Raw genomic sequence first — 108,141 nt, forward strand, 5'->3', positions numbered from 1 at the left:
CCTAAGAAAAACTTCTTCACAGAAGTAGTTTCATCGGCTGCTCATGAAATTCTCTCCTCTTTGGAAACGTGGGTAGCTTGGCAGCAGGACATGCTCATTGAGTCTCGAGCTTTCTTCTTCAAGAAATATTTTCAATATTCTGGTCCTAAAGGCTTTGTGCATGAAAGAATTTGAGGTTTAATCCTGGCCAAATAGCCTAAATTTCTGATGCAAAAATGTCAGTCACAAGCTCTGTGATGAATAATGGAGTAAAATCAATTCGAAGCCAAAAATCCCTTCCTTCTTTAAAAAGGAACAAATACTTCTGCTTGCTCATATGCTTTGTATAATGTTCATCTATGTTCAGTTTATATTATAGGAAACTACTGTCACTACATTTTTCTGATGCATATTTTTCCATCAGTAATTTTTAAGTGCATATGCTTGTTGTATTGGCAATAGGAAAGTAGATTGTGTGGAAAGAAGCCTGCAAATTGCTGATTTCAAGGTGTGGGTCCTCTTAGCACACCTAATCTGCAAGCAGGTGTTTTGAGGACACTTGCTGACAGCCTTCCACTTGTTTTGTACTTTCTTAAAAAGGTTGTGTTTTACCTGGGACTTGTGAATGCCTTTGTTTTGTTGCTACCAAAAGCAGTTTTGGCACTCAAGAGTAAGGTTTTCTCTGCATTTAAACAAGCTTGTAGGGTATTTCATACTACAGCTTTGATGCCTATTTTTGTGACAGTATATTGACTGTAGATAATGTTCTAAAGCTCATGCATAATCCTCTCAAATGCTGGGGAAAAAAACCTAAACAAACAAATGACGTTTCAACTTAGTAGAACCAAAGTATTGCTAAAGTATTACTTTTAGTGTCATTGAAATGTATGTTGGCAAAAGTTTAAAAACAATATTTGTAAAAAAATGAAGTTTTAAAGGAAAACTGTTTTGGACATCTCAAATCTCTTGTTCAAAATATAAAGCACATTTTTAATTGCTCTGAGTTATTGGAAGAAAAGCAACATGTGTGTATATGTGTATATAACATATGTATACATACATGTACATAACATATGTGTGTATATGTATATATAGCATAAGAGACTAAACACAACTGTCCTCTGGGAATGGGCTGAATGAAACCAAACTTTGTGATAGATAAAAGTGATGACCTGAAAATGCAAGCAAAATATTTCTTTTCACAGATAACTCAAGGATCACATCAAAGGTTGCCTGGAACCTCCTTAAACTGGGTTTTGATGCCTCAACACCCCCCCCCCCCCCCCCCCCCCCCCGAACTCAGCAGTGATCAATCTTCCATGATCCTAAAATCAATAGTACTTCCTACGAATAGCATGCAAGGTCCCACAACAGCTGGAGTTCAGCTGCAGGCATGCTATTGCTCTTGAAAAACAGCAGAAAGAAGAAAGGGAAAGGAGGTCAGGAGTGGTTTGTGCAGTCTGCATCTTGTTCTAGTAATTAATTCCGTATGGTCAAATAGATTGTACTGTTACTTCTATTTTCCTACATGTCATATTAATGTCAGGGTAATGTTGATCTCTCTGTATTGTAATATATGGTTATAAGTTGAAAACACAATACTGGTCCATGACAGCCCCAAGAAGTGGGGTTCTTGAATCCAGCTGAGCAGCTGAAAAGATTACTGCCATATTGACGGCAGAACCAATTTAGAATTGAACACAGAAACAAACACAGAGCTGCAAATAGAAAATGTAATTAGAACACACCCTAAGATGGGAATCAAAGATCCACAGTGTCATAAACAGAGTTTGCTTTCATCACACAGTCATGAACTACAACCATCCATTCCTTGATGGGGATGGGAATGCTCTGCCATTAACAAGAGAGTTATTCATGGGAGCAAATGGGCTGAAACAGGGTCTGAAGAGAGAAGGAGGGTTTCGGCTTGGGTTATGGATTACTAAAAAGAGCATGCAGAGGACATGTGCATGTAGTATAAAGAGAAGGGATGAGCTCACTTAGGAGAGCACAAACTGAACATATATCGGTTTTCATCTTTAGGGCAAAGATGTGCAAACCAGAAAATTCCCTCTGCAAGAGACCAAGATGACATTTTCCCAATTTGAAAAAGAACAAGGAGGAGGAGGAGAGAAGTGTCTCACATTTCGGGGAATAACTGCAAAATTCAATGCAGAAATAATTTTTTTCTGAGCTCTTTCTGAGTCAGACAGCCATCAGACTGGATCTGAGCGTAAATAACATGATGCAGATGTGCAGGGGGTTATTTCTGCTTCAAGACATCCTACAGACTGGGCTAAGCATCTGGCAGGAAAATCTTCCTACAATCAGTTGCGCACTGGCATGAAGAGCTTGCAGACTGCACCATGATAAGCTTCGACTGCTCAGGAAATATCTGATGTACCTCAGTGAGTGCACTATACAATTAAATTGATATTTGATGTTTTTGCAATAGAATTGTAAAAGCTTTTAGAATCTAACGTTATTAACAGCATAAAAGGCATTTGTTGGTGTGTTCTTCTGTGCTGAACCTAGTGAGCAGATTCAGCAGCTGTCCTCATTTCCTCCACATTGCTTTTTCCTCCAGTGACAAATTCAGTCCATGCTGTGGCACCACAGTTGCTGTATGCTCCATGGCCTATCATTTCATGCCATTGAAACCTTTCAGACAATGGCAGGACTCCCATAGGGTGACCATGCACCCAGGATTCCCAGAGCCCCAGGGCATCCTTTTGCTGAGCCTGTGCAAGAGCAGGGCCATGTGTGACAGGCATTCTGGCTTGCCTTCAGCGCAGCTGAGCAATACAAGTTGGCACTCTGCTAATAAATAGTGTCTGCAGCTGTTTACAAACTAACATGAATATTAAGCTGCAATTCCAATTGCTGGCTCACTTTCTCAATCACCAAACCCAGCTCAGGGGATTTATTTGCTATCAGACCTACTGTTTCTGAAGCCAGTTCATTACACAAGGTGGAATTATGCCCCTCCTTATCAAGCTGAATTTTATTCCTTCCTCAGATTTCTCTTTCCATAGCTTGCTTCTGACCATCCACCCTGCCTTTGCCATAGTACTCCAAAACTGTCCCACTAAAATCTAAGTAATGTTAAACATTTGGATAGGGACCATGACTAGAATGTTTTCAAACTGCCCTAGTCTGCCCTTACTAGCAGCCTTGTACCTTTTATTTTTCTCTTTCAGTTCGTAAGACTTAAAAAGTACTTTCTATTCAGTGTAACTTTAACAAATGGTAAATGTCAGGTAATTGCAGGGTATGATTTAGCTTGCCTTTTGGCAGTTTTCCCCTTATCCCAATGCTTCCTGACCTCTGAGGCCAAAGACAATTCGAGTTAATTTATGGTTACTTTGCTGTGAAGCAGCCTGGAGTGCTCACACAACCCATTTTGATGTTTTCAGTGCTGGAGGAAATAGCCTCCAGGTGACAATAACCATTTGAACCACTTTTGGTAGAGTGATGTGAGCATGATTGTTAACACCAGCCAGCATCTGCAGTGTTTAATGACTTGGTAGATCAGAGGAGTAGCATTAGACTGGCACCCTGCAAAAATAGATGGGAAGCAGTACTTTGTCTGAATAAAGTGCCCACTATTTAAGGGTCTATAATTCTATGCAAGAAAATTAGAACTTAAAACTACCTTGTGACACTGGTAAATATGTATCTGCATTTCTGAAGTGTAGAAAGCTGTAGAAAGCACAAAGAGAACTGCTATCTTCTGATAAATAATCCTGTATTTCTACCACAGAATTCTTTTTCTTCCTTTAATACCATACAGTGAATGCTGGAGGAAGTTGCAGCAATAAAGAAGGCAGAAGGACATATTCTGCTGATTTAATTAAAAATCATCAAAGAAAACGGTTTAGACAATGTCAATACAAACACAGTATCTCTTGGAGGAAAAATTCTGCATTTGTCAGTTATGAAGACAGACTCGGGAAAAATACATATTAAATTAGAGCCAAGAATTTTGAAAGTGGGTCACTGGTGTTACTTCAAATTAAAAAGTGATGTTAGCTGATTTCTACTTTTATTTATAAAGCTCTGTGAGCAGCTGAATTATTTCTATGCTGTACTACTGCAGAACGTTACCCAGCCATTTCACACAGATGAAAACCAAAGTCATGCTAAACTATCAGATCCAAAATCTGACCACTATGACAGCTGTCTAACAGTGATGGCAATTTTTTTGGTATATTCATGTAATAAAGAACATCCCTGGCAACTACAGCTGGAAAGATATCTGCTCCATAACAAAATATTCTGCCAGCCAAAAGTCCTCTCATCTGTGTTTCTTTTCAGTGCTTCTTCAGTCAGGTCTTATGTTCATGATGTTTCAGCTGCATTATTATTCCCCGGGTTGTGAATCACCATTAAACCGCATTACCTAGAGGACATGCTGAAGGAGCAGAGTGTGCCTGCCACTGCCTTTTGCCATGGGAAAAAAATCCATACTTGGAAAAACATCTGTACATTTACAGCTACGAGCTTTCTTTCAGTACATCATGTGGTATCAAGATGGGATACAATTCTCTGTTGAGGTATAGATGGCATGACAGCTTCTGCTCCAGAGAATAACCCAAAAGCTGTAAAAAAGCCTCCATTCTTGGTACCCGTGGAAGGAATAAAGCAGACATGAATGGAACTGGCTGCTGTCTCTTGGCCTCTCAGTGGTACATTCAAACCTGGGGCTAGCTCCTGGTCTTCCCTCTCCCCTCTCCAAGGGTATCATAATATCATGATAGAAACAGAAGCCACTCATCTGTAACTGTAGCTCTGCAGGGAATCTGTAGATGCATACCCTGAGTGAGATGGATATATTCCCCATGAATTTTTATAGGGGCATGGACAGAGAGCACATCTGTGACAGAATGTCTGTGAGTATGTCCCGAGGAAACAACCTAGTCAGGAGCTCCTGGGCAATGGCTGTGGCTGCCCCTGGGGCTGGTCCTGGTGCTGTTGCAGGACTTGTGTCACATCATTTCTGATGGAAACATCAGGAACAGAAATAGACATAACTGAATCATGTGGGAACGTGCTTATATAGTCAAATGGATATTACCAATCTCCAGAATGATAATATGGAATCATAGAATGATTAGGGTTGGAATGGATCTTAACATCATCTAGTTCCAACCCTAATCATAGAATGATTAGGGTTGGAATGGATCTTAACATTATCTAGTTCCAACCCTCCTGCCATGGACAGAGACACCTCCTACTAGATCAGATTGCCGAAGGCTCTGTCCAACCTGGCCTTGAACACCACCAGGGATGGGGAAGCCACCACTTCCTTGGGCAACCCATTCCAGTGCCTCACCACCCTAACAGTAAAGAATTTCCTCCTTATATCCAATTTAAACTTCCCCTGTTTAAGTTTTAACCCGTTACCCCTTGTCCTATCACTACAGTCCCTGATGAAGAGTCCCTCTCCAGCATCCCTATAGGCCCCCTTCAGATACTGGAAGGCTGCTATGAGGTCTCCACGCAGCCTTCTCTTCTCCAGGATGAACAGCCCCAACTTTCTCAGCCTGTCTTCATATGGGAGGTGCTCCAGTCCCCTGATCATCCTCATGGCCCTCCTCTGGACTTGTTCCAACAGTTCCATGTCCTCCTTATGCTGAAGACACCAGAACTGCACACAGTCCATGGAAATCAAGCAGCAAAAAGACAAAGAACAACTACTGTGCCTCAGCTCTTCCCTACCCTCCTCCTTTGCTACTCGCTCATTCAGACGCAGACTGAATGCAGAGGTCTTTTGTATCTGTTATTTAGCTACTGGACATGTTGTAAATGCTTCTTGTTCTTCAAGACCAGACAAAAAGACAATGAAAAATGAAAGGACCTCTTTAGTTCAGCCAAATGAGCAGATGGGCTGAAGGTCTTGAACAAGGAAAGAACCTGGCATTTGTTCAGGTCAAAAATCCAAGTAACATTTGGAACATGCATCTGAAAGAAGGGCTAAAAGCTTCTAAGAACAGAGCTGCAGTTGTTGACTTAAGGTGAATATTACAGAATCAGATGAATATTCATCTCAAGAAGAATAGAATATGAAGGCACCCTGTGAAGAATATGAAGTGCAGCTTGGAATTCAGAAATTGTGAGCATAAAGTCAAAAAAACCCAACCAACCAACCAAAAAACCCCAAACCCAAACAACAACAAAAAACCCATGAAAATACCCCCCCCCCCAAAAAAAAAAAACAAACAAACAAAAAAAACCCCACAAAGTCCCAAAACATTAAAAATGAAGTTAAATCATGCCTTGCAGTGGGGGTTGAAATAAAGTGGGAGGGTTTTGTCACGTATGTGAAAGAAGAAATTTGTGGGCTGCTCTCTAGTGAGGTATGGTTTATGGGAAGTCCTGGATTGTCTCAAGCAAAAGGGGTGCCCTGCCCCACCTGGACTCTCAGGAAGCCAAAGCAGCCACTTGGTGGAACAGACTCTTCCAGCTTCACAACAGTTACAGATGTCTGGTGCACAACTGTAGTTCTAGGTGCATTTAATTTCAGAAGCCATGTTTGTATTCCAGGGAAAAATGAAATGTCAGTGTTTCTTACTTCAGCCTTATTTGGATCCATAGCCTTTCTAAGCTGCCATGAAGCAGGTTTGAGGGACAACACACTGACCCACATTCCTGAGGGACAGCTGGTAGCATTGCAAGTGTAAGAAGATTTTGAGCAGAGAAACGCTGGTTTAGGCTCTGAAGTGGCTCTTCTTCCTGTGCCTTCACAGTTTCAGGAATTGGTGCACCTGAAAACTCATTGGATTTTTGCAGTTTTACCTTCTGGGCTAATGCAGATGTAGTATTAGCTTTAAGTCACACAAAAGAGGAGGACTTTGCTCCTTGTCTCAGAATTCCATCTTATACAAGATACAAACTTGAACTTGCACTTGAATGAAGTCATGTGGCTTTTTATGCAATAGCCACACTTGTACAAATGGGATGCTGCCATTCCAGGTAATCCTGCCTAACAAACACAACGATGAGGCACGTGTCCTGGGGGAGAGCTGTCCTGGCCAGCATCCGTGCTAAGCTCTTTTTCTAGCTGAAATTTTCATCAGCTCACCAAGCCCACAAAGCTGTTGAAAGACCCTGCTGAAATGACAGGGATTCAATTAAAGGTGTGACATACACCTACTGAAAGGGTTTTTTCCTGAGTGCCTGGCTGCCCTGCTTTGAGATAAAAGGTTTGTGCTTCCTGGGTAGGGAGGGAAGAAAGAAGAGAGATGTGCTGAGCCTGTTTGTGTCTGACAAACCCAGCCGGGATCAGTAAAGCAGGAAAGGCAATGGTTTGGCTGGAAGTACAGACACTGAGAGTCAAAGGGAGGAGCATGGTGACTGTGTGTACCACTACCAAAGTCTTCCACAGCTCCCCTGGGGTGTGTTGCAATGGCAGCACCAAAGCAGACAAGAGTGTGGAGAGAGAGGCATCCTGAAGCCAATGATGACAAAGGTGCTTCCTAGTGAATAAAAAAAGCTAATGGGAAAAAGCACTGACATCATTCCTTGGAAGTATATTTATTACATTGTTTAACAAACACAGTCCCATTAATAGAATTAATTTAGTTGACTTTTTTTACTTAAAAGGAGTAATGGACATAAATTGTGAACGTTAAATGGCAGGGAGGTTATTTGAGGGCCTAAAGTAATTTCTAAGAGCCAGGTGCAGGTTTATGTCTGGTTTGATTTATGAGTAGAAATGGGGGGTCAGTTTCAACACTGATATATGTCACTGTGTGGCTGAAATGGCATTATTGTACTCAAGGATTGCACAGGTCACAAAAGAGAGAGCAATCCAGACTCAGGTTAAGGGTAACCTAAACAAAGGGCTTACCGCACTTGGACAGGATCAGAAAATTTAATTGGATAAAGCAAAAAATTAAGCTAACAGAATATAAACAACCCCTTAGCAATGACGTATTTCGACTTTCCCAACTGTTTACATAATGAAGGAGATGCATCAGTTAACAGAGTGTGAGTCAGCTTCTCCTCTCACCTAATGGACTATTCTGGGGGGTAGAAGGTTTGAGGGATAATTCATTTTGTTTGTGTGATGCCCTTTAAGATCTGTATCAGAAAGCATTACTAAGTACAACTAGTGATTTTAAAAGAAAAGGGAGGCGTGAAAACGGGGAGAAGGAAAGATCCCAAATTAATTGCAGTGTGAAACATTTAAGAAAACAAGTTAAGAGATCGCTTTCCTTGCAGTAGTTGGGACTGTGCCGATAGAAGGCTTGTGCTGGGGGGCTTCCCCAGGCTTTGGGGAATGATGTTCACAGCTTTGTGGGACACTTGTGAACAAGCCAGCACAAGACTGATTAATGAGATGGTTTGCAGACATTGCTCTATGTTAAACTTGTTTTCATAGACTTTCCCTTATTATTAGCTTTACATGAAATTGGGCAACTGAGGTACCAGGAAACAATCTGAAAGCATCTTATACTTCAGCTGAGCTTTCCCTCAGCCAAGAGTCAAAAGAAATGGAAGGGATGATCATGCCTTGCCTGTTTTTACACTCAGTAATGAAGCCAGGGGTACACGACAGAAAACCCCCAAATAGACCACTGACAGTTTACCTGCAAGAATTTTGTGTAGCCTTTCCTCAGATTATGAGAGGGTTTTATGGTGGCCTATGATTGTGTTGAATTCAGCTGGTTTCAACTGTCAGACTAATTTTCACTCAGCTTCACCAGACATTTTGAAAGGTTTGATGTAATTGCTTATTCATGCAAAGTCAGAAATAGCTGGTGAACGTATCCAAATTATTTTGGCAGATTGCCCTTATATTCTTTTTCTGAAATAAAACAATTCTTTGGAACAATTTTAGCAAAACAGAGTTGTTTTATTTGTTTACAGATGGAAAGTTGTCCAGAAGATGATATAACTAATGATTTCTAAGATTTGGATCTGAGGGATACCTTGTATAGCTCTTTGATGTTTTTTACCTAACACAGTACCTTTACAGCATAGCTGCTGAAAGTGTTTTAACTAAGACTGCTTAATAAGGAGATGCTCTTCATGCCAGGTTCAGTGACATTTCCCCTTTGCCTAAAATTAGCACTGAGTGCTAATTGATAGTCCATAGCCAAGTTACTCTGTGAAAGAGAGCTGGTTTTAGTCCTACTTCATGTCAAACATTATTCTTTATTTGAACTCTAGTTGAATAGACCCAGGACAAGTTCTCATTTATGGCAGCTTAAATAAGAAAAACTAAAGAAAACCCAGTGAAGAACCAGTTCTACAGACTTGTAGGAACATTTGTCATCTGATATTGTTAAAGATGTGATCTTCAAAGATGCTAAGCATGTGCATCTCCCACTGACATCCTGAAAGCTGCAAGTGATCACTTTGCCATGGGGCCATTTGAGTTGGCAAGACATAACATGGTCATGAGGCTGCTCTTTCCTGCAGGAAATAGGAGGCCTTCTGCCTTCCTTAAGTTTAAATTTTTGCTTTCAAGTGTTGACTCATGATTTCATCTGTGGATAAATTTCTTGTGAGACTGTGTTCCTATGGTCTCACACCTGTTAAAAGAGCTCTGCAGTAAGTGATCTCCATACATTCAGGGATAGGGAAAAGAAAGTAAAAATCACAAATGGTCTCCCACAGCTAGGTAATACCACTAAGTAAATTGGGCACATTGGAGACAGAGCTGCTGGGTTGTATGTGAGGCTCCAGCATCCCACAGGACACCAAAATTACAGCATCTTCACTCCTGGCTTCCTGCCTCTGCCTCTTCGTCTCATTGGTCAGTCCTTCTTTCTCTCTGGTCACCCCACAACAAGCAAGTTTCCCTCCATTACCACACCAACTGCATCTGTGTCTTCATCTCTTATATAAACCTAGCCCCAGTGTAACTTTTCCAGTCATTATTTCACTCTTTTTTCCCTCTCTTATCTTGTTTCAGCACATCTCTGTATTTCCTGTTGCTGAGGAAACACTGCTCTTTTCCTCAGGGAAAGAGAGACACCTCCAGGGCTCCTCGTGATTTCTCCCTGTTTTCCCTTTCTATGTGATGCTGTTTCAGGACTAGGGGGGTAAGGTGGTAGATGAGGTTAAGACATGAGACTGTAAAGTGAAGAAGAAGACAAGTAGAAGTTCTTTGAGCAGCTGAATGCATCCATTCTCTTTTCCCAATCAGGTTCTATGAATATGGCACCATCAGCCCTTTTGCCATCTGCTGAGAGGGGCGAGCAGCCAACTGCACTCCCTTCATCACAAGGCAGGACCAGCGGCACAGTCAAAACCACCCTGTCAAAGGTCAAACCACTGCTGTACACTGTTGTCTGTATGTGAACAAGACCACAGGTTTAGGCAAATGTTTTTTCCCTGATATAGCTATCTCCTTTGATCAAGTCATAGAATCCTAATTTGAGTAACTGAGTACAGGGATAATAACCAATCATACCAGTGACAGCACATTTCAAATTAAGTCAAATGTGAGTAATCTGCAGAATTTCTTTTTTCCCAGAACAGATGAGAATCCATTATCAGGCAATTTCAGACTTCTCTAAAAAAGAAAAACAAATTCTAGCGGCCATTCCTGCTTTACACATTAAAAAGGCCCTGGGCTTCCATGAATAATGTTTTAATGTGATTCAAAAAACTAATTTCCTCCTTCTGCTGCTCACTTATGGAAGTAAAGATTCTGATCGAATTGCTCTCCCACCTTCTTTTTCTCTCCACCCACCCTGTGCCTTTTGGGTGGGCTGTCTGCCGTGCACACCAAGGCTGAAGAGCTGTAGCACAGCTTGTTGCAGGCAACAGACATTGTTAAGTTTACAGCCATTTGGTTCCCTGGATGTGCAAGTTTCTTGGGTTGACTTAGTGAGAATTTTTGGGGTAATGCTAAGGCCACTCAGTAGTGAAATCCCTGCACATGAGCTCCTGTGAGACTCTTCCAAGTAATTTTACTCCACTTATTTTACAGCTCCTATGGCAAAGGGGTGCAGGCAATGTGGGCAGAGAGGAACCGCAGCTGGATGCTGAAGCTGGTTTATGTATGAACTCTGGGTAGGGTCCTTTCCAAATCAGAATTCAGTTTGCAACAGGACCCTGCGATGGTGATCTCCGTGTCTCAAATGAGACCTTGCTACCTGGCTTTTGTACTGACCACCTCCATTACATCCAGGTGTATAGGCTGCTTGCCCTGGGTTTGATGTTCTGTGCTGGCCCATGGTGTCTGCGTGGACCAGCAGGCTTGTAGTGATGGATGCATAGCACAGTTTGGAGGGATCTGTGAGAGCAGTACCTGACACTTCCCAGGCCTCACATGTGAGAAGAAACCCTGGTCCCTGGGTACACTTCCCAAGGGAGGGTGCATGCAGTAATCGGTGCCAACCTCACACACGAGCCTGCTCTCTCCAGAAGAGCTTTCTCCCTTCTGCTTTCTTGATACTCTGACCTGTCAGATACATCTGTTTTGCTGAGGACTTGGGAGAGACAGGGCTTCCTAGGGCTCTGGGCAGGTTGTGTCTGCTGCCTGAATGCCCAGGGTGGCCAAGGTGCAAACCTAATTTGTGCCACTCAAGGGCAAGAGAAACCCATAAACCATACAAACAAATATGCACCATTTAAAGCTGTTGTTGCCGTAATGGCTATGTGCAAAGAATAACAGAGCCATAAATCCTAGGCAGCACATCCTGCAAAGAAGTCCCTGTAACCCTGAGACCTCGTTAGCCTCCTGGGTACTGCCAAGCATCATGCTGACATGGGCCAATGGCTGTAACATTTTGAAGTCCAAAACTCAGTCTTTCCCCTTACTTCCATCAGTTTGGTCCAGTGCTGGGAATTTTGCCAGTTTCTCAGTGAGAAACAGACTGGTTCTTAGCAGTTGGATCAGCTCAGTTTCCTGGGTGCTTGAGAAAAGCGTTAACACATGTGCTGAGTCCCAGCCAGTAGACAATGACAATTTTAGATGCATTTGGCCTAACAATGGAAAAACACAGTATCACTGATGGTTTGTGCTAATGAAATCTACTTCCCTAGAATTAGGTCATAAGTGACATTGATTCATTCAGTCACGGCCTTTCCCACTGCAGATGTAATGATAATGCAGAAACAGCAAGCTGAGCAGCTCTCAGTGGCGGATCAGAGTAAAAGACACAGTGACGCACACCACCAAGAGACAGAAAATAGAGAAGAAGCACTAGGTAAACCTCTAGAAGTACCTCTGACATGATCCTGATGAAAGCTCCAGAAGGGAGCTTTTTGGGTGCTGTTTTAAAAAAGCAAAGGCTTAAATCTGTTCAGTTTCCAAGGCACCACAATTTGGGTAACTGCTTGCTGAAAACCATCAAGTATTTCTGTTGCATTTTCAGGGTGAACACTGAGGCCAAATAGTTGCTCAAGTGAGCAGGAGACGGGCTGCTCCCTGTAAGGGTCTTGAGAAAGACCATTTCTGCATAACCATTGTACAAGCTGAAGTACACTGCCATCTTCCCCAGGCACAGACATTTATCACCCTGCCAGGTACAGGGTGTCATTAGCTCACTTCTCACTATGAAACCACAGAAGTTACAAGTTCTTTGATAACTGAGCACTGGAAAGAGCCTTATGACCTTCAGAAGTTTCAATTCCCTCTGTTCTGCACTGCAAAGGTGAGGGAAGATGGTGCAGTGACAGTCCTCCATGTACAGCTCCACAGAGCTGAGCCCAGAAGATCCAGATTGCAGCAAATGGCCTTAAACCTGTGCTTTTCACTCTATGTCAGGGCAAAAGTAGAGACACATCATTTTGAGGGATGTCAGAATAAATCGCTTCAGTGTCTGCAGAATCGGGGTACTTTGTTCTGACACACTGAATTGATCATCACTAAACACATTTGATACTTTCCACTGCTTCATCGGAAGTTCAGCTCAGGGCTCACAGTTACCTGACTGAGCTCTGTGAGCAAGACTTCGGAACAAATCCAGGGTGGTGTGACCTTCACAGCACACTGTGTAACATGTCCACAGGAAGCACGTGCTGTCTGATGGGACATGCTGTTTTCTACAAACCCTGTCCCATGAGAGCAAAGGAAGGGAAAAAGAAGCCAAGCCTCCTCGAACCCTGCAGCCTCAAGACAGTTCGTGACAGTTCGCAGAATACTGTGAATCACTTCAAACCTATGCAAAACATAATTTTTTAAACAGATTTTTTTAAAAACACTGGATTTTTTGGATTTCTTTTTTTTTGGTGGTGTTTTTTTTTTTTTAAATCCCTTAAAATGTCTTCCTAATCAACATTTTCTGACCAACTCTAATTGTGAATAAAAAAAATATAATCAGAAATCAAATTTGTTTTTAAAGAGAGATTCATGCACACAGCTTGAACTTTTAAATGAGGTAGGAAGGTTTTGCTGACAACAGGATATCAGTAGAATTGTTTTCCTATTGTTCAGGTTAATTGAAATGAGCAGAAAACCAAAGCAATGAAGAACCATTTCATTCCCGTGAAAGATTATACCAGGCTGCCATAGTGTTAGAGGGACTGTGTGATGAACTCCAGAGCTTGAACAGCATTCAGAGAGGAAAATCACCAGGTCACTAAACCCACCAGGTCACAGTATCACAGTATCACAGTATGCTAGAGATTGGAAGGGACCTCAAAAGATCATCTAGTCCAATCCCCCTGCCAGAGCAGGAACACCTAGATAATGTTACACAGGAATGTGTCCAGGCGGGTTTTGAATGTCTCCAGGGAAGGAGACTCCACAACCTCCCTGGGCAGCCTGTTCCAGTGTTCCATCACCCTCACTGAGAAGAAGTTTCTTCTCAAGTTTAAGTGGAACCTCTTGTGTTCCAGTTTGTACCCATTACCCCTTGTCCTATCATTGTTTGCCACTGAGTAGAGCCTGGCTCCATCCTCGTGACACTCCCCCTTTATATATTTATAGACACTTATAAGATCACCCCTCAGTCTCCTCTTCTCCAAACTATAGAGACCCAGCTCCCTCAGTCTTTCCTCATAAGGGAGATGCTCCACTCCCTTAACCATCTTAGTTGCCCTGCGCTGGACTCTCTCCAGCAGCTCCCTGTCCTTCTTGAACTGAGGGGCCCAGAACTGGACACAATATTCCAGATGCGGTCTCACCAGGGCAGAGTAGAGGGGAAGGAGGACCTCTCTCGACCTACTAACCACCGCCCTTCTAATACACCCCAGGATGCCATTGGCCTTCTTGGCCACAAGGGCACAGTGTTGGCTCATGGTCATCCTGTCGTCCACTAGGACCCCCAGGTCCCTCTCCCCTACACTGCTCTCTAACAGGTCGTTCCCCAACCTATACTGGAACCTGGGGTTGTTCCTGCCCAGGTGCAGGACTCTACACTTTCCCTTGTTATATTTCATCAAGTTATTCCCTGCCCAACTCTCCAGCCTGTCCAGGTCTCGCTGGATGGCAGCACAGCCTTCTGGCGTGTCAGCCACTCCTCCCAGCCTAGTGTCATCAGCAAACTTGCTGATAGTACACTCAATTCCCTCATCTAAATCATTGATGAATATATTAAATAATACCGGTCCCAGTACTGACCCTTGAGGCACTCCACTAGTCACAGGCCTCCAACTAGACTCAGCCCCATAGACTACAACTCTCTGGCTTCTCTCCTTCAGCCAGTTCGCAGTCCACCTCACTACCTGATCATCCAGACCACACTTCCTCAATTTAGCTGTGAGGATGCTGTGGGAGACTGTGTCAAATGCTTTGCTGAGGTCAAGGTAGACCACATCCACCGCTCTGCCATCATCCATCCACCGTGTTATTTCCTCATAAAAGGCTAAGAGATTGGTCAAACATGATTTCCCCTTGGTGAAGCCATGTTGACTGCCCCTCGTAACCCTCTTATCCTTGATATGCCTTAAGATGGCACCAAGGATAAGGTGTTCCATCACTTTCCCAGGGATGGAGGTGAGGCTGACCAGTCTATAGTTACCCGGGTCCTCCTTCTTGCCCTTTTGAAGACTGGAGTGACATTTGCTTTCCTCCAGTCCTCAGGCACCTCTCCCGTTTCCCAAGACTTGGTAAAGATGATGGAGAGTGGTCTAGCAATGACTTCCGCCAGTTCCCTCAGCACCCGCGGGTGCATCCCATCTGGACCCATGGATTTATGGATGTCCAGATTGCTCAACTGGTCTCTAACCCATTCCTCATCGACTAAGGCAAACCGCTCCGTTGACCTGACTCCATCTAAGGTCTCAGGGGTACAGGGCTCTTTAGGACTGCCGGCAGCAGAGTAGACAGAGACAAAGAAGGCATTCAGTAACTCTGCCATCTCTGTATCTTCTGTCACCAGGGCACCCATACCGTTCATCAGTGGGCCTACATTGCCTCTGGTGTTAGTTTTGTCTGCCATGTATTTGAAAAAGCTCTTTCTGCTGTCCTTGACCCTTCTCGCCAGGTTTAATTCTAAGGATGCCTTAGTCCTCCTAGCTGCCTTCCTACATCCTCTAGCAGCAGCCTTATATTCCTCCCAAGTGGCCAGCCCCACCTTCCATGACCTGTAAACTCTCCTCTTCCACTTGAGCACACCCAGCAATTCCCTATTTAGCCACGCAGGTCTCTTGGCCCTCTTCCTTGACTTCCTACGTGTCGGGATGCTCCGATCTTGAGCACGGAAAAAGCAATCCTTGAATGCCAACCAACTATCTTGGGCCCCTTTACCTTCAAGCAGCCTTGCCCGTGGGATTTCCCCTAGCAATTGCTTGAAAAGGCCAAAGTTTGCCCTGCTAAAGTCCAGGGTTGCAATTCTACTTGCTATTCTACTAGTCCTACCACACAAGATCCTGAACTCCACCATCTCGTGGTCGCTGCAACCAAGGCAGCCCTCAACCCTTACTGCTTCGACCAGACCCTCCTTGTTAGTGAGGATGAGATCCAGCAGCGCTCCTCTCCTGGTTGGCTCATCCACCATTTGCAGGAGGAAGTTATCCTCCATACACTGGAGGAACCTCCTGGACTGCGGCTGGGTTGCCGAGTGGTCCTTCCAGCAAACATCAGGGAAGTTAAAATCCCCCACGACCACCACAGCCTGTGACTGTGAGGCCGCTCTCAGCTGCCTGTAGAAGGTCTCGTCAACTTCCTCACCCTGATCCGGTGGTCTGTAACAGACACCCACAACAGTATCCCCCCTGCCAGCCTGCCCCTTAATTCTCACCCACAGACTCTCAACTCGCTCATCATCTGTCCTTAGACAGAACTCGGTGCATTGTTGTTGCTCCCATACATAAAGAGCAACCCCACCACCCTTCCTGGCTGGCCTGTCTTTCCTGAAAAGGACATAGCCCTCCATGACTATATTCCAGACATGTGAGCTGTCCCAGCACGTCTCTGTAATTGCCACCAGATCATAGTCTCCTGACTTAACACAGGTTTCCAACTCCTCCTGCTTATTTCCCATGCTGCGCGCATTGGTGTACAGACATTCCAGGGAGCGAGCTGAGCACACCGATTTCACCCTAGGATTATGGGAGGCCCCCCAGTCTTCATCAGTTCTGGAGTGCTGCCCCACTGGGGCAAGCCCAGCTACAAGCCCATCCCCCTTCGAATCTAGTTTAAAGCTCTCCAAATGAGCCCTGCTAATTCGTGCCCCAGCATCCTTTTGCCTCTGTGAGACAAACCTTTCTCACTTGTCATTGCCCAGACTGGTGCCCTATAAAACCAGCTGTTATCAAAGAATCCAAATCCCTGCCTGTAGCACCAGTCTCGAAGCCAATTGTTTATGAACTGAATCTTCCCATTCCTTCCCACATCATCAGGGTCACAGGTATTCTGCTCTCTGTTACTTGATAAAAGGGTAATTTCAGACTAACTTCCAAGGAGTTGAGTGAAGCCAGCTTGCAGAGGTACCCAGAGGCATGGAAGAGGTTTTGAGAGGGCTTCCTCAGGGGGTTCTGATCCTCTGCTTGTTCCTGGTAACTCAGGCTGGAAGCTGGTTATTCAAATAAAACACAGATTTCCATCTGGGCAAAAGGCTGGCTGGCACAGCCTTAGGGAGGTGAACTGAACAGACAGGACCTCTCTTTCTGCCCCCAAATGCGAGCCCTGGGGATGGGTTTGAGCTTGTTACATTTGTGGTGGGGTTCAACCTATCTCCTCTAAGCAAAGCCAGCCTCTGAGCCTGCTTTTAGCTTGCCATCAGCCACGAGGCATTTACAGTGCTCACATGGCACAGCCTTACATTAGTCAAGTGAGACAAGACCACAGGGCAGCCCTGTCTTCCACCCAGCTGTTGTTGCAACTTCCATCCATCTTCCTTTTTTCTTTAGGCAAACCATTCTCCTTGACTTTGAATTTGAGCTTAAATCAAGAGAAATACCTATCTTTTCTTAGCCTTTTAAAATGTTTTAATCTATTCCTTTCCAACAGCCTGATATAGTTAGATTTATCACTAATGGGTTTCAATACGTTAAGTTTTATGACTTGGTGGCTGACACTGTTTATATCACAGAGGTATTCATTTATGTACATTCTGCTTGTCTCAATTCCCAAACCTCAAATTTATTAGCAAAGAAGAGCTGGGAGAGCTGATGTAAGAAGCAGTATTTGAAATACAGTAGTCAGCCAAAGTGAATCTGTGCTATAAAGTGCCCCTATGTGGGCTTCATAAAAGTCTTACTGAAAAGCTTTTTTTTGCAAGAGTTGTTAAATTACCCTGCTCATATATACGGACACAAACATGTACTTGTACCAAATAAGTACTGAGGACGCATCTATATATAATACATGAGAGGAAATGGAATTTACTTTAACCAAATGCATAGTGTTTTGAAGCTACAGATTAGTCCAGTGGCCAGAAAACTAAGGTAAAACAAAGACCTATATTTCACTAAGCCTTTTTTGGCTTCAGGCGTGCAGCTTTAGGTACCCATGGCTTTACTTGCAAATGTGCTGCAATCCACAAATTTACGTGGACTTACCTATACTTTGCCAGCCATGAACGTGTGCTACCAGTTGACACCTGAAGCTCTCACATCTCACCAGGCACAAAGTAATTTGCCCAAGGTCATGCAGGGCTTTGCAAAATACCCCAAAACTTGTATTTCCTGTCCCGTCCTTCCCACTTCAACCAGTGCGTGCCCTGCACCCATTGGCTGGTAGACTGCTCCAGCTTCTTCTTCACGTACACCACTGATGCTGCTCTCCACAGATGAATGTCCCATGAGCTGGCAGAGGGAGGCAACTTTTCTAGTAGTCCCAGAGAGGCTCCACACAGAAACATAGGGACCATACACACATACTCCCATAGAAGGGGAGGGGTGATTCACGTTCTCCCAGTCTCTGGAGTTTTATCACCTTTGTCCAGAACAGTGCTCTAGGAGAAGATGAAGCACCTCTGAGCAATAGGTACCTGCAGGAAAAAATGCCACAGGCCTTGAAAATAGCTGGGAATTGTGCGATGATTATAAGGAGATAGAGACTGTCTGTAAATCTGCAGGTGGGAAGGAGAAGGATCTTGTATGGCTGAGCACCATTTAAAGCCCTTGACTAGAGACAAACCATTACTGGGCTTGGTTTTGAATTAAATTTTGCTTACAGTCATAACTAAATCATCACAAAAAGAGGATTTCAGTGGAAACTGACATGATAAAATGTAACTGAGATGTCATCAGCCTTTGGATACTTGCTTTTATGTAAATTTTTTCTAATATTCAAGGATGATTCAGAGTAAAGTTCCGTATTTATCTCTACAGTCATATTTTGGCTTATAAATGTTAATGAAAGCCAGGCACACCGAGATATGCAGAGAATTGTTTTACTTCCTATAAAACAAAATAAATTGGTCTCTTCAGTGCTGGGTTGTTGTTGTTTTTTTTCTAGTTAGCTCTTAAAGAGGTCTTATAACAACAGAGCCTCCGATCTCACAGTGATTGCCTGGCTCTCCTTTCCTTTCCACTGCAAGTCCTAGATCTCCTCCTGCCCCAACCACACATATCCTCTCTGCTCCCTGCTTTCCACTCAGCCCCCCCAAGTCCCTGCGTGCTGTTCACCCCTTCCCAAGGACACTGCTGTGCCTCCCTCCAGCAAGGTCCCAGCTTTCCCACCTTACTCTTCCCCCAGATAGTGCACCCAGCCTTCCAGTACAGCATACAGCTTTCTCTGCTGCACATTGGACTAGACAGTAACTAAAGCCTTCCAGCCTTAAAGCCTGTGGCTGAATACAGTGGTATCCATAGAGAGAAGAAAATGAACCCTGGAATTTCAGGTACCTTTGAGCACCTGTTGCTTCTCAGGAGACCTGCTCTAGTAGTGGTGAGAAAGTCCCAAAAGCACCCATTTACAATGGATACATGTCCCAAGGAAATCTGCAGCATTACTTTTATACCTTTATTGTTTAAGTAGAGAGAAGCAACTAGAGTGGTGGAAATGAAATTCTTCCCATGTCCAAAATGTGAACCTCCTAGTACGGGAACTGTAAGTTCCAGTTAAATTTAGAAGTACAAAGACACAGAACCTGAAAAGCAAATCTGATTCAGTGAAGAGAATGTTTCTGGCAAGAGGCTATAGAAATTTTATGTTCAAGAACAAAGATGAAACATCCTTTTTTCCTCTCAGTGTGGACAGAGAGGCTTTCCATGTCTGTGGGAATGGGTCCTCTCTCTGCTGGAAGCCCACGGCTGCTCTGGCATCACGTGTTGAACTGAAGCTGTGCAGTCCCAACAGGGTGCCCTTTGCATCAGTTAATCAGGACTGCCCTGACAAGTGGGTTATGAGGCTCATTAAGTTTTTATGAGTAATGAATCATTTAATTTCACCTTTAGGAAGCACAACAAGTGAGTGCAGGACTGGTTCCTGGCTGTTGTTCCTCTCAGCACTAGCATGAGCTGCTGGGGTGTTGTTTTGATGCAGCTCTTGAGGATGGAAAGTACCTACAATCAGAAAGCTTTTCCTTGCTGTGAACATAGTTAGGAAGAACTTCGGGGTTGTTTGATGACTGCCTTAATATAGCACTGCCTCTTATTAAACACAGCTTGAAATTCCATTGTCAAGTCCTCTAAGAGCTCACTGACATGTTAAGGGCCACCTCCAACTCTTTGCTAACCTGTGCGATACCTACTTGGAGGCCGTGGGGGGTTAACAAATGCAGCAGAGAGCAGCACGTCAAGCATAATGCTGGATGGTACTTCTGGAAATTAGAGGATTAAGTAAAAAAGTCAGTCAGTAAAGGCTGTGTGGAATCCCCCTGATGCTGCTTGAGGTGTGCAGCAAAAGTAGAGGTGTGAAATATCCAGCAACAAGGAGGCAATACCTCATATACTGAAGACATCATGGACAGTGCTGTCACTGTGAGCACAGGAGAGGAAATGGGTGAAAGCTGAATATTCACCCACACCCAGCTCTGAGGGGTAATAGGTGATATAGGGAACTTGCAGCTGAACACTCTATGGGCATACAGAGCCCTGGCTGCACACGGTACTCTGGAGACACACAGGGCTCCTCTCTCCAGGCTGTGCTGTTGCAATCTCAGGTGACGGAGGACACAGTCAGTGGCTGGTCTGCCCATGCTGGGCAGGTTGGGGGATAAAGGACAGTGTGGAATGAGCCCCAGCATTGTTGCTGCTCTGAGCACCAGGTAAAGCCAGGCTGATGCAAGCTTGAACCTGAGCAGGATGACCATGGGGCTGTCCAGTCCTTTCAGCACTCCTGTATTTAGACAGTCGGTGCACTCCAGTCGGAGCTGGAGACTCATAGTCATAGCAGAGAGCAAAACAGCCTGATTCCTGGGAAAGGTATGTTAAAAGGAATCCCACTGGCGACAGAGAGTTTTTCTCCCAGTTTTTTAGAGAAATGATATCACTGCAGTATTCACAGGTAGTGGGTGCAGAGGAATTCGTTAAAGATAAAATAGTAATTGTGCATTGCTCTACAACAGGCTTCAAAACTCCCCCCTTTCCAACTGTCTCCTCCGTGGGAGCAAAATACAGTAAATTATGCTGGTATGTAAATGCATATAAAACAGTGACAAAAAATGCAAATAGAGTAGGAGAATAGCTCTGGGGTGCTCTGGGCATTTTCTGCTTCACAGGTACCCTTGGTTTAAACAAGAGCACACCCACCTACTTGAGATGGGAGAATGACTAAGGTCCCCTCAGTCTCTCTGCTGATCTCTGTTTGGATGGTAGGTTCATTAGGCAAAGAAACAAGCTGTGGAGGGGAGAAAAGCGCTTTGCAGAAGAAGAGATGAGTGGGAAGTCAAATTTAAGACTGCCTGAAAAAGAGTTTCCAAGAATCTTACATGCCCTGGGGTTTAAGCAACACCGGTTCTGAGAGCCAAGGAGTGTGAGAGTTTAAAGTGTTTCAGGAGGAATCAACACACTTGCAATTATCCCTGCAGAAGTGATGACATGTCTACAGCTTTGCAGCACGCCTCTGAAGGACCCCCACTGGGTTGACCCACCTCTGTTGTTTTTACAGAGAATTTCCCTGCGCTGGTCTTATAGGGCTGATCTACTACCCTTAACAAATAACTAGAGAAGTAAAAGAATGTTATGTTCTTCAGCCTGTGAGTAAATCTCTTTTCTCATACCCCTTATTCATAAAGAAAATGACTTGAGACACTTGCTCAACAAAGGCGACGGTGTTTGTTATTCATTAGCTTGTTATTGAAAATTCCTGCTTCCTGCTGCAAGGAAAAGCAAACTCGTAATTTTCTATTCATTAACCTTCCCATGTAAAGCGATTTAAATTTAGGCTTTACCCTGGTTTTGTTTATAATCAGACCACAGTTTCAGATCAGCTGCAGACTGGTGCTGCCTGGGAAGCACGCTGCTGCTTAGAAATGGAGCTGTGCAGACAGCCCTGAGGCACAAGGTCTGCTCCAGAAAGGGGTGCTGCAGGCAGGGTGTACCAGGGAGCTGAGATGTCTTGCTGTGACTGTTGGTGATCTCAGGGCAGTTCTGCTCTGTCGCGGTTTAAACCCAGCTGACAATTACATGTAACACAGACACTTGCTCACTCCTCCCTGAGCAGGATGGGGAGGAGAATAGGAAGCGGGTAAAACCCACAGGTTGAGATAAGAACAGTTTAGTAACTGAAATAATGTAAAATATAGTAAGAATAACAGAAATAATAAAATCAATAATAATATTACATAAATAATGATTTTTATTATTATTAACAAAAGGAAAAATGAAAACAAAAGAAACCCCACAAGTGATGTACAACACAATTGCTCACCACCCACCGACCGAAGCCCAGCTCATCCCAAGCAGCAAAACACCCCCTTCCACCCAGTTCTCCCCAATTTATATACTGGGCATGACGTGCTGTGGTATGGAATACCCCTTTGATTAGTTCAGGTCAGGTGTCCTGTCTCTGCTTCCTCCCAGCTTCTCATGCCCCTCCTCACTGGCAGAGCATAAGACTGAAAAGTCCTTGATCAGGATAAGTGCTACTGAGCAACAACTAAAACATTGATGTGTTATCAGCATTGTTCTCAGACTAAAGCCCAAACACAGCACTGCACCAGATACTAGGGAGATAATTAACTCTATCCCAGCTGAAACCAGGACATGCTCCCACAGAAGCCAATAACATGAGCTCACTGATTGCTGTGAGGGCAGCAATACAGTGTTGAATAATGAAGGATTCAGGGATTATGGCATGATTTTGCCCAGGGAGCTTTACATGCCTTGTGAGCGCATAGCTTGTAGCAGTATTTGCTGAGTTACTCATGGATGTTGTACACTGGCTTTGAAACTTTCTACAAAATAATTAGAAATTCACAGAGATATTTGAATACCTTCATAAATTTTTAAACGGATTTGATAATTTTAGTAGGGAGAGAGCTGTTATGTAACATTTGAATAATTAATTGTACCCTGAGGGGGATGACTCAGTCAACTCAAGTGTAATTTGTATTTGTCTAATGCAGGCTATTTCTGTTTGAGCAATAGCTATTCCATGAGACATGTTACAAAGGGTGCATGTAAAAATAAATAAAAGACAGAATTAAGATAGCCTTGCAACGTTACTCACAGTGCCCGAGATGTATAAGCCCAATATCCACTAATGAACACTCCATTGGTATCTGTATCAGGTCTTCCACCTACTGAGAAAGGGGATGTAAACTACCATCTGCTGCAGAGAGATGCTCTTCATCCACAGCAATATGGTCAGAACATTGCAAACATTTTTAGTAGGAAAGATGAGCAACTGCAGCCTATCACAATTTCTTTATCTCAACAGATCCAGCAGCTACTCAGCTAGTGGAGAAGGAGCCCTGGGATCTATATGCTGCTCCTTCAGGTGTATAAGTACTGTATGCAAAATGGAGCATCTTTGACAGCCATGACTGCTCCATGTAGTCCAGTGGCTCCAGGTAGCACAGAGGGTTTCTGCTTAGAGCTTAGAGATGAGCATTCAGGCTCCCCCTCAAATGACTTCTCATCTTGTAAGTAATGCTGTCACCACCATGTACCTAAGTAATGCAAAGCTTTGTGTTCTGGATGGGTTGAACATACACTATCACCACCAGCAGGTGCAGAAACATCTTTTCTGTAAAACCCAGGGGAGGGCTAGGTTGGGAAGTCTTAACTTGTAAAGTCTTAACATTGCCTGTAAGAAGTCTTAACATTGTCTGTAAACCCCAGGGGAGGGCTAAGTTGTAAAGTCTAAATTATAATGTCTTAACACTGCCAAGCCATCTTGAACGAGAATGTTCTGGTGGTTCTTACTAGCAAGTACTTGAGTATACAGCTATCTCCTACAAGCCATGACCCACAGATCATATCCATGAGTTATACTGCTTCTAAATAATCCCAGTGAGAAACTTTGCTCTGCTCAGCCCAGCCCTTGTACCCAACAATCATTAATTCCTCTGAAGGCTGACACAGAGCCATGGGAAGCCAACACTGGTTAGCAGCTCCTTGCAAGAGGGCAGTTATTCAGAGCCTGCTTGATGGTCCTGATATGATTTGCACTTAGTGGGGCTGATGTGGAGCTGCTCCTGAAATGTTTTGCAGATATAAGCAGGACTTCAGTCCTACTGGGGTATTGCCAAAGAAATATATGAAGTTTTTTCTTACCATGGAAGCAATTTCTGTGACTATTAAGGGAGGTATCTGCCTGCACCAATCCCTTAGAAGCTTTGAACCCTCAGCCTCAGCAGCAAACACTTTTCTTCCATTCTTTTCACAAGTAGAGAGGCTCTAGCATGGAGAAGCCTCAATCTGACCCACAAATAATTGACACAATGAAGTGTGCACTTTTACAAGCAGATTGCCTTTGTGCTGGCGGGAGAAGTGCACTTCACACTGGAATGTCAGGGAAGCCACAGAGCGAGTGCGCAGCTGGAGGAAATCCCTTCCTTAGTGTCTTCAGTGTGACGCCTTCACTGTCCAAGCAATGCAACCTTTGGAAGGCTGCAATAAACCCTTGATGCTTGATACTGGCAATAAGCCCTGCAAAGGGACAAAGTGTTAATTGAAAACAGATTCTCCTTCACAAGCAAAAGGTCACAGTGGTAACTGCCCATTAATTTCCAGCAGGATGAGGGCAGCAAGGGGAGCACCTCTTATACAGCAAGGATGAGCAAACACTGGCACAAGCTGCCTAGAGAGGTGGTGGTATCTCCATCATTGGAGATACAAGCTGCCTGGACCTGCTCCTGGGCAGCCAGCTGTAGGTGGCCCTGCTTGAGCAGGGGGGTGGACCAGGCGGCCCCCAGAGGTACCAGGGCTATTCTGTGATTCTGAGCTGTGCAGATGTGCTGTTCTCTTGAGAAACAGCTCTGACTGGCACTCCCTGTGGGGAGCGAGGTACAAGGGATCTGCTTACCCAGAAACAGCAAGTGCAGCCTTGGCTCAAATCCTCTCAGAGACTGAGTGTGATTAATACTGGTGGGAGCCAATGAACTACTCACCTGGAGCAGATATTCAGCCCAGCTAGAGCTGCGCTCCATCTTCTTCCTCTTCGCAAGTCAGGAGAATTGGCCTGGCTCTGTTCACAGATCCAGTGTTAAAGGTACTTTGCAGGATGTACAAAGCTGGAGCTTTTGCCATGCACAAGTGAGAATCATAATGACCAAGAAACTTCCCTGCTAGGAACTTCAGCTCTCAGCTCTTGAGAGCAAGATCTGGATGGAAACTGGCTCAAGGCTGTGTTCCCATACAGCTACTTCCCTCATCTCTCTGCTGTTTGCTGCATTTTTAGTAATAAATTGCTAACTTTAGAGCCAAGTGGCAGCAGGAATTGCAGTGTATCAGAGAACACTGATACACTGCAAACGCTATAACCCTGAAGGGAAGATACCGCTTCTGAATTACCAGAGTTGTATGAATGATAACTGTCCTGGGTTCAGCTTAAACCATGACAATAACTTACATGCAAATTCAAGTCTTAGGGGCCCCTGTGCTTTCCAGACCAGGAGCTGGTGGAGGTGTTGCTCCATGGTTATCTGTAGTAAGTGCACAGGTCCACTGATGACAAATTTTAGAGAGCTGAATCGAGGTGGCTCTTTGCATGAAGGTGTTCAAGAACATTTGGTCTCAATCAAACATGTAGCCTAAAATGTCCATTCCTTTCAACCTGCAAAGCCAGAAAACTATGGTGTAGCAAAGCACAGGGAAGAAAAAGGGTTTGGGGAAGGTGGGACATGGATTTCTAAGTCTTAGAGAACTTTCAAAGAACTGGTAAATTACTGCTTCTTTGGCCCTCAGATGGCCATACAAACAATCTGAATGATGCCAGGCAGTGCTTACCAGAGTATCAGAGACCTTAGAGGAAACTATACCATCCTGTAGGGAAGCTCAGCACAACTCTGCCAAGCCCAACCTGATTATTCAGTACCTCTGGCATGGCAAAGTGTCTGATGTCTGGAATGAAGACATGGCCTAGCAGGGTTATCAAAGTGACTGCTGGAGCACGTCCAGGATGAGGTTTGCCTCTTTCAAAATGTGGATCAAAATGAACTAAGCTTTCTTAGGATACAGTGCACCCAGGATCTCAGTCTTGATGGTCTGATATCAAGGGGAACAAAATAGGTAATCTGAACACCTAGTTTGAAGGAACTGTCATAAGCACAGGAAAAGCTTCAGATACCTGAAGGGGCATCCTACTGATGATGATGTTTGCTAAGGAACATCTGCCACCATTTTTAATATGTGCCCAGCAGAAGCAGTGACTGTCAGGAGGTCACCTTCATCAGTAACTGTGGCAGTAAGTCATCCAGAAATCCAAAGGAGGCTGCTGTGACATTCATCAGTCTTTCCGAGATCAATCCCTAACTTCTGTTCATAATGCAGGGCTTAAAACTTTTTGAGACCATCTCCCAGTGTGATCACCCCTCCTGGTAAGGGGACTACTGACAGATAGGTCTGATGAGATACCATGCTATTGACATACCAGCTACAGAGGTTATTCACTTCTCCATATGAAAAGTTGCTCAGTTCTCTGAGATCCTAACACCGTATTCAGCGAGGAAAGCTTGGCTGGGTGCCCTGCAGAGCTTTGGATCTTTGTCATTGGCATGTTTCTTGCCCTGTATGTTGTGGTGGACCAGCACTTCAGTTTGCATGTATGCATGGCCCAGGGTCCACAATCATCTTCTTGTCTGGGGTCCTCAGACATTGTCATGGCAGCAGAGATTGTCTTTGAGGTGGCTCTGGACTCGTACAACCACAGGATACTCTGAGAGCACAGGAACTGAAGCACTACCCATAACCACCATTGGTGGAAACCAAAAACCCCAAGCTCACCCTTTGAACTGAACTTTGTGCATACCAATATTACACAGGAAGAGTCATACTGAGTCTGGGCAAAGGTCTGTTTAGGAATTTATGGAACTTTCTGCTGTGATTTTGTACAAACCATTTTAAGCCCTTTTGCGCTTTCCAGCCTCTGTCCATCCTGTGCCAACAGGTTCTGCAGTTCAGTTTTGTGCTACAGAAACACGTGTGCCTGTACTGAAACTACCCTGACAAGTTTGTAGTGTACCTCAGTATCTGGCTTATGAGATAGTGAAAAATCACTCCCTGTTCACCTTTCCTGTATCATTCGTTAGATGGAGTTCTGCCCCTCTCATGCCTTTTCAAATGAATACTTCTAGCCTGTTTATAGTCTTTCACTGAACAGATCTGCTCCATATTTCTAGAGATCCTTATCACACCACGCATTTTTTCTCACTATCTTTAGAGTTAAACCAAGCAAGTTCTGCAATATGTTACCTTTTGATCTCAAAGGAAGATATTTCCTGCTTAAATGATTGCTGACAAGCAAACAGCTCCCAGGTCCATAAGAATCTGACTCATCTCACTGCATTTGATGTTTCTGTTCAATATCTCTTTACATGCGATACACGCAACGACAATGCAATGAGCCAGGCCATGTTATTGCTTCTTGGGGTCTATTCAGTCCCACAGCTGGACTCCTATGCAGTACTGTCTTGCCTTTTTCAGCACATGAAGAGTTGTGGTGCTTGAATAGAGCTTTCCATGAAGAGCAGCACTTTTATTATGTTTGCCCATGGAGCCATAAGCTACATCAGCTATGTCGGTTAAAACTGGCTGTTATTTCAGCTATGTGGGGATCTTGCCTGTGGGTGGGTGGATGCAAAGGTTGGAGTTAACCAGCCCACTCAGGGTTCCGGTTCTGCAGAGGCTGGAGAAAAATCACATTTATACACACGGAAAAAAAGCAGTAAATTGTAGCATGGGCTTGTCCATTATTAACGTAAATCCATAATCCTTTTGTCCTTGCAGTGAAGATATGATAGAAACCTCTCAGCAAGTTGCAAAGGCTGATTCCAACATGGAGATCAGCATCTATATCTATGAGCATATGGCTGCATATATGGACATAAAAGCTGCACAGACCTCAGTTTTACAGCTTAACTTCAGTATCTCTTTCCTTTCTGCTTTTCTGCATTCTCTGTCCTCTTCACTGTAACCCATCAACCTTCGAGGGTATTCATTTGAGAAACCAGAAAGATTTTAAGAATGAAGTGGGTTAATTGGTAACCAAGGTCATGAAAACACTCACTATAATCACCTACGATGATGCTGGAAGGGCAATAAATACTTCATCAGCTTTTGAAAGACTGGCAGGATGATTACAGGCTTCAAAAGCAAACGTTTGTTGAAGTTTTAATTACAGCACTTAGGTGAACAAGTGGCAAGGCATGACAGAGGTAAGTCAGCTCTTGTAAAACAAAATTATGTCTTACTCTGCTAGGACTTTAAATCTTTTTCAAGCATTCTGTACTTGACACTGTTCCTCACAAGAAGATAATAACCTGGTAATTATGGGATTATTATCCACATTTTATTTGGTTTAAAAATGTATTTCACTGTTTATTAAGTGTAAAATCATTCCAGAACTAGCATTTGTAAGATCAGAAGCATTTTGGTGAACATCAACAGAAAAATTCTAGCCTGTACAAACTGTACAAACTAGCCTGAATGCAAAAACCAAATTCTTAACTTTGTCGGGACAAGAGACAGGCTGCGAACTTCTCAGCAGAGATACATGAATGGGCAGAATGAGGCCATAGGAGAAGAGAGTAGGCTAAATCCAAGCACTGTGCCTGGAGCAGAGCTCCTGTGAAGGACTACCTCAAGGAAGTATACCTGATGAACAGAGCCATACTTGTTTCCAACTGCAAGTGAAAGGAGCTTGCAAACAGAGCATTAGTGAGATGCATAGTCTCCAGAAGTCTTTGGAAGAAAAGGCTGGTGGATTGGCCAACATCACCCATCAGCACTTACGACCAACTGTCCTTAATAAGCACAGAGCTACAAATGCCTCCTGAGCTCTCAGATTGTCCTGACACTGGCTGTTATTTCTCACGTTTACCTAGTGTTACATTCTGTATCACATCTGTTACCTCGCTAGCTAGGGAATGGTCAATGTACTTGAAGCAGGATCAGCAAGAGCTCTCCTTAAGACAATCAGGGAACTCACTACGTATTCAGTCATACAGTGTTTCCCTCCTTCTGGGGGGATACATGCTGTGTTTCCTGCCATTCTCCCAGGCTTTCAGGGAGCAGGTAATAGACACTACCATGCAGCATCTATCCTGTTTTCAGTTTAAAACTGTTACCCCTCCTCCTATCCCTACGTGCCCTTGTAAAATGTCCCTCTCCATCTTTCTTGCAGACCCTCTTTATGTACTGGAAGGCTGCTCTAAGGTCTCCCTGGAGACTTCTCCTCTCCAGGCTGAACAGGCCCAGATCTCTCAGCCTGTCTTCATAGGAGAGGTGCTTCAGCCCTTTGAGCATCTTCATGGCCCTTCTCTGGACTCTCTCCAATAGGTCCATGTCCTTCTATGCTGGGGGCCACAGACCTGGATGCAGGTGGGGTCTCGCAAGAGATCCCTTCCCTCCAGCCTGTTGACCACACCACACAGCTTGGTGTCATCAGCAGACTTGCTAAGGGTGCATCAATCTCACTGTTCATGTCACCAACAAAGATGTTTAACAGCACTGGTCCCAGAACCAACCCCTCAGGAACACCACTCGTCACCAGTCTCTACTCAGACATGGAGCCATTACCACAACTCTTTGACTGAAACCATCCAGCCAATTCCTTATCCACATCAAATCCATGCTTCTCCAGTTTAGAGACAAGGATGTCACGTGGGACAGTGTCAAAATGCTTTGTACCATCTAATGGGATAGCATCCTGGGTCTCTTCCTGAGACATATTTTAGTTCCAGACATGATAATAAAAAGTCCTAAACCATGTCAAATTAAGGAACTGAAAATAAAGTAATTCAGACACTTTCCTCTAGTCAGCAGTCACTAGGGCTGCTGTTAGGGTAGTTTTCTTGCACAAAAAGAAAGTTACCCAGATAGCAAGCTGCCTCTGCCTCCTGCCCAGTTTTTCTGCTCACTGAGGAAGAGACAATGTCAGATGTGGGGAAATAAGAATAGATTCACAGTTCTCATTTTCTCATGTGATCAAATGTGGGACCCAAATACGTTATCACTGATCACTCCTGCTACACTGAAATATTTCAGGATTTGATTTTTTGCTCCCGAAAGCAGATTAATCAACCAATCAAATTATCAAGAGAATTCTATGAAAGAAGTATCTTAATACATGGCAATTTTCTATATTATGAACATTAAAATCAGTCAACAATGATCCACAGCTTTTCTTTTTCACACCAAAATTCTGTAATGTCCCAGAAAAGGGAACTTGAAGAACTTCAAGCTGTCAAACAACTTTGCAGTCCTATTTCAATCTGCCTGTTACAAAAGTGTTGTGAATTCAACTCCTCTTGCTTTGCTTTAACATTACACGACTTATAATCCCCTTCATTTTCCTTAGAAACCTGAGTACTGTTGAGGCTCATTAATGTGCAATTTTGTCTTTAGATTTCAGACAATAACAGCCTTCCTAAGTCTTTTAAAACTAACTTTAATATAGAAGGTTTCACATCTTGTTCGCAAAACCTGTCCACAATCCTCTGCTTTAAAAAAAAAAAGAAAAAAAAGCCCCAATCTCATTTTTTTTAGTTCATACTTTTATCATTCTTCTGCTAGGGTTGCATAGCATTAGTTATGTCGCAAAAGTCAGAGTTTTGGGGGCAGAATGTTTGAGTAAATTATTGCTTCATTGCTTTCAAAACAATAAAGATGAGAATCAGAAGTCTGATGCTTACTAATACCTCCACAATTGTGTAGTAAAATCCAGAGCTAACAGCAAAAGAAAAGATGGAGCTTCAGACAGCTACTAGTACATGTGTCAGACCAGAAGCTGAAGTCCAAGTAAGCAATCAATGAACGAGTCAATGGCGCCCAATCTCTAAATAAGACAGATGTCTACAAGTATAACACAGCATGACCAAAATCTGATTGATTTTGACTGACCTATTCTGCCCCCACAGGGCCCAAGCACATGTGGAATGTCACCAGTCTGAAGTTGGAAGTGACTGGACTACATTGCAAGACCTTTGGAGAATTTGATATTGACATATATTTTATGATAGCATCAAGATTCCCAATCACATGTGCTCACTGCAAAAGCCTTTTTCGTTCACATAAAAACAGAGACTTGAAAATTAACAATCCACTGATGTGGTTTAGTGGTGGACTTGGCAGTCCTAGGGTAAAGGCTTATGATCTCAAATGTCTTTTTCAACCTAGCTGATTCTATGATCCTATAAGCATGTCAGGAAGGAATATGAAAACCTGAAAAGTTTAAGCTGTCTCTTAGTACAACTGAGCATAGAATACTATCCAGGTGATGAAATTATGATGTGTGCTTAAGTAATCCTGTACTTGGTTTGCAAAGAGGAAGGTGGCACAAAAGGTTAAAGAAGAATGCTTTTATTCAGCTTTCAGCTCTCACAGTTCTAAACAGTAAACAGAATTAACAATTCACCCACAGTACTGGAGAACACAGTCCTGGGGTCAGTAAAATGTCTACTGTTAAGGCACTGGTAGTGGGAAGAAAAAAGACATAACATGGATTGCTCCTATTTAATCAGAATCTGAATCTGTTACGAACATGTGCTCGCTATTCAAATGCTTAAAATTCCACAAGCTACATTCACAAACAAATGTTTATACAACTTCAGTAATTACTGAAACACAGGAATCCGTGGCTCCCCTACTTCAACTTAAGAGCAAGTATTGCATTTGGAGTGGAATCAGGTTGTAACTTACTAAAAGAAAACAAACCACAAATTACTTCAGCAGTATGGCTTTAAGACCCTGTATTTTGGTTACAATATAGCAAGCAAAGTTAAATAACAGCATATAAGTGCCATATACTGTAATCTCAAAAGAAACAGTTCTACAATATAAAAATTAGTTTAGAACATACTAAAGCCAGTTTTTGTACAAACATTTTTACAAAACTGAAGTACTCAAAGAAATGAAAAATCAAAAATATTTTAAATATGAATAGAATCACTCTTTACATGTATGTATGAAATTACTTACCTTGATGATATAAATTAGAAATACTACAAACTTCTTAAAGCTGGCATCCATATACTATTGAAATACACACATCAGAAATACTGAAGTGTTAGTTCTGCAATAATCCTTTAGAGTCACATTTGTACTTCCCAAACAGATAGAGTAACTTAGGTACCTAAAGGAGCCACAGTGACCTCCCGTGGCCACTTAAGAAATCCCGTTTCTCCATTTTGAACATGAAATTCCTCACAAACGCTAATAAACTTAAAAACAGTGGTTCACGCTTGGTCCACCAATCCCAGGAGACGTCAGTACTTACATTTGAAATGAGTATAAAGGAACATAGCCTTCACACAATCATAATCTAGCTCCTGGTCACTGAAACAAAGTCATGTCTCCCCTCTGATTTATCACCAAAGAACCTGTTCCAGAACAGCTTTTCTGAGCACTGTTTTCTGTAGGTCAATGTAGGTGATGTTCAATAGATACTCCACATTTAGTATTAGGCTCCCAAATATATAACTTCAGCTTTTGAGAGAACAAAGGAAGGAGATGTAAATTGAAGCTGCCTGACTCCAAGCCCAAACCAAAACACAAAGTTGCATGAGACATTTTAAACGTTTCAAGCTCATTGGTATACAAAACCCTAAAACATTTTATAAAGGAAACCAAGTGTGACAAAAGAGTCAATTAGGTGCCTTCTCCCATTGCTCTAAGGAATATAACAAACGGGAACAAACCTTGTCTTCTGTATCATGAACAGATGAACAACATGAGACCACCACAAAAATCACAGCAGTGACTGTCTCTTCTCTGCAGTACATCCATCGACATTTACATTCTACTGCTTATAAATCCTCTCTGTTATATCCAACTTTCTTCCCATTAAGTGACTCTTCTGTGTTTGGTGCCAGCCATGTGAAATATACCTTCACTGGATCAATATTCCAATGCTTGTGAAATGATACTGGAATTTGGTGAGAAAGGTAGCCTTTTGGGTAGTCCATTGGCCTCGCCTAGGGTGGAAGAATAAACCAAAACCACTAGTACTCTGTGATGAAGAACAAGTTTAGAACAAGAAAGTACTGTTGTCCAAAGGCCTGTGTACCACAACAAAGCAATGTGGAATTGACAAAACATACACAAAGGGGTTTTCACATCATTATATTAAATCAATTGACAGGCATTAGTTTTGATATCCAACTCGCACTGTGGTCATCATGCTATGAAGTACACTGACATTAAACATGCCCTATTTCTCAGGATGAAACCATCACCATCTACGAAAGTGAATGATGCAATATAGTTTGTATTGCATCTTTTTAAACATACACTTTTGCTTCAATAACAACAGATTTTAAGTAATACTCTCCTGCTCCTCCTATTAATAAGAGTTGCCAGCACATCCAGTGCAACTGTAGGATCCTAAGAGGGCTGTAAGCAGCTAAAATATATGAAGTTTTATGATGGGGAAAGGTTACCAAACACACAAATACTGTGGTGCCGGAAAACTGCATTGTCATTCTTCATCAAGTTATATCAAAAGAGACAGGATTACAACACAGCTACTTGATGCAGCTGACTTCTCCATGCACCAAGCATGTTTCATTTCCTCTGACAGCATGTAAGTGTATCAATATATAAAAAAGCTCCTTGGTAAAACAGAATCATAGTATAGTTAAGGGTCATCTAATCCAACCCCCCTGCAGTGAGTAGGGGCATCTTCAACTAGACCAGGTTGCTTAAAAACAAATATCCAACTTGGCCTTGAATGTCTCCAGTATGAAGATAACTTTGCTTCTGTTTCATAACATACACACAGTACAATTTTGGATTCATGTACTTCAAGGAACATTGTACATCACAGTATTTCAGTCAAGCCTTTAAAAAATAATTTTCCGGTTGACAGAAAATCCAATTTTGTTTTTCTCATTTTTAAAATACTTATTGCCTAATAGTGGAATTCGTAGAATAAGCCCACTTAGTTCTTATTCAGTAGTTCCGCCCCCCCCCCCCCGTTAATTTTTGTTCAAGGTATGTTAAATTAGAATTTGTTGTAAACAGCAGTAAAGATGATTTACAATTTCAAGTGCAGTGGAAAATCAAACTTCTAGGATTTCACTTTCAAAGTGATTCATTAGCAGATGTACACCATTAAAGATGGCAGGGAAGTGCCCTGTTTCATTGTATAAGGGCCGTTCCTACATATCTGTAAAACCAGTTCTGTTCTTTCTGACTCTCCTTTAGTTAGGTGTTGGGGTTTTTTAAACAAACACCTGTGCCAGCACAAATTATTCAATAACTCTGTTGACTTTATAAGATGCATTACTTGCTTTCTACACTGAAAGGAGTAAGCAATGATGAAGAAAATGGGAAAGTAAACAGCTATGATTTTTTTATACGGACAACAAATTAAAATATTGAATAGTGCTTTCTCAGGCTTCCCATTCCTCTAAATAGTAAATGTAATCAGAAAGAGAATCTTAATACAGGAAAACCTTATAATTTAAATAGCAAACCTTTTCCCCCCACTGACAGCTGCTTTGAATTACATGGCAATTTACAAATTTTCAAGTAGCATTTTATCTTAATCTCGGTTCATGTTGAGATGCACAGGTCTTTCCAGTTCTCAAACTAGGTTAACACCTGAATATCCTCAACACCACACTGATTAAAATGCTGATTTTTAAAAATGCTGTGTAATGACAGGAAAAAATGGTAAGTGCTGCTTCTCTTTCATGCCATGGGAGGAAGGTAAAGTAGTTTATGAGGCAGCAAACCTCTGGCATTGTGTTTTCAACTGTAATGCTGCAGTTAGATTGTTAAATATTCTGGAAGACAGAAACAAGGTTCTAATCTATTCCAACCCATTTCTCCCAAACTGGAGAATACAGTCATAAGAAAATTATGGTTTGTGACCTCTTTTTCCCCTGTGTTAGCATAGGGCAATTTATAATATCTATACTATTCTGCAGAATTCACCACAAAAGCAACAGTTCTGAGAGTAATTTTACATTTTATATTTTCACTAATGAGGTATTTCAGAATATTAAACACTGCATCAATAGAAAAACTGGGTAAGTAGAAAAGAAAAATTTACTGAAATATTTCAGAGTCGGTTCTCCATTACCTGAAGAAAAGAGGATTATGATGCAGGGTTTTTTCTTTTTGTAGAGAACATATCACAAGAATTCAAAGCATGTGGCTCCTAATTTAATTTCTTTTTCAAAATTCCCACTTCTGACAGCATTTTTTATAAAATGTAGTCTTAGGGTAACTGAAATATCTTTTAAACTATTACAGCATTGTGATAATCCCTGCTTTGAGAATATTATTTGCTTGCTCTGTAGAGAAATAAGGTATAGGAGCAGCATCTTGGTTATTGTTATTACACATTGATTGAGTCTGCATTATTTATGAGTTTGAAATATTTATGAATTCTGTTCTATGTGCATACCTGAAATAATGAAACATACATTAAATACTAGTAAAAATAACTCTCTGACCTGATGGAAAAGTGGACTATGTGTTATAGGGATTCCTAAGCCACTGAAACACATCCCAAGGACCATATCATCAGGCGCATCCATGCTGTAACACCGGCATTTACTAGCAAGTAGTTTCTGAACAGCTATTCTGCTGAAAACCATCCTGGATTTAAAAAAAAAGGCAAATGAAACATATAAGACAATAAGTACCAGAGAAGCCAAATGACTCTAATTACTAAATATTGATAAATGATATAACTGCACAACAAAATGTGGCCCTCTGGTACAACAGATTTGAAATTTCAGAATTTGAGAAATCAGTGTTGACAATTAGTGCAAGAGGCATTTTCTGAAAAAGAATTAATTTATTTTAGTTAGCTTTAATTACTTTAAGGACCAGCCAAGCTAAAATTATCCCTTCTGAAACCAACTGTTTTCCTCTATAAATCTGTTCCCAGCAGCACAACTTCTTACTAGTTAGGACATTTGGGTCTTGGAGCATCATTACATTTTAACTGTTTCTGCTGTAACTGAATTGTGTTGTAATTCAAGGTATTTGCACTCAAAGCAGGGACTGATGTAGATCTCAGCAGGAGTTTAAATAAATTACCCTCCTCCGCCAGTGATGTAACTATATCCTCCTGTTCCCAAGCCGTAACCATACCGCTCTCCAAGAAATACTGGTTCATTTGGGTCATAGCAGCTGAGCAATTTTCGGAGCCTGAAGATACTATAATATGAAAAAACAAATTAAATGCCACCATTTAGACATTCAATTTGCAACAAACACTGCTAACATAAATGAATTCCAGTAAATAGCACAAAAATGATAGGAGAAATACAGAAATTATACAAAAAAAACAGAGATGAAACTTATGTTGCTGAATTTGGTCAAATGATGACTCAATTAGCTTAAAATACGTTTCTGAAGCAAGCAAAGTTTATCAGCAAAAGTGAGCCTCATCTGAGAGAAAACATGGAATCACAGAATAGTTGGAAAGGACCTGAAGATCATCTAGTTCCAACCCCCCTGCCATGGGCAGGGACACCTCACACTAAACCATCTCACCCAAGGCTTCGTCCAACCTGGTCTTGAACACTGCCAGGGATGGAGCATTCACAACCTCCCTGGGCAACCCATTCCAGTGCCTCACCACCCTAACAGGAAAGAACTTCCTCCTTACATCCAGTCTAAACTTCCCCTGTTTAAGTTTTAACCCGTTACCCCTTGTCCTGTCACTACAGTCCCTAATGAAGAGTCCCTCTCCAGCATCCCTATAGGCCCATGAAATTATAACATCTTTGCAAATCATCTTTTCTCCCCAGGAACTGAAAAGCAAAGAGGTAGATTTAGTTATATGACTATCAATTTATCTAGAGTTACAGCCTCTTCCAAATTCTTCTTCTTTCACAAGCTTTAATGCGAAGTGCTATCTTGAAGCACTTATTCTCATGGTCACGACTCTGTGATCCTGCTGGTTGACTGCTGTGCCTTATTTCACTTACACTGCAGTGCCAGTTTTCATGTGAACAAGGTCTAAATTTCTAACAAGGGCAAGTCCATGGATATGGGTCTGTGTGCCTGACACAGGCCCTCCCTTATGGAACCTTTCTTGTGGCACATTACATAAGGAATACATCTGAGAAAGTGTACTAGCAAATGACTAAAACCAATCAGCTCAGACATGCCTATACTGAAGAATTACAGAATATACAGTTGCGTAATAGCACTAAGCATAGTTTTTATCAAGTTACAAGATTATATTGGCTTTAATATCAATCAAAGAATGCTGAATGAAAGTGACAATTTGTTTTCTTTAAAGGAATATGAAGCTATGTAATTAATAAAACATAAATACATAAGAGATGAAGATTGCCAAAACTCCTACTGACATGAACAGTGGTAATTCCTGAAGTATTGCAATATATACCTTATCAGTGTGTCATCATCCACTATGACTAACCAAGGAGTTCTGGAAGAGCTATGATTCAAAAACCTTTCCAAAATCGCAAAAGTTTTCCCACAGTGACCTAAAGGAAGAGGAATAAACAGAATACACATTTAAATAAAGTGAGATTTTATAATAAACCACTTTTCATGCATTAAATCAGTATTCTACTGCACTGTAAAAAACATTTTGGTAATGACTGGTAAAATATTTGAGATGAAAGTTTAAATTACATCCTTTGCTGTGCTGAATGGTATTTGTACAAATTGTTCCAATGCAACCATTGCTTTATATGCAGGAATATATTTTTGAAGGATGCTGAAGCATGAAAACCTGAAAAATAAGCTTTATTCCAGCTACCCTGTTAAGATGGTGAACAATACTGGGCAAACTGCTACTCTTAATCTCTAAAACAGTAAAATGAGGAGACTGATAAAAACATGTTCCGCAAAATACTCAAAGATATTTTCATAGCATTTCATGATGCATCATTCAGGTCCATTGCTTTTATATAAATATTAAATATTATTAAATATAAATAATCTACCATACTCATCATCAGCAATTCAGATCCTGATAACTTCCTCCAAGGAAAGGCCTTAACATTTATCACAAGACTATAATGAAGTTGAGAGGTAAACCACCCTTTACTGGGAATTTAGGAGTAAAACACCCTTGTTCAGAATGAGCAGGACAAAAGAAACAAGAAATATCAGACTTCTACTGAATCTCCTTTAGATTCCAGAAATATCTAATTGCAAACAGTCTGTATTCACCTAGATTTCAGCTGATTATCTAAAGCAATTATTGCTAGCAATATTACAATTACTACATAATCATTAAAAATAAGGACAGGATATTATATTTGAAGCTACTTCCAGCTAAAGCATTTTTTGAGAAAATGAAGTAACTCGATGCTGAAGAAATGGAGAAAGTCCTGGATTTACTGATTTTTGTGAAAGCGTAACAAGGCAGATGATATATGAATATTTACAAAATTGAAACCAAGACTTCAGTATTATATTCCATCAAGAAAGATGGACAAAAATAGTATTAGAGCAAACTCAGCATGATTTGTTTGATTTAGAATGCCAGTTGCCCATTGCCCCCCACAGCAACGCTCAAAGGCCAAACGTGGAAGGTTCCTTGCCCCTGGTGTGACTAGAACTACTGGGCACAGCTTCTACAGGGGATCCACACATGCACAGAAGGTCTGCTACCTCCTGAAAGCACCCACTGGTTGCACAAGTCACACTGCAGACATGAAAATGAAAATCCCAGCCTGTTCTCTCTCTGCCTGTAACAGACCTTGTGGTGGACAAAAAACAAGGGCAGCTGGAAAGCTGCAAATAATCCAGAGATCAGAACAACTGACCTAGTGCGCCAGGTAAAGCTAATAGGCCACAGCTTGGACACTTCTAATTCAGAAGGTAATAGCCTGTAGCAGAGACTATAAACCTAAGAACACGTAATCATATGAAAGGAAAAACCCTTAAAATTAATAAACTCATGGAAGCCATCACACCCATAGCCTTTTTTATATTCAAATACAAAGTAAATTAAAACCACATTATTTTTTCATAAAAAGATATTCCAATCTTAACATTTCATTTTTGTGCTTAAATCAAGACATTCTAGGCACAAGCATATAATATTTATATATCAAATGTCGCTGTAGTTTATGCCCAGTAACCAGATGGCACTGTCTGAGGTATTTTGAAATAAACCTATGACTTATGCTACTATTGATAATGTTACTCAAGACTGTCAATAACTCAAGAGATATTATTCTTATCCTGAGTAATAACAGTAATTTTTGTTTCTTGGCATATATCAGCATATTTAGGTTTCCACTAAGAAGAACATTCTTATTACACAGGTGAACTGCACTCTCCATCCATCTCGTGTGTGGTAAAAAGCATTCTTTCGGTTTAGGCTGCTCAAATGTGCTGCAGAAATACAGAATCTCTAAATTTTATACTATACATGAAATACAGGTATCAGCCATAAGACTTACAGACAGTTGTTTGTGAAAAACTGACAACAACAGTCAATAGCTCACCTCTGTCAGTATTAGGTACGCCTAAATCTATAGTAGGAATGGAGATGTCAGCAAAATCACTGTAGTATTCAATAAGGGCAGCTTCTCTTTCCCAAGTCTGCTTTACGACTGGTACTGCAAAACAATTGTTGACATTTAAACACATGTAACTTGATTAAAATAAGTACTTGATCAAAACATTTATGCACCTTGTTAACTGACATATTCCTTTGCACAGAATATGCTGTTTAAACGTTTCAAATTCAGCATCATGGTTTAAACGTTCATTCTTCTTCCTTGTCTACAATATTTAGAGAGAAACATTTTTTATGAAAGCTAGTCAGGGCTGTTTTATTTATATAGCAATAAATTTTCTTTTAAAATATGATTACAGTTCTATTCATATTACATTGAAACAATGATGTTTACATTTATGCTAACTAAAGGAAGGAATTCATTACTTTTACACTTGCTATGGTAGACTTTATAGCACACATCAGCATGAACACTATCAGAGATCAATCATTCTTCTGGTATTGAAACTTCCAGTATTGAAGTATGCATTTTTAAAAGAGCACATCCACTGTACAGTGTATAAAGTATTCTGAATCAGAAACAGACCAAATGCACCTTTTGAAATACTACACTTGTGTTATATACATCATATCTGGCAACACCATCATATTAATGCTCAAAAGCACCTGTCTCTGGAGACATTCACAGGACATTTATCATACAATCAGTTTTGATCCCATGGAGAATCTACTCAAAGGAAGAATGCTTAACGTTTCTCTACAAAAGCAATCGTCTTCTTATTAGATTGCCATTTTACATGAACATTTAAAATTGATCATAAGAAATCCTAATAATGATTCTATGAATGTTTAAACTATAGCCAGAAGTGAATAAATCATGGGTAATATAAAAAAGGCCAAAAGCTTCTGCAGGGTGTTTGGAAGAGAACTATCAGATTAAAAATAATGATCTTTTGTTCATTTTAAAAATGAACAAAAGGACTTAAATGACCAAATACTCTGAAACAGTCATTAACTGCTGTCATTAACAGTCTGCTTTATGTTCTCTGAAACCATCCAGTAGGTCTCACTGGTAGCAGCTGGTTCTTGAAATGGAGGAAATATTTATGTAACTTCCCTTTGCTGCTCTGTAACTCTGATGCTTGTGAACAACTCATTTTACTACCTCCTTGCTGGAATCATCCATCACCTAACTTGATGTTTGCTGCTGTACTGGGTTTGCATTGCAAGGTTTTGCTAGCAGGGGGACTACAGGGGTGGCTTCTATGAGATGCTGCTGGGAGCTTCCCCTACGTCTGACAGAGCCAGTGCCAGCCAGCTCCAAAGATAGACCTGCTGCTGGCCAAGGCTGAGTCCATCAGTGATTGTAGCAGTATTGAGATAGCGTATTTCAGAAGGGGGGAAAAAAAGCCCTGCACAATTGCAGCTGGAGAGAAGAGTGAGAATATGTGAGAGCAGCAGCTCTGCAGACACCAAGGTCAGTGCAGAAGGAGAGGAGGAGGTGCTCCAGGCACCAGGGCTGAGATTCATTCCCCTGTAGCCCATGGCGCAGCCCATGGTGAGGCAGCTGTGCCCCTGCAGCACATGGAGGTCCAGACTGGAGCAGATTCCCACCCCTGGAGGACCCCACGGTGGAGCTGGAGGATGCCCAAAGGAGGCTGTGACCCCATGTGAAGCCCATGCTGGAGCAGGCTCCTGGCAGGACCTGTGGCCTCATGGAGAGAGGAGCCCTCACTGGAGCAGGTTTGCAGCAGGATGATTTGCAGCAGGACTTCTGATCTCACTGGGGACCCATGCTGGAACTGTTAATGAAGAACTGCAGCCCATGCGAAGGACACACATTGGAGAAGTTCACTGCAGGACTTCTCCATGGGAGGGACCCCACTCTGGAGCAGGTAAAGAGTGTGAGGAGTCTTCCCCCTGAGAAGGAATGAGTGGCAGAGACGACGTGTGATGAACTGTCCACAACCACCATTCCCTGTCCACTGCACCACTGGGGCTGAGGCAGTATAGAAATTGGGAATAAAGTTAAGTCTGGGAATAAGGGAAGGCTGGGAGGGAAAGTGTTTTTAAGATTCATTTTCTCATTTTCCTACTCTGATTTGATTTGCAATAATTTCCCCAAGTCAAGTCTGTTTTGCCCATGACAGTTATTGGTGAGTGATCTCTCCCCGTCCTTACCTTGACCCATAAGCCTTTTCTCATATTTCCTCACCTCTGCCCAACTGAGGTGAGCACCTGGGGTCCAAGTCAAGGGCAACCCACTAGTTCTTGAAATGGTGGAAATAGTTGTATAACTCCTCTTTGCTGCTATATAACTTTGATGCTTGTGCACAACTCATTTTACCCCCTTGCTGGAATCATCCATCACCTAACTTGGTATTTGCTGCCTACCTACTTGCTCTCACAGAGACTCAAAGGATTTATAATCCTTGATTGATCAACAGTAACTTTGGTAACACCACAGTGAATTGAATGATAACTGTTAAGACAAGAGTCACCAAAACTCAATGCACTAACGGAAAAGCTTTAATATTTGGAAAAATAGAATTTCACTTCTGTAGCATTGTGCAATGGCCAATATTGCTCTTAAATATTTTAAAGAAATGCAAAACTGCTCTCAATTTTTGCATTAAAAAAAATCAAAGGTAATTATGTACAAAACATGTTCATACAACGTTATGGTGGAGTTCTGAAATGCAAACCCAGGAATTTTACAATGCTTTACCTCCTATGCAATAAAAAGTCACATGCCATCATATAAGATTGCATAATCAGGCATTAGTTGACAGAAAATGCCATGTAAACTTCCCTCCTCTCTCTTCCCCCAGCTAGAATAAGAGGACAGGTAGGCAGGAAATTATTTTCTTATTTTGTGTAAATGTTCTAGTTAAAAAGTTTCCCCGAAGAACAAAACCAGAAAGCTTTCAGAAAACAAGGCCCCAACACAGAACTTCCAACCTTCACCTGGCAGAAGAGACACGCCTGTAAAGGTTGTTTTACCCTTCTGCAACCAAAGACTTCAACCTCAGTAGCATGGTTTAACATACAGAACTACTTGCTATTATGGGCTGAGCTATCATATTTCTCCACTGAAAGATTAATTCACTGAAGATTGTATTTCTTCAGTGGAGCTTCCCTTCTTTGTATAAATGAAAAAGTTCACTGAAGCAAGGACCCGAGACCTTGTTAAATGGTCTAACAAGGGGACACCAGCTAAAGTGTCTTTCTCTTTTCTTTGCTTGTTTTGACCAAAGTGTCACCATCCAGAGTAGTATCTATTGCCAACTGAATCCCACAATAATTTATAATTTCTAACTCATATGTTTCAAAGAAACAACAACTATATGAAATTTCAGACTAGCTGTTGATGCAAATACTTATGAATATGTATTAATACCTGTGATCACATGGAAGCTTTAAAACCACACTGCAGAGATGTTTATAGAAGGTCAGCTCTAAGCTCTTAATAATATTTTATTTGTGCTACTTCTAGAACCTTGACCCATGTCTGCAGTCTTGAAATTTTCTTATACGACCATATACCACATCTGTAAGGAGAGCTGTATGTGAAGTAAATTCTGAAGTAAAATTTAGCTGCTTTTGCACATGGAATTCCAAGCCTTAATGTTGCACTAATGTAGGTTTTGGCATACAATAGGAAATGACTTACCAGGTAAAAAGAGCTCTCTGAAGCTGGCATCCATTAATCTGTCAAAATCTTGAGTAAGATTATCCTCTATTTCATAACACTGGAAGCTGTGAGGAAAGTTCAAGAATTTTCCTCAGTCTTCAACAGGTGTTTCTCGAGAGGTATTTATGCCATCTTTTTGAAGTTCTTTTCTGACTTTCTAGGTTTGGTGGGGCTTGGTTTTAATTTTGATGTAAGAAATAAACATGGATCCAGAAAGGAGAACTCTTCAGTGAACTCCAATTACAGGACAGTCAATTTTGTTTTGTCAAAAGCTACTTTAAAGATAGCCCTATGATCAGGTGATTTAAATATCAGAAATGTGCCTTCATCAAGTGCAGAAACATTAAGAAAAAAAATTCTATAAATCTTACTTTGAAGAAAAACCCCAGCAAAAATACAACCCCTAAGACTAATGGTGACAGTGTTACGTATCTGGAGTATTCAAGGACACATGAAACTCACGTAAATTCCTGGAAATAAACCCATTCCTGAATTTCCTTATTATCAAAACGTGTAGAAGTAAACTGGAATGGACTGGTAGGTGGCATCAAATAGGTAGAGTGTCTTCTGTTAAATCAGTGGATTTGGAATTTTTCCTTCCAAGTTTTGTTGACACTAAATCTACCTCAATTTAGCTGAGCCTTACCGTGTATTACCTGAAGGTAAGTATCAATCTGTTTATTTTCTGTGCCTCTGAGAAGGAAGTTAATACTTACTGGATGTATCTTGTTGGGCTGTGCTAGGGGTTTTTGGTTTGTTGTTTTTACCATGGATACCACAGTCATATTTTCATGGTGACTATCATTACTTGAACAACACTACAATTTTCATGTGAAACATGCCAGTGTGGCACACTTGAGAGACTCTTGATCCAGGCCATGGCTTGGACAAAGTACTACAGATGACCAGATTTCTACATGAGACAAAATTTCCCATTCCAAGCACTATAAAACACATGCGTACGTCCAATTGCATAGGCTGTCAACAGACAGAAGTAATAAGACAGTGTAAGCTGCTCCATCTTCTGCTGGAGAGGAGAGCTAGAGAAATGGAAGGGAGAATGGGAGAGACCTTTCAGCTTGTTCAAATTTCTAAATCACCCACCACAGAACTGCACAATTGTCACTGCTAGTACAAGGAACAGAAGTGAATCAATTAGCTGGGGGAAACGCACTGAAGGATATTAATAGTTGCTGTATTACTCACTATTGCAACAGCTCCAATTTACAACAATATAAGCTAACTTTAGGCATATTTTTAATTCAGATATTCAAGGATTTTGCCACTATAACACATCACTAACGATGAACCATCAAATGACCACGACTTTTCATTTTAAATGTTTCACAGCAATCTTGAAGAGCTCCGAATAGCAGAGAAAACAAAAAAAAATCTACCTAAAGAATAAACTGGTTACAATTCTGAAACTTTCATGTTTCGCAGGGGATTCTGCAAACATTTAGTCCCAAGAGCTACAAAGACGGCATGTATCAGCTTGGTTTTTAAGTATTAATTTCAGAAATTATGTTGCATGGAACCACTACCTTGACCAATCAACAACTTACTTCGGTCACCATGAAATTTCTGGCATGTTTTGACAGCAACAAAAACATCTTCTTTTTTCACTGGTTCTCCCTATATGAACAGAACAAAAATTCATGTTTTAACTGCAGGCTCTGCCTTTAACATTTTATAGGGGATGTTTGTCCATATATATAATAATATGCTATTATAATATATGTAATAAAACAAATACCTTTTAATTGTAAAGCATGACAGTAAAATCGTGTATTAGTAATACACTAGAAAGTACATTTTTGTTTCTTAAATAAAGGCCACTAGTTGTTTAAAATACCTGAAATATCATTACTAAAATACTTTTTCCATTGATGTAGTATTCTAATATGAACTCACTGGGGAAAGAGAATGAGTAGTAGAACCTGTTGAACTAAGAAATATTCGTCTCGAAAAAGAATGCTTTCTTAATTTCTTTGAAATTAATCAATACGAGAATATGCTGAACTGTATCATACTTGGAAAAAGAAGCTTAAATGCTACACACTAGAAATCTCTGAATTTCTTTAAGTGTAATAAAACTGCCACTTTTGTTTGTTTTCCTTTTGGCACCTATAATTTTCCTCTCCTGGAAGCATGGAGCACTTTTTGGCCCCTAACAACACTCTACCCATAATATCAGAAATGTATTCTCCTTGAGTGGAAGAGATGGGTTGTACTTTGAGGCACTGAATACTACATTACATTTTATCTTTAGCCTCAAGAAGTTTTAGACTCCCATCTGTGAAAAAAAGATTATCTATACTTCAGTATCTCACAGAAATGTAAGAAGAAATATTCTATAAATCATGCACAGATCAAATGTTGTGGTAAAAAGACCCATTAAGGCATATGCAGTATTTGTTTGCCATGAAATATCTTGTGCCACAGAAGGCTGAAATCACATCCAGAAATAGATAAATGCTAGAACAAACTTTTTTTTTTTAACTTATTGAAAAACATTTTCTTAAGGTTTGAGATTATTAAAGTCAAGTTTTATGCATTTTAGTAGCAGTTTTACTTTTACTAAGCAATTTGAATTTAAAATATGGTACTTACACAAAGTGGCAGAAAATTACTGAATGTTGTTGCACAATTATCGACTTTATACGAGTTTACATCATCTGTGCAGAACTCAGGCACTGGAGTAAGATGTGGTCCTTCCCCTTTCTGCCAAATATACAGGGCAATCTATCAAAACAGAAAAGAGTTATGTTAGCAATGAAACTGGATAAAAATTCTCAGGGTATACAAAGAAACCATATTACAGGGTAAACTTAACAGGAAAACTGAAAAATACAGGATGCTGTAAAAGATTTGCCCCTTAGTTGATTATCTAGCTGCATACCTTATATCTTGCTCACATTTCTAGAGCAAGATATAAGGGGTTCTTTGCTATAAAAGAAATTCTTTAGCCAGTCAAGTTTTAAAATTTATTTCACACCTCATGAAACTGAGTTACTGCACAAAAAGTAAGAAGATTCATAGTGTGGTGAAGGAGAGCCTGACTCTACTGCACAGGGAGAATGGGGCTCCTCCAAGGGAGGAAAATCAGTTTTTAATTCTAATTCCTGTTTCCCATGTTATTTACTCATATTTCCAGTGACTCTTGCACACACACAAAAAAAAAAAGTTCAGTGATTCATTGGAATATGGGACCAGACTCAGCACACACTAAAGGAAATGAAAAATCAGTGTCCTTTTCATTGTTTTATACCTACTTAGGAACAGTTAGTTTTACACCACCTCCATCCACTGAGGGCCAGAATTCAGCTCCTTTTCTAGTAAATAATGTGATCATTAAGCTAGTATTAAGAGGGCATAATATTTCCTTCTCCCCAGTGTTCAGAACAATGCAGTGCAAACCAAGAGCTTTAATATGGTTTGAACAAGCCCAACTCACCAAACCAGTTACAGACTTCTTACAGATGATTATTTTCCTGCCCATCTCATTTAGGTCTCTACATCCTCAGAAAACCTCAACTGTGCAAAAATCCTTTACCCCTTTGAGACAAGGTGTACCCCACCTGCCACCAGCAGGTCTGGTGTCATGTAAACTGACCCACAATCAAAACCAGTTACTGATCTGCTGGCTTTTCTTCCCCCATCATCCCCTGCAACTGGAAGAATAGACGGGAACACTACTTGTGCTCCTGATCGCTTACTCAGTTGTCTCTGTACCACTTCAGATTTCAGCTATTCAGAATTAATGTCTGTCACATGAACCAACAAAGCAGCAATGCTCCTTCAGCACAAAGTGTATTTAACAACTGTAACAACATAAATTATTTATGAAAGTCCGTAATGTGCTATGATTTCCCACTGAATAATGAAATCTTCAATAGAAAGCCTTAGAACGGTGTAATGCTATCATATTTCAGAAGAGAGGTGAAAGGAGAATGCCATTTTGGGTTATAGGACAGGATGACAGACTATTCCTAAAACAATGGAAATGTATTTACAATTAAAACAAAACAAATAGTCTTAGTCCTAGTTCAAATCTAATGTTAGATCCACAAAAAAATCCCATATTCACTTCGAGTTTTGCATAAGCCTCAGTGAATTTCCTATATATTGTACAATTACAAAAAGTCTAAAAAACAATCTACAAATGAGCAGAAGCATGACTAAAACCTTCACCGTATTTGCAAGCTTCCAGCTCTACAGTGAGATAAATGTTATGGATATAAGAAACAGGGATTGAGAAAGTGAAAAATCCCTGATACAGAGCAAAATAAAATACCAAGGACTAAAAGCACATGTCATTAGGACTCCGTCAAGCAAAAACATTTCCTGAAGCATTTATCATCCTTCATAAATTTAAAAGTTATACACAATCATTAAAGATCACAGATTATATAATTTGATTTGTTGTCAATCTTGACTCACACAAGAAGGACATAGAATAAAGATGATTTAAGAAGGAGAAGATGGTGATTTATAAAATAAATGAGGGGGAAATGGAACTGCCTCTAGGGACACACAAGACTGCACAGAAAGAATAACTACAGGGCTGAATTAGGTCATCAATAGCAATAAATTTGAAATGAAACATATGCAAAGAACTTCCAGCAGAATAAGAAGTGGATGGAAGTAATTTTGCTAGTCAAATGATCAATTGTTCTTCACTAAGCAATCTGTGGCACATAAAAGGAATGTCTGCCAGTGATTTTTCTTTTTTTTACACGACACTATGTTTAGAGGCTTGGTAAGTGCTGAGGTAGACTGGAATATTGGGAATACACAAATGACACTGAGGTAACTTACAATAAGAAGATTAGCAGTGTGAAGCCCAAGGCTTTGCATTTATACAAAACCTTAACAAGAGGAAAGAAACAGCTTGTTGGCTTGTTTCATGTAGCAAAATGAAAGCTGAGAGGTGTCCAACTGCTTTTGAGAAATACATCAGTCGAGGGGAAACTGTGTGAAAGAATAGTGTTGGCACCAACCCAAATTCATTTAAATGCCCTACCAATTAGGAGGGTTATAACCATTCTAGAATAAAGACCTGAAACAGAAGCAGTAGTTTTAAGTAAGGTGTGATTTTTATTTTTTTTTCCCCAGGCTGGAACCACGATTTATAGCTGATTTTCAGGAGCTTTAAAAGATTAATAGAAATGTAATATCACTCATATTTTCAGGCCAAAAATCACCAAGCTTATTGCAATCGTTCTCCCCTTCCACCCTTGCTCAGGAGTTCACTTTGGTGACAGCACAAATCCTTGCATTGCAGAGACATTTTGAAGGCAGAAAATAATAAAAAAAAACCTTCAGAAAATGTGGCACTGATATTCTTGCCAAGAATTCTTCCCCCCACCCTTTCTTCTCATGTTCCTTTCAGTAGACTTGTCCTCTGAAAGACCTAGTAGCTACCGTTTAAGGCTGCTGCAAACCAGAGGCAAAAAAAAAGCGCATCTATACTAGACTTCTGTCAGTTGCAGATTTCATTGCTTACACAGCAGTTAGTTCCTCAGATTAGTGAATCCAAACTCCACCATATTTAGCTCTTACAGTCTGACTTAGAAAATAAGTGAGGCTGTCTAATACCTGAGGAATTCATGTCAGCTTACACTTGATGCATTGGAAGTCTCTCTCCTTCACAGAGCAAGCCTTAGAAGATACAGTAATGTATCAACCATGTATGTATTCCACCTATAAATGCATTTTTATTACTGAATTCTTATACGCTTGAAACATAATTTTAAAATGTTATAATATTCTAAAGGAAAAGAAAGAAATTAAACATGCCATCACAAGCATTTTAACAATGTCTAAGAAAAACTGTTATTCCCATTATCATTTATGACCATTCAAATATACAGACTTGAGACATTTTTAATTTCATCACACCACTACTTACCTCATGCTTTAAATCTATTGTAAAGTCTGATTTGAGTGGTTCACTTTTCAACTTCTTTGCAAGCCTATACAATTAAAGATAAGGAAATTTATTAAAAATCCCCACAGTTAAAAAAAAAAAATCAGTCGCTAGTGTATGCAGCAAAGTGTGGCTGGTATTAGTGACCATCTTAGAAGGGGAAAAAATAAATCCTACTTTTGTATTTATGGCCCAAGAAGCAACTTATATTTTTCTTTTTTTTTTTTCTCTCATCTCATCACAGTGTGATGATGTTAATAGTAGTTTTCAGCACACACATTTTGATATATTCTTCCTGCCTAAGAAGAAAATTCTCATCTGGAGTAGATAGAGAGTCTGACATAATATTTTCAACAGATTAAAGGCAGCAGAGCGTTTGAAGCTCAATATTGATCAGCATCTCACACTTCAGACAATATTCTCTTGTGTATTCCGAAGAAGAGTATTTAGGCACCTTCAATTTGTGAAAATACCTTTCCTCACTACAGCAAGATGCATTCTACTTCTGAAATCTCTGAACTTTTCGAATTTCAATTAAAAACTAAGCATCTAATCTGAAATAAATATCAAGGTTGCCTCTATAGCATGAGAAACACTTCTAGAGGGCAATGTAGTCACTCTAAGACCCAGGAATAAAACTGCTGTGGGTGGGAGAATTTTAAAATGATGAGATGGTACTGAACTAGCTGAATGACCAGTAGTACTAGACAACTACTAACTAGCTGACATGACATTAACTTCTAGATAGGCAGACTGAAGTGAAATAAATCACATGGACAGCAATAATACAAAAATCTATTTCTGTAGCCTTGTCTACTAATGAATTCTTAAGTGTTTATTTATAATAATTATGCTTGGAATGTGTACAATAAGGAAGAAATGGAATTTTATCAAAGGAGTATTTTCTGGGTAAGTTTATAGTGAAAGCTTATGTAGGTATACCCAGAGCTCGCTGTATATTACTGTGCCTGGTTGAATGTTTTGCTATGCACCTTTGTTCCTCAAGCCAAACTAGAATTACACGTATCAGAATGGATGCTCATAATAAGGGTGGCAGCAGCAGAAGCTCAGTGTAGGCTCTGAACTGCAAACAGCAACTTCAATTGAAAGACAGCTCAAATTAAAATTTGACTTTGCATATCTACATGATCAGCAATTAGACCTTCAACTGTTCTGCAGAAACACCTTCATCTTTTACGGAAAATATTAATCCATATGAAATCATAACTCATTAAAATAATATTGATTAGTGTCTAGAAAAGATGTGTAAATTGAACATTCTTAATTACTATCAGTAAACAAGAAGTTACTAACAATTCAATTCTTACTTGTTAACAAGTGGAATGCTAAGTGCCCAACCAGCAGCAAAATCTGGAAATTTAAAGACTGTAGGATTTTCAGCAAAGGCATAATGGTGAATTATTGTAGATTCTTCATCATATAGTGCTTTACCTAAAAACCACTCCTGTAAAGGAATATAGGAAACAATTTTGTTCATCTACAGCATCCTTTTAGTGAAGATGATGACTGCATTCATGCTGAATAAAGCAAACCTGAAAACAAAATCAAGGGAAGCATATTTTTCACAATAATCCAGACAAAAATTGTACTTGGTAAGAAATGAAACTAAAAGCATTCTCTGAATTCAAATACACACTGTATTTTCAAATTCCAGCATATGCCCTGGATTCCACCTGTTCAAAGAACACTGAACCCCAGAATCACAGAAGGGCTGAGGTTGGCAGAGACCTCTTGAGATCATCTGGTCCAATCTCCATGCTGAAGCAGGGTCGGCCAGAGCAGGTCGCCCAGGACTGTCCAGCCATGCTTTGAACACACTCCACAACCTCTCTAGGCAACTCGTTCCAGTGTTTGACTGCCCAAACTGACTACTGACTAGATGAGACACTCAAAAGCATTGCATTCAGGAACTTTATCCATTTTGAATTTCCATCTGTCTCGCCTCTTTTACACTCAGGAACCTAAAAGGCAAATGCAATTTAAATATCTTGATCTTCAAAACAGTTAGGTCCCAAGTATACATTTGTAAATTAAAAAATAAAGCAATATTATTATTATTAGTGTTTTAAATAACAGTAAGAATTTACTACTGTCTCTACGATATCTGAAATTATTAACAGACTTAAATACTACTTCTTTAACAATACTGCCATTTAGTTGTCTTAATCTTTCTGTTTAGAATGGATATAAAACAAGTATACCCCCATTATTTTTGCAGAACAGGGACTGCAATGAAGGGAAAAAAGAATATATATCTATATTTATATAATTTTAAATACATAAATATATATAAACTGCTTTTCAGGCCAGAAGTATAAACCACAAATCAGAATTCTAAATCACCTAATGATTACATTAAATCTTTAAAGTGTGAAGTTCTTTGCGTTAAGAGAGTAATTTAAGCTTTTTTCCTGACAATTTATCAGTTCCCATTAATTCAACACTAAAGAGATTCAAAGGCAGGGCAACTGTTATTTCACAAAAGACTCTCTTTCTCCATACTCCCTTGCCATATTTGACTTTCCCCCTCCTTTAAAGGGGCAGCTATTAACAACAATGAAAAATTCTTTCAAGGCACTAGCACAGTTCATACACTGTATACACCACTCTATACACTTCACATGAGAGAAATAAATAATTTGCACAAAATTCAAGGCAAAAGAGAAAATATTCAAGCAGAAGTACCTCAGAAATATCCAGCCCCCCCAAAAAACAGTCTAAGCCCAAGAGGATCATGTATCTCAGTACTCATCTTTCTAACTCCAAGCAGATACTGCTATATAGACTGTGCTAAATTTTACAGCTAAGGAGCAACAAGTGAGATTTGCCCAGGGTGCAGCAGTCAGCAAATAACAGAAGAGAGGTCTGCGTGCACCAGGAGACACCTAAAACCAAAACTAATGGGCTGAGCTTGGTGGGAGCATGCACACGTGGATGCCCAGAGGACATTCAGCCTGGCAAGACCATGGCTACCAGCCAGGACTCAGCCTGGCTGCCAGGTGGCACGTCTGTGGATTGAAAAAAGCCAACCTTACTTTCCTTTCTCTACATACCACAGAAAATTAAACCCATACATATACCCACCTCAGGCTTTTGTATAATATTATTTCTGGTAATACTAAGCCGCAAATCACAGTGAAGTCATTCTGGGTGACAGCAAATACTTTCCAAGCTTTTTTGGTCATAACATTGTTTATTTGCTACACTGAAATGTAGGACAAATCAATCTCTGCTTTACAAGATGGAATTGGTCAAATCTGGCTTTACAAGATTAAATTCATCATATGCAAAGGAACTTATAATTTAAGGAATAGTGCTAAGCAAATTGCATATATATAAAAATGTGTATTAAAAAATGTGATTTATTGCACTGGATCGCTGTTTCAAAAATGGAAAAGATAACCTACCTTCAATACGAACACTCCAAAGTCTTTAGAAAACTTTGAACTAATAGCTGAAGGAATGTGATGCAACAAAACTCAATACGGATCTCAGAGAGGGCAGAGGTGACTTCACCTAACTTCTCATCAAGCTGATTTTACAACTCTCTTTTGTATTTACTTACTCACACATACCAAGACAGTGCATTGAATTTATTTGTTCAAGACTTGTGTCTGATGCAGAGGGCAGGAGATATCATCTGTCAAATTCTCACTGCATCTTGCTACAACATCTCATGAATTCTTACAATTCTCAAAGTCTAACTGTTCTTTAGACAGATCTTGTATACCCATTAGGTATCAACAGCTACTAAGTCATTACTGACCATCAGCTTGGTTTACTCATTCTGGATATCTTTGTGGCTGTAGTCTATCACCCTGTTAGGGTGACAGGGAGTGGCACATACAATTTGGTTTAACCTTGCCGCTGTTCTCCATTATGAAAGCACAGGCTGAATCCATCTGCTGTTGAAACATAGAATCACAGTGGGGTTGAGGTTGGAAGGGACCTCTGGAGATCATCTGGTCTAACCTCCGCTGTTCAACCAGGGCCACCTATCCAGCAGGCTGCCCCAGACCATGTCCACAAGGCTTGTGAGTTATCTCCAAGGATAGAGACTGTAAAACCTCTTTGGGCAACCTGTGACAATGCTCGGTTGCCCCCATGGTAAAAAAAGTGTTCCCTTATGTTCAGATATAATTCACCACCTGAGTGCTTGCCTTGAGGTCTTTATGTAAATCAGGCATTCCTCACTGTTCTTCAGTTTTACTGCAGTCAATAATGTCCTTGGCTGTCAAAGCAGGTCATTCTCTAAATATTTCTCCACGGCCTCTTATCATGCTTTCACTCAAAATATTACATTCATAACGGTCTCAATAGTTCTGTTACTAATCTCTATATATCCAGATAGAAAAGCTGCAGATTCATCAACTATTCATATGCCCCACTGTAGACTTTTTATGGTGATCAATGAATACCACAATTCTACTATGCAGATTGATGACATTTTAAAATGAATAATGAATGTACCCATTCTGGTCTAACTCATCTTCACTTTTTTGACAGATGAACTACTACTTCATACAGGCTGTTATGGGAATCAGTTATGGGCTGTTACACTAAGATGACAATTAACTATGTATGCAGGTTGGAACATAATTTGTTATTGTAATAGAATTCATATGCAATGCAAAGAGAGATTACAACCTGCATAAAAGCAGCATCTAGAAAAAAAATTTCATGTTTCTATTCTGAAAACACTGAAGTAGGTGTTTCTGAAACAGAAATAGATATTTCAAAGGCCTGCATATATTCAGTCAGCCATTTTGAAGACAGTGGTAAACAATGTAGGATCTCTGAGTTATCATTACCATTTTAGAAAAGAGTTGTGAGAAAACACAAGGCCATGTGCCTGCAAAAGAAGTAAAAATGCTAAAGTGAGACCTGACATAGAGTTAAATACTCAGTCAGGGTAACAATAAAGAGGCAAGTCATATTCCACACAAGAGGTTTTAGCTGCTTTTATTCCAGGCAAAGAACTGATTTTTTTTTCTTAACACTGATAATTCTGCACATTAACACCTTTCAGTTGCATTGCCAAGTTTACTTTGTTCCTTGGTGTATTTGTCTTTTGTTCTGCGAGTCTTTAGGTGTTTTTTTTTTCCAGCAGGTAAAGACAACTGCCTTATTAACAAGACAGTTCAGAAACAGTCAGTTACTCAAATTAACATCAGTCATTCTGTCTGATAATAATGAGAACTTGATGACAGACAGGAAAACGTGGAGAGTGGACCACACAGCAGACTATATTCATCTTTTTACTGACACCATATGATTTTCAGGCTATCCACAGCAGGAATCTTTGCTCTATTTTAACAGTTCAACAGCTAGATATACTGCTCATACTGCTTTATGTTAGAATACCTTGCTCACTCTCAGACTCAGCAACAGAAATATATCCCCGTGTTGTAGGTTTTTTTTGGATATATCTTTTCCAATGTTTGGAGCTCTGAGCCATCCAGGTAGTCTTATAAAATCCTGGATCACAGAAACTGTTTAGTAACTAGAAATTCTAAAATTCTGTATTTATAATTTTCTGCTTCAAGCAATTCCACATTTCATCTAAAAATCAATTCAAACACATTCAAAAGGAAGTTAAATATCTAAATTTTTATTTCACCTTAGAGCTGTCAAATCTTCCAAGTGTTTCTAGCAGCTTTGCAACTTGTATTCTTGTATCTTCTTCACAGAAGAAAATCCATGAGGAGTTCCTACCATAGGTAACAGAGAAGCTAACAAAAGGAATTAACATTTTATTAATGTGCTAGCTTATGAAGAGGATGACAGATTCAACCCATATTCCCTAAATATAAGTACTTTGCAATCAATTATTCATTTACACAGAAACAGAAACTTTTACTACTACTTTAGAATTACTCCCCTACCTTCCTCAAAGTTAACTAATTTCAATATAGGATTCCTGAGTCCTTCAGAAAATTCTCATTTCTTGTTTCTCCACTCCTCTCAGCTTTAACCACTATTTAACAAAACAAAGCCTTATTAATTCATGATGCCCTGATGGAAAAAACAAACAAACCAATCTTCACTTGTCCAGTTTCCTTCACTTAGCTTTTACACTTATTTAATTAAACAAATCATCTGAGAAGAATAAGAAATTAGCACCTATGAACATCATAGATTTTTCCCCATCCAGCACTGTCTACTTTCATAACCGGAAAGAAAATAAACAGCAGAAATGTAAGTCAGCAAAAATAAGTAAAACAGGGTGATAGGATCCTTTATGTTTTAGGGAATGGTATATGCCTGAAAAAAAAAAAAAACAACAAAAAAACCAAACCTACTATCTGAGAAATACTTATGCTAGAACATGTGGTACCTTCCTCTGCAGGTCTCCTAATTACATACTAGAAGGACTAGGTGATTGCCAGGTGCTAAAATAGATCAGTCTTTTTTTTCATCTGGGACAAGTACTAGCAATAGTGCAGCCAGTGGGACTAGGGCAGCGATCATTCCCCTGTACTGGGCACTGGTGAGGCTGCACCTTGAATTCTGTGTTCAGTTCTGGGCCCCTCACTCACTACAAGAGAGACACTGAGGTGCTGGAGCAGGTCCAGAGAAGGGCAGTGAAGCTGCAAAAGAGTCTGGAGCACAGGTGTGATGAGGAGCAGCTGAGGGAACTGGGGGCATTTAGTCTAGAGAAGAGAAGGCTCAGGGGGAGATTTTATCACTCTCTATATCTACCTGAAAAGAGGCTGTAGTGAGGTGGGGGTCAGTCTCTTCTCGCATCTAACAAGTGAGAGGACAAGAAGAAATGGCCACAAGCTGCACCAGGGGAGGTTTATTGGATATTAGGAAAAACTGCTTCACCAAAAGAGTTATCAAGCACTGGAAAAGGCTGCCCAGGGAAGCGGTGGAACCACTGTCCCTGGATGTATTTAGAAGACATGTACATGTGGCCCTTAGTGACATGATTTAGTAGTGGACATGGCAGTGTTAGGTTAATGGTTGGACTCTATGATCTTAAAGGACTTTTCAAACCTAAACAATTCTATGATTCCAAGTCCTATTCCAGCCTGGTTTTGACTACGATAGAGTTAATTTTCTTTATAGTAGCTGATATACCATTTGAAATCATGCTCAGCAATAAGAGCTGGGGGAAGAAGGAAGGAGAGATGTTTGAAGAGATGGCATTTGTACTCAACACTGAAATCTGGGCAACTCTTTCCCATTCAGACAAGCAAACAAGCTATGATCAGCTGGGAATGAGAATTCCTAGCTGTTTGTTCTAAAACTTGCCAAACAAGTACAGAAAGAGCATCACATTTTTACATATGTACAGTATTCAGTGCCCTGTGAAGATGAAGGCTTCTCTTTCACACTTTTCTGCTCAGCTAGAGCTCAGGAGAGAAATATCTAGATTTACATAAAAGCAGGTGGGTGAAGGGCAAGGAAAAAGCACTAGAATGACCCTGACAAAAACGATTACTGCATCTTGCTAATACAGTTTACAAAAAGAATGATCTGTCCCTCTAGCTACTGTTGGACAAACAGAGCAATTTTCAAGGCTAAGTATTTAAGGCCTGCAGAGAGTCTTACATAGACCTTATATCACACAACTTTGGAGTTCAGATTGCAAGGAGTCATTGGAGGTACTCGCATAAAAAATAGTTTTAGGTTAGTAACTTTTAAAAATGGATTTCTTCTCTGCTTAATGAACATGGTTACTGAGAAGAAATGTAGTGGGCCTTCTGGAGACAGTAAGGGTACTGTATTGTAAGACATCCATCGACGTTTTATTATTACAAATTCTGAAATAGAGTGTTTCATCCAAGTTAACATGTGTCCAAGAAGTAAGACTTAAGAACTGTCTTAACTGTTCAGAGGTCTCCTTAAAAATGCTGACAACTACAGAACTGAGGAAAGCCACTCTCTGAAAGCAGTTTTCAGACAAGAATGCATCTTAATTCACAATTCTGAGCACCATCAGTTGCTGCAGAATGAGCTGATCTCCCTTCCTCCTCTTCTGTCCACTGAGAAAATAGTACAAGTCTCACAACATCAACATACTTCTAAACTACTGCATGTCTTCATTCTGCCAAAAGTGATAAGAAAAACAGTAGACACAAAGAACTTCATATTCCAGAATTCTCAAGGTGGAAATCTCTACTTAAGATTCCTCTTCTGATTCCTAAATCTATTTCTTCTGCTTTATCACACAAATGAGCATTTCTATTTTTGCTTCTGAATTTTGCTAGCTTGTAAGAACTGTAACTGTAAATCCTGTCACTAAGACATAAATAATTCAGAAGACAAACTACTAGGTCATTGAGACAGGAGTTTAGAAGGAAAACCAAAGATGATTGATAGTTGGAACATAATCTTTTCAGTTTTTCAATTTACATGAATTCTCCTTTTCCTTCTTTTCACAGTTTACATATTTCTCGAAGATACTATACAAGCACTACTTTAATGTTTCTAAACACACAAAAAGCAACAAAAAGTAGATGGAAAAGCATCCTACCCTGCAACCACTCTGATGCAAAAACCTCAAACAAAACCAGAAACACCTTCTGAGTAACTCTAAATTAAACCTCAAGAGGCTCTAAAGCCTCTGGCATCAATTTCAAATGCAAGTTTTAGGCAAAGGATAGCCTTCGGCACCGTGGAGCTTAAGAACTTTCTGAAACAAGAATCATTGTTTCCTGACAGTTTACTACACACTACCATATAAATGGAGCACGTTTTCCTTGGAGTCACCTGCATAAACTAAGAAGAAAAGATATTTGAGACTATCTGCCTTCTCTGCCTATACTAAGATGAAAACAGGCCCTATAAGTTTCTTTTTAGATCTCGAAACCTACACCTTTTCACTACAGAGGCAATACTACCTCTTAAAAATACTGCAAGCAGTAAAAGATAGAATCCCCAAATAGGTATTATTATCTATTTTTAAAAGAAAAAATATTTATTCACTTCATTCAGCCACATATTCTGAAAGGTCAAAAGTTTTGAAATACCTCACACCACGTTCTGTGAGAACTGGGGACCACACAGGAAAATAAATATTTTTAAAATGGTATTTCTTTTGACTAGTTTACTTCCCTAATTACTTAAAAAAACACACTGATTTGAACGTAGTTGTTCAGTTACATTATATTATTTTTGTTTTTTCATTTAAAATAGCTTCCTATGATGTAATGAAATTTAACAGAAAATTGCTTTGGAAAACCAAAACAGGGGTAAGCAAATGAAGATTTCAATTCTCATTCAAAAACTCTGCTTATGAAAAAAAGAGGTCTGAGTAATTAACATTTATTTTCTTGGTTGCAAAAACCTTCTGATAATAACTGGCATTTGCTAGACTTACTCTCTCATTAAAGGTAATATTGTCCATGCACCTTCATGCCCGTTCATCTGATGAATAAGCAGAACTGTAGGTAATTCCTTTAAGAAAAATAAAAATATTCCCATTAAACTTGAATTGTATGTACTCTTTTTTCCCTAAACACCAACTAATCTAAAAAATTTATTCTGGAATGATTACTTAGTTCTTCATTGTTTTTTTACCAGCAAGCAGCCCTGCAGAAGAGGTGACTTTGGATGAGATGAAACAATGGTGGCCTGCAGTTTAGGGAAAGTGCTTCTTCCAATTCATGATTCCTTAATTCTGTATTAGATATAAAGCTAACACACTTCAAGTTAAATGTTTTGTATAGGTCCCTGTAAACAATTAAGCAATACAGCACACTCATTTCTTCTCCATATCATAAAATCCCATACTGTAAAGAAAAACTTACAAATAATGTAGGGTATTCTACAGAAGCTTCCATTGGACAATCACATTACACAGAGCTTGTGTGAGAGTTCCAATACTCTTTACTTTGCTGAACTCAGCTTTGACCTGTCACAGTAACATCATGACAAAACCCCATGGGTTCACGCAAAAATCAAAATGAGGAGTTAGCATTTTTTCTTCCTGAAAAATCAAAGAGGCTTCCTACAGAGTAAAAAGCTTTTCATACACTTCTTTGCTCTTTTCTGATTTTAAATCTCCCTGATGTGGCAGATCCTGATGTCTAGCAGCAAGCTATCATTCTGGGGTAGTTAAGAAAACACCCTTTTAACATGGCTCGCTAATAAACCAAATTTTTAATTTATAAATTTATAATTTATAATACATGTTAAAAGTGGGATAGACTAAAGAAAACCTTTCTACGGCTCTAAAGAATAACTGTCTCTGAGAAGTGCATTAACCCAATCAAAAAATAACAATTTACTGGTTTCAAAATTACTTCTGCTTTGTGAATGATCCACACTGAAAAGAAACAATTCCAAAACTCTAACTTGGAACAGGATATTCACCTGCATCTAAAATTTTAGCAATTCTGCTTTATGGTTCTAGTTCAAGCAATCTATCAAGTATGTTTCTGGTTAGTTTCAATTTACTGTAAAAGCAAAGGCATCCAGAGGATTTTAGTGAAAGTGGCAAATCTTAAGTAACAGTATGCTCAACATCTGGTATTTCAATAAAATGTACCCACTTCATGGTAAAACCATAAAAATACATTTGTTTACAAGACTGCAGATAGGAAGACAAAAGCATAAACTTCTGTCTTTACAAGAACATTTGTTTTTACAAGCATACAAACACTGCAGTTATGCAGTATTTGTATGTGGCCATGTATTTCATGTACAATAGGAGCCTGACAGAGATAACAATAGTTAACCATAATACATTAAATATCTGTATCACAATAAAGGCTGAAGTTGTATTAGATACCAGTAACATTAGCGCACGCAAAAAGGTATGAAGTAAATTACATAATCTAAGTAGCTGTACCATACACCCAGGTATCTCCTCTTCAACAAAAAATATCCAAGTCTTTCCTTTGTGCGTATCAAAGGAGTGATGATAAAGAAAAAGCGCTCTTTCTTGAGCTAATCTGATACTTGCAAAGTATCTTTCTTTTTGAAATTCTCATATGCCTGCTTCCTTTCTCTACCCAACCTCCTCTAAAACACGAAAAAACTACATCCTGCACATTCCCTTTCCTTCCACACATCTCTAACAAATGCATCAATTCTGATTTAATAAAGGACATGCTTAACAAACACTGTACAACTAAAATAGCCTCTTCAAAAATATAAGAGGATCTCTGTGGCTTTTTCTTTCTCATTTTATGCATTTTCACTCTGAACCTAGTGGAACTGATCTGACCTATTTGTTTTATTTATTCTACCTTCAGTACTAGGGCAGAAGAAAGGCAAAAAGCACCTGAAAAAAAGCTTTGGGGAATGAAAGGGCATGTGCAGTATAGCTTATTCAGGGGTTGCTAGATAGTCAACTTTGTGATAAATAACTTTTACATTGCATCTGTGTATCTCATAAACTCTCCTAAAAATGCATTCAACCTGTGTATACAGTACAGGGTATATTTTATCTTGAAATTGTTTCCACAGTTACAGAGCCCATATGCTTTTGCACGTATTAACTTTACACATGACACAAGTCAAATTTAATCTAACTAAAATAATTTCAACACTTTTTAAGACCATTTTAGAAAAAAACAAATTTTCCTAATGTACTATATGCAGTTTCAAAGGGTTGAGGGAACGGCCATAGCAGTACTCAGCTTTCTTAAATCAAGAGCAAGATGCTGTGTGCAAGCCTGTTCTCAAATAATCTTACATTAAAGAAAAGATAGAAGCATTTATCCAATCACATGGAGGGAATAACTGCAGCTTAAGAAAGTGATTTGAAGTGTTCTTGACTATAACTTCAGAGGCAAAAGAACTGTCGGAGTTTTCATGAACAGGAAGTAATTTTATTCCTTTTTCCTATGGTGCATTATATTCAAACCCTCAGAACACAAGTTCGCTGACAGAAAATATACTTGAAAGCACAACCAATGTCCTGTCTCCTGCATGCTTGCATGCTAGATCCAACCACTCATGGCCTGGTAAGAGTTACAGTATTTGTATCAGAAGTGACGTTTTAGGCAGTTAGCTGGAATATTAATCCTTACACAATAACTTATTTTATCATCAAAAAGAAAGCCTTCTACTACTATGTATTTCTGTCTCCAAAACCTGTAATTGTTATATTTTGTAACAAGACAAAAAGATGTGGAAAAATATGGAAAAGCTTTGAGTGCTTATTACAATAAATGCTACCAGAGATACATATAATGAGACAGTAGTCTAGAATGACAACAATATACTGCAGTAGTGCCATTTGTTTGCTTGTCACTTGCGTGGATAAAAAGCAGTGAGGAATACTGTCCTCACAGCTCGGTTTATAAGAATTCTTAAAAAAAAGCAATCATACAAAAGACAAGACACATGGTATACAATACACAGCTATTATTCTTGAAAGTAGGCACTGGCGGTGAGCCATAATAATTATGTTGCAAACCGATTTGAATAAGATTCTTTATTTAGAATGTGTTTAAGATAGGATTCTAGTACTGTGGCTGGTAACATCAGTGTGTAAAGTAAGTTTTTACTTAAAAGCAAAATCTTTCTCAATGAAAACTTAACACAACAAATTCACAGCTTTAAACTAGAAGAGGGCAAATTTAGATTAGATATAAGGAAGAAGTTCTTTACTATGAGGGTGGTGAGGCACTGGAACAGGTTGGATGGTTTCCAAATTCTGTGTATCATATACTCACACAGACAATGGTTTACCTGTCCTTTGCTCTTCTCTTTCTTTAGTCTATGGAAACAATATAAGCTCATTATCCTTCAATTTATTGCAATTATCCACAAAAATTCTTAGCCTCATAGAAAGTTTTAAGTATTTCCATCTTTTAGTAGATTTTCATATTAACAGACAAATAAATCACGAGTGTCTTTCACTGATACCAAGTTTGAAGCAGTCACCTCCCTAGCTAACTTAATCTGACAGATGGGGCAGCAGGTCCCTTTCCCCCAACAGTCTCTTACCAAGTAAATTTAAAGTAAGTTTTCTAACTAAGGGAGAAGAGAAGGAAGAAGGAGAGAAAAGGAGAAGAAAAAACTTCCACAAGTAAGAAATTCAGTAGTGTCCTGGGTTCAGCAGTAGCAGTCATTTTTCTCCTTCTTGGTAGGTGGTGCAGTGCTGTGTTTTGACTTTTGGCCTGGGAACAGAGCTGATAAGAATGATGTTTTAGTTTGGCCAAGGACTTTGCGAGCCTCATGCTCTGCCAGGGAGGAGGGGAAGCCGGGAGGAAGCAGAGAGAGGACACCTGACTCTAACTGACCAAAGAGGTATTCCATACCACAGCACGTCATGCCCAGGATGTAACTGGGAGCTACCCAGAAGGGCTGGGAGACTGCAGGGTTGGAGGAGGTTATTGGTTGGTGCTTGGTCAGGCTGGGGGGAGCAAGTTATCGGTCGTCTGGTGGTGAGGTGTTGTATTCTCTTCCCTTATTTCCTTTATCATTATTATCATTGGTGGTAGCAGTAGTGATTTGTGTTATACCTTAGTTACTAAACTCTTCTTATCTCAACCCGGGGGGGATTTGCATTTTTTTCGATACTCCATCCCTCTGGGAGTGGGGGGAGGGCAAGAAGGGGGGGAGTGAGTGGTTTAGACCCAGCTGTCTGGCTGGGTTTAAACCACGACAAGTAGATGTATTTCAAATACTAGCATAAATGATCAGGAGAATTTACAAGAACATATTAAAATGTCAACAGGTACTGATTTTAAGGGTTTAAAACTGATGATTTAGAAATTCTAGTCTCACATACACATGACAGCAGTGAATATGGCACTCTATTCAAAGATGACTGAGCAATTTTAGCATAACACACAGCAGCCACAATGGAAGAGGAAACTTCAGATCAATTTCTTATACTATTCTAATAAGAATATACCTTAGTGAAATGGTTTTATTCTGATCCTACTATGTATGCAGAGATTGCTGCAGAAGAGGCTGAGAGGAGCACCTCTGCCTAAAGCACTTTAAACTTCCCAATATCATGTATATATTTTGCCCTGACATGAGAAGCCATATCTGTGAGGTGACAGGTCCCATTATCTCCATTAAAAAATCAATGCAATTACCACATTTGACTAGGAGAAAGCAGCTATATAACAGCAATGTATGATGTGTAAGATAGGGCCAAGAGGAGCCTATTCATCACTGCTAAAGCATTTAAAAGATCTCATTAGTGCTGAAATAGCCAACTTTTACACATTCCTTCAAATCTACTGAGTATCTATTACAGGAAGATGATCTTATTCACCTTCTAGCATTACACCATAGGTAACTCACAGGTTCAACAGTTAATGGGCTAGACATCAATTTTGCTAATAATAAAGCCTAGTAATTGTCAAAAGGATTCTGGTACCTTTTCAGAATGAGAAGTAAGAGCATATCAGAAAGAGATCAAACAAGTCAGAAAGCCAAGAAAATGGCTGAAGGAAAGCAAAGATAAGAAGTCTGTAAAACCTGTGAAGTCCTGCAAGATAACCTTAAAGAGATCCAAGACTATCACCCTGAAATACATGCTCAAAACTAAATACTAATTTTGTACATTTTTCCTGAAATGCTTTCAGAAGGTTTGATTTTTAGAACTTAAAGATACACCACCCTTCAACAGATCAGAGTTCAGAAGCATTTCAGAAGTGGAGCACCCAAACACTGAAGCCCCAAAAGTGAGCAGCTGCATTTTCAAATGCAAATCTCAGAAGAAATTAAGCATTATGAAGACAAACTATGAACTCAACAAGAAAGAAAATTACCAAGAACATGCTGATATCAGGCAATGTATCAGGAGAATAAGTAATGCATCAGAAAACAAATGCAGATGTTAATATAGATAAGGGAAATGTGAACTTCATACACTGGCCACTTAAATTAACAGCTATAGGACACTCCTAACATATGTCACCCATCAGCCAAACTGGAAACTGGGAGATTGATAACGAAACAATATTAAGAAAAAGTAATGAATATGTTATCTGAAGCAAATATTTACTCAACATAATACAGTGGTTTTCTATGTACAGTTCATACTTTTGACTCTGTTTCTTTTAAACTAGTATTAATAGTCACTACAGTAACAGTCCTTGAACTCACAAAAGAGCAATATACCCTTTATATGCAGGGATAGTTTAAATTTGTGGAGATGACACAAAATACAGAATTTTATTCAAAACAAAGTAAGCCTAATAGTAACAATACTGCAAATTATAATTACAACACTTCCATAAAACAGAGGTCACACTTCACATCATCTATTTTTCATATGGAAGTATGTGATGCTCATTTAACTTTCCAGTACTCCATGTACTCAGTCTTAACATCTTATTATTACATTCTTGGTTTGTTGGTTGGTTTTGGGTTTAGTTTTGAACTCCATAATGGATAGCACTAATTTGCTATAAACATCTATTGTTTGGTCCTGTAACAACAAGCAAGTGAACCTGATGATTCAGTTGATCCAGTCCTTAGTTTCTATACAACAGTTGTCCTTTAAAACATACAGATTTAACTTCCTTTGTCTGAAAGTAATAATTCCATATGTATTCCATATGAATTTCTAATGTTGATGTGCAGGATTTCAGAGATCTTGTGTCTCTTCTCCACAACCAGTACTACTGGGTCATACCCCACAGTGGCCAGCAGTGGAACTGCGTGTTGACATAAACAAGACATACCAAGTACACGCTGGCTACGCTCATTTTTTTCCTGTACATTGATGACTTTTCCCTGGTCAGGTATGAGATTTTTGGTATGCTGTACCTCCAGCACTGCTTCTCTGAGATGCTTTGAATATTGTTCAACAGGTACTTTTTGATATTGGAAAAGCATCACTATTTCAGCATTCAGGTTTTTTAAAAGCCAAGTTCAGTTTGCTCAAGGCAGAAGTACTCACAGGTACAACTCTTCAATTACAAAAAAGATTTTACCCCTCTCCCATAAAACATGCCTGTACTCCTGCCTCACTGGAACTATTTATACTTCCACTTACTGATCTTTTCCTAATTCATATTCTGCAACACCAATTAGGGCGCTCAACTAAAATCTTTGGTTTTAACAACTGAAGTCATAATCCTCTCTGTGAACGTTGTATCTGAACACTTGTCTCAATCCCAAAGATGACTCTGAAATTCAGAGCAGAACTCCACAGAACAAAGGCTGTTCACATGACTGATTTCATTAAAGGATTAAAAATTGCATTTAGGATGGATTTAATTACAAAAGGTTTTACAAGCTTGGATAAATGCAGCCTAAAACATCCAGGAATCTGATTTAGGCATTCCAAGACCAAGATATATAAGGCAATCTAAATCAGACCACATACTTTGCAACAAAGAATCTGGAATTGAAAAATGGGTCCAATAACCTCACAGCAAGCTATTTCATATCAAGGGATGTATGCCCCTCTTGCTTTTTTCTTATTACTAAAGACAAAGAAAATAAAACATTGCTTACATACATGTAACTTTCAATTATGACTTCCAATCTAAGCCTCTTTATAATCTCTCTCTAGAATAAAGCTTCACAAATAAAATATATTAATGCTAAGTCAAAATCAGAATTGCGTAACTCCAAGCAGCTAGCAGGCTAGCATGGCCCACCCAGCAGGTAAGAGGCAGAGTGTGCAGTCTCCAGTGGGGATGGCAGAGGAACAAGTAGTCAGGGAAGGTACCGAACCAGGGAGGGAGCCAGTACAGATGTAAGCAAGTAAGGTGTGAAAAACTGTTGCTGTAGGATGTAGGGAATCCTGTGTTAGGATTTCAATGCCATAAAATCATAGAATAGTTAGGGTTGGAAAGGACCTTAAGATCATCCAGTTCCAACCCCCCTGCCACACTAAACCATCCCACTCAAGGCTCTGTCCAACCTGGCCTTGAACACCACCAGGGATGGAGCATTCACAGCTTCCCTGGGCAACCCATTCCAGTGCCTCATCACCCTCACAGTAAAGAATTTCTTCCTTATATCCAATCTAAACTTCTCTTGTTTAAGTTTGAACCCGTTGCCCCTTGTCCTGTCACTACAGTCCCTAATGAAGAGTCCATCCCCAGCATCCCTGTAGCCCCTCTTCAGATACTGGAAGGCTGCTATGAGGTCTCCACGCAGCCTTCTCTTCTCCAGGCTGAACAGCCCCAACTTTCTCAGCCTGTCTTCATATGGGAGGTGCTTCAGTCCCCTGATCATGTCCACACACATGCTCTTCCATTGCCACAGTGCTACAGCTGTCCAGTGAAATTCTGACAAAACCTACATTGCAGCATCTTCATAGAATCACAGAATCCTAAAATGGTTTGGGCTGGAAGGGAACTTAAAGCTCATCCAGTTCCAAACCCCTCCCATGGGCACGGACACCTTCCACTAGAGCAGGTTGCTCCAAGCCCCATCCAACCTGGCCTTGAACACTGCCAGAGATGTGGCAGCCACAAATTCCCTGTGAAACCTCTTCCAGTGTCCCACCACCCTTATAGGGAAGAATTATTCCCTCATGTTTAACCCTAATCTTCCCTCTGACAGTTTGAAGCCATTTAAGTTTCAACAGGTCTAACAAAATGAAGTACTCGCCTAAAATTATTTCATTGCTTAAATTATTATGTTTTTCATTTCATAAAGAAAGCACCTTTCTTTTAAACACACTACAGTCATATCAGAAAATTGTATTCATCAAACGCCATCAAAACAAAAAAAGCTGTTATACAAAAAGGTCAACAGTTCAAATTAAAATTATTTAGTGATAAATCAGCATACAGTCAGTAAATACCCACTGAAACAGTTTTCTTACAAGCACACAGAAGACAGTTAACAAAAGGAATTAAAAAAAGGCACAACAGAAAGCAATATTTTCAGTAAAATGCAGTAAAAGCATGCATAACAAGGTGCAAACTGTATTATCTAAACATACCTTTCCAAGATCTGCAGCCTGTTTTAAAATATCTCTTTTCAGATCTTCTGCTCTCTTGGAATGAAAAGAATTACTTTGACTCTGGATGATAAATACAATTTCTTTTAATTCTGCAAACCAGAAAATAAGAAGATTTAAAGACAGAAGAGGTTATTTTTAGTTTTTCCCCAAAGCTAGCGAGAACCCAGATATAGAGGGGGGTATCCATTACATAGCAACTCTTCTTAAGTTACACAAACATTTAATGAAATAGTAAAAAGGCATAACTGAACACAGAAACAAATCCAAAATGGTCCTTTTAACGATTAACATATAAAACACATGACATGAATAGAAGATCTGCAGCAGATCTTATGCCCCCAGTTAATAGCCATATTCATGAAGTTGCTTTTCTTCCAAATCACCAGTACTCCTATTATTAGAGTTAAAAGCTGTTGATCATAGACCAGCAAGGTCTACGATTGGTAGAGCAATCCCTCAGCACGCAAGACATAAACATGAAACAGAAAAAAAGCTTCCTCGATAAACAGCTTAAAACCCTACCCAGAAACAAATATCAGATGGAGAGACACACACATAAGAATGAGGCAATACTCTTATCTGATAGGACAGCACCAACATCTCACGTGTGTTTACAGTGTTTAAAGGCACCATAGTTAAGAACTTTCAATGGGACATGAGATGGTAAGAAATTTAAAAGAAAATAATGAAGTAGGTTTGCAAACATTTATGGATAGAGAAAGTGCTTTTTAAAAAATACAAGTAGGTGATGAAGCCAATAGCAACATTTTCTTGATCATAGTAGACCAAATAATCCTTCAGCAATCTGAAAACTAAGAAAAACAGGCAGATTATGACCCCATTCAGAAGCAGAACACAGCAGAGGACAACAGAGGATGAAAAGGTGAAAGGAAGAGGAGAGGACAAATGCCCTTCCAAAAATTCTTGACAAGTTTGACCTCTCCTGTAGAACCCACGCAAGACCATAAGTAAGCACCAATCAAGGCACAAGATAAGAACTGCATGATATTGCAGTTTCTGTTTGTTTGGCCAGAAAAGGCTGAATTTTACAGATACCATGCAGAAAGTGTGCAGACAAGAAAACTCAGGCTATAATTGAAGAGGTCCAAGTCAATGACCAACCAATTACTGCATAAGGAACAAAAAAAGTTAGCAATGCTGTTGTCCACTGTTCAAGGAGATAAGTAGAGAACAGGAGGATGGAGAACTGCATTTAAGTCTGTCACTCGACGTGACAGACATATCAGGCATAAGGAATAACAGATTCTCGTTAATTCAGCAAGGAGACAGCACAGAAAAGGCTGCTCAGCTACTGCCTATAGATGACATCACTCCAAGACAAGTCAGTACCAAAAGGAAAGAAAGTCACATGGAATCTGCTCAGAATGTCAAAAAGACATGGAGAATGAACGAAGCGCATACCAAAAAAAAAAATAAATATACAGGTAACAAAAAAGATGCAGGAGTCAAACTTCAGAAGAGCAATACTTCTAGACCACCATCTTTAGCAATATTATGAAACATGAAAAGAAAAATAAAGATACAAAACCTCTAGGAGAGCTTCCTAAGAACATCTTCTGGTATTTCATTGAAATCAAACTGTCAGTAAGGTACAGGAGATGTCAAATTGAAGACAGCCCATCATGAGAGCTCAGTAGAGCTAGAGTCATGGCTGACTGAAAGCTGCCAGATTTTCCTACATGCAATGTCTGTGAAGACAAACATCCCAAAGGCAGAGGACCTTAGAGGAAGCACATGAAGCTTCTCATCAGGCAGTAGATTATTTAAACACTTTAAATCTGCAGTTTCAGTACAGTATAGATTCAAGTTTTACATCATGCAATATTTAAAGAGTATATTCCTGCATCATAGATCAAATCAACCTAAAAGATCCTGGTGTCACATCAAGATTTTAACCTCTATATTAAGAATGCAAATTTGGCAAGTGCAGCAGAATGAGTGAAGAACAGTAGAACAAAGATGGAAAACAAATGTCCAAAGAAGGAAAAAGAGTAAAACTCTCAAGAAAAGAGTCTCAAGGAAAAAAAGTAAAACTGAACACATGAAGTAGGATCACAAGAAAAACAGTGCAACAAACAGAGCTTTAACCACAAGTATCCTTGCCAAGATTATGAAAATATTACCATGTCCAAAACCTGAGGATTTATTACATTTCTTTGTTCCTCTGAACAGTTACTTGCTAATTTAGACTGATGACAGCTCGAAGCTGCAGATAAAATGTTTTTTCTATTTTTCACCTGAAAGTCTTTTTCCCTTGCTTAGTCACCAAGACAAACTCCGAACATGTCAAATTCTGTGAGATTTCTGGTGATAAAGTTGCAAAGATGGCATAAGCACTGACATAGCTATCAGCTTTGATTTCACATTTTTCCTACGCAGCATTCCTTCATTCTCTGACCCACCAAACAAACTGCTTAAAAACACCCATGCACAATATAAACTTCTGAATAGCAGGCTATTTGCTAGATCTCCTGTGTGAAAACTAAAATTAAGGCAAAAATTAATACTACACTTCATTGATGTGAGAGTCAAAGGGCTAAATCTAAACACAGAACACTGCAAATCTCCCCACAGATAAAAAGAAAAAGCTACATTGCTCTATATAATTACTGGTTTAGTATCAGTACATTTAACAGAATGCAAGCATCTGAATTACACTCAGTTTCATTTATGGTACATTAACAACAGCTGTGATATTCCACAGTAGAATACTTTCTAGAAGTAATCTAACACTTACTTTGGTGTTACTGTTTTAATCCAATGGAAATAGTTTCCTCTGCTATAGGCACTTTAAAATAGTTCAGAAAAAGAAATATTTACTGTATTAAGATGTCAACAGAAAATAGGCATAATTTTAAACACCTAAATTATTCTCAAGTTGAGAAGTAGTCAATTCAGCAAGACAAAGAATGGAGTCTTTTGGAAGATTAATATCTAAAAGAACTACTGATACGCAGATACTTTATTTCCCTTCTTGTCTTCTTTTCTATTTTGCTTCCCTAAGACACTTATACATCTGGAAAGTCTTCAAAAATCTCAAATCGGAAAATACTTCAAGTTCACATGAAAAAAAAAAAAAAAATATAAATAAAATTCATTTGTTTAAGGCTAAATGGAATATTTGTACAATGAAAACCCAGTGAGAAGGACAAAATGCCTCAATATTTATTGAGACAAAACCTAAACTGCAGAAGCACTGATAATTTAACTAACAAACCAGACTCTACTGCATATGTCAGAAAACTCAGCTTCCAATGTGAGTTTAGAAAAATTAGGCCATTTGCATATTCTGTAGGTCTTCCCCTCCTTTTATGCCAATCATAAAATCAACCTGAAACTCTAGATCAGAATCTTTTAGCTCTTGTACTTTGAGCAGATCATTACAGCCTAGTACAAAGCTTCCACAGTTAAAAGTAAAGCCAAGTCTTTTCACTCTAGGCAAAATTCGTGTTTATATAAAGTTACTGGGATCCTTCTGGATTAAAGGCAGTGTATGCATATATATAGACAGACATATATACAGACACTATCATATCTTTGTGTGCATACTTATTTATCATGTATGCTATAAGCATTGTAATGACTGATTTCTGTTTATGGTCCGCCACATGAGAACTGAAAGTCATCCTAAATTCAAAAACTCCCTACGAACACAGTTTGAATATTTCCAGTATTTCTATTTCCTGAATTTTAGTAAACTTAATAACTTCCAAAAACCCTTTAAAATCAAATCCAAACACACTACAATTTTAGTACACTTCTTTACTCCTTGAAATTTGAAATAATAGTATCCAGTCATCTCTCCATCAACTGCACACCCATTCATACTTTTGTAATACACAAAGTATGTTGTTTACCACTTCAGAGCTCATGATGTGTCCTAACGCTTACTTAAAAAGAGAGGTTCATCACCCACACATTTGTTCTGATACCGAAGAAAGAAAACTTATTTAAACCATGCATGTTGTTCTCACCTTTCCTCCCAAACTTCCCTCATGAATTCTTAGAGAGCCTAGATGAAATGCAGAACTAGGCCAGGCGGGACATTAAAAGGGTGTAACTGCAAAAAGTGCTTTTGATCCTTTCAGAATATTGCAGGTATTTGGAGAGCAGAAGAAGCGTAACATCACCATATTTGCAAGAATCAAAGAAAAAAAAATCCTCAAGACTACTTCATTCTTCTTCTCTCATTTAACACACTCTTTGAAAAAAAAGAACAGAAAACCCGCTTATCAAATACCCCCTTAACCCACAGACAAAAGCTAGTAGATACTCCTGTGGTGAAGGAATGACTCAACCTCTCTTGGATCTCAGCAGCCCTCTGGAAGTGCACCTCTGTTTTCACAGACTGCAGACGAATCTAGAACTTGCGCTCCCAAGCTTAGTATTTCATGGAGTTTCCAAACAAAGCAAAATCATTGCACGCTACCCTGAAATAGCCAGTGCCTCACTTCAAGGAAAGATTTGCTTTTATTATTCAAATATTCTAAAACCTGAAAATATTGCTGCTCGGTAGTGTAGCCTACCATCTGGGAACAGACGTAATGCTGCCTGTGGAAACATTAAGCAAGGTAACTTTTCACAAAGATGACAAGCCAGTGGCATAAGGAGGGGGGGTTGGAACTACATGATCTATAACGTCCCTTCCAATCCAAACCATTCTATAATTCTAAGTCACATCTACCTGGACTTGTGCAAAAAATTTTGGCACTGTCCCACATGACATTGTCTTGAGAAGGCTGCAGGAGACCTTAAGAGCAGCTTCCAGTACCTAAAGAGGGCCTATGAAAATTATGGAGAGGGACTTTTTACAAGTGCATGTAGCAATGGGGGGGGTGGGGGGTGGGGGGGAGGGGTGGTGGTTTTAAAATGAAAGAGGGTAGATTTAGAGTGGATATTAGGAAGAAGTTCTTCACTGTGAGGGCGGTGAAGGAATGGAACGGGTTGCCCAGAGAAGTTGTGAATGCTCCATTCCTGGCAGTCCTCAAGACCAAGCTGGATGGGGCTTTGAGCAACCTGCTCTAGTGGAAGGTGTCCCTGCCCATGGCAGGGGGGTTGGAATTGGATGGTCTTCAAGGTCCTTTCCAATCCAAACCATTCTGATTCCACGATTCTAGATTGTAACATTCCTAACTATAACCTACTGAAGTAATGAGATCATACTGAAACAGATGAAAACCCTGTCCTGTCAAAACCCAAAAAAAGGAGTCTGTCAATGCCTCCCTGGGTGTTTTACAAACTGAGGCACAGCAGGTCTGTTGGGAGCAATAAATGCAGCAACCAACACCTGTCTATATAAGATTGCACAGAAAGAGATGAAAGAACACAAAGAGGAAATGGTTTATGACACCAGGAAAGGTTGGGTTAACAGGGAAACAGAGCAATACAGCTTCCATTGACAGGTCCTGAACTTTCAATGGCAAAATGGGACATAAATGGGACAAGGCACTTTGTTATTTTCCACAGAAGTAGTTATCTGTGTCAGGGCCACAGCTTGCAACCAAGTTCAAAAGAGCCAACAAACAAAAACCAGATCTTCTCAGCACCATTCACAGTTCTGTTAGCAACTCCACTAAAAGCATGCCATATCTCGGTGTTCAGCTTTGATGTCAGAACGAACATGCAACTACTCAGAAACTTCTACAACAGAGACATGGTTAAGGTGGTTCTTTAAGAACAAGCAGAATCAAGTGCTCAGGTTTTAGAAGAATGAGAAGTACCATTAAGAGTCCAAGTTGCTTTTTAAGAACTGAGCTGTTGTAGTAAAGCAGAGGCAGACCTAGGCTATAGTGCAGAGACTGTATTATTTCAGGTCTGTATACTTTTTTGCTGAAAGGATATCAGACTTTTTTTCAGAAAAAGCAGAAGCTTGCAGAATTTTTTTCTCATACTTTATCTCACATCCAGTAAAAAATCATTAGATATATATAAAATATTTAAATATTTTCTTCTAGATATTACAAAGTTATTACAAGTTGTTACAAGTAATTTATAGTAACACTACTTATTGCAAGTACCACGAGAGCCTAGCAGAATGGTAAAATTCAGTTTCATATTAATTTTTTAATAATTTTTTCATTTTTTAAGACAGCTACTAAGTGTCATGAAATTTGATTTTAACGTATTATGGACCACAAAAAGCAATGCACCAGCTTCAAAGTGCAAGCACACATTTTCAGAAAATTGGTTAACTATAAGAATTGCAAGCACAAAGATGAAGAAAGTTCTGTTTGATGAGACTACTGATGAGCAAAGAAAAAAAATTAAATACTTGGGAATCAGCAATTAACTAACAATGCTGTTGAGTATTTAGGCACTGTTCACACAGTCACTTTTCAAAGCATAACCATACTTTATTTACACTAAAAAGGCAGCCACAACTGAAAACAAACACAGACTGTACAGTACTTACCTCTGCTTATTTTACTAATTGTTCCACTTTTTTTAGACTTCTAGATGAAAGGAGAGAAAGCAAAATAAGAATACACACAAAACCTCAAATATTTGTATAAACACAGGAAGGCAAAGCATTCATCAGATTGTAAATGCACACACAGAGGTTTTAACTCAAGAACTAATAAAAACTAATGCAAAAAGCTTTTCATCATCAAGAACTGAAACAGATATTCTACATGTTTATATACTATTACTTAGACAATACAGTAATAATAGGAAAAAAAAAGAGAATGTCATGTCTTTATATATATAAATATATATATTTATATACATGCATCTCCTGAGCACAAATATTAGAATATGGAGCTTTATAATACAGTGTGTAAAAAAAGCCCAGCACACTCTTACTCATTTGATCCACTATCAAGCATCTATTGAAACACAATTCCTAAAGAAAGACTCAAGAGTAATTTACATCAAGACGAATAAGTATGAAAGGCTGTTGCACATAACATGATTTCACTGGGATTTCCTCAGGTATCACCTACATACATTTGTGATGGAGTTTTAGCAGAGTGCCGAGGAACAGACAATGACACTGCATTTGCATTGTTAACCAGGAAACCAAGACACACATACAAAAATATCCTAGGAACATACTCAATTGCTTCTACATAACAAAGGCTGGGTAGAAAGGTGTTGTTTAGTCTTAACTAAAGAGAGATAGAACTGGAGAAATAGCTATGTGCTTCCTACAAAAATCACAGGAAGGAAAACAAAGCCTTCATTTCTTGCCCAATTTCTCCCTGGTAACAGCACCTCAGTGCTTCGGTTTCTTCACATGTAAAAATCAAGATCATCTTTACTAATTGCATAAGGTTGTTGTGGTATTTATCTTGGTTCAAGTGTTTTAAGACCTTCAGATAGAAATGCCATACAAGGCACTCCTCAGTAATAGGCTCTTTTGCAGTTGTCCTAGCCTTGTGACTTAATTCCTATTTATAAACACATTTTTCCGCCCCCCCCCTTTTTAAAATATCATATCCATCTAATCCTTTTAGTCCTACTAGCATCAGATGATCTCTTCCTCTGTTCAGAACTGACTTTTACACTGAAAAGCCTAAGCTCCGACTTCCTTGGTACCCATCTGCAAAACCTTTTCAAGAGTGCATCCATGTTTATGACCCTTTTTAGCTGATGAGGTCAACACAGTTGAAAAAAATCTTATAATTTTAAGTTATTTTGACGATTATACACAGTACTGCCATCTTACAGCATAATACACACACATTTTAAAGTTAATCTGCATTATAACCAATAGGGGAAGATTAATTTTCTATGCAAACAAAAGTGTGTGCTCTGTGGTACATAGTGTAATGAACAAGCTGTATTTTACAGTTATTAAAACAAAACCATTGTTGCTCATTATCACTTCCCTGTCAAAATGAAGATTTAAAAAAAAAAAAAAGGAGGAAAAAAAGTATTTTGGCCTGAAGAGTTCATCTGAGAGAAGGTTTCGGAACACCCAAATAGGAGGAAAGCCTTCATAAATTACATCCTACATAGGAATAATAACATTATAAACAGCTAGATTAAGACCGTAATGGAATTTGACAAGCAGTAACTTACAAGTAATGAAAACAGAATGACATTACGTAGTCTCCCAGACACTGCAGCAGATCAGCAGTTTGCAGTAAGGCATTTTTTCATTTATGAAAATGACTGTAGATATAGCAATAATCAACACCAAAAATTGTTTAGAAACATATATCTCAGACCATGCTTCTATTGCATTTCATGTGAGATCACTAGATCTGAATGGCATTTATAGATTCTAACTCTTGATTCATTCCAGACTTTAATTTTCCTCCCTTAAGCCTCTTTTATACATACATAGATTTCTGTTACACATATATACATATAAAAAAAAAAAGAAGGTAGCTGGAATTTTGTTGAAGGAGACAGATGCACACACACCTAAAACCTATTATGTTATTTAACACTGAGGCTAGTTCTGCCATTACTTCCAACCTGTTAGTCTGAAATTTCATACACAAGCTTTACTTGAGCCATGGCTTGGGCAGTAAAATGCAATAATGCTGATTTAGCAGGGAGGCAGCCATTTCTCTCTCAGTATTAGATATTTAAGAAAACCCAGAAGAAAGCAAACCCCATGTCTGAACTAATAAAAACTACCCAAAACCTGTTCTCAACAGCAATAACACTATCGACTTTTAGAAGCAACACGAAATTGACATGTTTTTTTTTACTGTAAGTTTCCAATGCACTTTTCAGCTGACCCTGGAATAAAGAAAATAAATTGTTTTCTAAATTATAATTTTTTCCACAACAAAACCCTCCAAACCCATTTCTCTTCACACAAATATCAGTATAAGTCAGTAAATCCAGCATAAGAAAGAAACCAAAACTGTAAGTTTATTCTAGTAATGCTAAGAATCCATGGGATAAATTAAGATCCTAGTAATACTAGAAGAGCAGTGCTACGTGCAACTTGTGTCCCATTAAAGGTATCTCATATGGTACACAGAACAGAAAGACATTATGTGACATTTAGTACCACTGAAGTCAATGATCAAAATAATCAACGTCACAGATGTTGAGCCTTCTGCTCTGGTATCTTCTAGATGATTTTATAATGTCTGTAAAATGTTCCTGCTCCGGCAATTGAAATTTATTACCTGCAGCACTGTTAATTCCGTCTCATCTTCTGCACCTTCAGGAATTACAGCAAAAGCTGAAAGAAAAAGCAGACTTTTTTCATTTTATAGGAGCTCATTTTCACACTTGACAAAGTTCTGCAGCAAAAGAAAAAGAATTTAGGAATATTTTCACATTGAATGTTACTATATTTGTAATAATCTTTATGAACATAAGGCAGTCCATTCTTACAGAATTTATACATTTGCTGCCTGACAATTCTATTCCTATACATTCCTGAAAAGATCACTCTTTGATGTGAAGCCAATTTACCTTGGCTTCAAGACAAATAAATTCCATTAAAACAAAACAATAAAATCTGTTCAGTCCAGTAGTCCACTTGACAACAGCATAAAGGGACACCTACACTCGACACTATCTTAGGTTTACATTTGGAGTACCAAAGCTACATTTGGAACCACAGAAACTGACAGCACCTGACAGAAATTTCTATCAAGCTTTGAGATAGCTGTCACATGCTTGGAATGCCATCTTAGAACAATAGTCAACCTTGTTAATGTATAAGAAAATAAACATTTAAGAAAAGAACAGAGACCCCAATGAGCTAATTTGCACAGACTGAGCATTATCTTAAATCTTTTATACTGACACCATCTTATACATACACTTCTGCTTCATATTAGAAAAATCAGCATAAAAAAGGGTTCTGGTTTGTGAGGTTTTTTTCTTGTTGATACAGTCATCTAATCAATTTGACTCACCTTGCTCATTTGTAAAAATAGTTACATTTAACATAGGAAAGGTTTGCCAAGGATCTTCATATGGAGTCTTTTTCTTAAAGGTACTAAAGAGATGCAAATGCAAGTAAGTTGCTATAAATTGGAAGGAACTCAAGATACTACTCATCATGGTCAAGTTGATGGGTTTCTTAAAAACTGGGACAGAAAAAGATCAACAGATTCAGTGAAGTCTCTCACTGCAAGTTTGAAAGCAATTTCAAGCAATAATAATTTAAAGTGAATTACTAGCAATTGTCAATTCCTTTGAGATGCTAGAAACCTGGAATGCAGGAAAGCAAGAAGACAAGATTGTCCAAAGCCTGTTGCACTCCATCTCTGATTAGCTATACTCCTATGCTCTTGCAGCTGGAGACCTAATTTCATCAAGTGTCTAGGAGCTGAGTTTCACAATTACATTTCAGGTCTCAACTAATTTGAATCTCAAATCACACCACTAGATCCAGACATCCCAAAATTCCAAACCAGTAGACCCATGTTGACCATAGCTACATTTCAGTAAGGCATTTAGCCAGGAAGAAGAAAACAGAGTACAAGTAGGAGTGTTCCCCCAAATATTATCCTCAAGCAAATGTTTTGAACTTCTAGTTCAAAAGTGCACAGAGAATACCTCAATATGCCTATCATATCCCTTGCTGACAGCATGTTCTGATCATTTTCCTCCTTCTCTTCCAAGGTAACAGTACCTACAGCTCCAAATAAGGAATATCTTCCCCTACACAAACGAGACCTACTTCATCAACTTTACAAGATCCTAATTACAAGATCAACACAAAACACTGTTACACCAGGAAATGTGGCAATTACATAGTATCAACCTGAAGAAGCATCCCCTCGTAAATTCAGCTTAGCTGCAAAACTGAACACAAGGAGAATTTTCAGGACTTTCAGCTGTGGAACAGCACGAGAGACTTGAAACAACTGTGACTGACAAGAGATTATAGAACGGTTATACTTGGAAAGGACCTTAAAGATCATCTAGTTCTAATCCCCCTGCCATGAGCAGGGACACCTCCCATTAGACCAGGGTTGCTCACAGATGCTGCCTCTCTCGCTGCAACATTTAAAACCCTGTGCCACACTGCTTCTAAGATTTATAAAATATTAATGCACATGATCCTTGAAACAAATCAAACAACACTCAGATAACCTGGGGGGGGGGGGGGGAGACCTATTGCATACTATGTCTTTGAGAGCACAGCTAATTCCTCTTCAGGGGATTATTTTAACAACCTACTGTACCTTCATATTACAGAACCACAGAATTGTTGAGGTTGAAAAAGATTCCAGAAGATAATCTAGTTCAACTCCCATGACAGCAGGATGCTCAAGACATTGTCTAGTCAGGTTTTGAGTATTTCCTAGGACAGACATTCCATAAACTCTCCAAGCAATCTCTTCCAGTGTAAAAAGAAAAAAAACAAAACAAAACAAAAAAACAAACACATGTTTAAATGGAGTTTCCTGTGTTTCAGTTTGTGTCAACTACCTTGTGCTTTTAGGCCCCACAGGGTCTGGCTCTGTCTTCTTTACTGCCCCCATCAGGTATTTACACATGTTGGTAAAATCCTAAATGAACCTTCTCTTCTCCAGGTTGAACAGTCCCAGTTCCTTCAGCCTCAGCTCATATGTCAGGTGCTTCCACTAATTATCTTCATGTTTCTTTGCTGGGCTCACTCCAGTATATCCATGCCTCTTTCGTACTGGGGAACCCAGACCTGGACATAGCACCCCAGACATGCCTCACCAGGGCCGAGCAGATAGGAAGGACCCATGTACCTCGACCTGCTGGAAACTCTTCCTAATGCAGCCCTGGAGGCTGCTGGCCATCTTTGTCACAGTGGCACACTGCTGCTTCACAGTCAAGTTTGTGGCCAACCAGGACCCTCAGGTTCTGCAAAGCTGCTTTCCAAACAGTGCGCCCTCAGTGTGCACTGGTGCATGGGGTGACTTCCTTGCTAGGGGCAGGACTTGTCATTTCCTTATGTTGAACTTGTTTGTCCAAGTTTTCTGTTTGCCTGTTTCTCCAGCTCATTAAGGTCCCTCTGAATGGCAGCTGGTGTATCAACCTCCCCTACCCATTCTAATTCCTCTGCAAACTTGCTTAGGGTTCAACATGTCCCACTGCCCAGGCCATTAATGAAGAGATTAAACACTACTGCAGCCATAATCAACCCCTACAGCGCACCATGCCACTGATCAGAGCCCATGAGCCCAGCAAATCAGTTTCCTATTCACCTCACTGTCCACATATCTAGCCCATACTTCATCAGTTTGTGTATGACATTACAGGATACAGTATCAAACTTTGTGCAAAAGTTGAGATAAACAACATTCTCTGCTTTCCCCACTTTCATGAAAGCACTCCTCTCATCACTGAAGTCTTTTGGGTTGGTCAGGCCTTTATGAAAACATCCTGACATCTCCCAGTCACCTTCTCGTCCTTCCATGTATTTGTCTTTTCCTTCCTTGGTTGGTAATAGTATCCAGGACTATCTGCTTTGCCGCCTTCCCAGGGACTGAGATGGCACTGGCCAACCTATAGTTTTCCCAGATTCATTTCCTTGCCCTCCTTGAAGACAAGAGTGACATTTGCTCTCTTCTGTCCTTCAGGAATCTTCCTCAGTCACCATGACCTTTCGAAGATTACCAAGAGTGGCCTGCATTGACACTGTCAAGCTCTTGGGGCTACCTCCCATCAGGTCCTGTGGACTTTTGCATGTCCAGTTTGTTTTAATGTCTCCTTAACTGGTCCTCCTTCGGTGAGAGTAAATTCTCCTTGCTCCAGACTTTTCCATGTATTTCAGGGGCCTGGGACTGCCAAAGGTGAGTCTTACCAGTACAGACCAAGGCAAAGAAGGTTTTGAGTTCCTCAAACTTTTCCATGTCCTTCTTTTAACCAAGTCTCTCCCCAAATTCAGAAACATTTTTCCCTAGTCTCCCTTTTGCTGCTGATACACCTGTGGAAGCCCTTTTTCTTGCTTTTCACAAGTCAAATACCTTGCCAGATTCAACTCCATGTGGGTTCTGGCTTTCCTAACAGCATACCTGCACTCTCAAGACATTGTCTCCATATTACTCCTGGAATGACCTGACCCTGTTTCCATCTCTTGCATGCTTCCTTTCCGTGTCTGGGTTTTGAGCTCCTTGTCCCTGTCTGTAGGCCTCCTACCATCTTTGCTTGCCTTCCTGCACATGGGGATGGACCATTCTTGAGCTTGCAGATGAACCTGGAAAAATCAACCAGCTCTCCTGGACTACCTTCCACATCAATCTTTCTGTATTGTTGAGGACAGTGGCAGACTGAACATGCCTGGCTAAAAATTACTTCTGTTGCAGCTGCCCTGACACAGTGCAACTTCAACACTCACACATATCATTTATTAAACAAACCAGTATCTCTCATGAATGCTGAAGTTCTCTCTATACCACTACTCTTACTCCCAGTGATTTCAGACATGCAGCCTCCCCTTCTTTTCCAACAAATAAACATATTAAAACAACTTGTTATCTTTTACACTAAATATTCCAGGAAGACTTTTTCCACTTAGTACATTTTAATAAGACAAGAACTGTTCAGATTATTTTCAAACTACTGAAGAACCATTCACTAAACAGATTAGCAGACCCCCGAAGACACCAGAAGAAAATCCTCCAGTCTTCACACAGCAGCAACCAAGCTTTTCACTAAGGCAGACTGTATGAATTTATTTCAGCAACAAATATGCTGTGGCCCCTCTACTACCTTATTAGCAAATCTGCTCTGCACACATAATCTGACATGAGTAAAGCAGCCTTAAGTAAACTGGGATGCACTTGTGGAGTAAATTCAAGTCTTACTAAGATATGGCCAGGACTGTTCTGTCTGAGCAACATGATATCTCAGCCTGGAAATAAGTACCCTCTTCTACGGATTTACTGGGAAAAGGGTGGCATCAGAAGAATGTGGTAAATGTGGCTGGCATACAACTGATCAACAAAGGAGCTACAGGGTAGGTAGGAAATGCAGTAACTGAGCACAGCTGGGCATCTCTAAGATTAATTCATCCACCCACAATTCACTCCCAAGAGAAAGGTGTGCCCAGGAGGAGACCTCAGACAGAAAAATTCTAACTACACATGCAACTACACATGACCAGATTAGTTGTACAACACAGGTAAAAAAGTAAATTCTCTGTGGAAAGGATATCTTTTTGTTGTCTGTAAAATGCACATGCACAAACGAGCATGATGTATGTCTGGGAGCTATTAGATGCTCCTATAACAAAACAGTAACTTTCCATGTCCAAACATTAATTCAGACAACTGCAACAGATTTCTTCCAGTACAGAACTCCCCAAGGCACACATCAATCTCTGGAGCTAGAGGCACCTTTGCTAAATCCAGAATTTCCTCTAGTCCCTTTGAGTTTTTTGATGCAGTGCAAGCATAGTTCAGAGGGACCACTGATTTACCACAGAGCACAGGGAAGATAAACACTGAGAGAAGAAACTGATTAGCTGGTGGAAGTTCAAACTGCTGGACATCACAGTAACCAAAAAGGCTAGAATGATTAACTGCACCATTTCCTGCAAACAAAGCTTTCTAAAGCAGAAAAAAAACCAACAAGGCACTGTCTTAAATGCACCTCTTAATTTTGTTTTTGTTATGTCATTATTTGATGCATTGCATACTTTGAAGTTTGCTAACACACACAGCTATTTACATCATCTGGCACAAGCAGCGATAAGCTGAATGTGTCAACTGCCAGCCCTCCCCTCCTTTTGCTAAATGCTCAAAAACTGAGGATAAGTAGGAAAAATGAAAGAAATTTTAGAAAGAAAGCTCTTTATTTTCATCAATCTTATCTTTATTTCTTTTGAAAGCAGAACTAAAATCCACTGAAAAAGCTAGACAACATTTTGGATTTTCCATTCCAAACCCAGAAATTTAATCAGAGAATGTAATAGAAGGAGCTTCAATTCCTATTTTTCTCAAGTAAACAGACTTGCTTATAACATGAGAATGTAAAAATCGTTTATTATCATTGTTTAGCAGCAGAACTGCAGGCATATGTGCCAACTATTTGGAAAATGGATGTAAATACTGTAGTATTAAAACACAGTATACTGAATAAATACAGACAGTGATATAATACCGCATTATAAATGTAGATGCAATCCTTTCTTCAGTACTACGTTTTCCAGTGTAAACAATTCCAAAGGTCTACATCCTTTGAGTGCAAAGGAGGTTAAAAACTGAGGAGTTCATTTTTCCTTTCACAGACAAAATCCATTTGAAGCAGAAAGGCAACACTTCTGTTATCTTCCTCTTTTATAGTCTGGTTTGGGGCTGACTTACCCCAGAGTCATTCCAGACACCTCACAGGGCTGTGGGTCAGTTTAAATGAGCCACAAAAAAGTGACAATTCTATGACGTATGTACAGCAAACCCCTGACTAATAATAACCACTTCAAATAATAAAAGCCACTGATTATGTTGTATAGACAAAACATTTAAAATATAATTTCTTTATATTTTTAATTACAGTTTAAAGAAAGAGGGATGGAGGAAGTGGAGGGGGTGATGCAGGTAAATTTCCAGCATCTGAAGCTTGTCATAAAAGCAACTTGTTTTATTTCTTTACACTAATGGCACACAGGGAAAGAAGGCAGTTGAAATCACCACTGCAAACCACTGAAATGTCTAAATGAGTGCTGTGTACACCACTATCTTTATAATAAAGGCAAGCAAAGAAAAGCAGTAAAAGCATCATCATTATCCCTTATGATTGTCTAGAATTAAGACCAAACAAAATCATCTGAACATGTTCTCCCATTCTTCAAGCTGCCACCTGCAAGCCAGAATGTATGAAATGACTTAACTGCCATCATACACGCTATTTTGTTCTGCAAAATGTAATCCAAATTATTTCTGTTTTCCAAGAGCAAGACTGATTGGTCGTCTCAAAAGTATGGGGTTTTTAGGAAAGAAAAGACTTTAATTTAAAAAGATACTTTTAAAACTGCAAGCAAACCATGATACTGCAACAAACATCCTGTGAACAAATTGTATACCAGCATTAATTGAGACCTACTAAACAAGAGGTAATTGCACAAGCAAGAGTTCACCATTGCTGCCTTCTACCTGTGGGTGGGTATGTATGTATGTACAATAAATACACATATAGACAGGGAAAATTGAAGCTGCTATTCTCTGACTGTGATGACAATCTGTTAAAGGTTACCAGTGCTACAGCACCTTGCTGAAGCACTGGAGCAAAACTACTCATCCTGGAAAGAATGAAACACAGCTTTAGGAGAGCAGTGGAGTATTAGATCTCCTCCAAAGCCCAAACTGCATAGGTGAAAGAAAAAGGGGTTTACATGAGAAAAATCAAAATATCACTGTTTTACTTTGCTGGAATCAGGATTTACTTGTACCGAGTTTCCCTTGCAGGATTTTGATCCACAAGGCACAGGAGAGGAACAAATCCAGAAGCTCAGAACAAACTGACCAGCCTCTGCTGACAGAGATGGAAGAAGCATTCAGGAACAGAAATAATGGGAAACAGAACAGATGTATCTGTTCCTGTCTCTTAAACTCACGGGAACAGCTACTGACTCCAAGAGCCTGTGGTGATCCAACTGCCGACACATTACTAACCCTTCTCATCTTCTCCCACCCGGCTACACACGTTAAGAACATCTCTAGAACACAGTAATACGGTGTTTTTTCTCTACGTTGACATTTTACCCAGGCCATATTGCCTTTCCACCTCCCCTCAGCAACTCCTCTCAGAGAGGCGCTGATCCAACCCGAGCACGACTGGGTGCCAGCTGGCTCTTCAATGGAGATCCCCCTGACCTCAGGGGCTGTACCCCGAGAGCTGGGTTCCAGGCGAGGGCTGCCCGCTGCCCCACGCCGCCCGAGACAGAAAGGGCGCCCTGTTCCCCGCGCACCGTGCGGAAGGGGCCCCGGAGGACGGGAAGCGGTCCGGGCGCTGGCAGCACCGGCTCCGGGAGCGGGGGCCGCTGAGGGGAGCCCGCGCCCCCGCTCCGGGCTGCAGCCCGGCTCTCCAACAAACTTCGGCGATGAGGCTCCGCCGCCTGCCCGCCCGCTTCCCCCACGGGGTGGGACGGACAAGCGAGGGAGCGGCTGTTCCAGGGCACCCACAGTTCTCCAGCTCCGTCCCGTGTTCTCCTCCCCTCAACACCTCAGCGGAGTGGCCGAGCGCCCCGGCTCTCCTCCCTTCGCCTCGCCATGGCGGCCCGGTCCAGCCCCCGGCCACTCACCCCGGGTGCGGAGCAGCGGGAGAAGGAGGAAGAGGTGAGCGCACGCAGCGAGGAGCCAGCGCTTGCAGCCGGGCTCCCGAGACATGTCGCCACGGGCCGCCGAGGCTCACAGCCGGGTCCGGAGGAGCGGGGCTCGGCGTCCCCGCCAGCCCGCCTCTGCCGCAGGAGCGGGGCGAGCGGCCTCCGGCTGCTGGCGGTGCCGCCCCCCCCGCCAGGGCCCGGCACGACCGGCCGCCACCGCCGAGGGGAGGGACGGGGCGGAGCGGCGCCGCGGCGCCCTCTGGCGGGCAGCAGCGACACAGGCGCCCCCCCCCACCCCCGTGCCGGGCAGTCCCCGGGCACCCGGGGCTCCGGCAGGCCCGGGGGCCACTCCGTGCTGTCATGGCGAGCACGGGTGCACGCAGCCGTGACTGACCATCCAGCTGCTGTTACCAAACCAACAACTTTAATTCTCAATGCTACATTAACTTCACAGAGAGTCAACAGACAGGGTTTCTAGGTTGAAATCTGCAACCAAGAGTGGAGACATGAGGTGCATCGTGGAGTGCAGGCACTCAACATGAGTGGGCCACAGCCTTGGCACGAGAGAACTCCACAGCTGCACACAGCTCACCCATAGGGAACACCACCCAGAAAGAAATGCAGACCAGGAGCTGCACAAAACTAGCTTTAGGGATAATGTGAAACAAAGAAGTAGTATCTGACATGCATAAATGTCACAATACAGGCAGGAAATTTGGACATAACAGCTGCATGTGAACAAAGAACCTGTTAGCAAAGAAAAAAATTACCCCACATGGATCCTGGAGCAAGGAAGAAAAAGACATCCACAGGAATGTCAAACCTGTCCCAGTGAAGCAGTTGACATGCTGACAGCTTGCTGCAACATCCACCCATACACCCCAGACCACAGAACCTCAACCTCCAGATGCTGGGGAGCCAGAGAAGGGTGAGCAGGAAAAGGAGGAAAAACCCCGCAGTGTGTATAAAATTTGCCCTGCACTGCCACTCTTCCTTTTTCCATAGCAATTAGACCTGTATTAATAATTACAGATTCTTCACATTCAAACTATAGTAACAAGAAATTCTTGACCTTACTTAACATAAGGCATGCCTCTTTGCCCTTAAGTGATTTTGAACATAACAGCCGGTGCCCATAGGTTTCCTTACACATTGGGTATGTGTAAATGTGAATCCCAGACGGGTCTGTATCTGTCAAATACTTTCCATGCAGAACCCTCCTACCAGCCCAGCCATTCAGTACACCCTGATCTCACTGGAGACAAATAGTGCAGTGCTTAGGTCAGCCGTAAACTTCCTGTATTTTTAATCCAGTAAGGCCAAGAGCATGGGACCTAGCTTGGACCTTTCCTCAAAACTCTGCAGCTTCTAGATCTACTGCATTCTTTTTCTGACAGATGAAGTGCATACAATAGGGTACCTTAGGCATGCCAGAGAAGGGATTTTGAAGATGAATGGAAATCTTTTCACAGTGATAAATGATCATTCTCACCGCAAGTTCAGGCAAGCACATTTATATCACTGTAACCTGGTAGCAGACTTCACACTAAAACTTTCTCAACAGAAATAGATCAGCCAGACTGACTTGGGGTGTTAGACTTGTTTTATATATTTGCTACCTCCCTTACATTGCAGGGGAGTTGAATAGAGAGGAAAAACAGGAGACAAAAGTGAGCTACCACAGCTTGTTATTTGCCTTACAGAACAAGTGCTTGTTGCTGACATTCTGATTCACTAAATAAGTTACTGGCCTCAAGAAAAATAATTCTAGTGCAATTTAAATAAAAACTTTCATACTACATTTCTCCCTCTGATTCTACGTGCATGCTCATTACCAGGAACAAAAAGCATTAAATTATCCTTCCATTTCTATGCTTACAACAATATAAAAGGTGTTAAGCAGGAGGATTCACACGTACATCTGCATTTGTTTTCCTTTGTAAGTTCCAGCAGTGTTTCCTGCTCTTTCTCCCATTTCCCTGTTATGTGCTGGTTGCCAGAAGTATTCACATCACAGAGATCATGCCCACAACAGCTGGGATTAACATTAGGCTTTTCACTTTCAAAATGATTAAGATACACCCCTGTTCAAATGTTTCCCTATGCAGCAAGTCAGTAAGGAAAAAAACAAACTTCCAGCCTTTTGCTGAGGTGTAATCTATGTTTGGTTTCTCACAAATATAAGAGAAATTTCATTGTAGCAACCTCCCTAGAAATATGGAACTCCATCATCAAACCTAATGTTTTCCGACTGTTAAGAAAAATAGCACTATAATCCTATATTCAGGGCTGGGAGGAGGAAGGAGGAAATAAATTGTAGGAGGTATCCTAAATTGTGGCACTGAGGCCTCTAAAATTTCTGAGGTTGATTTTTCTTATGGATTTGTGAAGCTTTGCTGATTTACTTATGTTTGACAATTTGATGTGAGACAAAGCAATGTTTCAGTAACTGAGAATTGTCAGTGATTGGAATGGGGACAACTTTTCACCTACGATTTTGGTCCTGAAAACACTTTATGTGCATAAGCAGTTAAGAGATCAACAGAATTATTTGCATGGTAAACGTAACTCCTTACACCTTTAGCCTTTTTCATGAATAAAAAAAAAAAAAAAAAAGAAATTCAAAGAATCTGTAGTCCCAATGGAAAGGTAAGCTTGACGTCATGGCAAGTATTTATATTTTACCAAGCATAATGATGAATATCTACAAACCTTACTTGGATTCCAGCTGTGCCATTTGGGCTAATGTATTATTCACCCATCCCTTTACACCAACCAAGGGACAAGCAAACTTTCTAGCTCAGAACAAAATACTCAGATTACCATGTCAGACAAAAAGGGAACAGTGGGAGTAGTTCAGAGACAGGTGACAGCGTGACAACACTTAAGACTGGCCAGACTGGCACATGGTTCAGAGGTGGTTTGCCCTTGTGTGCAGGCAGCCAGCAGTGATTTGGGATACTCTGATGGCTGTGTCATCTGTTCCTGTAGAAGGACTACAGTATGGGAGAAGAGGGATATTATGAACCAGACACAATAGCAATTTGTGAGTTAGAGAACTTGACTGAACTACTTTGTTGTGTTAGCCATTTGAAAAATGTTTAACTAATACAGGAATGACCATGTAATCATGCAGTTCCTTTCAATGGATGGCACAGCAAGGCACTTTCATCAGAGACAGGCCTGTTAATCACGGGAGTCAAGTTCTGTTCCAGCTCTTCCTTAGGTTGCTGCTGTTCAAGCTCTGTCCTACTTGACAAGTTACGTAAGCAGGGCCATAACTCTAAACTATGACTACTCCTGAGGAAATCAGCAACACCAATCCAAATGGGTTCAGAATCACACAATTCCTTTTTTAATCAGAATATGCATCTGGTAACAGAATTTCACAGCTTTCAGGTACTTCAGAGTGTAATTTGATGATAGTTCCATTCCATTAGGAACACACCATCCAGATAATACCCAATCTACATTTCTCAGATGCCAGAGCTCAAGCGTGGGAGCTCTGATAGACCACATTGCTCAGCTTTTAGCTATACCCCCTTATCCCACTCAGACCACTCTAAACAGCTCTTTGCAGGAGAAACTGGCAATGGACTGAGTGATGTAGACAGGACTTGGTCAGTGACATTTGGCCTGGGACTTGACCTTCCTTGTTCAGAACTGATAAAGCTGCAGTATCGGAGCACATGTGTGCTGTAAGCCTGACAACCAAACCACCAAGGGCAATCCAGTCAACCCCTGTGGTAGCCCACAAAGTAGTCTGAGTTTAGTCTCCCTCCTTCCTGGGTTAATCTGCGGACCACTTGCATTTACTTAAAATTTGAAAACTCCATCTTGAGGTAAGTCTTAGGGCACTCAATCAAAACCTTATGGAGAACAAATCTGGGGCTATAGCAGAGTCCTGGGGACAGAGTCCAACCAAGCAATTTCTCGTGACAGAGACTGCTGTTATTAGATTACACATGCTTTAGAAAGGACCTGGAAATTCACTGGGCATTAACTGACCAGTCACAAATTCTTAGAAGACCATAAAGATGGATCAAAGATGGGGCAAATAATGCCTGCCTAACAGCTCCTCTGTGTTATCCTGCACAGAAACAATGAAAACACCTTAGGTGGTGTATTTTCTGAGGTTTATAAGATAGTCCAAGAAGCAGAGTATATACACTCAGGGTAGCACAGGAGGACACAGGTATTTTAACATCTTTGAGTCATTACAGACTAAGCCACAGATGAGAAACAGGAGACCTATCAAACTGTGGAACTTGACACAGATCCCCAGAATGCCTTAAGACAGATGCTTAGATGTCAGTGTTTCAGTCTCCCTTATACACCACACCTTCAAATTTCTGATTGGATAATCTCAGCTCTGCAGGAAGTCTAAAATGGTTATTAATCAGGTAGCACAAAGAATATAACCTATAGCTGCAGCCTTATCAAGTTCATATTTCTTAAATTTGTGGTTTAAAACACACAGTAGCAGTAAATCAATAGGTCTGTGGGAGAGAAGCAAGCTTGGTATTCAGAATCTGGAATCCTTTGGAAGGTGAACCCAGAAACTAAATTCCCTCTCTCCCTCTCCCCTACCCTGCTTGAAACCTTTCTCACTTCTTTTCCTACACTTCAATGAGTAACTCATCCCTCCTTCCCACGGAATCAGTTAAGAATCAGTTAAGCATAGTTAAGTTGCAGGATCTGATTCTCATTCTTTCTTGCCATATTGGTTAGACATTAACTTTTACTGACAAGATCTTAAACCATCCTCAGATGTTTTCCACAGCTACACAAAGTTACCATGTTGACTTTAGTCATTCTGCACTCCTAAAATTCTACCTCCTCTTTGGCTTTGTTTTTACTACAGTAGCTCTAACCTGTCTAAAAAACCTTACTACAAGACTATCCAGTCTACCTGTAAATTACTGTAGTAACCTATCGTATCAGAGAAGGAATTCAGACTGTCAGAGTCCTGTGGAAAGGACCTTATTATCCTTAAGTTCTTACTAATACTTTGTCACATGCAATTATGTGCAATGATAAAATTTTCCCTTTCTACTTTTGGAAACTCAGTTTTACTTCATGAGATTATTTTAAAAATCGAATCATTTTATCTAGTTTTATCTAGGTTCAGAACTGACTGAAATTATTTAATCCCATATGATACTGACAAGAAAGTTCAGTTATAAATTATTTTTAAATTTTTATATTTTCATTTGTATTTTTAGTACAACTCTCCTGAAAAGCTATTGTATCAACTCTTTTCAGAAGCAGTATCTGCAGACAAATAGCTGCCAGGTTAAAACTAGGGGGGAAAAGCATTATTCTGATTTCTTGTGGCTGTCAGAGGATAAGAAGAAGATGATTTATGCTCCTATCTTTGTACCACAGTCAAGGATAAACAAGGATAACACTTTTCAGTCTCAATTATAAGCCAAGGGCATATTGCCCACTCCTTTGGTCAAATGAACAGCTTGCCTAAAACAACTGTCAGACTTTATACTCTCACCTGTTTGGTCTCCTACTGCTTCCATCTGACACAGAACTGCCTCTACCAAGCATGCCTGAGCTCTTTATATTTTCCCTGCAAGTGCAGCTATTTGAAAATACAAAATATTAGTCCTAAACTACCTGATAGTGTCTTTTTATCAATTTCTGAAAATATTACCTTGTCAACTGAGAGTGTATAGATGAACAGCAAGGGATTTAATGGAGCAAAACCATATAGGAATAGAATGCTTCTGTATATTTTAAAGAGCCTAGCAGCCTTGTTGACTACTTTCCCTTGCTTCTATTCCTACAAGCAAAGAAACAGTGGCATGAAGAATCACCTGCCCTTCTCCGCTGTGTGCTAAGTCATACAAGCAGGTTAAAAAACAAGGTGCTCAAGGAACACTGAGAGTGAGTGGTCAAATAATGTCCTCTGAATGTCAACTTTTCTGCTGTTTTGATGAGCTGTAAGTAACATGGTCACTCAAGCACTGACTAACCGACATCAGTTGCTGGGATTATTGTCTCAAGATGTCCCACATCTCACAAATTGCTTCCACGTATTTTGTTTTACCTCATTACAGCTGCATTGTGAACTACGACAGTCCAGGAACCAACTCAAAATTCATTCTGACATGCCAATTTGGCAGAATAAATAAATAAATAAATAAAATCCTTAGGAGGATGCAACATCTGAACTGTGCTTAACAAAGACTTTGGGGTATCTCTGTCTCATAGCTTTTATTGCTAGTAATCCCAAGAAGTGCAGGGATTACACAGATAAGAACACTCTAAGCAATGGCGTGAATGAATATAACAAAAAAGGCAGAGGGATTCATAAAATCACAGAAAGGTTTGGATTGGAAAGGACCTTAAGATTACTCCAATGCCCCTGCCATAGGCAGGGACACCTCACACTAAACCATGACACCCAAGGCTCTGTCCAATGTGGCCTTGAACACCGCCAGGGATGGGGGTGAACAACCTCCCTGGGCAACCCATTCCAGTGCCTCACCACCCTTACAGTAAAGAACTTCTTCCTTATATCTAACCTGAACTTCCTCTATTTAACCCTTGTCCTGTTGCTACAATCCTTGATGAAGAGTCCCTCTCCTGTATCCTTGTAGGCCCTGTTCAGATACTAGAAGGCTGCTATGAGGTCTCCACACAGCCTTTTCTTCTCCAGGCTGAACAGCCCCAACTTTCTCAGCCTGTCTTCATACGGGAAGTGCTCCAGTCCCCTAAGCATCCTCCTGGCCCTCCTCTGGACTTGCTCCAACAGTTCCATGTCCTCCTTATGTTGAGGACACCAGAACTGCACACAATACTCCAAGTGAGGTCTCACGAGAGCAGAGTAGAGGGGCAGGATCACCTCCTTTGACCTGCTGGTCACACTCCTTTTGATGCAGCCCAGGATACGGTTGGCTTTCTGGGCTGCAAGCACACACTTCAGCTGGCTCATGTTCATTTTCTCATCAACCAACACCCCCAAGTCCTTCTCCACAGGGCTGCTCTGAATCTCTTCTCTGCCCAACCTGTAGCTGTGCCTGGGATTGCTCCGACCCAGGTGTAGGACCTTGCACTTGGCATGGTTAAACTTCATAAGGTTGGCATCAGCCCCCCTCACAAGTGTGTCAAGGTCCCTCTGGATGGTCTCCAGCCGCACATTGAGCCATTGACCACAACGCTTTGTGTGCAGCCATCCAGCCAGTTCTTTATCCACCGAGTGGTCCATCCATCAAATTGATGTTGCTCCAATTTAGAGACAAGGATGTCGTGTGGGACAGTGTCGAATGTTTTACACAAGTCCAGGTAGATGACATCAACTGCTCTACCCCTGTCCATCAGTTCTGTAGCCCCATCATAAGAGACCACCAAATTGGTCAGGCAGGATTTCCCCATAGTGAAGCCATGCTGGCTGTCACCAACCACCTTGTTTTTCATGTGCCTTAGCATGCTTTCTAAGATAATCTGCTCCAGGATTTTGCCAGGCACAGAGGTGAGACTGTAATGCCCTGGGTCATCCATTTTCCCCTTCTTTAAAATGGGGGTTATATTTCCCTTTTTCCAGTTGAAGGGAACTTCACCTGACTGCCATGAGTTCTCAAATGTGATGGACAGCGGTTTAGCAACTTCATTCTCCATCTCCTTCACGACCTGCAGATAGATTTCATCAGGTCCCATGGACTTGTGCACATTCAGATTCCTAATATGATCTTGAACCTGATCTTCTCCTACAGTGGGCCTAAGGTCTTCATTCTCATAGTAAATGACACTGAGACAAGTTTCTCCAGAGAGGCTGAAGTATCTCCATCCTGGGAGGCATTCCAAACCTATCAGGTAGGAGCCTTAGCACCTCCAGAGATAGTCATGGAGGTGCTGGAGTCATTAGACCAGGTGAACTCAAGGGGTCCTGCCCAGGCTAAATTAATGTCTTTTTCTGTGATGGTAGGGAGAAGAATAGCAAATGACACCTCTCTGACACACACTACAAAATCAGTCTATAACTTTGGGCTTATAAACTGATTCCATGGACAGTAGTTGGTATTTGCTGCCTGTTGAAGCCCCCCACTTAAGGCAAAACAGCATTTTAAAATAATTATTTTGCAGAAAGGTCAGTCATTAAAGGTAAACTAATTCAATTATGAGCTTGCCAACCATTCTTGCTCATGAATAAAGTCACCTAACAACCAGTCCCTGGCATGAACAAAATCCCAAAAACATCCCTGTGCAATAAAAAGAGTATTTCATTACATCTGAAAAGTAATTTTGCATTCTGATCTCAAAGGTGGGCATCTGCTTTCTCCTGTTGACAGGGGTAAGAGAAAACAAGGGCTGGGACAGTTAACGAGGTGAGGAGCTTATTGAGCAAAACTGACAGTAGGAACCAGAGCACTCCTCATACCAGGAATTTTCAGTTATGAAATGGCCTTAGGAGCCACTTCAGAGCAATTGCACCCATCACAGGCTGTATTTTCCTCAAAGCAGTTTTAGATTATGCCCACCAGCAGCTGCCCCCTTAGGATTATTTTATTTCGCTTTTGATACAGAAAATCAAATGGCATCAGATCAAAAAAAAAATGAAACCAAACACAGAATGTCACATGTGGTACAGAACCAAATACAGGAACATCAAATGAACATGACGCAGAGGAAATAGAAAAGTCAAAGAAGTTGAGGAGATTGATGTCAAAATCATAAAGTATTACCAAAACCCCCAAAATATAAAGTTCTAAAACAAACCCATTCATTTAAGCAAACTGCACTGTGGACATGCCCAGTATGCTATGCTGCTGAACAGAAATAAAGAGCTCTTTACATAGCTTTACAGAAAACACCACCAATCCTAAGTATCCTCTTCCATCTCCTCATTCCCAGTGCCAGCCAGAAGATGCAATGGACTGGGTCTAAACAGCCATGGCACTGAGCAAATTGGCTCTTAATTAAAAGAAATTTTAAACTGAAGTTTTATTAAAAACAATAGAACACACAGGTGCTGTTCCTGCTTTTTACATTAGTGCAGAGCTTCCCAACAGGCTGGCTGGGGCACACACCCACAATGGCAGCTTGCCTGTAAAAAGAGTATCTATTTCAATTAAAAGCTTCACAGATCTGTAGATTAGCACTTGAAATCAAACAGCAGTTCCGTAAACTAAGCAACATCAGTTCTTGGTCAAAAATCCACAACCATTTAAAGCAAGATGACTGCTTTTTGACTTGCCTTATTCAGTTATGCCAAAGGCAAAAAGGGAACTGAGCCAACCCTGTAATACTGAAGCTAGGAGGCATCTATATGGTAGCTTACGTGAGGCAATGGTGCCACCCAATGTCCAGAAGTTATACATGATCTTGTTTTTCTTTACAAGAACAAGCAAAAACAACCCCAAACAAACAAACAAAAAACCCACAAAAAAAAAAACACACCAAAAAACAACAAACCAACCAACAACCAAAAAAAACCCCAACAAGCTCTTGTAATTCTTATTAGTAATCAGACCTGTACACCGAGGCTTGGCTCAGACATCAGATTAACAGATGTGGTAAAATTCAAAACAGGTAAATATTTCATATTTTTACTTCCAGCTTGAATTCTCCGTAAAATAGATATCACAGTATCACAGTATCACAGTATGTTAGAGATTGGAAGGGACCTCGAAAGATCATCTAGTCCAATCCCCCTGCCAGAGCAGGAACACCTAGATAATGTTACACAGGAATGCGTCCAGGCGGGTTTTGAATGTCTCCAGGGAAGGAGACTCCACAACCTCCCTGGGCAGCCTGTTCCAGTGTTCCGTCACCCTCACTGAGAAGAAGTTTCTTCTCAAGTTTAAGTGGAACCTCTTGTGTTCCAGTTTGTACCCATTACCCCTTGTCCTATCATTGTTTGCCACCGAGTAGAGCCTGGCTCCGTCCTCGTGACACTCCCCCTTTATATATTTATAGACACTGATAAGGTCACCCCTCAGTCTCCTCTTCTCCAAACTATAGAGACCCAGCTCCCTCAGTCTTTCCTCATAAGGGAGATGTTCCACTCCCTTAATCATCTTTGTTGCCCTGCGCTGGACTCTCTCCAGCAGCTCCCTGTCCTTCTTGAACTGAGGGGCCCAGAACTGGACACAATACTCCAGATGCGGTCTCACCAGGGCAGAGTAGAGGGGAAGGAGGACCTCTCTCGACCTACTAACCACCGCCCTTCTAATACACCCCAGGATGCCATTGGCCTTCTTAGCCACAAGGGCACAGTGTTGGCTCATGGTCATCCTGTTGTCCACTAGGACCCCCAGGTCCCTCTCCCCTACACTGCTTTCTAATAGGTCGTTCCCCAACCTATACTGGAACCTGGGGTTGTTCCTGCCCAGATGCAGGACTCTACACTTTCCCTTGTTATATTTCATCAAGTTACTCCCTGCCCAACTCTCCAGCCTATCCAGGTCTCGCTGGGTGGCAGCACAGCCTTCTGGCGTATCAGCCACTCCTCCCAGCTTAGTGTCATCAGCAAACTTGCTGATAGTACACTCAATTCCCTCATCTAAATCATTGATGAATATATTAAATAATACCAGTCCCAGTACTGACCCTTGAGGCACTCCACTAGTCACAGGCCTCCAACTAGACTCAGCCCCATAGACTACAACTCTCTGGCTTCTCTCTTCAGCCAGTTCGCAGTCCACCTCACTACCTGATCATCCAGTCCACACTTCCTCATTTTAGCCGTGAGGATGCTGTGGGAGACTGTGTCAAATGCTTTGCTGAGGTCAAGGTAGACCACATCCACCGCTCTGCCATCATCCATCCACTGTGTTATTTCCTCATAAAAGGCTAAGAGATTGGTCAAACATGATTTCCCCCTGGTGAAGCCATGTTGACTGCCCCTCATAACCTTCTTATCCTTGATATGCCTTAAGATGGTACCAAGGATAAGGTGTTCCATCACTTTCCCAGGGATGGAGGTGAGGCTGACCGGTCTGTAGTTACCCAGGTCCTCCTTCTTGCCCTTTTTGAAGACTGGAGTGACATTTGCTTTCCTCCAGTCCTCAGGCACCTCTCCCGTTTCCCAAGACTTGGGAAAGATGATGGAGAGTGGTCTAGCAATGACTTCCGCCAGTTCCCTCAGCACCCGCGGGTGCATCCCATCTGGACCCATGGATTTATGGATGTCCAGATTGCTCAACTGGTCTCTAACCCATTCCTCATCGACTAAGGCAAACCGCTCCATCGACCTGACTTCATCTAAGGTCTCAGGGGTACAGGGCTCTTCAGGACTGCCCGCAGCAGAGTAGACAGAGACAAAGAAGGCATTCAGTAACTCTGCCATCTCTTTATCTTCTGTCACCAGGGCACCCATCCCATTCATCAGTGGGCCTACATTGCCTCTGGTGTTAGTTTTGTCTGCCATGTATTTAAAAAAGCTCTTTTTGCTGTCCTTGACCCTTCTTGCCAGGTTTAATTCTAAGGATGCCTTAGTCCTCCTAGCTGCCTTCCTACATCTTCTAGCAGCAGCCTTATATTCCTCCCAAGTGGCCAGCCCCTCCTTCCATGACCTGTAAACTCTCCTCTTCCACTTCAGCATACCCAGCAATTCCCTATTTAGCCACGCAGGTCTCTTGGCCCTCTTCCTTGACTTCCTACGTGTCGGGATGCTCCGATCTTGAGCACGGAAAAAGCAGTCCTTGAATGTCAACCAACTATCTTGGGCCCCTTTACCTTCAAGCAGCCCTGCCCATGGGATTTCCCCTAGCAATTGCTTGAAAAGGCCAAAGTTTGCCCTGCTAAAGTCCAGGGTTGCAATTCTACTTGGTATTCTACTAGTCCTGCCACACAAGATCCTGAACTCCACCATCTCGTGGTCGCTGCAACCAAGGCAGCCCTCAACCCTTACTGCTTCGACCAGATCCTCCTTGTTAGTGAGGATGAGATCCAGCAGCGCTCCTCTCCTGGTCGGCTCATCCACCATTTGCAGGAGGAAGTTATCCTCCATACACTGGAGGAACCTCCTGGACTGTGGCTGGGTTGCCGAGTGGTCCTTCCAGCAAACATCAGGGAAGTTAAAATCCCCCACGACGACCACGGCCTGTGACTGTGAGGCCGCTCTCAGCTGCCTGTAGAAGGTCTCGTCAACTTCCTCACCCTGATCCGGTGGTCTGTAACAGACACCCACAACAGTATCCCCCCTGCCAGCCTGCCCCTTAATTCTCACCCACAGACTCTCAACTCGCTCGTCATCTGTCCCTGGACAGAACTCGGTGCATTGTTGTTGCTCCCATACATAAAGAGCAACCCCACCACCCTTCCTGGCTGGCCTGTCTTTCCTGAAAAGGACATAGCCTTCCATGACTATATTCCAGTCATGTGAGCTGTCCCACCACGTCTCTGTAATTGCCACCAGATCATAATCTCCTGACTTAACACAGGTTTCCAACTCCTCCTGCTTATTTCCCATGCTGCGCGCATTGGTGTACAGGCATTTCAGGGAGCGAGCTGAGCACACCGATTTCACCCTAGGATTGTAGGAGGCCTCCCAGTCTTCATTAATTCTGGAGCGCTGCCCCACTGGGGCAAGCCCAGCTACAAGCCCATCCCCCTTCGAATCTAGTTTAAAGCTCTCCAAATGAGCCCTGCTAATTCGTGCCCCAGCATCCTTTTCCCTCTGCGAGACAAACCTTTCTCACTTGTCATTGTCCAGACTGGTGCCCTATAAAACCAGCCGTTATCAAAGAATCCAAAGCCCTGCCTGTAGCACCAGTCTCGAAGCCAATTGTTCATGAACTGAATCTTCCCATTCCTTCCCACATCAGTGGAAGATGGAAGGAGAGAGGAGAAGATCACTTGAGCCCCAGACTCTTTCACCATCCGCCCCAAGGCCCTGTAGTCTTTCTTCATCCCCCTCAGACTGCGGGAAGCAGCTTCCTCCCCACCTGTCTGGAAGACCAGCAGTGGGTAATAGTCTGTTGGGTGCACCAGGTTGGGGAGCGCCCTGGTGATATCCCTGATCCAGGCTCCAGGCAGACTACACACTTCCCTATGATGAGGGTCAACTCTGCATATCGGGCCCTCTGTTCCTCTCAGAAGGGAATCCCCTACTACAATGACCCTTCTTTCTTTCTTAACAGAGGCAGTCTTGAGGTGCAAAGTCGACTCCCTTTTCCTATGTGGCCTTGTGGGCTGGCCTTGCCCCACCTTCTCACCTACCTCTCCTTCAAGATCCAGGGCCTCGAACCTATTACGGAGGGACACCTGGGGAAGCAGGGCAGGAAGAGGGGAGGGTTTCCCACGACGTCGAACTGGAACTCGCTTCCAACCCTCGTCGTCTTTTTGGTCCCCTACCTCTGCGCAACAGCTACAGGGCAGGGGCTGCCTCGGGCCATCCCCCTCTGTGTGAGAAGGCAGGGGGTCCTTCCCCTTTTGGGGGGTATCTCCCTGGAACCGTTTTGACTGACCCGCCAGGGAGTTACTCCACCAGTCGATCTCCCTTTCACACTCCCTGATGCTCCTCAGCATCTCAACCTCCTCCTTAAGTCTTGCCACCAGGCTAAGCAGATCTTCTACCTGCTCACACCTCACGCAGGTGGAATGCTGTCCTCCCTCCCCCGGCAGCAGCAGGCTCTGGCACTCCCTGCACCCAGAGACCTGAACAGCCACGGTCTGGGACGGGGTCTCTGTCTGAGTTGCTGTAGTCACCTTACTGCAAGCTCTCTTTCTGGAGGCAACCATATTGGTGCGCAGTCTGGGACACCAGCAACACGACCTGCTTGTTCCTCCCTGTGCCCGAGTCGCTGCCCTCTCAAAGGCTTTTTCAAGGCAAGCAGCAGGGGAGTGGTCGCCGTCACCGTGGGAACGCCCCCCGCCACGTCAGCCTCTCTCTCGCAAGGGCTGCTGGGGCTTCGGGGATCGGGAGATGTCGGGAATCGCGATGTCTCTGCGCTATCCCCTCTGATTTTCCTAATCTCCGTTGACCCTCGCGTCGCTGAAGCGTGCCGGCTGTGGCTCTAGCTAGGCTAGCTCCGATCAGCTGACTGGGCACAGCCCAGGTAAATTCAGACTGTCAAAACACATTAACCAGCATTTTCCTAAGGTCCTCATTATTTTAGTTTCACACCTTTGGGCCTACTCAGTTGAGGCCTCTCATACGGATCAGTCTTCAGGTTGTTCCAAGCAGTGCATGGACTTCACTACTGAAATCAAGTCTCTTGCACAACAATGCAGTTTTCATCCAGGAAGCCCTGAATCTAGCTCACGTTCAAAAGCCAGTAACTTACTAGAAGAGCAGTATCTGTAACTATAAAGAATTCAAACAAGTTTATCATATTGGAAAAGTTTACCAGGAGCTCATTAATGACAGTCACTGTTAAAAACATACGTCTCAGTTTTGTTCTGAACTTTGCTCTCATCCATCTCCTAGAAGAATATTACACTACTAAAATAAAAAATAATGCTCTTATAAGTATATACCACTTTCTTCTATAAGTAATTTTAAGTCTTTAAGTAAATCTAAACAATGGATTATTTATACCACTTTGCAGAGCACCATAAAGCATGCTGCCAGCTTTTAAGAGTTAACTTCAACTCTTCCAAATCATTTAGAAATGTAAATACAAGAAGCCACACACAGCCATACAAGAAAGACACATAACAAGTCACACTTATATTTGTGCAAGTATCGACATCACAAAATGTAGTCTTGTGTTAAGATCTATATCCCTGTAGTGGAACATTCTGCTAGTTATTCAAATATTACTTCTTCATGCTTGTTAATCCTTTAGACAACTATGGGTTTGTGCTGCCTTATTTTCACCACACTCATAACTGAATGTTATGGTCACCTAACAAATAAACAAGTTTCCTTCATAAGCCCTAAATTTCCCAAAGACATATAATATTTCTAAGTCAAGCATGTTATTACTTTTTTCCTCAAAAGAATAATTTTCATAGTTTTATACGTACCACCTTTGAGACATTCCTTGAGGAAAAGGAGCTGGAGTTCAGGAGCTCAGCCTGTTGATTTTTAATTTTCCATATATGCAAATTGTATGGATAGAATATCCATATAGTCTATCCAATAGATTTTTGCAGCCTTCATATGAATCATAGAATCATAGAATCGTTAGGGTTGGAAAGAACCTTAAGATCATCTAGTTCCAACCCCCCTGCCGTGGGCAGGGACACCTTATGCTAAATCATATCACCCAAGGCCTCGTCCATCCTGGTCTTGAACACTGCCAGGGATGGAGCATTCACAACCTCCCTGGGCAACCCATTCCAGTGCCTCACCACCCTAACAGGAAAGAATTTCCTTCTTATATCCAATCTAAACTTCCCCTGTTTAAGTTTTAACCCATCACCCCTCGTCCTATCACTACAGTCTCTAATGAAGAGTCCCTCTCCAGCAGCCCTATAGGCCCCTTCAGATGCTGGAAGGCTGCTATGAGGTCTCCATGCAGCCTTCTCTTCTGCAGGCTGAACAGCCCCAACTTTCTCAGCCTGTCTTCATATGGGAGGTGCTCCAGTCCCCTGATCATCCTCGTGGCCCTCCTCTGGACTTGTTCCAACAGTTCCATGCCCTTTTTATGTTGAGGACACCAGAACTGCACACAATACTCCAGGTGAGGTCTCACGAGAGCAGAGTAGAGGGGCAGGATCACCTCCTTCAACCTGCTGGTCACACTCCTTTTGATGCAGCCCAGGATACGGTTGGCTTTCTGGGCTGCAAGCACACACTTCAGCTGGCTCATGTTCATTTTCTCATCAACCAACACCCCCAAGTCCTTCTCCACAGGGCTGCTCTGAATCTCTTCTCTGCCCAACCTGTAGCTGTGCCTGGGATTGCTCCGACCCAGGTGTAGGACCTTGCACTTGGCATGGTTAAACTTCATAAGGTTGGCATCAGCCCACCTCACAAGTGTGTCAAGGTCCCTCTGGATGGCATTCCTTCCCTCCAGGGTATCAACTGAACCACACAGCTTGGTGTCATCGGCGAACTTGCTGAGGGCGCGCTCAATCCCACTGTCCATGTCAGAGAATGATGTTGAACAAGACTGGTCCCAACACCGATCCCTGAGGGACGCCACTCGTTACTGGTCTCCAGCAGGACATTGAGCCATTGACCACAACTCTTTGCGAGCGGCCATCCAGCCAGTTCTTTATCCACCGAGTGGTCCGTCCATCAGATTGATGTCTCTCCAATTTAGAGACAAGGATGTCGTGTGGGACAGTGTCGAATGCTTTGCACAAGTCCAGGTAGATGACATCAACTGCTCTACCCCTGTCCATCAGTTCCACGGCCCCATCATAGAAGGCCACCAGGTTGGTGAGGCAGGATTTCCCCATCGTGAAGCCACCCTGGCTGTCACCAAGCACCTTGTTGATTTTCATGTGCCTTAGCATGCCGTCCAGGAGAATCTGCTCCAAGATTTTGCCAGGCACAGAGGTGAGACTGACTGGTCTGTAATTCCCTGGGTCATCCATTTTCCCCTTCTTGAAAATGGGGGTTATATTTCCCTTTTTCCAGTCGTCGGGAACTTCACCTGACAATCGAGGAACCTCCTGGATTGCTTGTGCCGGGCCATACTGTCCTTCCAACAGATGTCAGGGTGGTTGAAGTCACCCATGAGAACAAGGGCCTGCGAGCGTGAGGCTTTTCCTATCTGTCTATGGAGTGCTTCATCCGCAAAAGAAGAAGACAGCTTGAAGCTTGAAATTCTCAAAATACATTTTATTAACAGATTTCTGTGGCATCATGCTTAAGATTGTCATATGTTTACAACAGCCAATTTATTCTAACTATAGCTGTGCTATATTCTAACTATAGACATGCTGCAAACACTCAAAGGAAACTTTTCTAGTACTCCATTTGTGGCAACTGTTGACATTGTGACAATGCAAGCAGAGAAATTACATATATTTCTTTCAAGAAAAAAAAAACATGCAGGTGTTGGATTTGTATGTGCATAGGCCCAGTACCACAAACATACTCTTTTAAAAGATGTTTTATTACATGCTCTTTCAAAGCATGCTTACTGTAACCTATAGCGTATGCATATCTATCTAGTCAGTTACATTATTGTGCTGTTCAGGCCTAACTGCTTAGTCAGTATATTTTCAGCAAGTTAGTGAAAAAGAAATTAATTTCTTAGTGTCTATAAAGAAGATAACTGGTATTAATATTGGTGAGGGTTTGTTGTTGTTTTTTTTTCTTTTTTAATAAGTCAAAATAAGTCTTTGCAGTGCTTGGGATATTTTCCAGTGAAAAAATGGCCTGGATTATAGTCAGAAATTCTTAACAAGTACATGTCATGCTAATATTGCAAGTATTATTTTTTTAAACATTCTACCAACCTTGAAAGCACAAGGAGTCTGCATAATCTGCACACATCTAATTAGCACTGAGTCATATAAATGATACATAATGACTTGGCAGCATATTGCCAGATGGTTTGGTATCAGATCAAGTAGTATTAGCTTCTTTTTCTCCATTCCCCTCTTTGCAATTTTCATTTACACACATTTTTATTTCTCTACTTAAAAATAACATCCAGTTCCTTTGATTTTATATACACAAACCAGTCAAAAATCCAATGATTTTTTTTTAAATCCAGACTGACTCCTTGCTTTGCACATTCTTGCTTTTTCAAGTGCATTTAGTTTATTAATGGCACTTAAGCAATTACGCAATTGTTTCCATATTTACTTAAAAACTGTTCAGCTCCTCACTTCTTCCAACCAGTGCCTTGCAGCTGGTCACCTACATTCAATTTGTTTTGCACCACTTTCTTATGCAAAACACTTCTTGTATTTAATCAACAGGGAAAAAAAAGGTTTTGAGGGAATTACAAACACATAATCACTCAAGTATTTCAGATTAATGAACACTTAAGGTTTAGTATTATTTGAATATTCCTGAAATCCGTAATTTTGCATCTGAAAGCATTTATAGTACGCTTACCTTGCTGTAATAAGTTTACTAAATACAAAGTAAATGAAGCGTAAGTGTTCTTTTCCTAAAGTCGTCACGTTTTCCAACAGGCCAATCCAGTTCTTTAAGTGAAAGAATGAAAACATCTGTACATCTAAGTGAATAGAACTAAAAATTTTACAATGACATTGACAGTCACATTTAGCTTACATTCTCCATCTTTGCATTATTTAGTTTCAATTTTAGTTCTGTGTTTTAATAAATCCAAAGAATGCTTGATCAACATTAGACAGTAATGACTGTTTCCCAGCAACCAAAGCAAACATTCATAATCAGAATTTTTGAGGAATTCACTTCAAACTCAAAAGCAAAGCCTGCTCCATTTTAATTCATGTTTTATGAGCACACATCTAATAATAGGCGTCAATATTAAAAATAAATAAAGGAAAAAGACAGCCTTGTTTCAGATTAAAAAGTTACTTCTGGGTTAAGATTTCTATTCATAGTGTCAGGAAGACGAAGCATCACCCCTTGGTTACTCTAGGATTTATATCCATGCTTTGCCATGTGCTAAAGCATGCTGAGACATGTGAAGAGTCACATTAGAATTTGCAAAGTGCCGAGGCTTTTATCAGGAAGCATGCAAAAATCTATCAAGTGAAGCTCATCTGCTTGACCAGAAAGGCTGCACACTTTGTTTAGAGTGGCTATTCCCCACAGTAGGGATGCTCTGAACAGCACAGCCCAGATTTGAGACCCTTAGAAAGCAGTGCCTGTTGGTTGCTATGCTTCAGGCTTCTTACACTACCACATTGGTGATATACCCTCTTCATTCATTGTTTCTTTCTCCAGGGTAAGTACACAGATCAAGGTGTTAACAAAGATAACTGTAGAACAGTATCATTTATACTTCCTACACAGAAGAGACCAAAAAAAAGCCAAATGAAAATACTCAGCTATTTTACAAGCATAATCTGTTACTTGTTGCTTCATATAGTTCAATAAACATTTGGCATTTCATATTATTTTCCTTATTACCATCCTATTTTTTACTTGATTTACAAAATGTTTATATACCTGAAAATAAATATACAGTGGTGACAAAGCGGTACGAAAATTAGTAAAAAACCAAAAAAAGAGCTGCAGTACAGCATTTTACAGCAAGGGTGAGACTGCTGGAGCTATCTAGTCAACTAATTCACATTTCCAGAGAGCTGACTTGATAGGAATGTCAGCCTCTCTTTGGAATAAGCTATGATCTCAAATGCTCTTTACACTTGCAAACTTAGCCTGGAACCCAAGAACAAATGAACCACAATCTCATCAGGTTTTAAAGGCTTTCTCAAATGAAGAGAAACAGAAATGGTGCAGAAGCTTAGACTGAGCAGCACGTCTATCGTGCACTATCGTAGGAGACAACCGCTCATGGTTACAGAATGTCAGATGCAGTAAAGCTGGCACAGACAACTTCCAAATAGATTAGAATGACAGCATGGGCTGAAATGCAGCTCAACTCAGAAATAGAAAGTGATAACATATGTAAGTCCCCAGAGAAATAATACAAAGACCTATTTACTTGTAATGCAGTATTTAGTTGTTGCCTGCCTATGTGGGAACGGGCTTTCCTGTTTTCTGTTATAAATATCATGATTACGTACAAAGAGTGCTGCCTCTGCTGTCCCAGCAGAACTCCTGTACATCTCTGTTTGGGCCCCTAGCAACACAGCAGAAATCCCAAGTACTCAATAGATTTCTATGTTATGTTCCATGATTCCTGGCCTTCCACACCTCTTTATTTCACTTAGGTCATGATTTACAATGGTGACACTCCCTGCATGGATACTTATGTCATTCTACCTCCACACCCCATGACAGTTTACCAATGTTAGGACTGCTTTAACAGATGAGGCAACTCCTGTTTTCATGTGTAATTCAGTTTCTTAACACCCTTATTAATGCTCTGGTAGAGGTCACAACACAACGCATTCAAAACAAATATGAAAAATTATTTAAAGGCCCAACCAGCTACCATTTTAAAGCATTGCTTGCACTGATGAAGGCCAGGTTGCTTTTTTCTAGAAGTTGGAATGTGGACACGTTTAAAGAAGCCCTAAACTGTCACAGACAGTAAGAGCTCTGACATAGCTGAACTCCCTGTGCATGCTGAGGAGCAAAGAAAAATCCACAACAGATAAATTTTTGTCAAAGTTTCTCCTTATTTACCATAAGCTAAACACCTGAATAGATAGAATATTTGAGTAGACTGAGCAACAATCATCTTAACTGTGCAAGACAACCTCGAAAAGTTCAAAAATATGGGGCAATCATTATATTCTGTTAATAAGCTGCAACAGTTGATACATTGCAAGACAAAAAGGTTGAAATAGAGTACCCATGTGTAAGGATCCTATATCCCACTTAACAGTGAGAAAGCAGGAACAGCAGAACCTTCTTCTTCCCAGCAGCATTAAGATCCGAGACTAGTTGACAGCTACCAAGGAGAATGTTAACAGAAATTTTGCATCAGACTAGCATGTCTATCCACATGGCCATACAGTAAAGGCTGATGTGACAACCTAAGGGCAGCACACTGATAATTGCAGTTCCTGGGCTCACAAGCTTTCCAACACAAGTAAACACCAGCAGACAATAGCTACAGGGTCTCCCCACCCCCCATACAAGACAGTTAACTGTCCTTAAGCAACCCTGCCTATCTCTAGTTCAGAAAGGAGAGATGCCCAGAGTCTCCACTTGGAAAGGTAAATGAGCATGGGGGTTTCCCAGGAGAGGTGCAAGAGGATCTCTTACAGCTATACACGCACTTAAGGTGGTTGGCACCACCAGTCACAAAGCCAGAGTAGATTTGCATTATACATCTATTTCTGGCTGCACCCTTTCCTCTCACTGGTAAAACAGGAGAAAGATAACTTGGGCACCAATACTTTTTACTTGCACCCACAGGGCTTTGCAATCTTCCTTGATTCTGCCCAAGTTCCAGCTTGCGGCGTCGTTCATGCCCAGATGAACGAGTAGCAGTGGGTAGTAGGCTGTGCTCTTGACAAGTTGTGGCACCCTCTAACAGTATCTCGGACCTTAGCTCCCAAAGGCAGCACACTTCATGTGCCTCCTGTCAGGTGACAGATGGGTGCCTCAGTGCCCCTTAACAGTCACCCATCATGAGCATTAATCATGCTGGTACAGTTTTTCCCTGCAGACCTTGCTCATGGGTGTCTACAGCTGTTAAAACTTCATATCTGCTTTTGGTTGTAATGCTGGAGGGTGGGACTGAACTGGAATCCTGCTTTTGTGGGTCACCAGAGTCCAAGGTACCTCATTCTCTGGTGTCTGCCACAGGAGCGTGGTTCTAAAACCACCCATCTATCTGTATCTAGCCCCTCTACTACTGCACAGCCTTTTAACTGTTTTCTGTGACTCAGCCACCTGACACAACAGATCATCAGCCTGTGCACACCTTAAGCAGGTACATTCCTTTTCTGCAGAAGGGCTGAGACCTCGTTGCAATCTACCTCCTGTACTGAAGTCTCGTTCCTTACCAGCTCCATATGGGTGGAAGCTTCAGACTTCTCAGGAGCTTTCTCTGTTGAAACCCTAGTTTTAATTGTGAGGAGAGTAAACACCATTCTGGCAGAGCACTTCTCTGGGCTGTGGGCCTACAAGCAGGGTGCAGGGCCCTCCCTGCGCACCCTCCTGTGCAGACTTCTGTGCCACTTCCTGGTTGCTTGTGCTCCCCAGGGCCCTTTAAATCTGCTGCAGTTGTTCCTTGTAATGCCCAAGCCAGGTCAGCCTCGCTGCTGGCTCCTGTCAGGTCTCTTAGATTTTGCTCAGGCTCTCCTGGCTCTGGGAACCCCCTGATCCACCTTGATCCAGCGCTCAGCCACAGGACTTGACATTGCCAGTGCTGCATGCCTTGCTGACTGAAATCACTCTTTGATCTTATGTTTGTTGGCCTTCATCAGTGATGAAAAATGGGGTTCTTACTCACACTGTAATGGCCAAACTTGTTCTTCCACAGAGCACTTCCTGGTGACACAGGGGCTGCATCCACAGCGTTTCCATCTTACAGAATTGCTGGCAACAGATAGCACCAGCTACTCTTTCAGAAGGGCCCTCACCACTGTTTCAGCTGCCCCTGGTCCCACCTTAGGGACCATCTGAAGCAAGCATCTTACCGCTACTGCATTCTTCACCAGTTCTTACCTCCCTTTTACTCTTCCCCAACCCTCAACACCACTTTCAGTTCCACAGTGGAAACTGACCTCACAGATAGCAAGTCACTACCAACATGTGCTTCTGCTCTATGCCGCTGAAGAAACAATTACTCCTATGCAGGGATCACAGTTCACTGAAGCTCCACCACTGCACAACACTGTACTGTGCCATCAGACAGATGGTGCAAGCAGGGTAACTTCCAAACTCACTGCTGAGCTTAACATTTTTCTTCCTTTAGAGACCAGCTGCAAATCTGGGCAAACAGTCAAGTTCTACTTATTTCTATTCAAGGATAAACAATGTACAGCAAAACAGAAAAAGCAAAAGGAATGTTCAGTATCTACTTGCATCATCTACAGTGACACTTACTAGTGGGTATGCTGTATGTTCATTAATTGCCACATCAGAATTATCTAAATAATGACTGAAAATACTAGGTCATGAAGGCAGCAGAAGCATTTCCCGCATTTCCTTATCACCCAGGAAAAAAAAAAAAGGATATTTAAGCACATAAATATTTTAAAGAAGTCTACCTCCTAATTTAAAATGGGAAGTGGATTATCAGGAATATTTACCATGTTGAGGAGAGACAGAAAGCCTCATCAATATATGCAGACACTACTGCTTGGCCAACCTGACAGCTCGTTCTGAAGTCAGAAGTTGTATCCTCAGCTAGTCACACACTGATCTCAGTGGATTTTTCAGGTATGTAGCTCTTCTGAAAAAGGCAAGCACTGTTTTAGGGAACCAGTTCCTCCCTATATACACTCAGGAGGGGTCAAGATCCAACACAGAGCTGAATATTACCCAACTCAGAAGTGAAGCTTTAGGAAAGATAGATTGCTACAACACAGTACCTGGAAAGTAAATAGGGGCAAAATACTTATGTTTTGCCTCTTCTACAGAGGGACACTCGGGATTCTGAATGCAACAATCTCTTCCCACTCTAACAGCCAGGAACAGAAGAGCAGCATCTAACAAATGTATCACGGACAAGCAAGATCAAGATCTGTACCTGCCATGCCTCTGATAACAAAATACAGGAGATTAAGGCCTGCCTGTAGCAGGGGATGGAGTACTGAACAGACAGAACTAGACAGCTACAAGGCAACAGGACATTTATATTATAGCAGATTGTGGCACTGAGCAGAGATAAAAGCCCTTTTAAGGAGGCCAAATGATCTATAGCATGAATGCATTTAACCCGTGCTGTTACTTTTTGCTAGCCATAAGAGCACCTCAACAGCGCAGTGGGGGGATACCCGTAACAATGTGATAGTCGGCTCTACAGTCTACTCCTCAGCGTATTAGAGGAGTAAGGATACTGCTTCTCTTCCACTCTGCCACACGTATAGGCTCAGCAAAAAGCAAGCTCCTTGATCAGTAGAGCTAAGCAGCACACGGGAGAGCGGAGCACCCCGGCACGTCCCCTGCGCCCAGGCAGCTCCTCATACAGCCCCTGCCATTGCGGGCTCTCCTCCTCTGTGCCGCTCACCCAGCCTCAGCCCTTTCCGCGCCACCCGTGGCTAGACCCGGGCTAGTTCCGCCCGCCACCGGCAGAACGGGCGCTTCAGGCGCGTACCATTTACAGCACTTCAACGCGACCTCAGAGCCCGCACAGCCACTGACAGCCCCCCGGCCCAACGCTTTTCCTGTCAGCAAGCAGCAGCAGGGCTCTCCACACGATCCAAGCTCTCCAGCGGCCCGGCCTCCCTCGGGCAACCCCGTGGCCGGACAAAAGCCCCGCCACCCCTCGGGAGCAACAGCGGAAGGGAAGAGGCGAGCAGACGGGCTGGAAAGGGCAGGCGACGGAACTAGGACAGCGCACTGGAAAACGCAACTCCGAAGCTCCCACCATGTCTCGCTGAGGAGCCAACTAACGGCTACCACCGAGCGGGCGGGCGGGCGGGCGGGCGGGCGGCAGACACGACCCGCCCCCTTCCCGCCTGCCCCGCCCTGCCAGACCGACTCTGA

The 108,141-nt window shown here is 41.1% G+C and overlaps 1 protein-coding gene and 1 long non-coding RNA gene across 4 annotated transcripts; one reads left to right on the top strand and one right to left on the bottom strand.

The window, feature by feature from the left end:
* Positions 1-18,689: 18,689 nt before the first annotated feature.
* On the top strand, positions 18,690-30,957 carry LOC133271477 (uncharacterized). The gene is made up of 3 exons (XR_009744155.1): positions 18,690-19,175; positions 21,386-21,473; positions 30,801-30,957. It is a non-coding gene; the product is annotated as an uncharacterized LOC133271477 (long non-coding RNA).
* Positions 30,958-31,226: 269 nt separating this feature from the next.
* B3GLCT (beta 3-glucosyltransferase) lies at positions 31,227-84,262 on the bottom strand. Of its 3 annotated transcripts, none has more exons than XM_061457552.1 (15): positions 84,021-84,262; positions 75,970-76,025; positions 73,287-73,326; positions 66,833-66,942; positions 58,328-58,404; positions 54,620-54,731; positions 50,307-50,443; positions 48,961-49,024; positions 45,660-45,791; positions 44,612-44,681; positions 39,339-39,452; positions 37,259-37,358; positions 35,938-36,057; positions 35,346-35,490; positions 31,227-32,855 (listed from the first exon to the last, which is right to left on the bottom strand). In XM_061457552.1, the coding sequence occupies exons 1-15, from the start codon at positions 84,103-84,105 to the stop codon at positions 32,688-32,690; spliced, it is 1,530 nt and encodes a 509-aa protein (XP_061313536.1). In that variant the 5' UTR covers positions 84,106-84,262; the 3' UTR covers positions 31,227-32,687. The 3 variants fall into 3 exon arrangements, with proteins under 3 accessions (XP_061313536.1, XP_061313535.1, XP_061313538.1); XM_061457551.1 differs by lacking the exon at positions 84,021-84,262 and adding an exon at positions 79,795-79,936; XM_061457554.1 differs by lacking the exons at positions 54,620-54,731; positions 58,328-58,404; positions 84,021-84,262 and adding an exon at positions 79,795-79,936.
* Between the last annotated feature and the right edge of the window lie 23,879 nt (positions 84,263-108,141).

Source organism: Pezoporus flaviventris, unplaced genomic scaffold, assembly GCF_033815535.1.
Source record: "Pezoporus flaviventris isolate CSIRO_AGI_PZ_B2104156 unplaced genomic scaffold, CSIRO_AGI_Pfla_v1 ptg000025l, whole genome shotgun sequence".
Lineage (NCBI taxonomy): Eukaryota > Metazoa > Chordata > Aves > Psittaciformes > Psittacidae > Pezoporus > Pezoporus flaviventris.

Excerpts from the sequence above, each read along its gene's own strand:
- B3GLCT (XM_061457551.1), bottom strand. The coding sequence starts at position 79,921 with ATGGTAGGAGGCCTACAGACAGGGACAAGGAGCTCAAAACCCAGACAC. Across the intron at positions 37,359-39,338 it reads CGTACCTAATACTGACAGAG|GTCACTGTGGGAAAACTTTT; the intron begins GTGAGCTATTGA and ends CTCTTCCTTTAG. Across the intron at positions 36,058-37,258 it reads GATGATGACACACTGATAAG|TATCTTCAGGCTCCGAAAAT; the intron begins GTATATATTGCA and ends TTCATATTATAG.